We start from the raw sequence: 144179 nt of genomic DNA on the forward strand, positions 1-144179 counted from the left end.
TTTAGTGTCTTCATTCCAACAAAAACAATTTTTGGTAAGTGAGTCCATATAAGATTATTGAAAGACTCACAGGGATTTTGAGTCTGACCATGCAGACAATTCTTCAGTAATTCAGGATTTGCCAGGTTTTATGATATCCATGACTGCTGCTGGGATGGAATGTTTATAGCTGTATGAACTGTTTGAGTACTGGGCATTGCGGTAAGTGTACCATGAATCAGATCCAGGAGGGCGAAGGTGGTGTACTGGTTTTTCATCAGTTGACAGTCTGTGGATGAAGGTAGCCCATACTGCCTGCTTTATTTTCAATAAACCCTCAGTATCATTTCTAATGGCCATCCCATAATACTGCTATAGCTCATCAATAATTTTGTTTGTCAACCTGCCTGTTATGGTTTTACCGCTAGAAATTTTCTTGTCTCTCAAACTTTGTTTCAACTTCCTCAACTTGGTGCCCATCCTCTCCTGAACATGACCAACACTGTTAACCTTTATAACATAGCAATCCACAGCCTTCTATATAAAAAAATAACCGACTTTATTAGAGCTCGAAGTAATGCACGTAAAAATTTTAACATTTTCAACCAGTGTAAATTATATTTAAAAAATAAAATAAAATACTTCCCATGTGAGTTTACAAGTGATATATATATCATTTCAATCGAAAAATTGCGAAGTTTATAATGAGATAGAAATCCGAAGACGTGAAAAAAAATTTCCGTTGTAACTACTATTAAGCCCAGTTATAGCGAACTTCTTTATGGAAAAGTTCGAGGAGCAGGCATTGGAAACTGCGAACCGAATATTTGATTCCGTTACGTGGATGATTTGTTTGTTTTGTGGCGGCATGGCAGGGAGGAATTGGATCGTTTTCACAAACTTCTGCAGTTGATCAGTCCGAAGATGCGCTTTCTCAAAGCGGAAGAGGCAGGCGGAAGATAAATTTTCTTGACGTGTTATTTTTCAAGAAAGAAGATGGTAGCTTGGGCCACAAAGTTTAGCAAACAGTTTATAGTCACAGGTTAGTTTATGACACCGGCCCACGTGATCGATGAAACGTCACACAACCAGATACAGATCAGAATACAAAGAAAACTAACACACAATATAATTTAAAACTACAATATTATTACAATATTAATTACAGAGAATTTCACAGAGTCCAATATTCAGCATCCAGACTAGCACAGTCATTCTCCGCAAACAAGTCTTCCACGTCTTACTGTTAACTCAGATTACGGGCAAACGAACGAGTGTTCAGATAACGTTTACCCACACGTGGCTGAGAAGAACAGTAACCAGTGATATATGATGAAGATTCAGTCTTGAATGGAGGGATGTATTTATTACTTATTTGCCAATGATACGTTTCTCCTAAATCAGACATCTTACATCTTCATATTGGTCCACACACAGAATATACATTATATAAGTATTACTAGGCAGTAATTGCAAAACGACTTACTGAATTTTAGATGGTATTAGGTGAGTGGGATACCAAGCATGCAGAATGTCCCAGAAAGTAACTGCCTCGTCATGTATCTGGAAACATTGCACGGTGTCCTCTAAATAAATAGACTGGAATATAGCCGAAATAGTCACATCCAGTGACCGGTTTTGTCATAAGTACATTATTTTAAACATGATGTAAGAGGAGAAGGTAAAGAAAAGACAAGAGATTACCTTGCTGAGGCGTGTGACATACTACAGTGAATGCAAAACAGGATAAGGCCTACATAGGTCTGTTACCATTGTAAGGTACCGATTATTTGCAGATAAGAGCGCATTTTACTTAATTTCCAGTTTTGTTGTTTCACATAAGTGAAGTGGATGTATCAGCGCTGCAGTACCTACGGAGTAAGAAGCGAGCGATGGGTTCCCACACTGGCTTGCAGGGGCATTTGGCCTTCTTGCCATTTCAGGGCCAATGGGATGAGATGTCGATGCAGAAATTGCTCGTGACGTCAGGGAAAGTGCATTTATTGTGGCGAGAATCAAGTTATTGTTACTGATAAATATTTCGTAACAAAAGTTGTGTCTTGCAACTCAGACATTAAGTGGAGTCTACGGGTCATAAATGCTATCAGTAATTTTAAAATTCCAAAATCGTTGACATTAATAAATAAATAAATAACTTTGACATAGCCGATGGCACGCTCAGCTTACAGACTGTGAGCCATAGCCATCAGTTAACAAGTGTAAACAAGTTCATTTTACGGTTTTTTTTTAAAATAAAAGCACCTTGAAATTAAATGATGATATGGTATTTATTGGCCGGGGTTCGGCCGCCATATTTCAAGTCTCTCTACTTGACGCCACTTCCACGACTTACGTGTCAATGATGATGAAACGTAATGGCATCCCACGAAAAAATTATTTGCACGAAAAACTGCTTGCTGCCGCATTACGTAAAACATAGACAGTACTACTGCACTTTCAGAACACGACGGCATTGCTACGGCTCTGCGAGAGGACATAAAAGTACGAGTACATTACCAAATAACAGGTAGGAAGAATTGCTACATGGTGGCTCAGTAAGTTAGTTCAAAGACAGACTGGCTTAATTATCGCAAAACTCTCGTGGGAAAACGGGGCCAGCTATATTGCATGCTCTTTATACCACCATTTACGGACTCGCCAGCAAACTGAGACATTTCTGGAGGTTTATTGGTGGGGTTCTTACATCATGCAAACGTGTCGGATGTGTAGTTGTTCATAGCGGGAACACAGTGAGGCGTGCACCAGGTGTCAGCCTCTCACAGCAGATGGCGTTAGTGAGCTGTCAGTTACAAAGTACTATTTAACTCCAGTTTTGAAAAATAAGGTCAAGCCACTTGTAACGAAATGTTTACTTTGTGTGTAGGCCAATTTTCAGAAACCTGAATCACATGACACACGTCGTTAGTAAATAAATAATAATTATCAACCTGTTAATAAGACTGTTTCTTCATCAATTGTTCAGAGTCCCGCCTTTCCACACAGTCACAAAATTCATCATAGCTAGTACCACACTTCTTCCAGTTAGTCTTGCAACTTCGTCACCCTATTTTCACCTTTTGAGGGTCTTCCAGGTCCCGTATTGAAGGTGGCGAGCTGATGGTAGATTCTCTTTGCTGTCTACCATCTTGTCTTTGTTGTCGACAACTCACCTCGGCGGGATTCTGCTGAAGCTGTAATTGATGCTGTTATAAGCAGAAAGTCTTTCCTGGAGGTCAGTCGTGATGGATAAGTGTGAGTTCCTAACAATGGATGCCTTAGATCTGTTTCTGGCTTCTTCTTTTCATTCTCTGCTGCTTCTGGTCTTCTTACATCTGCAGGTGCTACTCTGATGGGTGCAAAAATCTTCTTGAATGTGGTTGGCCTTAGGCACCCTGTGGCTATGCGGCCTGCCTCATGAAGAACCACATCAACTTGGTTAGCACGTCAAGAGCTCCTCCAGACTGATGTGGCATACTTCGCAGGAGAGGACCACAGATGTGCCAATGTGCGGAGGACACTGGGCTGCGCTCCCCACGTGGTGTTTGTCAGTTTTGTATAAGATTGTTACAGCTTCACACATTTTGTCTGGTGTCCACAGAGTGTTGTTCGTAGGTTAAGGTACGATCCAACTTTAACCTCAGGTATTCGCCGTGAACGCAGACTGCGACCTATCCAGGTGATGTTCAGCTTTCATCTTGCCTCTTTGTCGCATTGATGGAGTGAAGACATTTGAGTTACGCCGGCCCTTGTGGCCGAGCGGTTCTAGGCGCTTCAGTCCGTAACCGCGCTGATGTTAGGGTCGCAGGTTCGATTCTGCCTCGGGCATGGCTGTGTGTGATGTCCTTAGATTAGTTAGGTTTAAGTAGTTCTAAGTCTAGGGGACTGATGACCTCAGATATTAAGTCCCATAGTGCTTAGGGCCATTTGAAACATTTTTTTGAGTTTTATCCGGACCCGGTTTCAAGTGGTTGTAATCATGCTACATAGCATTCCTTCTTGAGCATATGTCAGTCTAGATTCTACTTCTTCAAATGTCTCTTCCCGAGTAGTGACAGCTGAGTCATCTCCAAAGATGAAGGACGGGGTTTCAGTGTTGGGTATACAGGGTGTCCCATTTATCTTGACGACCCTAAATAACTGTTTGTCCAGATGCAAATTACAAAATGTTTCAAGCAAATGTTCTTTAGCCGTCAGGGTTACATCAATCAGCATGATTGCCTTTGTTGTAGCTTTGTTTTTTTACACAGATATGGACAGCAGTATGACATTTTTAAATAGCACCCTCTATTTTATATTCGGTAATTCATTTCCTCTCCTAAAGACCTATTCAAAAATATATCACAGTGTACCATTCACTGCAACGCAACGTTATTAATTACATAACACAGCGTTGACGTTGACGCTCCCAGCGTTTAGTGCAGGTACAGGGGTTGTGGAACACATCGACGTGCTGACGTTGACAGAGAACAAATGTAAACATAAATGGAACGCACAGCCGTCATCCGACAACCATCGTCAGTTGAAGAGTTGTGTAAGTAGAATGTACACCACCGAAGAGAAGGTAGAAATGCTACTCATCTATGGGGAATGTAAGTTAGCAGAACAATAATTGCAATACTGTTTTCTTATGTACGGGTACATTTAGTACAGTAGATTGGTTCTTTTGAATACTGGTGTGTAGAGTAGGTAAACAGTAAAGGCTGTCTCCAGAATGAGATTTTCACTCTGCAGCGAAGACGAGATACTGGCAGAAGTACAGCTGTGAGGACCGGCAATGAGTTGTGCTTTGGTAGCTCAGTTGGTAGAGCACTTGCCCGCGTAAGGCAAAGGTCCCGAGTTCGAGTCTCGGTCGGGCACACAGTTTCAATCTGCCAGGAAGTTTCAGTAAAGGCTGTCCTTCCTAAAAACTGAATCGACATAACGTTTCTTTTATTGTTGTTGTTGAAGGTAGGTGAAATGCTACCTAGGCTGCGGAACTGTACAGAGAGTGATATCCTGACAGGAACCCACCTTCCCGACGGATGTTTTCTCGTCTTGTTGCGACGCTTCAGGAAACCAGAACCTTCAACCCACGACAACGCAATCGACGTATCCCTCGCAAAGACGAAGCTGCCGAAGTTACTGTTATCGCTTCCGTTACTAGGAATCCAGATGTGAGCACACGACAGCTTGAACACGAGATTGGCATTCGTAAAACCAGTGTACATCGTATTCTTATAGGTCAGCGGTTCCATCCTTACCATGTACAGTCGTGCAAAAAAGTATCCGAACGACCTGAATTGCATTTCACCTGATTTACACACAACCCTCATAACGCAGCTGCCTAGCAGATCCTCTAATCGCTCCTCGGTACAGTCGTTTGACTGGTTCCAACAAATCACCACTAGAAAACACTGCTCTGTATCGCAATAACTCAAGATGTAAAGTAATACCACGACACTGAAAATCTCAGGAAACACCTTATCACATATAAGAGAGTACGTAAGCTTAGAAGCTCACATTTATTACAATAAATGATATACTTGAAATGTTACCACTCTCATTATTACGTCAGATAGGTAACGCAGGTACTAAATGACACGACGAACCGTCTCGTTCTGCATATGGATTCAAACCCAAGTCATGCACACTAACAAAGATTTCGTGACTGAAGGAGACTAACAGTCATTCCTGACTATGCATACAGTGTCACACCTCGATTTTAGACAATATCACTTAGGAAATATCAACTTTAAATTACATTACGTAAACATTTTTAACGGACGAGAATTCCTACCCAGCATCTATTGTTCCTGTTAACGAACTACGAGAGATGTTAAATATTGCTTCTTCAGAAGTAACTTACTTGAAATTCCGAGAGATAAAGCTTTTCTGTTGGACAGGGATTCGAACCCAGAACCTAATCCGATTGCCATCGAAGCACAATCAACTGTGACATATCGGATTTTCTCGGCAGTAACAAGATATTTAAAATGAAATGACGAGCCGAAACATTAATTTTTTTCCTTCCCAGGACTCCAACCCGGCACCTATCGCTGTTATATCCTAGAGAAAACGAACGTTAAATATGGTTTTTTTACACCAGCAGCGACACGTGAGTATGTTTGAACTAGAAATAATACGACGAAGGGTGCAGTGCTGACTGGTAATCTAATCCCACACATATCTTTGTTGACTACGCAAAGAGACGTGAGCTACCGAACTTTTCTCCACCAGCAGCTCGCAGTAACATTCATGAACTTACAGTGATCTCGAAAATAGTTGTGTGTCTCACTGGGAGTAAAAAACGTCAGATATCGTTTATGTTGACAACGAATGAAAATGCATTAAAGATCAAAATTATTATCCACCAGCAGATAGGTGTTCTAATGCTAGAGCTTGCTAATACATAATGAAAACTTTAGTGCCGGGCCAGGATTCGAACCCGTTCACGCGCAGTATGTGGAGATGAGCCGGCCGAAGTGGCCGTGCGGTTAAAGGCGCTGCAGCCTGGAACCGCAAGACCGCTACGGTCGCAGGTTCGAATCCTGCCTCGGACATGGATGTTTGTGATGTCCTTAGGTTAGTTAGGTTTAAGTAGTTCTAAGTTCTAGGGGACTAATGACCTCAGCAGTTGAGTCCCATAGTGCTCAGAGCCATTTGAACCATTTTTTTTAAGTGGAGATGTTGAGGAATCTGCATTGTTGAACAAACAACAAATTGTAGTCGAGCTATATTGTCACGAAGGGATCAAATTCTGCGTAAAGGGCGGTCTGAGTTGCAGTCCCAGTTCAGAACCAATTTTATCGACATACAGAAACTCAAATGAAAGGTGGAATAAGTGTCCTGTGACCCTACATAGCTTTTGTTTCGTCACTAGAAATAAATAACTAGTATAAGAAAGGTTACTGATGATAGAGTTCCTACACGTCGCCACTAATGTCTTTATTGTGGTTCAACCTGATGTCTACTTGGTAGAGAAGAATATCATGTTTAATGTGAATTTCAGACCACATTGCAGAATCTGTCTCCCTCAATCAAAAATCATTGGCAGATTTTAGAATCGAACCCCGACCATGAGTATAGGAAGCTATCAGCAATCCAACAGACCACCAAATTCTCTATGCCGTAGCTCATTTTCTATTGTAGGCCTGGTGCGCCACACTGGATGAGAATTCTGACACACAGGCTCCCTGTAGTGGTTTGCAGCATGTTCAGTACATTCATTAACTTGGTTGACCGAATCGCCATGAACTAGCTGCCTCGGCTACCCAGTGCATACATTCTACTCTATTTTGCAATCACCAAAATAAAATCACGTAACTGACACCTACACAGAACTGCCAACAGTGTAGGATGCAGAAATTTAGATAGGAAGTGTTCCTTTCCACTTGAGCTACTCTTTTGCGTTATCTGTTGGTTGGAAACGTCGTGCAGTGCAAAAGAAAAGCTGTAACTGTCTGTCTCTCAGAAGTCTACATCCGGCCATAAGCATTATGTCACAACTCTGTAGAATGCAGAAGTTCTTAAGGAGTGTTTCTTGACTTCTGGAAGTCCTGTAGTTACGGTTCAGCTAGTAGTATAACGGTAAGTTTAGTGCCCCTTAGACAGAACGTCGCGAGTGCAAATACACTCACTGCTACATTTTTTAAATCGCAACTCTGCTGTCTGCAGAAGTTATCAATCTAATGGAACTTTGAACATAATTCCCTTCATTTCTCAACCCAAAATAGTCGCATGTGAAAAAAGAGCCAACAACAGCGACATTTTGTTCTCAGGTTTAATAGACGATCAGGCAGCAGATTCATCTCGATACTTTTGTATTATGTATGGGGAGAGCGCATCGTGCCAAAATACGTCAGAAAAGTATTTTCTACATTAGATGTCGTGTGGTAGTGGCATTTCATTATTCTTCAAACCTTGTTTGGCAGCTTTAACTCAGAACAAGTTTTCTACATGTAGTCAATAAACTGCATGTGCATTGTCAAACTGTAACAGATAACATCAGAGAACTCGCATATGTCGTTGATTATTAATTTCTCTCTCATGTAATCAAACTATCTACGATAACCTTACGACGAAAGTCTGTTTTATTAGAGCTGAGTATCTGTACACAAGCGTGCCTCTATCGGACCGAATTAGTAAAATACTACTAATTTGGATTTGTCGCTGCTGGTGTAACAAACCCATATTTAACGTTCGTTTTCTCTAGGATATAACAGCGATAGGTGCCGGGTTGGAGTCCTGGGAAGGAAAAAAAATTATGTTTCGGCTCGTCATTTCAGTTTAAATATCTTGCTACTGCCGAGAAAATCCGATATGTCACAGTTGATTGTGCTTCGATGACAATCGGATTAGGTTCTGGGTTCGAATCCCTGTCCAACAGAAAAGCTTTATCTCTCGGAATTTCAAGTAAGTTACTTCTGAAGAAGCAATATTTAACATCTCTCGTAGTTCGTTAACAGGAACAATAGATGCTGGGTAGGAATTCGCGTCCGTTAAAAATGTTTACGTTATTTAATTTAAAGTTGATATTTCCTAAGGAAGATACTGTCTAAAATCGAGGTATATCACTCTCTGTATGCATAGTCAGGAATGACTGTTAGTTTCCGTCAGTCACGAAATCTTTGCTTAGACTGCATGACCTGGGTTTGAATCCATATGCAGAACGAGACGGTTCGACGTGTCATTTGAAGTTCATACATATTCTCAACTAGCAGCTTGTGAAAAACTAAAATTTTTAATGTCGTTTTGTGTTAAATAACATGTACGGTATTTTACTTTGAAGAATAAATCATGAATATGATGAACTTACTACGTGCATTACCTATCTGACGTAATAATGAGAGTGGTAACATTTCAGGTATGTCATTTATTGTATTAAATGTGAGCTTACAAGCTTAAGGACTCTCTTATCTGAGATAAAGTGTTCCCTGAAATTTTTAGTATCGTCTAATTACTTTACATCTTGAGTTATTGCGATACAGAGCAGTGTTTTCTAGTGGTGATTTGTTGGAACCATTTTCAATAGCCAAACGACTGTACCGAGGAGCGATTAGAGGACCTGCTAGACAGCTGCGTTATGAAGGTTGTATGCGAATCAGGCGAAATGCAATTCAGGTGGTTCGGATACTTTTGAGCACGACTGTACGTGTCACCTGTCAAAGTCGTATCTAGACGTACCATGTGTTCCATATCACTCCAAGTGCACGCGCCCCACACCATTACAGAGCCTCCACCAGCTTAAACAGTACTCTGCTGAAATGCAGGGTCCATGGACTCGTGGTCTCCATACCCCTACATGTCCATGCGCTCGATACAATTTGAAACGAGACTCGTCCGTCCAGGCAACGTGTTTCCGGTTATCAACAGTCCAATATCTGTGTTGACGGGCCCAGGCGAGGCATAAAGCTTTGCGTCGTGCAGTCATCAAGAGTACACGAGTGGGCTTCAGGTCGGAAAGCACATATCCATGATGTTTCGTTGATCGTTCGCACGCTGACACTTGTAGATGGCCCAGCACTGAAATATGCAGCAATTTACGGAAGGGATGCACTTCAGTCAACTTGAACGATTTTCTGCAGTCATCGTTTGTCCCATTCTTGCAGGATCTTCTCCGGCCGCAACGAGTCGGAAATTTGATGTTTTACCGGATTCCTGATATTCACGGTACACCCGTGAATTGGTCGTACGGAAAATCCCCACTTCATCGCTGCCTCAGAGATGCTGTGTTCCCTCGCTCGACGCCGACTATAACACCACGTTCAAACTCACTCGAAACTTGGTAACGTGCCAGTGTAGCAGCAGCAACTGTTCTAACAACTGTGCAGACACTTGCTTTCTAATACAGACTTGCTGAGCGCAGCGCCGTATTCTGCCTGTTTACACGTCTCCGTTATTGAATACGCATGTCTATAAGTTTCTCTGGTGCTTCAGTGTTTTATATTCGGGTTGACGACATAGCCGTTGCTTCTTGACGCACATCAGCATAAATTTACCTAATACATCCACACGAGTGCTGACACATCACATAACCAATTTTGTGTAATCCGTGAGGGTGTTCTTGGCTGTCTACATAGACATCACTTTTATACTTATACGTCGAAATACATGGATAGGCTAAAGTAGATGAAAAAAAAGAGAGCAACATCCCACGATGCATTGTTGCCAAATGTATTCAAGATGGCGGATCCTAGGTGGGGGCGATAGATATGGCAACGCCGGAATGACGTCATGGCTGGAAAATAGACCACTTGTGCTACCTAAACTAACCTAAGTCATCCGACCGCCACCTCTTCCTAGGAATTGGCAGGAAAAGGACTCATCCTGTGCTGGATAGGATGGACATAAGTCTTTATTTTACAGGCAGTCTTTATTTAACCAATTTGAGGCAGTACCGACATCCGGAGTCCAAATGACCTAGTACACAGAGGGTGCAGTCATCCCTCCTGTGACGTAATCCAAGATGGCGGTCTGGAGGAGAAAACCGACAGTAAAAGGACTCAGCCTATTCTGGGCGGCTGGATAGAGGATGGAATGTACTTTATTTATTTATGGAACAATTTATTTAGGGACATATTTCACTAGTTAATTTATTACACTGAAACAAAACACTCAATCTGATGTGCTTGAGGTCACAATACACAGTTTACACGCCTGCAAACTACTTGTAAATCACCGAAATAATGCAGTACACTGATGTGCAGACACGCTCACTAATGATTAACTGTCGAAATAATGCATTGCTCAGCCTGCACACCTGTTCACAAAATGATGATACAGACACGAAAGCCACTCGTAAATTGTCAAAAAATAATGCATGTGTAACGCTATTCAAACACGCTCACAACGTTTAAACATCCAAAAATAATGTAGTGAATAAACACTCAGTGCACGTAAAAAACGCAACATATCAGCGAACAGCTAAAACGCGCTATAGCGCTTTGCAGGGCCAGCCAGAATCAAGCCAGCGCCAGAGTGTGAGCCTTCACTATCACGCCAGTGCCGATGGCAGTTGAAAGTCACATGTACAGTTAGAGTACTTCTGGTGTTATACTGACGTCACATGTCTATGTAAATAAGCGCCAAGTCACCCTCTGGACCCTGCGCACATGTACACCATTGCTAGCGCGATGACTCTCTCTACCTGCAGTAGAGCAAAGACCAAATTGCCGAGCGCCTCACCATTGCAGACGCTGCAGAAATCTGTTCCATTTCCGCCCAGAATAGCACAGGCTGCATTGTTCCTATCGATCGTAACGGGACATGGGAGCTGCATTTAGCCTAGCCGTGTACATATTTATTGGCCAAGGGTGGCTGACACATTGCTGCAAAATTCTCACGTAGCTTGCGGTGGAGTGTACATTGCAAGCACATTTAAAAGTTTCTTAATTTTACGCTGATGTCACATGGGTATGTAAAATAAGAGCAAAGTCGACCTCTAAAAACTTTTATAGTGTCCCAGAAATAGTTAACAGTCGCTTTTTGCAGGAGCTTTCGTGATGTGCCTTCTTGTCTGCATGGAAATTGTTGCCCTAAAAGAACCTGTTTACGAAAGTAGCGCAGAAGAACGCCGAATGCGTTCCTAATGTTGGTCTTAACGTGGCTCCCCATCCATCACGTTTTACTCTTCCTGAAAACCGTTAACTCCTGCTTTCAACAAACCTCTCCAAAACGCAAATCTTCTTACTGCTATGCAGAAGCTCCTACAACCTGGCGCAAAGGGTGTCTTCTGAATGAGTGGAGTATTATGATTGGCTCTTATTGAAATTACCTGCCGAATTACGAAGCCACTGTGTGGTAGCACTGTCCACCTTTCTTTATTTTTTCTTTCTGCAGATGAGACTTTCCGTGCAAAACTATTTTGTACAGATCACCATATTGCACCGACAATTAAACCCTGCTATGTGGCCTACAGACCATAAAAAGACTCTTACTCAGTTACACCGCTCTGCCACTGAGGCCAGTGAAACATACAATTCGTGTCCTGCACCAATAAAATCGCCCCTCTTACATCATTTTATAGCTATCGACCGCCAGGAACTTGTAAATATACCACGAAGACAGACAGCATAAACACATGCACCGTATGTATACTCCTCGCGGGACTAGGTATTTCCCATGAGGTAGGGCAGTCATCTACCCCCGCTGCGTGACCAGAATGTCCTCAGTGGACCAAAGTAACTCTCAGAACAGTTCTACAAATTCAGGGTCGGCTCCCATCGGGACAAACGCGTAGTGTTTCTGGTCCTGACCTACTTGCTTGCTTGCTTTTCTGCACCCATCTCCAGAGTCTGGCATTACAAACACATATGTAATTTCGCAAGTTTTTCAGAATATCCTACAATTTTCGCGATTCTTGTCGATATTAAGCACATAGCAATATTAATTGCATAGCATAATTCTGAAGATACAGACGGAAAATTATTTCTCTGGAAACCCCAAACTTTAGCAAAGTGAGGCGTGCTGTAAACCACTGAGTAACTAGAAACTTATCACTTCTGTGACGACCTTTATGTGGGAACTTGAAAAACTTTAAGGAAACTGATATTTCCACTCATGAATACCGATGTCAGTGATGTAACAGATCCCGAATCATCCCTGTCATTTACAAAGTCAACTAAGGTGTTTCTCATTTCTAGAGAACCACCTGTCTTGCACCTGCTAGATGCACACACCACAATCAATGTTCCCTCAACTAAATAAAGGTGCAAAATATGCAGAAGCAGTCAACCGGACAATTTACATGGGAGGGAATAATGGTCCAGCACAAACACACATCCATGTGGAATCTTTTCAAATTTCCATGTGATCACGAAAGGTGTCCAACACATAGTAAGTATTGGTTCGCTATTTGGCCGTCTAGAGGACGAAACAGTTAGGTCAGCCACATTACTACACCCCAACAGGCCTCTCCATTTGGACAGCTCGTACCATTTGCTGGAAACGTGAATCACTCCACCCATGGGTGACCCGAGCTGCACGCCAAGCACGCATATACAGAATCGTGCTAGGAAATCTGGCCACATACATATTTCATCCCTGTACTTACGATTAAATATTACGATTGCAGTCTCAATAGGACGTCATTCGACAATGAGTGAAGTATCGGAAATATATCCTGCTGAAGGCTGTGGCTCTGGAAATAGAAATATCTGTACCATTGTACCATTATTATGACTTAACATATTCTTCGCTTTGCTGTTACATTATTCCACATCAAATCCATACTTTTCTTACGACTGGACACAGTCATTTACTTTGCACATATCGGAACACAAACACATACTTTACAGTCACACATCCCCTACTACTAAGTATAATACTCTACCAATAACTAATTGCTGGCAATACAAAATAATACTGAGAGAAAATCACCGATGGGTGGACATGTCTCATAAGTTTTTCCTGCGAGTGCGACACTGTCTGCTAGAAAGAGAGGTGTAATCGTCTCACAAACCGCCAGATGTTGAGAAATACGATTGCAATGACCATATTACTGGCACAAGCGATCTTGATTCTATGGGTGCATACAAGTATCCATGTTAAAAGCTATACCTGCTTTATAAACAGACTTACGGCCTTTCCTCCGAATGAATTGCTTTTTCCAGACAAATACCATGACACTGAATATAGATGGTGATTACTGGAATGTATATAATGAGACCAACAATGAGGTTACATGTAGCCCACAATGCAACCTTGTGATAAAACCACAGAATTTTGAAAGTGATTTGGTTAAGGCATTTGGTATGAAACTGTTATTTGCAACTCACTCATGCTGCTGCTAGATATTTCTCCAGTATTTGTAATGTATTCTGTCTTGATGCTGTGTCAGAGGTATGTGGTGGTATATTGCAGAGGTGGACATCGGTATCACACTCTAATATTCAATCTCCAGCCCTCAGTGACAGAGTGGTGTAATTGAGTAAGAGTCTTTCTGTATTTGACGATCTGTAGGCCACTTTTCGGGGTTTAGTTGTTGGTGCAATGTGGTGTTCTGTACAAAATAGTTTTTTGCACCTGAATGCCTCATCTGCAGAAAGAAAAAAAAAGGCAGACAGTGCTTGAACAAAGTGGCGTCCGTAATTCGGTGGGTAAATTCTGTAAGAACCAATCATAATGCTCCATTCATTCACAAGACCTACTTTATGTTGGGATGTAGAGGCCTCTACATAGCAGTGAAAAAATTTGTGTTTCGGATATGTTTGTTGAAAGTAGGAGTTAACAGTTTCCAGGAAGGGTAACACATGATGCACAGGGTGCCACATCAGAACCGTCAGAAGAAATGCATTCGGTGTTCTTATGGACTATTTTCGCAAGCAGGTTCTGTTAGGGTAAGAATTCCCATGCAAACAAGCTGAGAAATGACGAAAGCTCCTACAGAAGGAGCTGTTAACTATTTCTGGGACACTATACAATTTCTGAGAGGTCGAATTTGCTCTTATTTTACATAGCCATGTGACATCAGTATAACACTGAGAACCTCTTAGATGCACTTCCGATGGTGTGTAGCTATGTGAGCATTTTGCAGTGATGCATCAGCCGAGCTTGGTTGGTAAACGCATACATGGGTAGACACAGCTCCCATGTCCCATTAGGATCAGAAGGAACAATGCAGCCTGTGCTGTTCTGGAAAGCAATTGAATGGATTTCTGCAGCATCTGTGAGTGTGAGTCACTCAGCAATTCGGTGTTCACTGGACCACTGGTATAGAGAGGGAGCACGCCAGCAACAGTGAACACATGCTCTCTGTCAAGAGGGTGACTTGGCGCTTATTTACATAGATATGTGACATCAGTATAACACTCAATGAACTCTAACTGTATATGTGTCTTTCATCTGTCGTCAGCAGTGGCGCGATAGCAATGACTCGCACTCCGGTGCTGGCTTGCTTCTGGCTGCCCATGCAAAGTGTGTGTGCACATTGGAACAGTTCGCTGATATGTAGCGTTTTTTATGTGCACTGAATGTTTGTGAACTACATTATTTTTGTGTGTTTAAGCGTTGTGAGCTTCTTTTAATAGCGTAACACATGCATTATTTTTTTGACAATTTACGATTTGTTTTCGTGTCTATTGTATTATTCTGCACACAGATGTGCAGGCTGTGCAATGAATGATTTCGACAGCTAACAATTAGCAAGCGTGTTTGGAGAGCCTTTTACATGAATTACTTTGACAATTTAGCTGTCTTTTGTGTCTTTGAACATCAGTGTACTGCATTATTTTGGTGATTTACGAGTAGTTTGCAGGTCTGTAGACTATTTTCTCGACCTCAAGCATGTGAGGGTGTTTTTTACCAGTGTAATAAATAAACTACATTAAATCCATCCCTAAATAAATTGTATGGACTATTTCGACAGTTTATAATTAGTGAGCGTGTCTGCACATCTGTGGACTGCATTATTTCGGTTATTTACAAGTAGTTTGTGGGTCTGTAAACTGTGTCTTGTGACCCCAAGCACATCAGAGAGAGTGTTTTGTATCAGCGTAATAAATTAACTGTGTGAAATCCGTCTCTAAATAAATTGTTCCAGACATAAATAAAGTTCACTCCTTCCTCTCTCCAGCAGCCCAGAGTCAGGCTGAGAACTTTTCCCGCCATTTTTCCCCTCAAGACCGCCATCTTGGATTATGTCACAGGAGGTACATTGGCACCCTCTGGGGGCAGTACTGTGTATAATGTCAGTTGGACTCTGAGCCTCATGGTGAACACACTGGATGGCAGTACTGCCTCAAATTGTTTAAATAAAGACTGCCTGCAAAATAAAGACTTATGTCCCCCATATCCAGCACAGGTTGTCCTTTTTCCGCCAATTCCTAGGAGGAGGTGGTGGTCAGATGACTTAGGTTAGTGGAGGTAGCCTAAGTGAGCTATTTTCCCGCCATTTTCTTAGGTTATTGTAAGAAGCCGTGGTGTGTTGCACTGTCCTGCTGCCATTTTTGGGGGAGGGGGGGAGGACAGAGGGTTAGGTTAGTGCAGTTAGCCCAATTGACCTATCTTCCTGCCTTGACGCCATTGAAATGTTGCCATATCTATCGTCGCCATCTTGGATCTGCCATCTTGAATAAATCTGGCGACAATGCAACGTGGGGTAGTGTTCTCTCTGTTCTACTACTGACAAAAACATGGAATGACGAAAGCACGTCACATTGCCATGCTCCATACCGTGTAGGAAAATGGTTGGAGCTCAAAATAGCTTCCAGCACATCAGAATTGATAAATACAGGTCGTGTATAGTTTTCAAGGGTGCCTTATACCATTCCTCCTGTAAAATAGTGGCAAGTTGAAACAACTATGTGGAGTTGAATGGCGATAACGCAGTCTTCTCTCCAAAGCAGACAACAAAGGCTCAATTATACTTAGATCTTTTGACAATTGTGACCAGGGGAGACGCGACAATTCATCCTCGCGCTTACAAAACCAGTCCTTGGTGGTTCGAGCTGTGTGAAGATGTATCCTGTCGTCTTGGAACACAGCATCACCACTGGCGAACATACATTTTTCCATGGGATGAAATTGGCCCGCCAAATTGGCCACATTGTCATTGGCTGTATGCGACCATGCAGAGCAACCATGAGCCCTTCAGTTCCCAATATGAGTACCCAAATCATCACAAAATCCCTTCCACGTTTCGCTTGTGAGAGGGAAACTCGACCAGAAACTGGGAACAGTATGAAACAAGACTCATCCGACCAAATGACATTCTTCTATTGCCCAATAGTCCAAGTTTTGTCGTTTCGGACATTTCTATAACCGATAAATGGTTTTGGAATTGCAACACGCCCTGCAGTTTCCTGTTGTGGAGCTTTTTTCGCCTTCTTTGTGCTGTTTTGGTACTGACAGTGTTCACAAGAACGACATTTAGCTCTTCAGTGGCTTTTTCAGCGGTCGTCCCCTTACTTTTTGGCACAGTCCTCTTCACTGATCTTCTGTCACAATCATTCAGCACAAACTTTCATCCTCTTTCTCTGTTTGCGGTATAAATCTCTGGTATGGTGTCCCTCGAAACACTACGATTACTTCGGCTACGAAGCACCATACGAGCACCAACAATTTTCCCGTCTTCTACTTCACTCATTTACATTTCAAGTGTGTCATTCATGGTCGGATAACAACTGCGCAACCTGCAGGCTAGGCTGGCATCTGAATCTACGTTCGAGCATGCATATTGGCCTTCAATCTCTCTATAAACGTACTCGAAGTTTATTTTGGAGCGTATGTACTCCGAAATGAGGATGTGATCAGTAAATGAAAATGTCGTATGGCGTTGTTGGCTGGGATATCCCAAGGTTTGGGTTCAGCCACCCAACAGCACATTGGGTCCTTTCCTTTCTGGACACGTGGAAGTTGTAGCGTATGTATATCTGCACCGTGTAAGTAAATGTAATGGATGCACTTGTAGCGGTAGTGTGTTGTGTTAGTGTTGTATGGTCGTAGAGAATGGAGACGGTAAAAGTAAGTGCTGGCACATAGCCCACTCCTCGAAGAAGGTAGCAGAGCTTATTGACGCCATTCGACAGATGGCTCACCATCGGTAGTGCCACATTCCCTCACTTTATGAGGCACTGCGAAGAGGCTTGGAATTAAATCCAGGTCACTGGCACAAAGACTGGTGATCAGTATTTTCGCACCACTTTCCTCCCCTTGTCTGCCGAATACTAACGGTGAATATTTTATCCACCACCAACAGTAAAACTGCCGTACCTTCGAGTCGAGGTTACCACACCGGTGCGCGTTGGCGACCTCAGCTACGGAGACGGGTATGACGTCAGTGCAGAAACGATGAAGGCTTGTACCATAGATTCAAAGGAGAATCAGGACTGCAGTGGTCGTAAATCCTGCAAAACAATACGTAAGCGCATTGCCTGTGAATACTGTACTGGGCTACTGTATACCCAAATTAACAAAGTAGCTATTTTAATGAGGGATATTCATGTTTGTTGTTATGAAATTGATGATAACATTTTAAGGTTCCCTATCCTTATAACGTAGCCTCAGCTCACAAAAAAGTTATATAATTCAAGTGGTCATGATGAATAGGATATTGAAATGGAATATTGCTCTTTTAGTTTATTACAAAGCCAACATGAGAATTCCCAGAATCAGCATACAAAAAACAAACGTGGAACAAGATACATTGTGACAGACAATGTTGCAGGATAGCGAAGTTACTAAAGAGGAAGGGAGTCAAAGTAATACGATGCCTCCATCAAGGTAATAGCAAAAACTTTTTCTGACTATATGTGAGGTACTGACCGAGATTGCGAACCACCAGCTGAACGTCAGTACGACGTAGGTTGATGTCAGATGGACTCGCTACAGTGAAGACTAAGTTCCCAGACAAAGATTGCTAACAGGTCCGGGATGCCGATATGCTCAGCACTGAACTACTCAATGAGTGATGTGGACACTGGCCGTAGGCGCGCAACTGCAAAGGCTGCGGTCGGCGAGATTTGCAGAGAATCAAGCTGTCGCGCCGAAAAAGCCAATTTGTCGAGCGCATAGTGTACTTCGACCGAAACGCTCGAACCGTCCTCTGCATGGACACCCAACGAATGCCCCGAAAACCTCTCCTCTCTTCCCTCCGCGACGCCAAAAGCCTGCAGCTAGTGGTCTAGTAGTTAGCGTTGCTGCCCCTGGATCATGAGGTCCCAGGTTCGATACACGGCCAGGTCGAGGATTTACTCCACCCAGTGACAGTGAGTTTGTGTTGTCCTCATCATTTCATCATCATTCATGATATGGCGACACTGGATAGTGGAAAGATTGGGAATTTGTACGGGCGCTGATAACCACGCCATTGAGCGCCGTACAAACCAAACTCTTTATCATCGACACCAAATCCAATTGGAGTCGCCAGAAAGTGTTCCCTCCAGTGGCCAAGATGCTCACTCAAATTGCACCAGTGGCGTACTTCTCACTGTGCCTAGACATGGCATAGCGGTATTCTTCCAATGAGAAAGTTTTCCACCAAAATCTGTGCTATCTCCAGTTAAACTGGGCAGCGGATGCATTCTTCACCTGCGGTAGGCAATACTCTCCTTCACAGAGCAATCATAAAGCTCAGCGCCCATCTGTCATGACACACTGGAGATGGATAATTTGTCTCTGGAATGCAGGCTGCTGGAAATTGTCCTTCTGAAGATCAGTCCGTCCTCGTTGGCTGACTATATAGTGACAGACCACCGCCTGTGCTATCAAACAGAGGGCGGTCACACTTTTATACATGTCAGAATCCATTCCTGAAAAAGCCTATGGCAGTTTCTTTGACTTCTGCCGCCTTGGCCACGTCTCCCTGCCGTCCTCGCTGACACAGAAGAAACCTAGTGCCGCAACATCTAAATCTTAAACATGGCTGCGAAATTCTGAATAGATTGAAAAATCGGCCGACTAGTTGCAAATAAAGTTGTATTACCCCTTGACCATGGTTTCGATATTTGTAAAAATATCTTCTTCAAAAGTATTGGCCTTATTACATCACATAATGCCACAATACACCGCAACCGGTTGGCTGTTTTTTTAATGTATTTAGTGCCACAACTATTACTGCTAGCAGCAAAACAAACTCTGTGATTCCCTGTCACACCTACAATTTCTCGTCCTGGTGGGCCGCAACGTAGCTGAGATGGCCGCAGTGCCTCTGCAGGGACTTCGTAGTTAACTAGAGGTGAAAGATGGTGTGCCCAAAGTGTCGCCAAGTTTCAACATTCCAGTGAACAGTGAAATAATTTTTTTTCATCGTCAGGGCATAAAGACACTTCAGGGGATTTGCAGATAAATCTGTTACATTTTTCTCATACAAACATTGTCTTTCTGTTGTTCATCCTGTTACAAACATTACGGCTTGTGGTCTAATTCCATTGGGAAGCGTGTGCACCACGACCGTTTTAGTGGCAATATATTTTGGATAAGTGGCAGCATCGGTCGTAAAGTTTGAAATCCTTTATTTTGCAGTGATCGTCTTCAGTGCTAAAACCATCAGACATGAGGATCTTAACACAAATTCGGCCGTATTTGGAACCACCATCAAAACATATACAAATATACAGATTCTCGTACATACCAGATTATCTGAACCTTGTAGGCCCATATCATAAAGACGCGACGTTTTCTATAAGGCGTAACATGTACTATGACAATTACTTCCAACAGATATCTTCACTTTTACTCCATACAATGGTTCTGAAATTACAAATATTCTCTTTTGGGATGGTTTGGACTCGTGTAACTTCAGGTTCTTTTCCCACAATATCACTTCATCCTTGAATATTTCATTGTTTCACATGTAATTATCATCACTGCACTCATCTTCGTCTATTTTACGGTTTCTCAAACTTTCGGCGAAGCCACCTTGTACGGTGGCCGTATATATTCATGTACACATGGTTGTATTCTCTACTGCTACGACTGCTTTTGTTGTGGTACCTAAAGTGATCCCATCCCTTATAGTCCATAAAAACGTGTTTCGTTCTGTCCTTTCATCACCGAATGTCGTTTATTTATTCATTTACAGGACACTCCGTTCTAATGTTGCTGTTGATGTGTCATATGTTGATGGCATTAATTATCGCGTTACATATGCCTCTGGCATTAATTTTAACGTGAGCCTCCAAGTTTTTTTACTTTGTCTTTTTTCCAGATTTATGGTGTTGTATAGTCTGTGGTAGTATGGAGCACGACCATGTCAGCTATATATAACTTTGTCCTCCCTGTGAACTTTCATATTGTCTGATGAGGCTGTACCTGGGTGAAACGTGTGGTAAAGAAATTACATGTCTGCAACCTACAGCTGTGTTCACAATCGACTTGTAGTGAGCTGCTTTACCGATCCGCCAGCATGGAATGGAATACATTTTACATGCGTTTTTACTTGAAGCTAGAGTATTTCCCTTCCAGAGGCCAGCTCGATATTTAGTTCGGTTTGTGGGAAACAGTTTCGGAGTGCGCCGCGCACTGCGCACTGTGCGCCAGGGCAGACACAGTGGCTGACCGCGACCGGCAGTTGTTCTGATGTTCGGCGCCGCGCAGCTGCGGGTTCCCCCTGTGCCTGTGTCGCGGTCACGTGACGGCCGCAGCCACACGCCACAGCTCGCCGGTTGGTCGCTCTTTTGCCCGCCGGTTGGGCGCTCTTTTCCCTGTCCAGAAAGTATCCCCCCGCCCGGTGTGTCGGTGGCCAGCGCAGCTGGCGCGTTGCCCATTATAAGTGCTCGACAAACCGATGCTGGCCCGTATTGCTCATTCACCACCCGCTTCGTACGCTGCAGCCGGCCGTATGTGGAAACATCTACTCGAAATTTCCGTAGCCGCAGACACCTTGTTTCGGCACTTGAAACAAATACTAAAACAGTGGTGTAGATAACTCTGCTCTCCACAGCTGAATAATTGTAATGTTGATACAAGATCCTGAGCTCTATTTCAGGTATCTTTATTACGGCGTAAGTGGTTTTTTTCTAAACAAACATCTTCACATGGCACCGAAAATTCACAATAGCATAATTCTGACATATTTGCAGAAAAGTATTGGCGTCATGACTCAGAACTGTCTGATATCCGTACACAGTGTTAACAGACATATTCTGAAGCACGAAAAACATTTGTTCTGGAACAACCACTGCTGGTAGTACAGGCAAGGAACATAAGAACATTCTGCTCTATATATGACTCCTTTCGGAAACTGGTTGAGAAGGATCTACATTGACTAACAGCAGCAATTCCTATCGAGTTTACAACGGACGGTCGTTGACAAGGTATCACAGTTGTCTATAGTGCCTATCGGTTACGATGTTTTTATCACCACTGAGGTAACAAAAGTCATAGGATACCAGCTAACATCGCGTCGGACGTCCTCTCCCCCGACGTTATGCAGCAACCTTACGTGGCACTGACTCAACAGATCGTTGGAAGTCCCCTGCAGAAACACTGCGCTATTCTGCCTCCTCATCCACCAACAACTGGTAAAGTATTGCCAGTGCAGGATTTTGTTCACGAATTCACGAAATGATATGTCGATTATGTCCCATAAATGTTGGATGGGTTTCATTTCAGGCGATCAGAGTGGCCAAATGTTCTTCAAACCAGCCGCGAGCAACTGTAGCTCGGTTACATCGCATCTACAAAAGCTCCATCGTTGTTTGGGAATATGAAGTCCCAAATGTCTGCGAATTGTCTACAAACAGCCGAACATAACCAATGCCAATCAGTGATCGGTTCAGTTAGACTAGAGGACCCAGTCCATTCTATGTAAACACAGTCCACACTATTATGAAGCCAACACCAGCTTGCACAGTGACTTACTGACAACTTGGAACCATGGCTTCGTGGCGTCTGCGCCACAGTCGATCCCTACCATCAGCTCTTACCAGCTGAAATCGAGACTCATCTGGCAGGGCCACGGGTTTCCAGGCGTCTAGGGACTAACCAAAGTGCTCACGAGCCCAGGAGATGCACCCACTGCTGGCGACGTTTTGCTGTTACCAAAGGCAATCGCGTCAGTTTGTCAGCTGCCATAGCCCGTTAACGCCAAATTTCAGCACTCTGTCCTAACGTATACGTTTGTCGTAAGTCTCACGTTGATTTCTGATCTTATTTCGCTCAGCGTTGCTTGTCCGCTATCGCTGACAGTTCTACGCAAAAGCCGCTTCTCTCGGATGTTAAGCGAAGACCGCCGGCCACTGCATTGTCCGTGGTGAGAGGTAATGCGTGAAATGTGGTACACTTGTCACGCTCTTGACGCTGTGAGTCTCGAAGTACTGAATTCCGTAACGGTTTCCGAATTGGAATCTCCCATGAGTCTAGCTTCAACTACCATTCCGAGTTCAGAGCTGTAATCACATCGGACACATTTTTATATGAATCTTCTATGACAGCTCCGCCAATGCATTGCGTGTGGGCGTTAATGCCGCTTTCTGTGTACATGCATATCGCTATTTCATGACTTCTCACAGTGTACATGGCTGCAAGTGATACACTAGTCGCGTGTGTAGACACGTGGCACGGTCTGTATTGCTAAACCAATAAATCCGCCAGTTTCATTGCAAGGATGATAGCACCATTCTGTCTCGTCTCCATGACGACCAACCCTCCGATGATTCCATACAGCTGTTTTTACGTGCTACCTCATTCCTGTGACGTACGTCAGCGTTGGAGAGTCACGTGCCTACCCGGCTCCAGTTTTACAAAATCTGCACCGCTCTAAAGCAACCAGTGTGCTTCTTAAAAGAAGTGTAGACAGCCTTCCTCCTCCTCCTGCATTTTAGATTTAATGACTACAGAGTTTCAAAGAGTGTATTCCAGTCGACAATAAAAAAAATTGTAGATCTATAAATACACACATCGAGATAGACGTTGACTGTGGATAATATATTGCAGACACAGTCCCTTTGGCTGTTCAGAGATGTCACTAAACCCACTCAAAGATGTAAACAACTATAGACGAGCAGCGCCTAATAGACGGAGGGGATCCGACAGCCGATCAGTTCCAGTCATTCCACTAGGAACGAGGTACACGGCTCGTGTTGTCTCTATTTCAACCACGCCTAGGCGGTCAGTACCGCGGTTCGATAGCGTCCGCATTGTTACTTTGTGCCAGGAAGGGCTCTCAACAAGGGATGTGTCCAGGCATCTCGGAGTGAACCAAAGCGTCGTTGTTCGGACATGGAGGAGTTACAGAGAGACAGGAACTGTCGATGACACGCCACGCTTAGGCAGCCCAAGTGCTACTACTGCAGTGGATGAACCCTGATAGCAAAGCCACCATGTTGAATAATGCTTTTCGTGCAGCCACATGTCGTCGTTTGAGCAATTGGCTGCATGATGCGTAACTTCACTCCTGATGTCCATGGTGAGGTCCGTATTTGAACCACGACACCATGCAGAGCGGTATTGATGCTCCCAACAACATGCCGAATGGACCGCTCAGGATTGGCATCACGTTCTCTTCGCCGATGATTGTAGCACATGCCTTCAACCAGACAATCGTGAAGACGTGTTAGGAGACAGCCCGGTCAAGCTGAACGTCTTAGACACACTGTCCAGCGAGTGCAGCATGGTGGAGGTTCCCTGCTGTTTTTAGGTGGCATTATGTGGGGCCGACGTACGCCGCTGGTGGTGGTCATGGAAGGCGCCGTAACGGCTGTACGATACGTGAATGCCGTCCTGCCACCGATAGTGCAACCATTTCGGCAGCGTATTGGCGAGGAATTCGTCTTCATGGACGACAATTTGCGAACCTATCGTGAACATCTTGTGAATGACTTCCTTCAGCATAACGCCATCGTTTGACTCGAGTGCCAGCATGTTCTCCAGGCATGAACCCAATCGAACATACGTGGGATAGATTTAAAAGGGCAGTTTATGGACGACGTGGCCCACCAACCACTCTGAGGGATCCACGCTGAATCGCCATTGAGGAGTGGGACAATCTGGAGCAACAGTGCCTTGATGAATTTATGGGTGCCACGACGAACACAGGTGTGAATCAACGCAAGAAACGTGGTATTTCGTGTTAGAGGTACCGGTGTGTACAGCAATGTGGACCACCACCTCTGAAGGTCTCGCTGTAAGATGGTACAACATGCAATGTGTGATTTTCATGAGCAAGGAAAACGGAGGAATTGATATTTATGTTGATCTCTATTCCAATTTTCTGTACAGGTTTTGTAACGCTCGGACCCGAGGTGATGCAAAACTTTTTTTTGATGTGTGCACTATAAACAAAGGGTTGAATTTTTTCTACCTAATGACGTCTAAGGCTCGATGCACACGAGCGAGTAATAGCCGCGCGTTCTCCCAGTGGGACTGCAGTTATAGAAATCCTTTCACCGCGTACACGGCGACATCAAATGTTCAAATGTTCAAATGTGTGTGAAATCTTATGGGACTTAACTGCTAAGGTCATCAGTCCCTAAGCTTACACACTATTTAACCTAAATTATCCTAAGGACAAACACACACACCCATGCCCGAGGGAGGACTCGAACCTCCTTCGGGACCAGCCGCACAGTCCATGACTGCAGCGCCTGAGACCGCTCGGCTAATCACGCGCGGCACGGCAACATCAAGCGCGCAGCAGTACTGACATTCAAAGGTAATCACTATGCACCTAGGCAAAAGAAAAGAGGCAGTCTTGGTTTGTTTCGTTTGTAAACAGATTAAGAAACGGAAGAGGAGGTTTTCGATTCACCCACTGAAAGGAGCGTTCGTAAAAGTCTATATAGGTTTAAGAGGAATGAAAGTAAGTTCTTTAATTTCGGATGAATGTAGCGGTCCGATGCATTAAAAGTAAAACAACAATTGTAAAGCCAGCTCTTCATCTTTTATAAATATCTGGGTAGTGACGAAATAAATCTCGGGTGAACAGCCGGGTGTGAGTGTACAAAGGACGCGATCTCGGTTCTCAAGAAAGGATTTAACTTTGCTCCGATACTTAAAGATGCACCCATCGCCGACATCTTAGTGCAGTTGAACAGACAGCGGCTCGACTCCCACCTGAGGCAGAGGAAGAGGTGCGTCGCGAAACATGCAGGGCCAAAACTGGAACTAGACCTATGAAACTGAATATTTCCAAAAAAGAGAGGGCGGCCATCCGGAAGCTAAGAGAAGATCCAGACATAGTGGTCTAACCGGTAGACAAGCGTAACGCTACGGTAATCTTGTCCCACCAGGATTACACCATGAAGATGCGGGACCTGCTAGATGACACCGCATACCACAAGATTGACACCGATCCTACCAAGAGGGTCGACAGGAAAGCTTCGCCGCTTCTCAATGATTCCGGCTTCCCTGAAGAGGTCGCAAAGAAGTTACGAGAGAGGGCCCCTGCTCCTCCAAGGCTGTACGGCTTACCGAAAGTCCACAAGGAACACGTCCATTTACGTCCTACTGTCAGCAATATTGGTGCCCCGACGTATCCTATCGCCAAGTAGGTACCTCAAGCCACTCCTCAGTCCTCACGTGGGGACATGCCCACACAATATCCGTAACTCTTCGGATTTCGTGGAACGCATCAACCACCTCACGATTATGGAATCTGACATAACCTTGTGAGCTTCGACGTGGTTTCCCTGTTTACTAGGCTTTCGTTACCTGAATCTCTGGAACTCATCGGCCGGAAGTTTGATGAGAAAACCACCGATCTGTTCAGACATGTTCTAACGTCAAAGTATTTTCTCTTTGACGGTGACTACTACGAGCAGACCGAAGGTGTTGCTATGGGGAGTCCTCTCTCTCCTATCGCCGCTAACTTTTACATGGAACATTTTGAGGAAGAAGCCTTGGAGTCAGCGCATCTAAAACCTATCTCTTTCTTCAGATGCGTGGACTACACTTTTGTTATTTGGCCACATGGATGAGACAAGTTGACAGAATTTCTCCCACACCTCAACTCAAGACACGAGAATATCAAGTACACCAAGGAGGTAGAATCGATTGGGATGCCCCCTTCTTGGACGTTCTCTTCAAAAGACGAGATGGCGGTAGGTTGGGGTACAGTGTGTATAGAAAGAAAACTCACACCGACTTTTACCTACACGCGTATAGCTTCCGCCACCCTGCCCAGAAGAAAACGCCGGAATCGGTGTTTGAGCAGCGGTACTCCCGCTACTCTGTGGAGTCCTCCGGTGCTGAAGCCTCGTGGCAGGTGAAGAGCTAACCTAAGCGCCTTCTTCTGGACCGTCTGCAGCTTTGCGATGGACGAGTCGGCCGCGTTGCCGCAAACCACAGCAGCGTACTCTAACACTGGCCTGATTAGTGTCAGGTACAGAGTTATGCCGCAGTGTGGGGGCAACGACGGAACACACAGACGCTGAGCCAAAAGCCGGGCGTCGAATCCCGGCGCGGACGGCCGAGACAGCGCCCGCGGCGCGGACGGCGGAAGGAGCACCCGAGTGAGGGGGAGGGGGAATCTGATATATACCTCACTCGTACCGTCTTTTGCCAGTAAATCAGCACACCTGATGACGGCAACAAGGTCGACTGGCGAAATATTGTGTCCTTTGTACACTCACACCTGGCTTTTCACCCAAGATTTATTTAGTCACGAAATATTCCTGGAGAAATTGAAGAATCACATCTGGGTAGTGGTTGCACTGTAATTGATCTACAGTGTCTGCGCTGCTCCATTGTTTCACATGCACTGCTAGAACGCCCGAGAAAATGAGGCTACGAACTTGCTAATTCGCTCGTGTGCATCGAGCCAAAGAGTAATATTGCCGGTCGTGTTCCTACATTTTGCCTGAACACAAACTGATATCGTTCGAACCCTGCTTCTAATTATCTTCCCATGCTTACAGTAGACACTAAAACGCCAAAGAAACTGTTATAAGCATGCGTATTCAAATACAGAGATACTTAAACAGGCAGAATACTGCGCTGCGGTCGACAACGCCTACATAAGACCAAAAGTGTCTGTCGCTGTTGTTGGATCGGTTACTGCTGCTACAATGGCAGGTTATCAAGATTTAAGTGACATTGAACGTGGTGTTACCGTCGGCGCACGAGCTATGGGACACAGCATCTCCAAGGTGCGAAGAAGTGGGGATTTTCCCGTGCGACCATTTCACGAATGTATCGTGAATATCAGGAATCCGGTAAAACATCAAATCTCCGACATCTCAGCGGCCGGAAAAAGATCCTGCAAGAACGGGACCAACGACGACTCAAGAGAATCGTTCAACGTGACAGAAGTGCAGCCCTTCCACAAAATTTCTGCAGATTTCAATGCTGGGCCATCAACAAGTGTCAGCGTGCGAACCATACAATGAAACATCATCTTTACGGTCATTCGGAGCCCAAGGTCCACTCTTGTACCCCTGATGACTTCACGACACAAAGCTTTACGCCTCGCCTGGGCCCGTTAACACCTACATGGGTCTGTTGATGAATGGAAACATGTTGCTTGGTGGGACGAGTCTCGTTTCAAATTGTGTTGAGCAGACGGACGTGTACAGTTATGGGGACAACCTCATGAATCCATGAAATCTGGATGTCAGCAGAGGACTGTTCAAGCTGGTGGAGGCTCTGTAATGAACTGAGGCGCGTGCAGCTGAAGTGATATGGGACCCTGATACGTGTAGATACCGCTCTGATAGGTGATCACCTGCATCCATTCATGTCCATTGTGCATCCCGAAAGACTTTGGCAATTCCAGTAGGACAATACGACACCTCACACGTCCAGAACTGCTACAGAGTGGCTCCAGGAACAATGTACTGAGCTTAAATACTTCCACTTACCATCAAACTCCTCAGACATGAACATTATTGAGCATATCTGGGTTGCCTTCCAACGTCCTATTCAGAAGAGATCTCCACCCTCTTACACTCTTACGTATTTATGGACAGACCTGTCCGCCCCTGGCAACTGAGTGGTCAGCGCGACAGAATGTCATACCTAACGGCCCGGGTTCCATTCCCAGCTGGGTCGGAGATTTTCTCCGCTCAGGCACTGGGTGTTGTGTTGTCCTTGTCATCATCATTTCATCCCCATCGTCACGCAAGTCGCCGAAGTGGCATCCACTCGAAAGACTTGCACCAGGCGAACAGTCTACCCGACGGGAGGCCCTAGTCGCACGGCATTTTAGGGACAGCCCAGCAGGATTCATAGTGTCAGTTCCCTCCAGCACTACTTCAGACATTAGTCGAGTCTACGCCATGTCGTGTAGCGACACTTCTGCGTGCTCGCGGGGAGGTATGATTTTCTGTCAAGGTGAAAATTCCGTTATGTTACTGTTGAATACTTGCTTCGACATGAGAGCGAATGAAGTTCCCGACATGCTTGCGAAAGACGCAGTGTGCTTTGCGTTACAGAAATATGGTCAGGTTCGACATGCAGATGTACTCAGCACGAGCGGCTACAAATTAGAGCTAGTTAAGACAAGAGATGACTGTGTCTGCCATGCTACGAATGTGGTAGTGCCATGACTCGGGCGGGTATCAAACGAAGTTTTTCGACTATGTTCAAACAGCGATTCAGTAATGGAATGTTTATAAAAAATCTGCATCTGCTACAAGAATGGTAATATTTCATGCACCTTAAGACAGGCAACCCAATTTACATGTCTATTTTAAGTTAGGCTATAAGATGTAGACTGAAAAAGGCAAGGAAAGCGTTTCTGAAGAAGAGAAATTTGTTAACATCGAGTATAGATTTAAGTGTCAGGAAGTCGTTTCTGAAAGTATTTGTGTGGAGTGTAGCCATGTATGTAAGTGAAACATGGACGATAAATAGCTTGGACAAGAAGAGAATAGAAGCTTTCGAAATGTGGTGCTATAGAAGAATGCTGAAGATTAGATGGGTAGATCACATAACTAATGAGGAGGTATTGAATAGAACTGGGGAGAAGAGGAGTTTGTGGCACAACTTGACTAGAAGAAGGGATCGGTTAGTAGGACATGTTCTGAGGCATCAAGGGATCCCCAATTTAGTATTGGAGGGCCGATTGGAGGGTAAAAATCGTAGAGGGAGACCAAGAGATTAATACACTAAGCAGATTCAGAAGGATGTATGCTGCAGTACGAACTGGGAGATGATGCAGCTTGCACAGGATAGAGTAGCATGGAGAGCTGCATCAAACCAGTCTCAGGACTGAAGACCACAACAACAACATTTTAAGTTGCATGGAATATTTCCTAGGCCAGGTTTATTTTGCCTATCGTGTATAATGGACTGAAGCCCACCAATGCGAGTGCGGCACGAGGAAGAACGCTAAATACGTCAGCATCGGTTATCACCTGAGATCGCGACAAACGTTTAGTGCGCAGCGTAGTGGAGTGTGGACAGCAGTAAGACATTGTTAGCAAGTAATGAAGTCGCGATCCACAAACACGTATTTAATTTAAAGCCACAAGTATTATTTTGTGTTTGCCTTTTTCAATGGAATTCAAGATTTTTGTGCATGTGTGTGTGTGTGTGGGGGGTGGGGGGTGGGTGGGGAGGGAGAGAGAGAGAGAGAGAGAGAGAGAGAGGGGGGGGGGGGAGGGGGGGAAGAGGATGGGAAGAAGTGGTGATGTGGAACATACATTTGAATTTAATACGTGTTATATGTTGTTTTCAATTTTTTGTATAACAATCCTGGCCGAATGAAAGATTTTCGAAGACCGGTATGAAATGAGATTGACCATAAATCTTTCAGACATTTTGCAGATTTGTGATTATAGTTTCACGCTCTATTTCAGCGTAATATTTTATGACTAGCTTAGCGACCGGTCCTTCGCTCGCGTTTGCGTAGTACGTAGTACTTACGTCAAAAATAATTTTGTAAACATACATTAGGCAGTTCTGACAAAGGCAATTTATCCTGGTGACTGTTGAAATAGCTGTCTTTCATTTAGTTCACAAATCGCAACACTTTCTAAACTTTTCACGCTAATTACTACTTCCAAAGCACGGTATTTTCCGAACGTACTTCTGCTCAAACACGGATTCTTGCTGCTGGAGACCAATGATTTTATTAATCATACCTTTTGCGATTTTGTTATCATCCAATCGAGAAATGATATGCCAATTTTCATGTTGTTGTTGTTGTAGTCTTCAGTCCTGAGACTGGTTTAATGCAGCTCTCCATGCTACACTATCCCGTGCAAGTTTCTTCATCTCCCAGTACCTACTGCAACCTACATCCTCCTGAATCTCCTTAGTGTATTCATCTCTTGGTCTCCATCTACGATTTTTACCCTCCACGCTGCCCTCCAATGCTAAATTGGTGATCCCTTGATGCCTCAGAACATGTCCTACGAACTGGTCCCTTCGTCTCGTCAAGTTGTGACACAAACTCCTCTTCTCCCCACTTCTATTCAATACCTCCTCATTAATTATGTGATCTACCCATCACTTCCTGACACTTAAATCTATACTCGATGTTAACAAATTTCTCTTCTTCAGAAACGCTTTCCTTACCATTGCCAGTCTACATTTTATATCTTCACTAGTTCGACCATCATCAGTTATTTTGCTCCCCAAATAGCAAAATTCCTTTACTACTTTAAGTGTCTCATTTCCTAATCTAATTCCCTCAGCATCACCCGATTTAATTTGACTACATTCCACTATCCTCGTTTTGCTTTTTTTGTTGTTCGTCTTATATTCTCCTTTCAAGACACTGTCCATTCCGTTCAACTGCTCTTCCAAGTTCTTTACTGTCTCTGACAGAATTACAATGTCATCGGCGAACCTCAAAGTTTTTATTTCTTCTCCATGGATTTTAACTCCTACTCCGAATTTTTCTTTTGTTTCCTTTACTGCTTGCTCAATACACAGACTGAATAACATCGGGGATAGGCTACAACTCTGTCTCACTCCCTTCCCAGCCACTGCTTCGCTTTCATGCTCCTCGACTCTTATAACTGCCATCTGGTTTCTGTACAAATTGTAAATAGCCTTTCGCTCCCTGTATTTTAACCCTGCCACCTTTAGAATTTGAAAGAGAGTATTCCAGTCAACATTGTCAAATGCTTTCTCTAAGTCTACAAATGCCAGAAACGTAGGTTTGCCTTTCCTTAATCTTTCTTCTAAGATAAGTCGTAAGGTCAGTATTGTCTCACGTGTTCCAATATTTCTACGGAATCCAAACTGATCTTCCACGATGTGGGCTTCTACCAGTTTTTCCATTCGTCTGTAGAGAACTCGCGTTAGTATTTTGCACCTGTGACTTATTAAACTGATAGTTCGGTAATTTTCACATCTGTCAACACCTTTTTTTAGGATTGGAATTATTATATTCTTCTTGAAGTCTGAGGGTACTTCGCCTGTCTCATACATCTTCCTCACCAGATGGTAGAGTTTTGTCAGGACTGGCTCTCCCAAGGCCGTCAGTAGCTCCAATGGAATGTTGTCTACTCCGGTGGCCTTGTTTTGACTCAGGTCTTTCAGTGCTCTGTCAGACTCTTCACGCAGTATCATATCTCCGATTTCATCTTCATCTACATCCACTTCCATTTCTATAATATTGTCCGCAAGTACCTCGCCCTTGTATAGACCCTCTAATATAGTCCCTCCACCTTTCTGTTTTCCCTTCTTTGCTTTGAACTGGGTGACCATCTGAGCTCTTGATATTCATACAAAAGGTTCTCTTTTCTCCAAAGGTCTCTGTAATTTTCCTGTAGACAGTATCTATCTAACCCCTAGTAAGATAAGCCTCTACATCCTTACATTTGTCCTCTAGCCATCCCTGCTTAGCCATTTTGCTCTTCCTGTCGATCTCATTTTTTAGACGTTTCTATTCCTTTTTGCCTGCTTCATTTACTGCATTTTTATATTTTCTCCTTTCATCAGTTAAATTGAATATTTCTTCGGTTACCCAAGGATTTCTACTAGCACTCGTCTTTTTACCTACTTGATCCTCTGCTGCCTTCACTACTTCATCCCTCAGAGCTACCCATTCTTCTTCTACTGTACTTCTTTCCCCCACTGCTGTCAATTGTTCCCTTATGCTCTCCCTGAAACTCTGTACAACCTCTGGTTTAGTCAGTTTATCCAGGTCCCATCTCCTTAAATTCTCCAATTTTGTAGTTTCTTCAATTTTAATCTGCGATTCAAAACCAATAAATTGTGGTCAGAGTCAACATCTGCCCCTGGAAATGTCTTACAATTTAAAACCTGGTTCCTAAATCTTTGTCTTACCATCATATAATCTATCTGATACCTTTTAGTATCTCCGGGATTCCTCCATGTATACAACCTTCTTTTATGATTCTTGAACCAAGTGTTAGCTATGATTAAGTTATGCTCTGTGCAAAATTCTACCAGACGGCTTCCTCTTTCATTTCTTTCCCCCAATCCATATTCACCTACTATGTTTCCTTCTCTCCCTTTTCCTACACTCGAATTCCAGTCACCCATGACTATTAAATTTTCGTCTCCCTTCACCATCTGAATAATTTCTTTTATCTCATCATACATTTCATCAATTTTTTCATCATCTGCAGAGATAGTTGGCATATAAACTTGTACTACTGTAGTAGGCGTGGGCTTCGTGTCTACCTTGGCCACAATAATGCGTTCACTATGCTGTTTGTAGTAGCTAGCCCGCACTCCTATGTTTTTATTCATTATTAAACCTACTACTGCAAAACCCCTATTTGATTTTGTATTTATAACCCTGTATTCATCTGACCAAAAGTCTTGTTCCTCCTGCCACCGAACTTCACTAATTCCCACTATATCTAAATTTAACCTATCCATTTCCCTTTTTAAATTTTCTGACCTACCTGCTCGATTAGGGGATCTGACATTCCACGCTCCGATCCGTAGAACGCCAGTTTTCTTTCTCCTGATAACAACGTCCTCTTGAGTAGTCCCCGCCCGGAGATCCGAATGGGGGACTATTTTACTTCCGGAATATTTTACCTAAGAGGACATCATCATCATTTAACCATAGAGTAAAGCTGCATGCCCTCGGGAAAAATTACGGCTGTAGTTTCCCCTTGCTTTCAGCCGTTCGCAGTACCAGCACAGCAAGGCCGTTTTGGTTATTGTTACAAGGCCAGATCAGTCAATCATAAAGACTGTTGCCCCTGCAACTACTGAAAAGGTTGCTGCCCCTCTTCAGGAACCACACGTTTGTCTGGCCTTTCAACAGATACCCCTCCGTTGTGGTTGCACCTACGGTACGGCCATCTGTATCGCTGAGGCACGCAAGCGTCCCCACCAACGGCAAGGTCCGTGGTTCTTGGAGGGGGGGGGGGCAATTTTCATAGACTTAGCTTTTCTTAATGCAAAGAAACATTTTCTTAAAAATTTTCTCTTTCGCTCCTGGGGGGGGGGGGGATGGTTGAATTTCCAAAAACAGTCAAACACGCATTTATTTATTTCTAACAGTCTTCATAGAGCTAGATCCTAAAATGTTTTCAGAATGAAATATTTCCATTAAAACTTTCATCTCCTATTGCTCCCCAATAGGGATGAATTTCCAAAAGCTGTGAAACACGAATTTTTTTATCTCTTTTTTTTTAGAAGTCCTATTCAGATTTTAATATTGTCAGCTACAAAAACGCTTTCATAATGCCATATTTTCATAAAAAACTGTTTATCCCTTATTTCACTCCATTAGGAGTTTAATTATCTAAAACACGTAATTTCATAGGTATAGCTTTAAAAATACTATACTAACTAAAAAAAGAAAAAAAGATAAAAAACCTTCACCCACCTAACTCACCTCCATAGGGGTAAAAAAGAGAAAAATCTTTCACCCACCTATGTCACTCCCATGGAGATTAAATTACCAAAAATGCTCAAACAGGCATTTCTTTATTTCTGATCGAGATACCAAATACCGATTTTAGTAATCGTAGCTAATCGGCTTCATAGCGACATATTTTCGAAAAACCTTTCATTCCATATTTCACTCCCTTGGGGGTCGAACATCGAATAATAACAGAGAAATTCAGCCAACAGACGATGCAAGAGAGGCGTTCAGCATCATGGTTTGGTTTACTGTCAAAATTTCGAAAGCATACGTTCCAGGAACAGACAATCAACATATTTTTTCCTCCTATTTGTATCTCGCGGAAAGGCCACGAAGATAAAATCAGAGAGATTCTAGCCCTCACGGAGTGTTACCAGCAATCATTCTTCCCGAGAATCATTTGTGACTGTAAGAGGAAAATGGGGAAGTACACTCGGCCACATGCCGTGAAGTCTCTTGCTGAGTATAGATGTAGATATAAAATACTGACATAAACACACAGCAATTTTTAAGCCGAAGCTGCTAGTGCTCCTAACGAATTTTTGGATGCGCAGGGTTGTAAAATATCAAAAACTGCCTTGTTTTATAGCGTGTTTTTTCATTCTTCTAGTACTGTGTAACCGCGCCTGCTGCAGTATGTTTTTTCCATGTACCTAATTTGCATTCTGAATGGCAGGGTAGTAAACTACCGTTATTTAATAATCCTTCACTTTACAACAACCGCTTTGTGTGTCACCATAAGCTTAATAGAGTAATTGTTAAATGAATCTGCATACACAGAAATCGACTTCATACCGTAGAGATACGAAATCGGCTGGAATAAACGCATCATGCATTTGCGCTAATAACGCAAATATTTCGCAATATAATACAGCTTATCCGTATGTAGCATATGCGGAACAAAATGAATTTCATAAATCCGGAATAACTGTTTCAAACGGTGGCCCAAATTAAAACAAATAATCTCGTTTGCGAACGCTGCGTGCACCCCCTAATGCCATATTAAAGAGCTACTACCAATACGGTATTTGCCGTGGGCAGTATTCACGGTAAACTCAAACTGCAGTAATTGCCGCATTATTAATTACACAATTCACCGTGATTTTTAAAGAATGCGATGCCATTTTTTCCTTAGTAGTATGAGAAAAGGTGAGTTGGAATATGTTGTTAGTAGCTCATACATTGATTTACTGAATCAGCTATCTCGAATTGAGATGCAATTGAAGAAATATACAAAGAGAAGTGTGACTAAGAGTAATGTAGAGGTGTAAGTTGCTCAATAGATGTTAACTGAGATGAGATACTTGATTTCTAGTTTCTTTCTGTGCTACGTAGTCATCATATCTAACGCCTCCATTCATACTGCTTGGCTTGTCTTCGCTCCATTATAGCTGCATTGGGCTTCTTCAGTTAGCTATACCATTCAATAAAATGTTCTCTCTTGTCACCTCAGGTGGTTACAAAACACGAGCTTGGCGATGATCAGGTGAAATGACTGCTGTCTGAGCATAAACTCTAACTGCAGGTGTGATCACCGTCATCCAAGCTACGGCTATATACGGACAGTTGCCTCCGCGTAATTCACGCGAACACTTTATACTAGACGGGAAGCTGTAAGTTGTTTCACTTCTGAAGGTGCTCTCCTTGATTTTTATTTCAGTGATTTCTTTAATTATCCTGTCCTAAAAGCTTCCCAGCGTTGCTTCGCAGTGCTGTGCAGTCTTCACAAGTGTGTGTAAGGGCATTATTTAAAAAGAAAAAAAAGATAATCTATCGATTAATGTTTGTTCTGTTTTACACAAGCAGATCCAAAGAACTACGGACTGCTACAGGTTTCCATCTCCATCCTGTTATCTGACCGCTGGTATCTGACATACATCCAAATCAACCGCTGCTTGTGGCAGGTCTTCTTGGAGAACATACCTCCACCTCTTCCTTGGCCTCCTCGGCGAAGAAATACAGGTGTTGCCACGGCTACCTATCGTCTTCCATCGGAGTCACATGTCCATCCCATTGCATTCGCTTCCTCTGATGATTCCTACTGTATTTGCATTTCGGTACAGTTCATCTAGCTCATTGAGCTGTTCCTCCATTCACCCGTGTCTAAGTCCAACATGAGACATCCTCTGCAGCCCTTTTCTCTCAGATACACAAAGTTTATGAAAGATCTGCTTCCGAACACCCCACAACTCACAGCTACATAATATTATGGATTTGATCAGGATTTTTATAGCCGAATCTTGAACCGTCTCGAGACACATGTGGACCTTGCAGTTGTCTTAAACTGGATCCAAGCGTTGAGCTCTACTTCCCATGAAGCTGGGAGGCCTTTGGGACAGTATAATTGACGAAATCACTGAAATAAAAATCATGGAGAGCACCGCAAGTAGAGTTTTGAAAAGCGCTCCCAGCTATTTAAATTCGCGGACACTCTTGTAGCACTGATCTCTCATCCACAGTGACTGTACTTTTCCAGTATCTTGACGTTGTAGAGACGTGATAACGAGGTAATCCGTATTCGATTTGTCTATGAGTATATATTGGATTTGTTTACGAGTAGACCGACATTTCTGCGGCCATGTATTCCTTTGTCGTTTGTTCAGATTCCTCTTCAGAGCGTCTGAGTAAGCAGATGTCATCTGGCTAGGCTATATAAGCTAAAGTCTTTGACTAGGATGCACCCGAAGTTCAACGTCTCACGTATGAGCTCCCCAAGGCCAAAACTAAACCTGGTAGCAGACAGTAGACAACCTTGTAGGCAGGGCAACCACAGCTATAAGTAATCACCTTGTGTATTAATAAACCGGTTCAGCTGTATTTAGCGCTTTATCCTTACACTGCAAGTGGTTTCGTGGGTCTAATAGCCACATCTTCAGGTGAACATATAACTAAAACAGTAGAGCTGAAAAGCTCGGAACTTTGTAACCAATATTCGTTGTCCGTCACAAACCGCTAAAAGGCGGTATGCCAAGGAGTAACACTGCCGGTTGGATGGATTCCAGTCTCGTATGATGGATGAGGCCGCTTCTCCGGTCTACACGCAATCGCCAACAACGGTCAGGGAATCCATCCATCCATTCGGCAGTTGCTTCGCACGTTTTCACCACTCTGAGCCATTTGGCTGCGAGCATTACGTAATAAAAAGAAGACATAGATGGCGCCCTAGTATCCAACCCACCAGGCTATCTGCTGGCAGACGACGTTGAAACCATTATCAGCACATCTACTATCCCACAGGTGGCATATGTCTTCATCGTATCAAAATCGATTTCATTCCAGGTGTACTATCTTTTCTTTCCGGCAGTATATACATTGGACCGATTGCAACCAAACTTGGTACACATGCATCTTACTGTCAGGCAACAACCGCCATAGGTGTGAGAACCACCGCCTATCAGAGGGGTAGGGGTGGGGACGAAAAAGAAGCTCCCCCTCTCCCCCCCCCCCCCCCCGCTCTCCGATGCGCGAATTGGTCTAATATTTGAGAATAACACTTAGCGACTTACAACAAATTTTACACATAATTTCTAATCTTTACGAAATTCTTTTCTCGCTGGTAACCCCTACGGAATGATGAAAGAAATATTTTTATCGCTTACTTCTTTTCTGTTGTTCATGCACAAAAAGTACCGCTTGAGGCATAACGTTATAATTTACTACTTCTTTAATACTTCTGAAGATAACAAATTTAAATTTGTTGAAACCTAGGTAAAGAATTCTTTATCCATTGCAACTGGTCGGCTGTTAATAATTTTAATTTAATACTAACTGTACACGCGACACGTTACAGACACTGAATGCAAGTGCAAATTTACATCATTATACGGCACATAACCCACGAGTAATGACGTCACATACATTTAGCACAAGGGCAGTTGTTGGGTGGTACGGGCGTGGAAGCACACTTATAAATGAATAACTGTACAACACAGGGTTTCTTCGTTAGTAATTGATAAAGCAGAATTGAAAAGAGAAATGAGGATGTGTTAGATGATGATTAGTTCGGCTTTAGGAATTGTAAAGGTACCAGAGAGGCAGTTCTGACGTGGCAGTTGATAATGGAAGCAAGACTAAATCAAAATCAGTTCACGTTCACAGGATTTGACGACCAGGAAAGCGATATACAGAGTAAAATGGTGCAAGATGCTCGAAATTCTGAGAAGAATAGGGGTACGTATAGTAGACGACGGATAATATACTATATGAACAAGAACAAAGAGGGAATCATAGTAGCGGAAGACAAAGTACGGGTTAAATAGGTTGTAAGAAAGGATCAGAAGGGTAGATCACGTAACGAATAGGGAGGTACTGAACAGAATTGGGAAGAAGAGAAATTTGTGGTACAACCGGACTAGAAGAAGGTATATGTTGGTAGGGCACATTCTGAGGCATCAAGGGATCACCAATTCGGTACTGGAGGGAAGTGTGGGGGGTTAAAATAGTAGAGGAAGACCAAGAGATGAATACAGTAAGCAAATTCAGAAGGATGTAGGTAGCAGTGCTTATTCGGAGATGAAGAGGCTTGCACGGGATAGAGTAGAGCTGCAACAAACAAGTCTTAGGACTGAAGACAACAAAAACAATAACGAGAAGAAAGAGATATAGTCTTTCACCGCCTACTGTTCAATCTATACATCGAAGAAGCAGTGATGGAAATAAAGGAAAGTTTCAAGAGTGGAATTAAAATTCCAGGTGAAAGTGTATAATGATGAGATTCGCTGATACTTTGCTATCCTCAGAGAAAGTGAATAAGAACTACAGAATATGCTGAGTGGAATGGACAGCCTATTGAGTGCAAAATACAGATTGAGAGTAAATTGTAGAAAGACAAAAGTAATGAGAAGTAGCAGAAATTGAGAACAGTGAGAAACTTAACACCAGGATTGATGGTCACGAAGTATATGAAGTTAAGGAATTCTGCTACCAAGGCAGCAAAATAACCCATGACGGGTGGAGCGGGGAGGACATAAGAATCAGATTAGGACTGGCAAAAAGAGCATCCCTGACCAAGAGAAGTTTGCTAGTATCAAACACAGACGTTAATTTGAGAAAGAAATTTCTGAGAACGTGTCTGTAGACTGGCATGCGATGACGACGTTGACGACAGACACGTCGACGAGGCACAGTGCTTCAATGCTGTTGCAGATAGAGATCACAGCGGAATGGTTCCGCTGGCGGGCACTGCCCGCTTATATAAGGAGCGAACGACCTTGGTTACGTAACGCAAATGATAAGCGACGTAGACTCTGCAGGCACTAGCAGGCGGGCCTTATCCCGGACGCGTGCTGTAGGTGTGTTAGCAGCGCGCGTCTCTGGTGCGAGGGCCTAGCGCCGAGCCAAGAGGGTTGCGTAACCAGCTGGCTAGGCGCCCAGCGGGCAGTGCGGCACTATGCTTTGTTAATTTTTTCACGTTGTTGCATCCTTGAGCCTCCGGTTCGCGATGTACGCTCCCCGGTTAATGGCCGACGGTACAGATCACACTTTATTAATAATTATAGTACAGGGTTACATCACCAGTTAAAGCTACATTCTCAGCAAGTACACCAATACCTTTGATCCATACATGTATTTTTTCATCATTACTAACTTTACGACAGGAGCAGGTATACAGAGTAAAAGGCATATTACTATATACATAGATAGGTCTAGATTGGGACTTAGCATCTATTCCACAATGCCAGGTCTTGTAAGCGATGACATCTCGGTCGGCGAATGATTCCAATCCAGGTAGAGGTGCATTTTCACATCGGACAATAGCTAGAGTAAACCATCCACTTCCAGTACTCCCTGTGCCAGCATCAAGACTGAAATTAACTCGACGACCACGGAAAAAATAGGTCCATTTAATATCACACTTTGTGCAGTGCCATTAGTAGCAAGTTTACTCTCGAGGCTTATTACGTGTTTGTAGACTGGCATGCGATGGCGAAAAATGTATGGATGAAAGGACTTGGTGTACTTGCTGAAAATGTAACTGTAATTGGTGATATTACTTTGTATTATAATTATTAATAAAGTGTCATCTGTAGCGTCAGCCATTAACCGGGGAGCGTACATCGCGAACAGGGGGCTCAAAGATGCAACAGTTTGAAAAAAATCGAAAACATAGTGCCGCGTTGGCCGCTGAGCGCCTGTGAGGCTGCATGATGCAACCCGCTTGGGCCGGTTCGCGAGCGTGACCGCGCTGCTAAAACACCTAAGAGAAGTGACTCGAAGCATTTGAGTTTTGGTGCTACAGAAGAATGTTGAAAATTTGGTGGACTGGCAAGTTAAGGAATGAGGACGGTCTCCGCAGAATAGGCGAGGAAAGGAGTATATGGAAAATACTGATCAGAAGAAGAGACAGGACGGCAGGACATCATTTCAGACATCAGGGAATAACTTCCGTAGTAACAGAGGGAGCTGTAAAGGGTAAAAATTCTAGTGGAAGACCGGGACTGGACTATATCCAGCGAGTAACTGAGGCCAGGTTGCAATTGCTACTCTGAGATGAAAGTGTTGGCACATGAGAAGAATTCTTTACGGAAGGGAAGATATAGAACATGTTTTAGATCCTCACCTAAATGTTGGAGCCGAGTAGATTCACTCTCGCAGTTTTCTTATTCTTGATTTTGGTTCTTCACACCACTGGCGTGCTTGAGTACCATATAATGTGGCCAGTCTCGCTGTCTATGTGGCGATCGTGGAATAGTCTTCTTTTTCATCGTTATGGCATTCTACTTTGCTGCTAAAGAAAGCTAATTATTCCTGTTAACTGCAGCTTCCGGAAACCATGTTAAAATTATCAAATAAAATGTCCAAAATAATAGGAACGCCACAAACCTCTTAGTTTTCGGGTTCAATAACATTTTTTTACTTTGGGATGAGCATCTCATATTTACATACAAGTTCTGTGGACGCTCTCTCACTGTCCTATGATACTAGCACTTGCAACACAAAGAAAATTTCTTTGTGCATATTGTAGTTGTGATTGAGAGTGGCTGCCACGTGTAGTATTGGTGGTTTGATTATTTAGTGAAGCAGTATCTGCAGTAGGCAGACATGGAGATTCGAGTAAAGGGCATGGTTAATGCATTTATTAGGCAAGGGGGTGAACGACCTGACATTAGGTAAGGTATTCAGATTAATATCCCCACAACTAAATCGGCATTTACACTCCGCAAGCCACATTATAGTATGTGGCGGAGGGTACTTTGAGCACCACTGTCATTTCCATCCCTTCCCATATCGCAGCGAATGTTGTGTGGGAAGAGAAATTGTTGGTAAGCTTCCTTGTGAACTCATGTCTCTTTAATCTTACCTTCGCAGTGTTTCGAAGGAGGAAGCATTATTTTGGTCGAATATTCTGGGAAAGTACGCACCCAGGATTTGAACAGTTCAAAAAAATGGCTCTGAGCACTATGGGACTTAACTCCTGAGGTCATCAGTCCCCTAGAACGTAGAACTACGTAAACGTAACTAACCTAAGGACATCACACACATCCATGCCCGAGGCAGGATTCGAACCTGCGACCGTAGCGGTCGCTCGGTTCCAGAACCGCACGGCCACTCCGGCCGGCAATCATTAAAATGTTTATTCCCTACATCACAGTCCTTTGATCAATACACCTGACTTCCTGTTCCACTATACGAGCAGGTATGGCAATGATAATTTTATGGTTAGTCGATGTTTTGCATCCAACTTCACTGCAGCACGTTAAAATTCCAAAGTTTCCTTTACGGTCCCACTTTGACTTTCTCAGTTCTTCTAGTACACGTACAAAAACCCTACTTCCATACAACTTCACATGTTTAACATTAGGTTTCTTCTCGAACATTGTCTCATAAGGAATTTTTCTTTCAGTAGTATTACCTGTACTCTGTTTTTGAGGTACGCAGCTGCCCAAACGACGAAAGTATTGTCTTCTCTCTTGTTTCAGCTACAGGTATTGTGACATATTCAAATCGACTTGTTTTATCTTTCAGCCGTAGAATTCAATTAGAGTGAAATGGAAATGAGCGTACGGCATTGTAGGCCGGGAGTCAACCTTTCGGGGAAGTTTGGCCGCCGAGGGCAAGTACTTATGCATTCGACGCCACATTGGGAGACTTGCGCGTCGGAGATGGGGATGAAATGATGAAGTGGACAACACAACATCAGATCCCTGATCGGAGAAAATCTCCTGCCCGAGCCGGGAATCGAACCCGAGCCCCTTGGCGTGACATTCCGCCGCCCTGACCATTCAGCTAATAGCGGCGGACTCAATTCATGTAAATAGGGGGGACATGCATTTAAAGTGATTTATTTCTGATTCATAATCTAATGAGTTGGAGCATACTGTTCCATTGTCACGTGTCAATATCTTAACGGTTTTTCCAGTTAAGTTTTCAGTTTCATTTACATATTCCACACAACAATCATAAACTTGACTTTTACATTCGGAATTATAAACTGTAGCTGGTTTACTACAATCATTAGTGAAAGTAAGAAAGTATATTTCCCCACACAAACCGAGAGCTGAGTTGGATCCCTTTAAATCAGCATAAATAATCTATGTTTCTTCCGTTTTCGTCTACTGTTTTCAATGGCAAATTGTGAATTTTATTTTTAATACAAACTTTACGTTTAATAAATATCTGAGTGTACTAAGTTATCGATCCTCAGCAACTGCAGTCCTATATAATGAAATAATGCAATCAGTTGTATAAAATGAATATAATTTCTTTACCAGTTTCGGGCACTTAGAGCCCTTCTTCAGACGGGTATTCATATTGCGTCATTTTCGAGTGTCATCAACAAGGTGCATGCAGAATGGCCATTGCACTATGATGCACGCAGCTTATTGTTGACACTCACAAATAATGCGATAGGTATAATCTTTTGAAGAAGGTTACTTACTACCCGAAACTGGTAAAGAAATTAAATTTATTTTATGCAAATTGTTGCTTATTATTTCATTACAAATTGGGACTCTAAATTTTTGGACATCCATCTGCTAATTGAGTTTACAAAACTTACTCAAATTGTTAAAATTTTCATGTCCCAGTGTATGATACCATTCTTCTTTCACTGATATTCTGTCATCACTACTATCACTATTTACATTGATCTCAGTCTCATAAACCCTCCCCATTATTTTATACAGCCTATCTTCCTTCAAAGCAATTACCATGAAGTTACTGTCTCTTGATTAACTTTTAATATTTTAACTTTTTGTTATTTTACCGTAACTAATCAAATTTTTATCCATGGCTTTCACGCAAAGTAATATTTTCAGTTTTAGTTGGATTCATTTAAACAAAAACTGGAAAATAACTAAATATATTTCCTGTTTTTGTAGCTTCCGAAACCTGACAATCCAAATTTTTGCATTTAACGACTCTTTTAAGGTTATGTACTAAGAAAAGTAATTTCCTTTCTTAACAACGTGACACTTGTAACCATTATCGTTGTAGTTCTTTATAATTACACGCCATCGTGAGTTGCACCTCAATTACAAAGCTGCTCATACCGGTTCTGTTGGTAGCTTTAGCGTCCGCAACACTGACTGCCTCTTGAACTACACTATTCACCTCGACAAGCGACCAACTGTTGTTTCTGCTGCGCTGATGGTTTTGCCCACGTTGCCAACGGCTATAACCACCTCCTCAATGACGTCCGCAACGTTCCACGACTACTTGTTTTGTAAATAAATCCGGCTTCTTTTGCTACAACTTAATTCATTGTACCTAGACGCGTTTCGCCTTTTCCTTGCTCTAGGGCATCATCAGCGGCATATATATCGATACAGTTTTGTTATTTTTAGAATAGCAAACCATTCACGTTGCGATTTTTGATGTAAATAAGCAGTTACTTGCGGTTTGCTGTAATCTGCGTTTCCTCTCATCTGCTCTGGAGGTCGCACTACCACTTTATTGCCTACACCTCCTAATCCTGCAACAAAATACCACACACAGGAAACCAAAGCAGAAAGGAAAACCCTGCTGAATGCTCAAGTACACATGCCAAGCAGTTCATTATTTACGCTAACAGATAATAGAATAACGCTTCCAAATGGGTTAATATAATAATACCACCCAACATGATAATAATACCATCCAGCATCTTTACACCCACTTACCCATGAACCATTCCGCAGATCATTGAAACGAAAAGTCAAATCAGCTCTCACCAAAGCTTTCAACCACACGCTAACAGCTAGTACATTCATATTCAACACTCTACAGCTCAAACCACCAACCCCCTTTCCCCTTCCCACGCCCAAACACACTACAAAAAGAAGTACACATTCTCCAGGTATTTCTCTCCCTCTCTCTCTCTCTCTCTCTCTCTCTCTCTCTCTCTCTCTTTCTCTCTCACACACACACCCAAACACTAATACAACACACACACACACACACACACACACACACACACACACACACACACACACACACACACCATACAGACAACATGAATAGAAGTTGATTTTTAACATATACTTGGTTAGGCTGGCAACATGTAGGTGAACAAACCAAAGAAGAGGAAACATGTAATGAAGTTAGAATATTTAAGTTGTTATAAACACAGTGTCTTAAGAAATATCTATATAGAGTGGCCAAAGAATAATAGTGCACCGCAAAAAAAGGAGGAACATGGTGAAAAGTGTGAAAATGTTCGGAATACAAAATTGTGCTTATGTGTCGGAATTGAAGTGACAGTGCGACCTCCAGACCAGATGAGAGGAAACGCAGATCACAGCAAACCGTAACTTATTACTTTTTTACAAAAAAAAAAGAAAATCAGGACGTAAACTGTTTGATAATCTAAAAACAACAAAACTATATCGTTATGGATCCCACTGATGATGCCTTAGAGCAAGAGCAAGAGCGTTTGGGAAAAATAAATTAAGTAGCAGCAAGAAAAGGCAATTTTATTTACAAAACAAGTGTTTCTGTCCTTTTTGCGGAGGATGGCCACGCAAACTTGTCCCAATGACTGGCTACAGATCTCGCTGAAATGGCCTGGTTTGTCACATCTGTAACACGACTGCACTTGGTTGCTTGTATTGGTTTTCTTTTCAGTGTGAAACATGTTGAATTTGCACCTTCATTTCCGTTCTTGTCTACTGAATCCCTCATTTGAATTTTACTTTTAACATATTTGTCTGTGTAATGTTCGTCTTTCAAAACGTCGATCAGGTCCCTTATATAGCTCAAAGATTCCGGCAAGGTTTTCAACAACTAGTTTACCTTCTCCTTTCTTGCTGCTAATTTTAATAAGTCTCTGTCTTTTTTTTTCAAAAATATTGAAGAATGTGACGTGTCACTGCACTCTTGTAACCTCAGTTTGTCGAGTTTATTTCTGAAAACAATTTGCAATGCTTTGGCGAAATTTGCCATTATCTCAAACACAGTTTCCTTATAACTCACAAATTCCAGTTCCTTATTCGAATTAATTCCACATACTTTGTTCAATGCGGTCAGGTTTTCTTCGCTCCACGTGTCCGCATCTTCTGCGCTCATTTGCTCTCAAAGCATTTCTTCATTTTCAAATACCTTTCCATTTGCCTTTTCAATTTTCTGTAGGCCTCTCCATCAAACACCGAAATCTTGATGTACGGTTTCACAAAGCACCATTTTTTTTTCGAATAACAATCTTCTTCCTAGTCAACAGCCAACCAATACTTGTTCGAATAACAATATTCTATCTTTTAGTTACCGCGGACTGCTCCCATATCAATTGTATTTATTAACCGAAAGATAAATACAAAGGACATCAGTCTTTTTACTGTGGACCCTCCCACGGAACCGAAATAAATGATTATTGTGCCGTAAACATATAACATACCCATTGTTAAGAACCGTCCCAGCACTGTAAACACTCTCGACATTAATGTACCACATTTGACAGTTAGAATATTGTTTACTACGCACGATCTATGTGATATTGTGGATGGAAGTGAATCACATGAAAATTGCGACACAAAAGAAAAAAGGAAGAAATGGCAGCAATGGTGCCGCAAGGTGAGACATTACACGAGGTGATTATAATTGAACTTCGGCTACTTGAGCCCGTGTAGACGGAACCGCAGCCGCAGTGGTCCACAACCCCACTACGACTACCACAGTCCACTTTACCCCTCTGCCGCCCCACACCGACCGAACCACTCTTTCAGGGTTATTGTGCGGTTCGGACCCGCTGGCACCCCCCCCCACCCCCCCCCCCCCCCGCCCTCCCGACCATGGAACGTCTCACACCAGACGAGTGTAACCCCAATGGTGGTGTCCGCGTACGTGGAGAACTTGTTTGCGCAGCAATCGTCGACATAGTGTAGCTGAGGCGAATAGAGGGGACCAGCCAGCATTCATCGAGGCAGATGGAAATCCGCCTAAAAACCATCCACAGACTGGCCGTCGGGCGGATTCGTGCCGGGGACCAGGCGCTCCTTCCCATTCTGGAAAGCCGTGCGTTAGACCGCACGGCTAACAGGGAGGGATACAGGATGGGTACCAGCTTTATAGAAATGATGTTCGGACTATGTGCATCTTGGAAATTTTGAAACTGCTCCGACGGCCAATTGCGCGACAGAGTCTTGAAGAAGTTACTGTTGCAATGGCTGAGAAGACTGGACGCAATGGCCGATCTTCCAGCAGTGCACGTGCTGTGGCAGGACAGCTGAACATTCCATAGTCCACTACTCGAAAAGTGATGCGAACAATTGTGAAATGGTATCTGTAGTGCGGTACAGGGCTGTCGTGGATGCGGATGGTCGTCACACTGAGTGACGTTTGTAACATGGTAGGCAAATAAATGTTTCCCTCCTATGTTGAAATTAATTTCTTTGTATCAATGGTTTATTTGTTATTTTTCTTCCACATATCCTTACAAACGTTTCCATAAAGTGTCGTTGTGGTAAGGTCACTCGTCTTTTTCGGGGCGCTCTCACGTGGTGGATGTTTAGTTATAACCACCGTGTGTAATGAGGGCAATTGATGGAAAGATAAAGCCACATGTACTGTGTGGTGGAACTGTCAAGACTATGTATGATACAATTAAAAGGATGCACAAAACAGACGCATCTCAAAGAATTTAGTAGTTTCTTCAAGTGATTTATAGCTCAAAATTCTATAAATGTAGAGAAACAGGTAGAAATGTTATGCTCTACAGAATATAGAAGTGAATAAAGATGTGAGGCACCACACTCATGTCCAATATAATGTCTATTTTGTCAGATTAACACACTTTTCTGCAGCATCGGATTCAGCACCTACTGATGGGAAACTATGGAATATCTAGTTGTACAGGTCATATGAGTAGAGGAACGAATGGAAGGTAATAACCGAGAAGAGAGTATTGCCTTTATTGTTAATTTTAACAAAAATAAAAGAAAGGATCTAATCTGTAAAATTGTGGTGGATGCGGAAATTTTGCAAGAGAACGCAAAAGCCAAAGAAGAATTAACACTGCTCTACACGCAAGAAAGTATTCACAGAGAAGAAGAGTGTTACTTTAATAATAAAACTGAATTTAGGAACCAAAAACAGACCCGAAAACAATTGGAGTGACTGTTTCTTAGTTAATACGTTTTACAGTCGTTGCTATGACACTCTCCTCAGATTTTTTACACTATAACATTTCAACAATGAAAATACAAAAAAAGTTAATTATTACCAATAAACAGCTGTCTCTCTAGTTAGTGGGGCTTTATATTAATACAACGCCGTTACCGGTTTCTAACCGACAAGTATATCGTCAGATACATGGTCACGTTCGAAATTACATTTGGCTTATGCTATAGATTAAAAAGGTAAACAATTATCTTAGAAATTTGTTTACTTTGTGTGTTAATACATTGTTATTTCCAGTTATAATAAAGTATTTCTTTGCCTTGTCGCTGAAATTCCAAAGAGCCAACCAAGCAGGTACAGAGTAAGCAAAACGTAATTTTAAAAGTGATCACCCAACTTCGGTTGAACTTGTCGGTTAGACACCGGTAACGACGCTTATCGTTCTAAATGTATAATATTATTGATAGTGGCTGATTGCTTGTTCTACTTTTTGGTACGAGTTAGCATGTATTATTGCATTGCCACCGGCTTAGCTTCTCAGTACTTGGCAAAACTGCTAACACTATACGCATTAGAAGCACAACATCTTTTTTCCATTGAGTCATTGTTGTTGCGTTGGCACTATTACTTTAACTGATTAGCGTTCATTTATTAAAGCTTTATTTGTACGAATATGTGTTACGTAACTCTGTTCAAGAATTCACGACTGGTATTGACACAGCCGTGAAGGAGGAGCTAAACTACAGCGGATGGAGAAAAATATGGAAACTTAAAAAATTAATACGTTACCATGTTACCATGTTACCAGCTGCAAAATACTAACGCGAATTCTTTACAGACGAATGGAAAAACTGGTTGAAGCCGACCTCGGGGAAGATCAGTTTGGATTCCGTAGAAATGTTGGAACACATGAGGCAATACTGACCTTACGACTTATCTTAGAAGAAAGATTAAGGAAAGGCAAACCTACGTTTCTAGCATTTGTAGACTTAGAGGAAGCTTTTGACAATGTTAACTGGAATACTCTCTTTCAAATTCTGAAGGGGGCAGGGGTAAAATACAGGGAGCGAAAGGCTATTTACAATTTGTACAGAAACCAGATGGCAGTTATAAGAGTCGAGGGACATGAAAGGGAAGCAGTGTTTGGGAAGGGAGTGAGACAGGGTTGTAGCCTATCCCCGATGTTATTCAATCTGTATATTGAGCAAGCAGTAAAGGAAACAAAAGAAAAATTCGGAATAGGTATTAAAATTCATGGAGAAGAAGTAAAAACTTTGAGGTTCGCCGATGACATTGTAATTCTGTCAGAGACAGCAAAGGACTTGGAACAGCAGTTGAACGGAATGGACAGTGTCTTGAAAGGAGGATATAAGATAAACATCAAAAAAGCAAAACGAGGATAATGGAATGTAGTCAAATTAAGTCGGGTGATGCTGAGGGAATTAGATTAGGAAATGGGACACTTAAAGTAGTAAAGGAGTTTTGCTATTTAGGGAGTAAAATAACCGATGATGGTCGAAGTAGAGAGCATATAAAATGTAGACAGGGAATGGCAAGGAAAGCGTTTCTCAAGAAGAGAAATTTGTTAACATCGAGTATAGATTCAAGTGTCAGGAAGTCGTTTCTGAAAGTATTTGTATGGAGTGTAGCCATGTATGGAACTGAAACATGGACGATAACTAGTTTGGACAAGAAGAGAATAGAAGCTTTCGAAATTTGGTGCTACAGAAGAATGCTGAAGATAAGGTGGGTAGATCACGTAACTAATGAGGAGGTATTGAATAGGATTGGGGAGAAGAGAAGTTTGTGGCACAACTTGACTAGAAGAAGGGATCGGTTGGTAGGACATGTTTTGAGGCTTCAAGGGATCACAAATTTAGCATTGGAGGGCAGCGTGGAGGGTAAATATCGTAGAGGGAGACCAAGAGATGAATACACTAAGCAGATTCAGAAGGATGTAGGTTGCAGTAGGTACTGGGAGATGAAGAAGCTTGCACAGGATAGAGTAGCATGGAGAGCTGCATCAAATCAGTCTCAGGACTGAAGACCACAACAACAACAACCATGTAGATGTAGAGAGTCTGTTGGCATTCAGAATGGCTTCCAGTCGTCTCGGAGTAGATAAATAAACATCCAGTACGGCTTTTAAGGGAATCTTATACACTCTTGACAGTTTCTGGTAACGATGAAAGAGTGGGTAACGTCCACGCATCCTTCTCCGCAAGAGTGAACCATAAAGGCTCGATAATATTAGGATGTAGTGGCTAGGGTAGCCAGGGCAGAAGTGACAGTTAAGCAGTTTGACACGGTGCTCACAGAAACCACCCTGGACGAGGCGAGCCGTGTGAAAGAGGCCCTATCTGCTTGGAACAAACATTGTATTATGGGATGGACCTGATCAGTCAAAATGGTCACATAATCCTAGGCAGTAATTCGACCTTACACAGTAACCGACACGCCCGTGGAATATCACAATACTAGTGCCCAAATCTGCACCCAACACCCCGAACACTTTTCACTCTTGGGACGTAAACTCTGCCAGAAGATGGAAACGGTGTGAAACAGCATTCATCCGACCAACTGACATTCTTCCACTGCTCCACAGTCCAGGTGTTATAGCTTCGGCACGACATTTTCCTTTTACGGGCATTTGCATCTCTGATGAGTCGTTGTGGAATTCCTGCACACCCTGTAATTCCTTAAATATGGTGCTCATTTTCTGTTGTTTTGGTGCTGACAAAGTTCGTGGGAGCTACATTGAGTTCTGCAGTCCTGTTATGGTCTTCCTACTTTTCGTCAACATCTTCGTCAATGATCGTCTATCACGATCAGTCAACACACACTTTCGTCCGCTTTGTGAGTTATCGGATGATTACTTCACCTTTTCCCTGTATGCGGTACAAATCTTCGATACGGGAATTTTTCAAGCACCAAACACTTCGACCCTCTAGCTTATGGGGAAGCAACAACAATTTACACACATTTCAATTCACATAGCTCTGACATAATGCACTCCACACTGCACAGATCTCTATTGTGACCACGACATACACATGCAACATATCGAGGACGCTGCGCAGTTGTCATTCGCGCCTAATTATGAGGTATCTTCAGATAATTCCGGAACCTTGTTCACAATTATTTTCTACGCTTACCTTTTGCTTATTGGGCACGGTCTCCTCAACAGTTGATTCACTGCTCCCAACGCCGTTTCCACTTCCGGAAGCAGTCTTAGTACGCCTCTTGCTGGACCGCAAGATGCCGCGTCCGCGAATCTTCTTTTGTATCGTCTATCGTTGAAAATCTTTGTCCTTTCTAACAGGGTTTTCAACTTTGGAAATAAATAAAAGTCTGCATTTTCCAGTCTGGAGAGTACGGAAGATAAGGTTTCACAGCGATTTCGTTTTTTGTACAACAATCACGCACCAACAGGGATGAATGTGCTGGTGCGTTACAGTGATTATAAAACCCTGAATAGTCCTGCCACATTGCAGGCAGTTCCCTTTCACTTTTCCTCGCAGGCGTTGCAACACATCCAGATAGTACCATTTGTCCCTGTGGCACGAATTCGTGATGAACTAATCCTTCAGTGTCAAAGGAAACTATTAGCATGGTTGACCTGACCCGACGATCTTTCCTTGGCCTTGGAGTACCTTTCCCGATCCATTGTGAAGATTGAACCTTGGTCTCAAATTCATAACTGTAGGCCCACGCCTCGTCACCAGTTAAGATTCCCTTAAGGAACATCTCGTTCTCATTTGCGCGAACCAAAAGCTTTTCACAGATCGCGAGGCGAAGCTCTTTCTGACCTTGACTCTTGAGCTGTGGAACGTGTTTGGCGATAACACGATGCATTCCAAGGTGCTGTGTCACGATTTCATGACATGCCCTGACTGAAATGTTACATTCTTCTGGAACCTCTCGGACAGTCAGTCTTCGATCGGCAGGCACAGTTTCGTTGACGTTCCTGACATGAGCGTCATCGGTAGACGTCGAGGAGCGTCCCGAACTAGGGTCATCTTTAATTTCAGTCCGGCCATTTTTAAACCGTGTGAACCGTTCATAACACCGTGCGCGGCTTAAGCACTCATTACAGTAGGCTTTCTGCAACATTTGGTGTGTTTCTGAAAACGATTTCTTGACTTTCACGCAACATTTAATGCAGACACGTTGCTCCTCTAACTCTGCCATCTCGAAATTCGCAAACTGTGCGACACAACGTTCTACTCAGTATAGCATTGAACAGTAACTAACAGACATACGAGAATGAAACTTGCAGCAATTACACATTAAATACAGGCGGATGGGGGCATTCTAATAGCATTTCGCTGCAAAGCATCATGGGCGCGAAATTACGAATGTTTCGGAGTTTTTTGAACAGACCTCGTATAAAAGTTCTACCTGCAGGCTTGGTTAGTAATTGTATTTATCTTGAAGCATGCATTTCTCGTGGTGTGTCCATACATTTACCCAATCGCTGTACCTCAAAATATCTGCCTTTCTCTGTATTTCAGAACTAGCTTCACTAGAACAGAACATTGTGCAGAACATTTTATTGCTACTTCATCATTGTGTGTGCTTCTTGAACAACAAATTTACCTACTGACAAAATGATGACTGAGACTGTACTGATACTGAACTTTTATCATTCAGTAGGCTCCAACAACGTAGTCGTAGATTATTATGAAGTATAATAAATAAATAGACTGGTGCAGTGCAGACAAAACTGGAGATCAAAGCCGGACCAGAAAAATATCGGTTGACAAAAGAAGAAAGGAAAGTAAACCAGCGAGCAGCTTTAGTTGGTCTTTAAAAACGGGCGACTCCAATGAAAGCAATTCTGAGACAGAATACAGGTCAGAACGGAATTGCAGCCTTTGAGGAAATGCTGTAGACGTGAGACTGCCTATTTAAAAATAAGGACCGCTCTCGTTTCTGCACGCAGCTTCTTTTCAGCTGCTTTTGGTCAATATGAAGTACAGAAAAATCTCTTTTAGCGAATTAATACTTTCTTTTGCGACAGAAAGCGGAACGAGTAGTCGTTTAGTAATTAACGACCAAAAAGAATTAATTGAATTGACGTCAAACTGGTACACAGCGTTATTCGCTAAATAAAAAATTATTCAGTGTAAGAAAGAAAATTAATAAATGAGATGAAGCAACGCCCTACAAACACTTCAAGAAAACGAAATTTGTGTTTTGAGAAAAGATTATGATGGCCTCATCAAACTGTTGATGATGGCTTGTCGATTTAACGTTAGACTGTTGGGAACTTGAAGTTTTTGTGCTGTAAAGGAAGTTCCATCACTTGTGTAGGAATATTTCTGGGACATCATCATTTGTGCTTCCGATATTATGATTGAGAGCGTTCCAGCCTAGGCAGGAAAGGTTTGTAGGGATGGAAAACATATTTTAAAGTATGGAACGACAAGATAAAATGAATGGGTCAAGGAAAAGCTAAACAACAGAGTAAATGTTTACAGATTAAAGCAGAAGTCTTGAGTGATTTTAGAATCGTATCGAAGATCTGTACCGCATGTAGAGAAATTGCGAAAAATTAATAATCCGATAAGTCACAATGCGGACGAAAGTGTGTTTTGATTGATCGTGACAGAAGGTCATTGAAGAGGATGTTGACAAAAAATAAGAGGACCGCAGCAGAAAAAGACACTGCAGAACTCAATGTAGCTGTCACGAATTCTGTCAACTCCAAATCAACAGGAAGTGAGGCCCATTTTTAGGGAGTTACAGGGCGATCAGGAACTCCAAAACTAACATCAAGAGGCAAGTAAAAAAGCAAACTCTCTCGTTTTGAAAGCACAAATTGCATCATGAGACGCATTAATGTGAAAAATACCAGCTATGTACACGGAAATCATGGAAAGGTGTATAAGTTAATGAACCACCTCAACTGAACACAGATTTAGTCAAACTAGGTATAATACCGAAAGAAGTCTAGATAAAAAATAGTAAACTAAACTCCATCCGAACTGGCGTTGAAGGCCCAACGGTACCGACCGAAATTCTCTGTCATCCCAGCCCACGGCCAGTCACTTGATGCGGATGTGGAGGGACACGTGGTCAGCATAGCGCTCTCCCGGCCGTTGTACGTTTTCGTGACCAGAGCCACTACTTCCCATACAAGAAGGTCCTCACTGGGCCTCACAAGGGCCAAGTGCACCTCGCTTGTCAACAGCGCTCGGCATACAGGACGGTCACCCATTCAAGTGCTAGCCAATCCCGACAGCGCTTAACTTCGGTTATCTGGCGGGAACCGGTGTTACCACTGCGGCCCCGTTGGCCAAGATAAAAAATTCTTTTGACAATTGTGATATAAAAAGGTTGCACAAGAAATCTGAGATCTACAAAACGTAGACGTAATAGATGCCATGGAAGCGACACAATTGGATACTGCATAGCAAATGTCAAGAACAGAAGTCATGTAGAATATAATTAGAAGCTTTCATGTTTTCAGTACATGAATGGGTAGCTTGTGAAAGTCGTTTTTCTTTTCAATAAAGGAAAAATAAAACCATTCCCATAACTAGTTAACAATGGGAAAAGGTAACAAATGAATGGCTCCAGTATATCTCAAAAGTTATTTTGACTGAAGAACAAAAAGACATCCAAAAGAGTGGCACTGTTTTCACAATAAAATTGATTTAAAAAAAAAGGAGGTAATTTGACATGAAAAGACATCTATCTTTCATGGAATTCGAAAAAGCGTTTGATCATACTGATAAGAGGAATTTATGGGAGGTAATCTGGAAAAGAGGCAGTCCAAGAATCTCCATCGGAATGCTTTAATTATCCAACAAATATATTTTCGCACCATGTTCATTGCACATGTAACGACTGTGCTGATATTTATTCTGTGTTTAAAGTGTTCTATGACTGGAAAACATGTTCGCTACCTGTCTGCCAAACATTTCTGTGATTATTTACTTATCTAATCGCTGGGCCACGCAGTCCAGTAGATCCTCAACAGATTATGACGTTAACTTCAGATAAGAAAGTCTAATTATGACAAAAATTGTTGTACTTCCTATTGGCTTAAGGCCCAAATCGTTGTAGAAATGTAAAATAAAGAAGTTTGTAAGGTCAAATAGCGGAAATGTGATACATGAAATGAAATGAAATGAAATGATCGTATGGCATTGTTGGCCGGGAGGCCCCATGCGGGGAAGTTCGGCCGCCGTATTGCAAGTCCTTTTTAGTTGACGCCACTTTTTTTTTACATTCGGTGTAACAATAACAAACATAAACTGCTTCTAGCACTTTTTCTTTAAATATATAAGACGAGGACTGTATAAAATAAAATTTTTCTGGGAAACGTAAATAAGTGGACTTTTTTTTACATAATAGTGAAAAAATAAAATAAAATATCCTGCTTCTCTCAGTACAAAACAATAACGTTCTACGTTCCTCTTTTAGGCGCGTACCTCGCTAATCCCGTCATACCTCGCGTTGGTGTCGGGTACGTCTTCAGGTGTGTTTGTGGATCCTCTCCACTGTCCTGGTCCTTTCTTGTTCCGATACTTATAGACAATAATTACATTCTCCTACCCGGGACACCCCAACTGGGTGGGGGATCAAGCAAGGCACTCCCTAAAAAATTTGCTTAATATGTTCGATATCTCGGATGTCTCATAAGCTGTGAATGATGTTCCTGTAGTAAGGCCCAAAAGTCAAGCACATTCTTACTGCCGTCTCGGAAAAGATAACGCACAGTCAAACCTCGAATCCAAGTCACTGCGTTTGTCTTCGTTCGGGGATAATATGTCCTATCTGGGAGAAGTAGTGTGCGTGGTTCTATTGTTTGCGGCCCCACCCGAAGGAGGAAGGCGATCATTTTTTTGACCAAACACCATACGTCCGCCGAAGGACCGCATATCAGGCGATGCTCCTCAGTGTCTATAACATTGCACTGCGGACACAGTGGCTCGTCCGCCATATGAATTGTATGCAACCTGGAACGAGGCACGTATTTCCCATTTACCACCTGATACCACAGTGCGCGCCTTCCCGTATCAAGGTGTGGGCGGTGCACTGTACGCCATACCACTGACCACGTAACTGTTGGTTGGCGGCGCTCTACGGCATTATTCGGCCGTCGTCGAGTCAAGATGTGATATATATCACGTGCCGTTGCCGTCCTGGTAGTCGGTAGTTCCATATGTACATAACTGTGTTCCACAAAGAAGGTTCGCATATGGGCAAGCGATGGTGAGATGTGAGCCACCGCTACCGAAGCCGAACGAGAAGGTGGAGCGAGTTCGTCTATCAAGCTGCCCGTCAGACTGGTCTGGTGTCGTGTCCACATCTTTATCGTTGTGGTTACATAAATAGCCACTGCTCGGTCGCGTACGTGGACTAGTCCAAGACCTCCACGACTACGAGGAAGGGTGAGGGTTTCCTATCCTACCTTAAAAAGCAGACCTGTACTCACAAAATATCCTAGTGCCCCCAGGATTCGGCGGGCCAACACCACCGGCATAGGAAGAACTTGTGCCAGGTGGGGGATGCGAGAAGCTAGATAAGTGTTGGCAAAGGTGACCCGTTGTATCATATCCAGTGCCCTTAACCTGTGACTTCGGACACTCGCTCGAATTGTTTGCAGAAGATGTCTGTAACTCAGTGCCACCGTAGGCATTTCATCTTGTTGATCGGCTGCAATGGTGCTACACTTCCTGTCGGGAGTCCTCTCCCGATGTTCATCGCTCCCGACTTTGCCATGTTCAGGCGACTTCCCGTAGCCATACAATACAAATTAATCCAATGCAGGGCCGCTCTTGCCTCGTCGCCTGACCGTGCTAAAAACACTAGGTCATCTGCGTATGTTCGGCATATAAACTTGTTGTGCCTGATCGTCATTCCTTGGAGTCGATTCCGGAGCCCGCAAAGCAGCGGCTCGACAGCGATGGCATACAATATCGTTGACAGTGGGCACCCTTGTCTGACCGATCGTGAGATGGTGATGGGCCCCACCAAGCGTCCATTGATGAGCACTTTGGATGCGGCTCCGTGGAGTAGTCTCATGACGACGGTGACAAAACTTTCCGGAAACTTCATTTTCGTCATCACGTCCGTGAGATAAGCATGACTCAGCCTGTCAAATGCGCGATCGAAGTCTATCGATACCAATACACCCCGGAGACGACATGTTGAAGCTAGTGCGATAACATCGCGGTAGTCGCTGAGTGCCGTTTGTATATTGCTAGCTCCTCCTAGCTGGGTTTGGTCGAGTGAAATCACTTGGCGTATCACGCGTTTAAAGCGTGCTGCAAGTATCCTGGCGTAGATCTTGTAGTCGCAATTAAGAAGGGTCAGTGGCCGGTAGGCCTGTATCCCTGTGCCGCCAGATGGTTTGTGGATGGGGATGATCATTCCTTCCACGAAGGTGGGTGGAAGAGGCACGTTGGGAGTCATCAATTCGCAGTACATGGCAGTCCATCGTTGAATCATGAGATCTTTAAATGTACGATAGAACTCTAACGGAAACCCGTCGGGCCCCGGCGATTTGTGCGACGCTCCCTTATCAATCGCTTCCATTACGTCGTCAACTGTGACTTCTCCTGTTAACTCCAGGTTGGCCGACTCGTCGAGACACGCGGAGAGCGTTCGTCGGAACTCATGAAAGGCTGCCTGATCGTGTTCCGCTTCTTCATAGAGATGACCGTAGTGTTCCACGAAAGCGTTGGCAATGTCTTTTTGCGTTGTCATGCGGCGACCATCTGGCAGTACGACCGTCTGTATTAAGGTTCTGCGACTACGTTGGTTTTCTCTGATAACGTGATACATCGACGGGTATTCTCCACGGGCTCGTTCAAAGGCCCTTGCACGGATTGCGACACCCTCCAGTCGGCGGCACGTTATGGAAATTATTTGGGCCTGTGCTCGTTTTATACCGGCACGACGCTCCTGTGAAGGTGCTTGTACAGAAAGTTCGCGGAGCATCGTGAAATAAAATTCCGTCGTGTATCGCCTCCACATCATCTGCTCTCTTCCGTATGCAATTAACGCTCGGCGCAATGCAGGCTTAACGCATTACAGCCACCACTGCAACGTCGTCGGATATGTCGGAAGGCGTCGTTCACACACATGCCAAGTGTCTTCGACTAAGCGTTTGCATTCAGGTTCCCTAAGGTGTGCTGTATTCAGTTTCCAAACACTGCGACTCCTCCACACTTGTTCACGACGCAAGGAGACCGTGCATATATATGCTATGTGATTTGAAAAGGCGACAGGCCACAATTCCGCATCGAGGATCGCAGGTTCGAGACGACGTGTTACGTAAATGCGATCGAGACGACTTGCAGAGTGACTCGTGACGTAGGTGTATCCACGTCTGTCGCCATGTATCTTCTCCCATGTATCAATGAGATTCATGTCCTGTATGAGTTGCCGCAGCTCCGGGCACGAAGTATAACGTGGGTGTTGATCTTTTGGTGCGAGCACGCAGTTGAAGTCGCCTCCAAGTAAGACATGTTCATACCGACCTAAGAATAGTGTTGCAATCTCCTCTGCGTAAAATCAGGGTCGGTCGCGCCGTCTGTCGGACCCCGACGGTGCGTAAATGTTAACGACCCGTACTCCCAGCACTGTGAGCGCCAGTCCTCGCGCTGACGGCAGGTACACCACGTCCTCGGCTACTATGCCGCTACGTAGAAGTATCGCTGTTCCGCTGCCGCCGTCGGTAGTAGGTGTAATGTCCGTATCGTACTCATACAGGTCGGGGAAGCTCTCAACACATACTTCCTGCAGAAGAAAGATGTCGACGTCTGACGCATGCAACATGTCTCGTAATAATTGCAATTTGACAGGCGTTCTGATCGTATTAATATTAATAGAGGCTGTTCGATATGCCTGCCGCTGTTCCTCAGTGCGTAAAGCGCACATGAACGCTTATGTTAATTTGTGTGCTTCTGCCCGGTGACATGCTGTCTGTGCGTCAGTCTGCATCTTCTGCGCGGTTAACATCCGGTGGACGCAGCACTCGCCATGGCGGGTGCGTCGTCGGTGTGGGGGTCAGTATCGGATTCGTCGGCCCAGTTCCTGTGCTGGAGGTCCAGCTCCCGTCGTGTCTCTCCGGCCGGGCTGACCGAAGGCGGTGGCGTTGCTGCGGTGGGTGGAGGGACTCCTTCCGTCGGCTTTCCGTCCGGTGTGTCTGTATTCAACACCTGTCTAGCATGCTTCGCGTCGTACTGCTGTGTGGGAGGTAAAACCTCTCGTTGCGCATCCGGATGCACTGTATCGACGGTACACCCAAGTCCATGTGACGTGGACTGCAGTAAGCAGGTATCCGACGGCGCTAGCCGTCGTTTCTTGTGGCGCTTCGGCGATCGTTGTTTGCGCGTGTGCGCCTCCGTATCCGAGTGCGGAAGTGACTCCCGGTGCTCAGGGACGAAAGCAGCTGTCGGCACAACAGCAGGATCAATTTCCATTTCTCCTACCGATCCTTTTCGCTCGGTTAAGTGCGTCGTCGGCGCCGGAGCGGCAGAGGTGTGCGTCGGCCGGCCGAAGTGGCCGTGCGGTTAAAGGCGCTGCAGTCTGGAACCGCAAGACCGCTACGGTCGCAGGTTCGAATCCTGCCTCGGGCATGGATGTTTGTGATGTCCTTAGGTTAGTTAGGTTTAACTAGTTCTAAGTTCTAGGGGACTAATGACCTCAGCAGTTGAGTCCCATAGTGCTCAGAGCCATTTGAACCATTTTTTTGGTGTGCGTCGTTTCGTCACTGGAGGCGGTCTCCGCCGCAGTCGGTTGCCGTAAACTGTCAGGATTCTGTAGCTGGTCATTCTTCGGGATGGGATCCGTTCGAAATGCGTCCGCATACGTTAGTGGCAGCAGCGTCAACGTGGACTGAGGCACGGGTTCGCCGTTTGGAACTTGCACTATCCTCCGCTGCATACATTCGGAACGGACGTGGCCCTCTTTCCTGCCCCCTGAGCATGTTTTGGGTTGTCCATCGTATATGACTATAGCTCTGCATCCGCCGATGAACAAGTAAGAGGGTACATGTTGTGTCAGTTCTATTCTGATTTGACGCACGCCATTGAGAAGTTGGACCATTTTTCCTCAACGTGGCTAAGCACTCTTCCATATGGGCGTAAGGCGTCAACGACCAAGTCAGACGGAACCTCGAAGGGAAGTTCGAAAATACGTATGTTTCGTAAGCCCAGTCCTGCATGATCAATAGTTACTTCTCCAACATGTCCATCAGAGTGACGAAATTTGAGTCCATGTTTAGTATCTCGGATGATTCTGTCACATACTGCATCGTTAATCAGCTTGACGTAAACAACACTGCTCACTATGGAGAGGTGGATTCCGATGAGTTCGTTGTAGTCAAGTTTAACTTCGTCTCGTAGGAACCTTTCTATTTCGTAGGCTTTCGGTCTCGCATATTCATTCGAAAAACTAATCTTGAGAGTCGACTTTCGGTACGCATGTGCCATTCTATATCGAGTCGTCTAAACGCACGAGTACGCCGATGAGGTAAACAACTGCGCGAGCGCGAACTTCTCCGGCAGGGACGTAAACAGACGTCCGTGCCGTAGCACTGCCGAAGGCAGACTATCGGCGACTTGCGAGTAAATGATGATGAAATGATGATGAACACACAACACCCAGTCATCACGAAGCAGAGAAAAATCCCTGACCCCGCTGGGAATCGAACCCGGGACCCCGTGCGCGAGAAGCGAGAACGCTACCGCAAGACCACGAGCTGCGGACAATGTTATACAAATATTAGGCTTCGTTTGAGGCTGGTTATGCCTTATTCCTTAGGCATTCCGCGGCGATAGTATGCGATGTGTGTTGCCTATCGTCATATGCTTCGCACCACTCAGAACTGGAGTTCCTGACTCGCTCCTAAAATATCTTTATCCACTAAGAAACCATCATTCTGATGGTTTGCTTGTAGAAAATCGCTTTATCAGTTTAATGGAATGTGTAGTGCTGCACTTAAGAGGAATCTCGTCGTTGCAAAGCAAACGGATTTAAAGCTACGAATAGAGAGGAAATTGATTTTATAATATAGTCTAAATATCCTTACTGCGAGAGAGAAAGCTTTTTCGATCTGTTTGAAGAAGACTTCATAATAAGGTAATAATTAATTTTCTTTTCTTTAATCGAGCGCAAGCTGCTGCTTGCACACCTTTATATCAGTTTTCCCCAGTTATAAATTATGTAACATTAGCGAAAACTAATGCACCCTTTTCTAATCTACGATGAACATACGTATTTTGTAATAATTCTTTAAACATGACCCTGTTGAACAAACAGCTTTAAAGTATTTCCAGTCTGTCATTTCTTTGCAGTTCTTGGTTAAAATGAAGAATACCTTTGTGAAGTGACTTTTCTAAATTTGCCAAAACTTCCCAATTTTTGTCGTTCACTAGATGAAGTTTCACTGTTGCAATTTAAAATGCAGACACTTACGTGGACTCACTGCACACGAAGTTCACCTGTAGTTAGTCTGCCATCCATTATATGAGAAGCACCTTTTTAGTTGCTTTAAACAGTAGCAGCGGTTTCCAGATACCAGTGGCCGAGGACTTATTCACCGCCACAAGTAAGCCAAAAGGCAAAAGAAAACAATTACGTTTTAGATTTCAAGGGACTTCCTTTCATATGACCAGAAATTGGTCAAGGTTCTGTTAAATTTCATGTCAGATAAGTAAAGAAGAGTGAAACCGGTTGTTATGATTTCTGAAGTGAGCTTAAGTAGAATCTTGCTTTCATTATTATGCGACTAAGCACACTTCCTTGGAAATCACGCAGTCCAGATTAACCTATGTTTCGATTTATTGGTTGCAATGGATGCAAGTTCTCAAACCATCTTGCAGACAATTTAAGCAATGCAAAGAAATTACCAGTGCAAAATCACTAAATAGAAACTATCAGAAAAACAAATAATTTTTGAAGCAGCCTTCACAAGCGCAGTGAAGAAAATAAATACGAAAAACGTAAAACATATACCTATCGGAGCATATGTGCGACGATTACAGAAACATTCAAAAAGAAAATGAGGAAAGAGATGCAGCTGAAATTTTATGAAGCATAAGAGTCGAAGGGCTAGAAATAGAAGTAGTAGTAGAGGAGAGACAGAGAGGGTTTTCGCCTCCCCCGGCAGTTATTCAGTCTGTGTACTGGGCAAGCAATAAAGGAAAACAAGGAGAAATCCAGAGAGGAAATTAAAGTTCTGTGAAAAGAAATAAAAACTTAGCGTTTAGCTTAAGACACAATGTTTCTTTTAGAGACGACAAAGAACTTGCAAGAGCAGTTGAACGGAATTGACAGTGTCTTCAAAAGATGGTACGAGACGAATATCAATAGAAGTAAGGAAAGCAGTCGAAATACATCAGGTGATGTTTATATAACTTATATTTGGAAATTAGACACTAAGACTTGTGAGCTTTGCTGTCTAGGCAAGAAAGTCACTGACGATGGACGAAATACAGGTGATATAAAGTGCAGACTAGCAATAGCAAGAGAGCTGTTTCTGAAAAACAGAAATTTTTAACATGGAATATAAATTTAAGTCTTAAGAAGTATTTCTGAAGGTATTTATGTGGACTGTATCTTCGTTCAGAAACGAAACATGGACAATACGCGGTTCATACAAGAACAAAATAGATGTTTTTGATATAAGGTGCTACAGAAATTTGCTGAATATTAGGTGGGCAGATGGAATAGCTAATGAAATATGTGTTTTATCCATGATGGATCATCTTGAACTCCGTGACAGTTGCCTTAAGGGGTAAGGTTTAAAAGAATCCGCTACCAGTCGGTGTATTTTAAGTGCGACCAGTTTCGGGCACATGCCGATCGATCTATAGTTTATTACTCTTTCGGTTTAATGTTTTCACGTTCAGTGTTGGAGTTCACTGTTCTGAATATTCATGGCGTATCAAAATAGTAGATGCAAATTTGTCACAAAAGTAATCATTTCCTCTATCACGTCCGATTTTGAAACACTAAGGCCACTTAGAAGTTATTGAATGTAAATGAGACGTGAACCCACAGCATCCAGCTCGTCTGCATTTGAATGTACAGCACTTCAGTCGCCGTTGTTCTTTTTCGTCGTTTCCAAATGCTTCCGTATTATTTTGGTGGCTGATTAAATTTAGATCAGTAAACCCACCCCCGATAAACGACTCTTTAAAGTATCGACTTCCTGTGTATAAAACGTGATGAATATAAAGTTTTTCATGATGCATAAACCGCACAAATCCTTTGCTAGGATAAAGTCGTGCACCTGAAGAGTACTGGTACGACTTTCTAGTACGCAATCAAGCGCCTGAAGATGGGATTTACATCCTCAAACCCAGGTCATGGGTACAATTTTATCCAAATAAAGAATAAAATTTTTTGCCCCTGATAGACAGGCAGCCTGCTACTAGGAGGATGAAATCAGACTTCATTACGACAGCTTTCACCATATTCATCAATTAGACACCTAGAATGAACAATTAGATCATCAACTGTTAAAAAAATATCTGAGAGCTTTATTTTACTATCTATCAATTACAGATTTGACACCATAGGGGCGTAAATGTTTATTGCAGTTGACAAAAATATTGTCTCTAATGAAGTCGAAACAGAGCTTAACAGTGAAGTTACCTGGTCGCTTATTACAGGTCTAGGTTAAACCAAGTTAATTGTTGGATGTTTTTACCGGCCACCCGATTCCATTGTGGCAACTCTAGAGTGATTGAAAGGGAGTCGACGGTCAGCAGCGCTTAAATACCCACGTCATCCAGTATTAGTTGGAGGTGACTTTAACCCACGGAGTAGAATGGGAGGTCTATGACTTCATTGCTGGGGTACAGGCAGACAGTTTTGCGAAGTACTTTAGGACACGTCTTGCGAAAACTGTCTTGAGCAGCTAGCTCGGCAGCGCACACCCAATGGAAATATCGTAAACCTAGGAGGTACAAACAGGCTAGACGTTATCGACGGCGTCATTATAGAGACAGGGAAAAATGATCATGATGTTGAAACTTCCCCTTTAGAAAAATTTATACACGAATGTGCTTAAACTGACGCACAATATTTTTAGCGCAACGCAATCTGACTTTCAAAAATCCCTACAAAAGAATGGCCCTGACTAACATTAACCTGTACTTTTCACAAATCACTTACCTCACAAAAATCTAGGTTACTCCCACTACTGCAATACAGCCGGCGCCACTACTGCCAGCTAAATAAAAGATTCAAACTATGGAAGGCACTAACTACTGATAGGGATAGTTAGCAAATGAAAGATATTAATAGAGAACAAACGTTGTATTTACCTTAATAGTCATCATATATATATAGCAGTTCATGACAAATTTCAAAACTCCGCCATCTCTCTCCCCACATCCACCACTGCTGGCGGCTCACCTCTAACTGCGCAACACTATGCGCTCTTCACAGCCAGCTGCCTAACACTACAATGGTTGAGTATTACAACAATGCAAAGCAGCCACAGACTGCACACAGCACAGCCAGTGATTTTTTTTATACAGAGGTGGCATTACCAATAAAAAAAACCTAAACAGCCTACTTACATAGCCCCCATGCTCCCCACAGAAAATTTTACAAATTTTTTTGGGCACTGGCCAATACATATTTGTTAAAATTTTTCATAATCGTAATTACAATAACAAAGAAATCAAATGCACACACTTATTGATACAATGTTGGTCAAAAGCTAAAATTTTCTCACAGTCCATAAAGACAGTCCTGATCATTCATCACATTGCAGTGTTTTTCTCAAAGTATGAGCAGTAAAAGAAAATGCACACGGAAGTAGTGGATTTCCATGCAGTCTTGAAGTATCGTTGTCCTTCCAACGGAAAGACAGTGCTGACTCTCGACATGCAGACAGGTCATGGGCCACAACAGAGCAAACCCACAGCGGAGTCAGTCGAAGTTTTGAAGAGTATTGGTGGGTAGGTCCTCACAGAGCAGACCCACTGTAGTCCTGGTAGAGATTACGGTATTGGTGGGCCTCCAAAGATGCAGACCCACTGTAGTCCTTGTAGAGATGGCCAGCAGCCATCTGTTGTGACTATGCAGGTGCACAATCACCATTGAAGAGTCTTGCGGATAATAGAGCAAGTCCATAACCACCACTTGTGCACTCACAAAGTTTTTGAATTGTCCTGAGAACCAGCAATGCTGTTAACCAGTCCCTTGCTTAATTATTAACACACGTGCAAACACTAACAGTTCCTACTTCTCACATATTGTCCATATACTATGACCAATAGAAACGTGTGCAGTGAAATGTAACTTACAAGTTACATAATTTGATGACCTGGTGTCAATTACAATTTTATAACAGAAGAATACAATTACAAAGGTACAAAATACATCATTAAAGATCATAACAATACAGATAACATTTGTAGTACAGGTTTTACAATAGAATAGAAATAAACATATACATCAGTGTTACAAAAATAATGACATAAGTACATACATAAAGATCAGAATAAATTTTGAAACATCAACTTCACACATGAGCATTAAAACAAAACAGAATAAATAATGTCTAAACATCTTTACAAAGAAAATAACATATTATTAATGCAAATTATATTTGAGGATAACAGTATTCCTCATCATAGTGAATGTAGCTTAGTATTAGAAGAGAAAAAAAATTCTATGAAACAATACACAGAGACAGGAAGAAAACAAATACACATGGGTACACAAACACATAGTGGGATAACACAAGGAAAGGACAGGGTTTCTTTTACTGCAGTATTTTGCAAACAAAACTTTCTTTACTTCTCGGAGATCTCCCTTCGTTCCTCATTATTTCCAAAAAGTCCTATCAATACCTGCTTTCTCTACTCTGTTCATATTTCTTTCAAAATAATTACGGATCATTGTACAATACTCATTTTGGCCCAAAACGTTTTCATATACCTTCAATGCATTTCTTTCCATTCATCACAACTAGTTTCTTATATAGTCTACCCCCTATTAAGCCAACTTAAATCTACTGAGCTCAGATTCTAAACTAAGGGACGAGGCAATGCAGCAGCACATAAAACAATTAACGCAAACAGCAATGACAAAAAAGTGCAGATTTGCAAAGGAAGCAGCATTTTAGAAATTAGCGAAGCAATTGCAATATTACGACTAATATAAGGCAATGTGCAGCAAACAAGAAAAATAAATCTGGCTTAGCAGAGTAACACAAATTAAAATTCAGTAGCACTATGCCTGGCAAACAGCATAACTTATACCTAAACATGACAAAGTTCAAGCAGAAAAAGTATTACACTAAAAATGGCCATGTCTAATACCTATGTCACAACACTAAAGTGATGCATCACAATTTATTCTACAAAGGAAATTAACAAGTACTTGAAAAGAAAACTATGATTGCAGTTCCTGTGAAGGTAAATGTCTTTTGTGCTCCCTCATTTTTTTTGAAAAAATTATTATTTACTCGATCTGTAGACAGAAAATTTTTATATTAGTACATCTATAAAATTTTATTTTAACCAATGCTGCAGTGCAGCTAGAAACTAGATATCAAATGAAATAAGCAATTACGCAAACCAAAGCATAAAAATATCATTCAATAGTCATGTGACATTTCATAAGTTAGTAGACATTCTCTCAACTCTCGTAGAAAGACGCTTGTCATAATCAGGTGTGCAGATGTAAAAATATTTCTCGTCATTTCATTAGGCATTTCTGTAAATATCATAAATTAAGAGCTCCACAGTGTCAACATATGTTTTCAAGTTCGACCGTGTCGTTTTTGCGATGCTCTCTACAAATGAACGTCAATAGCAAGGATAATGGCCTCCCTTTTTTTTTTCTACCTGTGCCGCTGAAAAGGGCTCGCAATAATGGCTTTTTCTCCAGGCGTCTGACACACCTGGCCGCTCACAACGAATTACTTCACGGTCACTTACCTTTCTTAACGAAATATTTACGACAGCTGTTTTTGCTACAGCGACAGTCTCATATAAAAATTTCATGGGTCAAGAATTTGCGTTACAAATCTGTAGAAACAAAATCGTATGAATATAACAGCGTCCAAAAAATTTTCGCCAGCATTGTGATACATTCACGCATATACACACATTTCATAACTCTTAAAGTACGATTCTTGGTTTCCAACAACCTTTTTCACAAACCATAGTCCCTAACTTCTATTCATTATTCATATACATATAAACACGTAATCACATTCCTTATATAGCATCAGCTTATTGATCATAAACATACCTCAACAGCATAATACACATCGTCGTCGTAAAAATAACATCATAACACCTCAGTCAAATCTCAAAATCGTCGTAGCTTCCTCCAATAATTTCAAAACCTAAAAAAATTCTCTGCTCATGTCAAAAGTGTCATCTGCCTCAAACGTACTTTAAAATCATGATCCCATACCAAATACATCATTCAAAGCTCTCATAGTACCACAATGGCTCCGAAAAAATATGAACAGTTCACAAAGTACTAACAAAATGCAATTTCATAAGTGTGAAGTTATTCAACTGTGTAATTACGTAAACATCTGTCACTAATGTAGTAAAAAAATGTTTGTTTTTTTGTTAAATAATCAGATAGCTGTGTAATTTATGTGTTAGAGAAATATGGTACCGATGTGTAAAGTTGTATAAGCAAATACCATAATAGCTAGGGCTCCTTGTGCCTGCCAAACACATGGTACACAAAGTAGGCGTGTACCCCCCTGAGGATTAATGAATAATACCCTCAGGTGTTACAGATTACAGCAATGGAATGAAATGTATCATGGAATACCTTTGTATCATTGTACTTCAAATATCTTTAAAAATAAATGTTTTAAGTACAAAATTAATCACTCAAATGCATGTCCTGTAGCGCTAAACTGTGCGTCTTGTTGTAAGATAATCTCTGTGGAAGTGTCATAGTTATCGTCCTCCGAAAGCTAAGTTCTGCAGAAGTCAATGTACTTACCTCACGATACACAAAAATGAAATGCTTTGCGAATAGATATCTTAGTTATTACGCTTATTGTTGTGATGAAGAAAGTACTGTACTGTAACGTATTGTTGTGCCACGAAAAAGGCTGTCTCATTGTAGCTATACCACAAAAGTTACTACTAAAACATGTTTTACTTTACAGAAGAATTCAGAAAAACTGTGCAGATATAAAACAGATACACCGCAAAAGCAACATTGTAAATTGTCACTCATTAGTAGCGTCGTGATAAAAATCGTGTAGCTGTCACATAAACTAACCTCTGTGTCATCTGGTATCTCTCAGAAAGCCCTTTAAATTCAGAATGTATTTTCAAATAAACAAAAATGTTGCATTAAAATCTCATTATTAGTACTGGTAAATGTTCTAAGTATGTGAGCCTTATAGTCGTTATGTAATCGTGCGACAAACAAGCAAGAATGCACACACACAATAACACTGTGTCGTCTGTTCACAATAACAATGCATTCGTAATTTCTGTTTAAATAAGTTCTCTTGGTTCTTGACTGAATATTTAACTTCAAACAGTGTTGCATGTTAACAGATTCTAAGTCTGACAATGCATACTAGAAATGTGAAGTGAAACGTTTTATGGCAAAGATAAAGTTAAAAAGCAGATTATCTTTCAATAAACGGTTTTACATGTAAAATGTGGTGTAAACCTTTACTCTTCCTAGTGCACAGAGTTTCAACTTCAAAGCAATTGTCATGTTTTATACGTCGGTGAGGAATGCTAAATCTTTTCTCGAGGCTAGCGTCTTATGTTATTTTTCTCGGAGCCAGCGGGCGCACGCGGCTGCCTGCTGTGCGAGTCATTGTCTGTCCCTTTGTTGGCGCGCGCCGTTATTGGGATTTGGAGACCTAACTTCTACAAATTCACCGTGACGAGAAGGCCCTGCCCTGTTTGAATCCCGCCAGTTCTGATGGAATTCAGGTCTGTCGTTATGTCGGTAGTTTACATAGTTTCTTGTTTGTTGGTCATGTGGTGGGGTATTTCTCCCTGAATCGTAACTGCGCGCTGAACTGTTGCGTCTGAAGTTATTCTGCCTCTTTTTTTTTGATGAACAGCTTATAGTCAAAATCATCGTGTCGGCGAGTCGCATGTCAGTCATTGTTACGTCGTTTCGGCGGTTTCATCTCAAAATTCGGTGTACCTTGCCAATTTCTTTCATAATTTCCGAAATGTCCTGTGTTATTATTTTGTGGTTGTTCCGTATTTCTACGTCCCTCTTCCCGTACTGGAGCGAGAGTGTCCTCTGAAATATGTAATTCTTGTATTACCTGCGTCAACTGATCTTGTACTTCCTGGATTTCTCTTTTGTACTGTGTATTGATTTGATTTTGATTTTGTTTGAATTTTCTAATTTGTTCATACTCTTCTGTGTCATTAAAGACTACCAGTTTTGTGTCGTTCAGATTATCATCTACCTTCTTAGATAAGTTAGTGAACTGATCCGAAAGTTCGGCTACTTTCTCCGATAGTGAACACATTTCCTCAGTGTGTTTTTCTGAACCAAGTTTCAGAGTGTCCATTTGTGTTGAAATCGAATCTACTGTGTCCTTCAAGTTTTCCTGAGTTTTTGCAAGTTGCGTAACCGAATCGGTAGATGCAACTGAGTCAAATTTAGCTTGCAAGGTCTCGTGATTTTCATAAACAGTAGTTTGCAGTTCTTTTATGGCTGCTTCGTGATTCTGTAGTGCATTTTCATGACGCGAAAAAATAGGTTGGAAATGCTCACAAATTTGTGTTTTTACGCCATTACAGACTTTTTGACATTTCGATTCAATGTGATGTAACTCAGCAGTTAAATCCTCACGTGTTTGTTCAAGAGTTTGCTCCAATGAGTCTAACTTTTGAAGATTTTGTTCCATTGCGTCTAACTTTTTAACATTTTGTTCCATTGTGTCTAACTTTTGAAGATTTTGTCCCATTTGTTGCATTAATTGCAATAATAATGTATTAGTGTCTGGAATCTGTTTCTCTATGCTTTTTTGCAGTGCATTTTCACCGGCAACATTCACATTTTGACAAGCAGAAAATGTGTCTTGACTCATTTGAGAAAACGGTGAGGACCCAAAACCTGAGTCTACAATATTTGCAAAATTGTGTCCTGTCATTCCCGATTCCTGAGCGAGCTGTTGCCGACCGATCGATCGATAATGCTTCCCTCTTCACTAATTGTTTCACTGTCCACGCCATTGTTTGTAGCCCGCTCCAATTCCCTATGCACAGTTACCAAATTACTACTATGAATGTCTGTTACTTCATTACACAGTGGTGCTGATAAGCTACGCTCGTCGTCACTATTATTTCTCAGTTTACTTTGTAGCCTAGTGTTACGTTTTTCACACGCCATTATTGTCACAATATTTCACACACTAACAGAGAAAAGCACAATTTGAAGAGCAAAAACAAGAGAACACATTAATATAGCACTGAAAATAATATCTAGTTAATTGCAGCTGCGAAATACTTGGTGCAAATCTACATGCATGCCACAACTGTTTTACTGTACAACAATGAAAAACTACAACTACAAAGGAGATTTTCTCTACAGTTACGCGCTAGCAATAAACAAAAGCTAAACTAATTACACAAACTACAAGAAAAAAATCAGAAGATTCCAGTGAGGTATCCTCGGCTAAGGGTCGACATATGAAACTTCCCCTTTAGAAAAATTTATACACGACTGTGCTTAAACTAACGCACAATATTTTTAGCGCAACGCAATCTGACTTTCAAAAATCCCTACAAAAGAATGGCCCTGACTAACATTAACCTGTACTTTTCACAAATCACTTACCTCACAAAAATCTTGGTTACTCCCACTACTGCAATACAGCCAGCGCCACTACTGCCAGCTAAATAAAAGATTCAAACTATGGAAGGCACTAACTACAGATAGGGATAGTTAGCAATTGAAAGATATTAATAGAGAACAAACGTTGTATTTACCTTAATAGTCATCATATATACAGTATATATATAGCAGTTCATGACAAATTTCAAAACTCCGCCATCTCTCTCCCCACATCCACAACTGCTGGCGGCTCACCTCCAACTGCGCAACGCTATGCGCTGTTCACAGCCAGCTGCCTAACACTACAATGGTTGAGTATTACAACAATGCAAAGCAGCCACAGACTGCACACAGCACAGCCAGTGATTTTTTTATACAGAGGTGGCATTACCAATAAAAAAACCTAAACAGCCTACTTACAATGTCATCATAGCGACTATGGTTACGGAAGTTAATAAATCAGTCAAGAAGGCTAGGACATTGTTTATGCTAGAAAGGACATTTAAGCGCCTCACTTCCATAATGTAATGGCATCATTTATTTCCCGTATGATGGAGTCTTGCGGTAGCTTTCTCGCTTCCTGCGCACGGGTTCCTGGGTTCGATTCCCTTGTGGGTCAGGTATTTTCCCTGCCTCTTGTGTCGTCTTCATCATCATCATCATCATCATCATCATCATCATCATTTATCTCCATTATGGTCGGAGGAAGGCAGTGGCAAACCACCTTGCTAGGACCTTGCCTAGTCGGCGGTGCGAGTCTCCCACATCGTTCTCTACGCTCCTCGGAGTATGGGACTTCATCATCAACATGATGGACGTAGAGCAGTGTTCTGCCTAATAAGCTGATTAACGACGGGAAAGACCCACAGTGTTTTAACAACAAAATTCGGAAAATACTAAGGAATCAAAGCTGTGGAATTCTCGATTCAAAAGATTGATTGGTTGGTTGATTTAGGGGAGGGAACGAAAGACCGAGGGAGTCGGTCCCATCGGATTAGGGAAGGACAGGGAAGGAAGACGGCCTTGCCATTTCAAAGGAACCATCCGGGCATTTGCCTGTAGCGATTTAGGGAAAACACAGAAAATCTAAACCAGGATGGCCGGACACGGGGTTCGGACATTCGTCCTCCTGAATGTGAGTCCAGTGTGCTAACCACTGCGCCACCTCGCTCGGTGATGCAAAGGAAAACGCACAAATGCCGGCAGGCAAAGTTTAGTAGAGATTCATGCGCCTGTTAAAAGATCTACGGACGAAGAATACAAGTGATACTACCGAACCTTAGTAAAAGATCTAGCTGAGAATCTGAGACAATTCTGTTCCTATGTGAAATCGCTATACTGGTCAAGGCTTCTGTCCAGTCACTCACTGACCAGTCTGGTGTTGCAGTAGAAGATAGCCGAACGAAAGCATTTACGGAATCGTTCACGCAGAAGAATCGTACAAACTTACAATCGTTTTACCATCGCACGGAGTCGCATATGGAACACATAGTAATAAGCATCCCTGGCGTAGAGAAACAACTGAAAGCGTTGAAAACATGTAAGTCGCCAGGACCGGATGGAATCCCAGTGCGGTTTTACAAACATTCTGCGGCACTGGCCCCTTAACTTGCATTTATCGCGAATCTCTGTCCCAGCGCAGAGTCCCAAGCGGCTGGAAAAAAGCGCAGGTGACTCCAGTTTTATGAAATGGGTAAAATGGCGGACCCTCAAAATTAAAGATCAATGTCTTTAACATAGGCCTGCTGCTGAATTCTATAAGATACTCTGAGATCGAATATAGTATATTTTCTAGAGACGAACGGCCGATGTCCACGAATCAGCACGGTGTTAGGAAGCATCCCTTTTCTCACATGATAGCCGCGCGGGATTAGCCGAGCGGTCTCAGGCGCTGCATTCATGGACTGTGTGGCTGATCGCGGCGGAGGTTCGAGTCCTCCCTCGGGCTTGGGTGTGTGTGTGTTTGTCCTTAGGATAATTTAGGTTAAGTAGTGTGTACGCTTAGGGAATGATGACCTTAGCAGTTAAGTCCTATAAGATTTCACACACATTTGAACATGTTTTTTCTCACATGATATTCTGCGAACAGTGAATGAAGGGCAACAGGATGATTCCATACTTCTGGATTTCCGAAATGCATTTGACACGGTGCCCCACAGCCTAATTTTAACGAAGGTACGAGCATATGGTACCAGATATGTGAGTGGCACCTAGTAATAGAAGACAGTGTATTCTCCTCGACGGCGAGTGTTCGTTGGGGACAAGGGTATCGTCAGGAGTGCCCCAGGAAAGTGTGATAGGACCGCTGTTGTTCTCTCTATATATGAATGATTTGACGGACAGGGTTGCTTGAAATCTGTGGTTATTTGTGGATGATGTTGAGGTGTAAGTGAAAGTGCAATTGAATGACTCTAGCAAGATACAAGGTGACTTAGGCAAAATTTCTAGTTTATATGATGAATAGCAGCTAGCTCTAAATGTAGAAAAATGCAGGTTAATGCAACTGAGTAGGGAAAACAAACCCATAATGTCACGCTGCAGCGTTAGTAGTGTCCTGATCGACCCATCACGACATTTAAATATCTGGGTGTAACGTTAAAAAGATATTTGAAATGAAAAGAGCATGTAAGGATTGTAGTCGGGAAAGCGAGTGGTCGACCTCGACTTACTGACAGAATTTTACGAACGTACGGTTCATTTGTAAAGGAGACCGATTATACACTAGGGCGACCCTTTCTAAAGTACTGCTCAAGTGCTTGGGATCCGTATCATGTCAGGCTGGAGGTAGACGTAGAATCAGTCTGGAGGCAGTCTGCTATTTTTGTTATCGGCAAATTCGAACAACAAGCAATTATTATGGATGTGCTTCGGGAGCTCAAATGGGTATACCTGAAGGAAACTCAACTTTCTTTTCCAGAAGCACTATAGGAAAAATTTAGAGAACCGACATAGAATGATTCTGTTGCCACCAAAATACATTTCGTGTAAGGACCACGAACGTAAGACACGAGGAATTATGGTTCATACGGATGGGTACAGACAGTCGGCTTTTTCCTCGCTCTGTGTGTTAGTGGAACAGGAAAGGAAGTGTCTAGCTGTGGTACAGGATATCCTCCGCCACTCACCGTACGGTGGCTTGCGGAGTATGTATTTAGATGTAGTGTGCATGTGCTCTGCAGAGAAACTGCTACGACACGCCAACTGTCACAACACCCATAGGCCTAACCGAATACACTTCGTCTAATAATACATGGTGCCCAAAAGGTACCTTACATTTTTAATGTCATGTTAATCGATTAAACAGTCCACCCGCGGTCTAGGGGTAGCGTCTTTGATTATTAATCAAGTAAGTAGTAATAGAAACCTGCCACTGCATAAATTCTGATTAATAATCAGCATTGGCGGCCGAAGACTTCCAGCATAAGCAGTCACACTGATTCTGCCAATGGTCTTGTCAAAGAGGGCGGAAGAGCGGACAGAGGTTCAGGGCACTCTCTCGTCCTAGGGGTTGAAAACTGCCCCTGAAGACGAAAGAATCAGCAATGTTCAACGACTTGAGGATGCAGAAGGCAATGGAAACCACTGTATTAAAGACGTGTAACGTGTGCCCACAGGAGATGTGGCCTGTAATTGAAAAAGTGTCATGATGATTTCTCCATTGAAAAAAGGTTCCGAAATAGTCCCCCATTCGGATCTCCGGGAGGAGACTGCCAAGAGGGAGTTGACCACGAGAAAAATACTGAATAATCAACGAAAGGATACCGTTCTATGGGTAGGGAAGTGTAATGTCAGAAGCTTTAATGTGGTAGGAAAGGTATAAAATCTGAAAAGGGAAATGCGAAGGCTCAATCTAGATGTAGTAGGGGCCAGTGAAGTGAAATAAAAAGAAGATGAAGATTTCTAGTCAGATGAGTGTAGGGTAATATCAACAGCAGCAGAAAATGGTATAACGGGAGTAGGATTCGTTATGAATAGGAAGATACGGCAGAGAGTTTGTTACTGTGAACAGTTCAGTAATAGGGTTATTATTATCAGAATCGACAGCGAACCAACACCGACAACGATAGTTCATGTATAAATGACGAAGTCGTAAGCTGAAGATGAAGAAATAGAGAAAATATATGAGGATATTGAAAGGGTAATACAACATACAAATGGAGATGAAAATATAATAGCCACGGGGGAGTGGAATGCAGTTGTGGGGGAAAAAATAGAAGAAACGGTTCCAGGAGGATACGGGCTTGGGACATGGAATGAGAGAGGAAAAAGACTGATTGACTTCTACGGTAAGTTTCGGCTAATAATAGAGAACACTCTTTTCAAGAGTCCCAAAATGAGAAGGTATACAAGAAAAGGCCTGATGATTCGGGAAGATTTCAGTTACATCACATCATGGTCAGACAGAGATTTAGAAATCAGGTATTGGATTGTAAGGCGTAGCTAGGAGTAGACATAGACTCAGATCTCAATGTAGTAGTGATGAAGATTAGGCTGATGTTTAAGAGATAAATCAGGAAGAATCAATATGCAAATAAGTGGGATACGGAAGTACGAAGGAATGAAGAGATACGGTTGAATTTCTCTAAGGCTTTAGATACAGCAATAAGGAATATCTTAGTAGGCAGTACATTTGAAGAGGAATGGACAACCTTAAAAATGGCCTTCAAGAAGATGGAAAGAGAAACACAGGTGCAAAGAAGGTAACTGCGAAAAAACCATGGGTAACAGAACATATACTTCAGTTGGTCGATGAAAAAAGGAAGTACAAAAGTGTTCCGGGAAACATTGGAATAGAGAAATGCAAGTCTATGAGGAATGAAATATACAGGAGGTGCAGGGAAGTTAAGACGAAATGGCTACATGAACAATGTGAAGAAATCGAAAAAGAAACTAATATCGTAAGGACAGACTCAGCATACAGGAAAGTCAAAACAATCTTCGGTTACATTAAAAGCAAGGGTGGAGACATTTAGAGTGCAACGGGATTTTCACTGCTAAATGCAGAGAAAATTTGGAAATTTGTGGTAAGTTCCTATGGAACCAAACAGCTGAGGTCATCGGTCCCTAGGCTTACAAAGTACTTAATCTAACTTCAACTATTATATGCTAAGGACAACACATACACTCATGCCCGAGGGAGGACTCGAACCTCCGACGGCGGCAGCTTCGCGGACCGTGCCAGGCGCCTCAAACCGTGCGGCTACCCCGCGCGGCAGGAGTGGACGGCCAAGTAGGAAGTGTTCGGATTAAAAAGATAGAGATGAAGTCTTTCTCCCCTACTGTTCAAACTGTACATCGAAGAAGTACTGATGGAAATTAAAGAAAGGTTCAGGAGTGGAATTAAAATTCAAGGTAATAGGATATCAGTGATACGATTCGCTGATGACATTGCTAACCTGAGTGAAACTGAAGAAGAACTACTTAATCTGCTGAATGGAAAGAACAACCTAATGAGTACAGAATATGGATTGAGATTAAATCGAAGGAAGACGAAAGTAATGAGAAGTAGCACAAATGAGCGCAGCGAGAAACTTAACGTCAGGATTGATGGTCAAAAAACAGGCGAAGTTAGAGAATTCTGCTAGCAGTGCAGCAAAATAACCAATGACAGAAGGAGCAATGAGGACATTAAAAGCATACTGGCACTGGGAAAAGGACATTCTGGCCAAGAGAAGTCTACGTGTAACAAACATAAGCCTTAATTTGAGGAAGTAATTTCTGAGAATGTACATTTAGAGCACAGCATTGTATGTTAGTGAAACGTGGACTGCGGGAAAACCGGAAGAAAAGAGAATCGACGCATTTGGAACGTGGTACTACAGACGAACGTTGAAAATTAGTTGGAATGATAAGGTCAGAAGTGAGCAGGTTCTACGCAGAATCGTAGAGGAAGCGAATATGTGGAAAACACTGACAAAAAGAAGGGACATAATGATAGAGTATCTTTTAAGACCTCAGGGACTGACTTCCAGGGTTTAATAATTTTTTCATAATGCGGGGCCTCAGTCATAACATATTTCTTTAAAGTCAGTACCGCCATTAGACTGTTGTTTATTTACTGTGTTACATTTACACTTACAGAATCATGATTTCGGCTTCAAAGTGCCATTGTCAAGTGTTTTAAGTATTATACATTGCCTAAGATTGCATACTGCCGTACTAAAATACGCTATTAGACACATCGTCTAAGAGTCGATATTTCTGGCAGAATTTATTGCTTTGTTTCATCACTGAGTATAACATCTTGACTAGCTATTCCACCTACACACGTCGTTTCATCCTCCCCCGATTACTGCAAGCTACCTATTGCAGCACTGAGTATACCATCTTGACTAGATGGTATGCTCAGTGATGCAACAAAGCAATAGGCTCTGCCAGAAGTATCAGATCTTAGACAGTGTATCGAATAGCGTATTTTAATACGACAGTATGCAATCTAAGGCAATGTATAACAAAACACTTGATAATGGCACTTTGAAGCCGAAATGATGATTGTGTAAGTGTAAATCTAACACTCAAAATAAGCAACAGTCTGATCGCGGTACTGACTTTAAAGACTTCCAGGATGTTGGAGGGACCTGTAGAGGGCAAAAACTGTACAGGAAGGCAGAGATTGGAATACATGCAACAAATAATTGAGAACGTGGGTTGCAATTGCTACTCGAAGATGAAGGGTTGGCACAGGAGAGGATTTTGTGGGGGCCCGCATCTAACCAGTCAGAAGACTTATGAAACCCCCCATCCCTCCCCCAAAAAAAACTCGATTTGTAATTAATTAAGAGAAAACAGTTGAGTTTATTTGGTGCACCAATTCAAAATCTTTATTTCCGGTTTTTTACTCAAGTACGACATGCGCTCCCCTTGTAGCACGTACAGCATTCTTTCGACATTCCAGCTCGATCCAAACTCTTTCTAACTTGTAGTCGTCATATGTCTCGACAGCTGCCGTTATTCTTGCTCATAAAACAGCAACATCATGCACGGGCTAATGGTGCCCTTTTATCTCGCAGTTAATTAATATCCTGGAGATTTTAACAAATAAAAATAAAATAAAATAATAACGTATAATAATATGTAATAATAATAATTATTCGTTTGTTTGTTTGGATAAGTAATTGAGAGATTAAAGTTTGTTTCGCCTTTAAGAATGGAATTGAATTTCTTAATATTTCATAAAATCATTGAGGTCACACAATAAAGTAAATGCAATTTACGCCGTGAATTTGTCGAGCTCGCACGTCCGAAGATGTACGGAACGTAGCCAGGGCTCATTATATATTTTCTGTAGACAAAGCCTGATATCTGACCTCAGCTTTAATCATGACAATGGGGTGACTAAAACTACTAAAACAGAGAAAAGCATACGATTAAATAAAACATATATTCATTTCGACATATACATTACGATATGAATGACACATACGTAAAATTTTAGGTAAATAATTGCAGATAATTCACAAATGAGAGCGACTTATTAATTCTGCCCCTCTTTTCTGCAAATAAGTATCAATATTGTTAACTGTGGAGCCACACAAAATATTACGTCCTTCTAGGACAACGAATGACATAAGAGTCTAGATGCCTACTGGCTGCGACAAGAGAGCGGTGTTAATTCCTTTGTTTTGCTTTCTCTTGTCTTAAAAATTCGATTCATATACTCTAAGTTCAGTAGCTTAAATATCATATGTGCTCGAGTGCAAATGGCTCCTTAAAAGATGTACCTTCTTTATTTAGGACAGCGAACGTATGCCGTAGTTGGCGGGCAATTACCAGAGTCGCATCTCGGATACGCCTAGTCAATATGGCGTCAATATAGCGACTTTCCATTGCAAACCTTACAATTAATACAATGTTTTACATTCAGAAAGACGGTTCTACCTTCTGGGCATCCCGTAGGGCCCCAGAGAAAGCCGATAATCCAAGCTTTCTCGCGCTTGCTCCTTTAAAAATGCCTCTCTCCTCGTCAAAGCAGTTCTGTCCGGGGCTACAGCCCAGGAAGAGAGGCGTGGTGTTGCCGTATACAGAATTCATACGGACAAGATCCATCCTCGTTGCCTCCGGCAGGCTTTCCGCACCCCATCCGTCACGCCAGCTTCCCCTGTGAGCTACGCAAAATTGTTTTCACTGCTCCCTAGCGAGCCATTCCGCTCTCCACCGACCAAGATGCGGCTGTTGCTTTCACCTTCTCGCGCCCTCGGGTCGTCTGAGTAATTCCCAGTTTCATTCAATTTCGTCTCACATTTGGTGCGTTTCTACGAAATACCTGTTAGTCCCGTTCCACCCAACTCCATAGCACCCAAGAGTCACAATCCATCTTTCCGTTATTTTGAACTTGAGTTTGCTCTCATGCAAGCTTCCACGCTATTCCACCTATGCACGTCGTTTCATCCTCCCCCGATTACTGCAAACTACATGTACTGTTCACTTGTTTTAGTCATCCCTTCGTCTCCTTGAGAGTTTCCCTTCCCCGACTCCTCCCGCGCACCCTCCCTCAAATTATTTCTTCATGCTCTAGTTGGCCCTCAACATGTGTCTTTTCAACCGATCACTTTGCAACGTTTTTCAAAGATCTTCTTATCGTGTAGGGAGCTGTAACTGCAAGTGCTGTGCTTACTCTGTGTTATTAACGAAACTTAATACGAATTGTTCAAATGTGTGTGAATTCATATGTGAGTTAACTGCTAAGGTCATCAGTCCCTAAGCTGACACACAACTTAACCTAAATTATCCTAAGGACAAACACACACACCCATGCCGGAGGGAGGACTCGAACATCCGCCGGGACCAGCCGCAGAGTCCATGACTGTAGCGCCGTAGACCGCTCGGCTAATCTCGCGCGGCTACACGAATTGATTGGGCAATGTAACTTCCAATACCAATAAAGAAATACTGGCACTGCATAATACATTCAGCCCCTTAGGTACTGAATCTTCTGGCCATGTTCAAAACTGATAACCTTGGTCCCTTTGCACATAACAAACAAATAAAGTTCTCTTACCTCTCGAGCAGCAACGGTGGATCGCTTTATATTCTGCTCTCTCATGAAGAAGAATGAAATATACTTGCTACAGGCTCAACGGTGTGCAATGCTGGCCGCAATACTTTGAAATATACATAAAATTCTTTTAGCTGATAAATGAAAGCGTTAAAGAAAAATTAAATGTCTTTAAAGAAACATGACCTGGATAACGACGCGGTAGTGATTTGGGTGAATTATAAACTGATTTTTCAGTAGTGTAGTTGTATTCTAAATGTGGCTTTTCAAAACCTTTGACAACTGAAATTACATTACTCTGAAAAATTACATCCTTTTTTTACTAAATGAAAACCTATCTTTGCTGACGTAGCCACAAACAGTAAGATATGTACAGCAAGTATTGTCTAACATGTCTTAAAAGCATGAAGACATATCATCAAATTACATAAAATTGTGTTAACAAATCTTAGAAACATTACAAAATGGAAATATCTAATTAGCCTTTACATAAAGTCTGTTTACGTGCATTCGGGGGTTACTCAGTGTGGAATTCACTATTACCATTTATCAGCCAACTCATTTACACTAACGCGTTGCCAAAAGGAAAGTAACAAATAATTTACATCTTTACCTTAACTGCGAGAATATTTCTGCTTCCACATTTTATTCCTAATAATACGTGCACTAGTAAACCTACTTTGTAATATCAGTCCAGTAATCCTTTCTGGTTACAATTGAATTTACATTTCATTATAAAATCACTCATCATTTAACGACCCATTTTACGTGCGGTGTAACACAAAATATTGGTATGAGAAAAATTCTACTTTATAATCTAACAGTTGGTGGCTTGACAGTGCACACCACAAAAACTGCCTACTGCACCCTCTTTCGCTCACAAACTGATACAGCTGGAGTGCGCCAAGCGCTCTCTTACTCCCACACTACAATCTCAGACCAGAAGCAGTAACTTTGGCTCTGCGGTCGTGCAGAGTCAGCGATCCGCTTTATAGAGTTCATCAGAGACATACATCGTTTACAGTGTAATAGTTTCATTTTAGTTTAAATTAGTATCATTACAATATACGGGTCCCGTCTATTAGTGCACCGCAGTAGACTCATTTCAACTTCATCCAGTAAATTTGAGCTATTAATTACCTTTTTTCCCTGTTCGATGCATTATTTACTTATTACTTATCCGAGATACCCACATAACCTTCATCACCCTCTTGTAATACGATATTTAAAAGCTTTTATTCTCTTTTTGCATGAGCTGTTAATAGTCTACGTTTCACTTCCGACTCGGCTACACTCCAGACAAATACTTTCTGAAAGTACCCAACACATTCCTATTAGAGTCTACAAAGTTTTAGTTTTGAGAAACACTTTCTCTCTGTTCCCAGTCTGCATTCTATATCCTCTTCATTTCGGCCCTCCTTAGTAATTTTGTTACGTAACTAGAAAAACTCATTCACTAATTTTAGCATCTCATTTCTTGATATAATTCCCTCTGTATCGCTTGATTTAATTCGACTACTACTACTCTTATTTTACTTATGTTGCTACTAATTTTATACACTGCATACAAGGCACTACCCATACCATTCAAATTCGCTTATGGTTTCTTTGCTGTCCCCGAGATAATTACAATGTCGACGAACCGCAAAGTTTTAATTTCGCCCCCTTGAGCTATTAGCCGCTATCCAATTTTCTCCATGGTTTCCTTCACAGCTTTTTCAACATACAGACCGAATAACATCTGGAAAACGGTCTGCTTGTGCTTGGAGACCGAAACGTCTTGCGTTCGAATACCGGCTGGACCAAATGTTTTTTCCATCTGCTTTTAATCTACTGTACACCTCTCAATGCATTGAAGATTCGCCAGAAACAACACATGCTTCGGATTCCACTTTAATCTGTATCTATGCTTTCCCTAGTTGCATAAACAGGGTAGGTTAGCGAGACGCTAGTCACCAAAATGGCGTCCAGATGAATGACTTCCACAGGGTCAATGAGTGACACAGCATTATTATTACTGTTTTCGTTTCATGTGCTTCAACTTCCTTAACTGAAGCCTTGTTAGAGTACAAGTTGCAGATAACTTTTCGCTCGTTGAATTTTATCCCTGCTATCTTCAGAATTGGCATTTTAAATCTACGAAAAATTGTTTCACTATTCCTGAAGGTAATTCAGTTTAAGGAAATTATTACTTATGCAGTATTCGGAATTATTCGAGTTTTGAAGCACCCTTCAATCTCTTCAGCCAGTGGCTGACGCTTTCCCTGTTTACTGGGGGTGTGACGAATTTCTGTGTCAAATGAGACAAGGGACGCCTCAGAAGGAGAGGACAGACCCGCCTTCTATGGAGCTGAAAAAAAAAACACAATCAATTCGAATAAATTTCATAGATCCAAAAAGTGCTTTTCAGGATGATATCGGTGGATTTGCTTCTGCAAACATACACAGTGGGTGTTAGTATGAGACCCACAGACATTACTCTCACTGCTGAACTGTCGTCCTTAAGACAAATGATAGCTGAGTATGACGTGGTAAATAAAATGGCAGCCACTGTAAAATGCGATCTAATCTGTATGTCGCCTAAATTGTAGTTCGCCTATGAGCATATGAAAAAAGTTTCAGTAAAACGAAAATTGGCTGTAAATGTTAGTTTTAAATGTTGAAGTGTTACGTATCCCCTAAATACAAGAGTTATTTTAAAATTAAGTTAGACAGACGTGTAAAAGGTAATTGGAATGCAGATTGTGTATCGCGCCATATCAGAGGTCTCTGTACTGATAGCGCCTGAGGTACTGGTTCAGACAAGCTAAATGGCGAATCTGAAGACAAAGCCGCACAGTTCAGTAGCTGCAGCGCAGAAGTCGAGGTGCATACGTGAACCATCTGCCCGTGACTGCATGAATAGGTCAGAGGTCGGTGCGTGGGTGGAAATGGAGCGCCACCAAATTAACTCTGCTGTGCTAGAGAACATCTACCGAAAACAGCAACGACAAAGCGAAACGGCGAAAGATATACGAAAGTTAACATGAGTGTTTTCTGGACATGGTACCGCATCATATTGTAAATAACTATCACTGAAGAATGTGCAAGGGTAACGTCAATCAGGGACAGAGATCAGGTCCCTAGCGGTGTGTGGAAGCGAGTTCTTAGAAGGCAAGAGAGAAGTGCACTGAACTGCTTATGTTCCTAGGAGAGCGCTGGCGCAGCTACTGTGCATAAATTGTATGCTGACAATAAACAAAACGTCTGTGGTCTGTAACTGGTTTCCACCTTAGCACGCACGATAGTCACACGATGAAAGATGGAAGATTTCGTTGAAAGCTTGAAGTTTTACTCAGATTTTATGCCGTAAGTAAATCACGAATGTTTTATGCAAGTTGGACACGACGGAACAGTCCCAGAAAATATTTCGTAAACATTAAAGATTGGGAACTCAGCTTAGATCATCTTTACTTAAGACGGCTGAGGTAAGTTGGGTCACGTATCTTCAATCTTCACCAAATATTTCTGGGTCAGTTTTGTTTTGCACAACCTGTGCGAGGATGTTATCGAGAGAAACTTCGATCTCAACTTGATTTCCTGCTAGATTTTATTCTTGTAGGCACAGGTACAGTACTCTGAAAATCTATATACAGTGTATTACTGTTTATAGGGAAAAATTTTTATTCTATATTCAAACTGAAAATAAAATAGGTCGACATAGCGGACACCACTGATGCTTTCTTGTTTGCCTTATACCTGACTGCTAATGTTGTTACATTTTCAAACAACGCTATTTTAAACTTTTACCAAGACAACTAAGGTTATTATTTCACATCAGTCCAAATGAATCGTACCAGTACCGTTATTCTGTCGTTAGAGGTTTCTCCACCCTGAACGATATCGTTTTTTGAGTAAGCTACTCTAAAATAGCCCCGTTTTGTCAGCGTCATAGACTTCGTTCACGTCATATTTTTCAGGTATTACACCAAACGTAGACTGCAACAAATGATGAGACGTCGAACGTAGTTACTATTTATCAATTCCTAATTGTTCTGTGACATATCTAATAAGGCTTCTCTGTGTATCACAGTTTTCTTCATCTGATGGGTCTTGTAACTTTACCGTTAATTACCCGTTTCGACACGTCTTGGCACAGAGTAACATTCCATCAATTGAAGTGTGACGTCCATGTCTCTCTCTGTCTGTGTGTTGTGTGGAGTATCCGTCAAATAAAACAACCTTGGTCGCCATTTTGGGAGGAATGATAAAAGTGTCCACATGACGGTGCAGTCAGCCTTATTGGAACGTTTCGTATGAGGTTACGACACATGGGAGCGAGGTTGTTCCGTAGGGCGCATTCTTCAACAAATGATTTCTTTCTTTTTGTATTTTTTTTTAAATTGTGCTAGCTGTCAAACACGTTTTTGTAATCCATTAATTGCTGTTTCCCGGTTCATTGTAAAATTTCATGTCACAGTTGTTGCCTGTGAAATGCCAGATCATGTTAAATAGTAGCCCTACTTCTTCAATATATAATCAACCTTTCTCACATACATTTTGTTCATTGTCATATTTTTCATTTATATTGTGATTCTGACTTTTTTGTGTGTTTAAGGCTCTGATGAGGAAAGTTGCTTTATTAAAACCTTCTGTCGTACGGTAGTCACGTAAATATTTCATGCAAAAGCATTTATTAATAATCCTCTTTAATCGTATTTCAAGTTATTGTTTCAAGCAAACCGTCTTGAAATAAATATTTCTAAATTTTATGCCTTTACTTTGTGGAGGACAATACAAGAATCAGAATCCAGCTTCCCCATTTGCTAGTGTACTTAATTTTTCCTACGAGCAAAGAAACTGAAGCGTTATAAAATTAGTCAATAATGTATTTGATATCAACCTTTTATGGCAGGTGCCTCATCTCGTCAATATTTTACTAAATTTTTGGGTCCATTAGATTACTGTGTTGCTCTAACATCTACCGAGTGTACATTTAGAACCTCGTCTTACAATATTTATAATTATTCTAAAACTGGTCTGTGTTCACTGAAAATATTTGTAATACTGTTCCATCGCTTTTCCTGAAACATTCCATCTTTGTTGTGTAGAAAATTTAATATCCGTAATATTTTGCAGGATCATGAGCTCTTTCCAGCTATGTAGGTAGTCAGTCATGCGACAGACTTCTGGGACATGGCGTGTTAGCCGAATCAAGCAACCTAGTCTGTATGTCCTCTCCGGGTTCGAAAATACTGCTCTTAAAATTTCTTGTAATGAGATTTATATAATGTGGAGTTAACAATATCGAACTGTTTACAAATTTCCCTTCTGGACATCCTTTCTTCATGAACGGCCTCTGGCAGTTCCACTTAATTCACCCCGATATGTTTGTCTACTTATTTCTCTGATAGTCTTCTTTTAAAATATTTATAGTATCTAAATTTAAAAATAACAGTGTTAAAACATATATGATAAGAAAATGATTTCTACAGACAGTTCAGTCTCGGACACTTTATCACTGAATTTGGAAACTGGTTAAAATGTTTTGACGATTGCTGTACAACAAGACAAGCGGTAACGTGTCAACCGTACCAACGGTTGTTTACTTTGTTCCGTCTAGCGACAGAAAAGAGTCCATAAATCTGGGTGACATCCCGACTGCAAGATTTTTTGTTTTGTATTAAACTAAGTGAAACTACAAAATAGTTTTATTACTTCTTGTTAATCGATATTTGATATTTTAGATTGAACTATTAAACATTACCACTGTACCTCGTTTTGTTTAAATTAGTAAGTCATTTACTTTTGTATCTCATCACGCTTTCTAAGACCTTGTTAATAGCAAGGAAGGAAAGAAGACTGGGTTTAATGTCCCGTTGACATAGAGGTCATTTGAGACAGAGAACAAGCTCGGATTGTGTCAAGGATGGGGAAGGAAATCGGCCATTGCGCGTTCAAAGGAACCATCCCGAAATTTGCCGGAGCGTTTTAGGGAAATCACGCAAGACCTAAATCTGGACGCCCCGATGCGGGTCTGAAATTTGTCCTCTCCCCCCCCCCCCCCTCACCCCTTCATCAACCCGAATGCTGTCCACCTGTTAATAGCATTTCATTGTTATTTACACTGTATGATTTTACCCTTTCTTATTTGGTGGGCATATTAAACCAAACTATTTGAAGCCGGAAGTGAATCCACATGTTGTAATATTCAAGAGAATTTAAGTGTCTCTAAAGCTGAAGTCACTTTTGGCTTTATCATAGATATTTTACGTTCTTATAGTGGTGGTCTTTGAGAATAGCTAGTGTGGCGGCAAAACAAAATTCTACATACACTACTGTCCATTAAAATTGCTACACCAAGAAGAAATGCAGATGATAAATGGGTATTCATTGGACAAATACATTATACTAGAACTGACATGTGATTACATTTTCAAGCAATTTGGGTGCATAGATCTCGAGAAATAAGTACCCAGAACAACCATCTCTGACCGTAATAATGGCGTTGATACGCTTGGGCATTGAGTCAGAGCTTGGATGGCGTGTACAGGTATAGCTGCCAATGCAGCTTCAACACGATACCACAGTTCATCAAGAGTAGTGACTGACGTATTGTGACGAGCCAGTTGCTAGGCCACCATTGACCAGACGTTTTCAATTGGTGAGAAATCTGGAGAATGTGCTGGCCAGGGCCGCAGTCGAACATTTTCTGTATCCAGAAAGGCCCGTAAAGGGCCTGGAACATGCGTTCGTGCGTTATCCTGCTGAAATGAAGGGTTTCACAGGGATCGAATGAAGGGTAGAGCCACGGGTCGTAACACATCTGAAATGTAACGTCCACTGTTCAAAGTGCCGTCAGTGCGAACAAGAGATGACCGAGACGTGTAACCAATGGAACCCCATACAATCACGCCGGGTGATACGCCAGTATGGCGATGACGAATACACGCTTCCAATGTGCGATCACCGCGATGTCACCAAACACGGATGTGACCATCATGATGCTGTAAACAGAACCTGGGTTCATCCGAAAAAATGACGTTTTGAAATTCGTGCACCCAGGTTCGTCGTCGTGTACACCATCGCAGGTGCTCCTGTCTGTGATGCAGCGTCGAGGGTAACCACAGCCAAAGTCTCCGAGGTGATAGTCCATGCTGCTGCAAACGTCGTCGAACTGTTCGTGCAGATGGTTGTTGTCTTGCAAACGTCCCCATCTGTTTACTCAGGGATCAAGACGTGGTTGCACGATCCGTTACAGCCACCGATTCCATATTCTGCTAACAGTCATTGGATCTCGACCACCGCGAGCAGCAATGTCGCGATACGATAAACCGCAATCGCGATAGGCTACAATCCGACCTTTATCAAAGTCGGAAACGTGATGGTACGCATTTCTCCTCCTTACACGAGGCGTCACAACAACGTTTCACCAGGCAAGGCCGGTCAAGTGCTGTTTGTGTATGAGAAATCGGTTGGAAACTTTCCTCATGTCATCACGTTGTAGGTGTCGCCAGCGGCACCAACCTTGTGTGAATGCTCTGAAAAGCTAATCATTTGCATATCACAACATCATCTTCCTGTCGGTTAAATTTCGTTTCTGTAGCACGTTATCTTCGTGGTGTAGCAATTTTTATGGCCAGTAGTGTATTTGTGGAATGGGGACCAGAATTTGAATTTCAGCTCCAACAATGCTGAAGATTTTGGGGAATTTTATTTTCTGGTAACTACATTGATCCGGTGTTAGCAGTGCCACGGACTGTGGTGGAGTGTAGTAACTCCTGGTCCACTGTGTAACAGATCAAGGCGATCTAAGCTCGGCAGGAGCGTTCACATTGTAGACGTTGACAGCAGTATGCAACTGAGCACAATTTCATTTCAGCCACTGCTATGCAGATCATGAAGGCAAAATTAGACTAACGAAAGTAACACATCACATCTTTTAAAGGCATGTGTAAAAACTATAACATACGCTCCCACAAAAGTACCATTTGTTGCAAACTTCAAAGTGATGTAAGAATGTAAATAGATTAGTGAGATAAGATATGGAGAAGCTTTCTGCAGAATCGGTGAGGAAAGATATTTGTGCGAATAACTTACAATCATTAAATATACTCACAGACGGCAAAGATTGTAAGGGAAGACAGAAATTCATTTTGGAAACATCCCCCAGATTGTGGCAAGGTCATGTCACCGCGATATCATTTCTTCCAGGAGTGCTAGTTCTGCAAGTTCCGCAGGAGAACCTCTGTGAAGTATGGAAGGTAGGGGACGAGGTACTCGCGGAATTAAAGCTGTGAGGACGGGCTGTGCGTCGTGATTGGGTAGCTCAGTCGGTGGAGCACTTGCCCGCGAACGGCAAAGGTCAGGAGTTCGAGTCTCGGCGCGGCACACAGTTTTAATCTGCCAGGGAGTTTCAGCAATTAGAGTATACACAAAGAATTATAACATTGTGAGGGAGAGTCAATGGGTAAAGAATTGGAGTACAGAAGTGTAGAAATGCTGTCCATTTTTTGTCGTTCTTCGAAGCTTAACAGAAAATATAGGTACAAGGATGGTTATTTGGAAGATATCTTGGGTAATTAATACATCAATTAATCGACGAAAGAAGCAATACAAAAATATTCAGGAAAAGAGGGGAATATAGCAATTTAAACGATCTGGAAATCTGATCAACAAAAGAGCAGGGAAGGTAGTACGATATGGCTATAGGAAAATGTGAGGAAATTAAAAGGAAAATCGTCCCGAAAAAGAGCGTCAGCTGATGGGGAAGTCAAAATTATTTTCGGTGAAAATAAAACCAAGGGCATCACCATTAAGAGTAGAAGATATATTCTTCTGTTACACGTAGAGTAGAGCGAATACGGGGAAGGAGTACATAAAGGGCCTCTACGACGGCGAAGAGGAGAAGAGTGTCTAGCGGAAAGATATTGGGGACCAATATTAGGGTTTAACATAACCTTGGCGTATTTTCTCTCAAATAAGGCGAAAAGAATAGGCTAAATTCCTTCGAAATTTGTGAAATTTATGACGTACCTGCTTTCAAACAAGGAGATAAGGAAGAGAAATAATTCCTTCGCAGTTTTAAAATTAATGTCGCAAGTGGCAACCAAATGTTTATTATAATTAGTCTGTTGAATCTTTGAGAAAGAGGCATACCGTTAGCCTCTTGGAAAAATATCGTCCGCACAATCCCAGGAACAGCGAGAGGAAGAGAACTACTACACCCTTAGCTTATCAGGTCACGCACCGAAGTTACAGACAAAAATAGTACACAGAAAGATTGAAACAAAAATTGACCATCATATGATGATCAGTTTGCCGCTGGGAAGGAGAAAGCCACCAGAGAGACAGTATTGCTCTAGCTAGTGGAGGCAGCGCTAAACAGTAAGTTTCCTAACGTTTGTCAACATACAAAAAATGTTTGATAATGTAAATTGGAACAAGTTCTTTGAATTTATCGTAAAAATTAGTGTAAGCTACAGGAACAGACGGGTAATACAATTTGTTAAAAACACTAAGGTGGTGGTGGGGGTGGGGGGGGGGGGAAGAAATAAGAATGGACGACCAGTAGATAAGTGCTCATACTGAAAAGAGCGTAAAGTAGGGATGCAGTCTTTATGCCCTTGTTCAACCTCTACATCGAAGAAGCACAAATTTTCGAGTCTCTCATCAGTCGTCAGCTGACGGTATTGCCACTCAAAGTCTTAATAGTGTAATATGTAAATGCATTACTTTATGTCGTCTCGTTGTCTCCGTAGAGCTCTATCATAGGAGCAAGGAGAGGGTGTTGTTTCGTGGTCGGTATCCTCTACCTATAATAGAAACTGCACGCAATTATTAACTGGGTTCTTTATTAACATAAACAAAGAGCTACTTACCTTAAGCTTCCATGTACTGTGGTACAAGTTCTCTGTGTAGTCCATATTGGACTCTCTGCTGGTGAAGTACAAAGTCCGCTACGCAGATATCGTTGCTATGTGCTGCCTGTCTCTAAGTTAGCGACGGTCATTGCGACTCCGACTCGGTGCCTCGTGGATGACCGACACGAACTAACTCGAACTAACTGATCGTCCGTTCGGCGGCGGCTATCCTAAATACTGGCCGCCGAGAGGACGTTGTCGGCGCGTTCCTGCGAGTCTGTTTTTGGCCCCTGTCGATCTTCTTATAACCTCTATGCCGCATGGTGTGCTGCCGCCAGCTTACGTCAGTACACATTATGCAGCATTAGACAAGATCACAAATATTTACTAAGCGTTTCCTCTACTCGCTGCGTTCTATTACAAAAACCTTACGTTAATTTCATATTCCTTGCTATAATGCGCGTTCACTACTGCATGTTACTTAGGTTGGAAATAATGTATATTAACAGTTGATCGGTACATACACATACACCAGTGACCTGCCAACGCTGGAAGAAATACAAGGAATCACTTCACCTCTCAAATCATCTAATCCAGCAGTGGCTGCGTTACTTACCTCTCCGCCCCTGAGGTAATCGGTCAACGTTACCCAGTTCAAGACCCATTTAACCAACTAAAATTGTGAACATCTTAAAATACTTTGTGTGTAAATATCTTTGTTGTTACTGAGCAGAAGATCTACACTCTTGAGAAGATCTCAACGATACGTGACGTTTCTGGATTCGACTGTTAGTATCTCGATGCATATTATAGTAAAATACGGCTCAGAATCTCAGGCCAGTCGAATACTTGATTGGGGCCGCATTCAGCCTGTGGGCTGCAGCCTGACGACCGTTGTTCTACACCGCTGCGGTTCTTTAAGACATCACGAAATAGCTTCCATGGTACTTCAGGGAGCTGTAAAACTCCGTCCACAGATTTTGGCGGACTCATCGGTACCGACCAACCACCGTGTCGTCCTCTGTCAAGGGTGTCATTGGATACAGTGTGGAGGGGCGTGGAGTCTGCAGCCCGCTCTCCCGACCGTTGTCAGCCGTCATCGCCTGGAGCCGCTATTAGTCGGTACAGTATGTCCTCAGTTGGCATAACGAGACTGACTTTACAGTCCCCTCATCAAGGAAAGATCACTGGCAGTATCCGGAGTCGAACCCAGGACCTATTCATGGCTGTCAGGATTACTGACCGCTCAACTACGGTCACGGACTCAGGGAACTGTAGAGTGGTTTACAATAGTATGGGAAGACAAAGAATTAAGGACATTGGGCGAAGTGAAATGCACATCAGAGAAAACCAGACAGAAGAAAGATGACACAGAAATAATACATAAAACTCACCTTGAAATGGTAAAGAATTTTCTACAAATTAATACTCGAAGATAGGTGTAAGTAGAAAATGTGGAATATAGGGATATAGAACAATGCAATATGGATGAAATAACAGTCTGGAACCGCGCGACCGCTACGGTCGCAGGTTCGAATCCTGCTTCGGGCATGGATGTGTGATATGTCCTTAGTTTAGTTAGGTTTAAGTAGTTCTAAGTTCTATGGGACTGATGACCTCAGAAGTTAAGTCCCATAGTGCTCAGAGCCATTTGAACCAATTTTTGATTAAATAAATTAGCTACGTTTCATAGTACATGAGAGGTATTACGTTGTATAAATACAGAGGAAAGATTGCAAAAAACTGTCATCGGAAGAGATAGACACTATGCTGAAAAGAAGCAACTTTTCATAGAGGAAACTTTATATGGCAATACATTTTGGTATAGAAAATCAAGTTATCGAAGCGCAACAGATAGACCGAGCAGGAAAGCCAATGGCAACATCATTCCAGGCCAAACACAGCCTTTGAAGAAATGCAGATGATACGATGCCGTTAATGTTTTACGAGGTACAGGAATTTGCATACCGCCCTGGAATACAGAGCCGTCTAGCTGTACGGCATCTCCTTTTATGTTTTGAAGACCCTGAGGCTAGGTCCACGCTAAATGGAGTGTTTCTGTTTCAGACGATGCGCGGGCATGAAGAACGGCTGTTTTCCAGGACAGCGGGAGCTATAAAATAAATTCACGGCGAGAGGAAGAGCAATGAGAATCCCGAAGCGGCGCTAGCTCTCAACTGCACCCCAGGGAGAGACTGGCTGGCTAGCTCGCAATGTCCTCGTTGGAACTACAGCCGAGCGCCACAGCGCAGGGAGCGTTAAAGCTTTCTGCTCGTTGCTTCGAGGCAGCCGACACGCAGTAAACACAGGCCGTGTTCAAGGCTTTTAACAGACCTGTTCAGCTGATCGTTTGAGTTCCAGATTTACAGTGACGCGAACTGAAACGAAGTATTTTCTACGGCGTGTCGGCAGAGAAACATAAACCCCAACAACACTTGACTGAGGACACATTAACACAATTCGTTTAAAGGGCATTTCATTCATTATCGTGCATATCAAAAACAGAAGTAATCAACTATCATAATGTACTGATTAATCGACTTAATCATCATAATAATTCTATTTATAAAAGTAGTAGGAAGTACAAAGAAAATTATTGAGGAATAACACTAATAAATGGAGGATACAAAATATATGGGAAAATTCAAGATTGCAGACTATCGCTGATGAAATGATATCAGAAAGAAAATCAGACTTCAGGAAAAGGCGTTCTGTAATGATAATATACACACATCAAAAAAGGTTTTGCGTCACCTCGGTTTCGAGAGTTCCGGAACCTGTACAGAAAATTGGAATAGAGATCAACATAAACATCATTTCCGCTCTTTTTATTGTGCAGGAAAACCACACATTGCATATTGTACCACCATACAGCGATATCTTCAGAGTTGGCGGTCCAGATTACTGTAGCACGTCCTCTCATTTATGCATGCCTGTATTCGTCGTGGCATACTATCCACAAGTTCATCAAGGCACTGTTGGTCCAGGTTGTCCTACTCCTCAACGGCGATTCAGCGTAGATGCCTCAGAGTGGTTGGTAGGTCACGTCGTTCATAAACAGCCCTTTTCAATCTATCCCAGGTACGTTCTATAGGGTTCATAACTGGAGAACATGCTGGCCACTCTAATCGAGCTATGTCGTTATCCTGAAGGGAGTAATTCACAAGATGTGCACGATGTGGGCGAGAATTGCCCGTGAAGACGAATGCCTCGCCAATATGCTGCAGGTATGGTTGCACTGTCGGTCGGACGATGGCATTCACGTATCTTACAACCGTTACGGCGCCTTCCACGACCACCAGTGGCGTACATCGGCTCACATAATGCCACCCAAAAACATCAGGAAACCTCCAGCTTGCTGCAGTCTCTGGGCAGTGAGTCTAAGGCTTTCAGCCTGACTGGGTTACCTCGAAACACGTCTCCGACGATTATCTGGTTGAAGACATATGCGACACTCTTCGGTGAAGAGAACATGATGTCAATCCCGAGCTGTCCATTCCCTATGTTATTGGGCCATTTGTACCGCGCTGCATGGTGTCCCGATTGCAAAGATCGACCTCGCCATGGACGCCGGGATTGAAGTTGCGCATCATGCAGCCTACTGCGCACAATTTGAGTCGTAACACGACGTCCTTTGGCTCCACGAAGAGCATTATTCAACACGGTGGCGTTTCTGTCTGGGTTGCTCCGAGCCATAAACCGTAGGTAGCGGTCATCCACAGCAGCAGTAGCCCTTGGGCGATCTGAGTGAGACATGTCATCGACAGTTCCTGTCTCTCTGTATCTCCTCCATGTCCGAACAACATCGCTTTGTTTCACTCCGAGTCGCCTGGACACTTTCCTTATTGAGAGCCCTTAATGGCACAAAGTAACAATCCGGACGCGATCGAACCGCAGCATTGACCGTCTAGGCACGGTTGAACTACAGACAACACGAGCGGTGTACCTCCTTTCTGGTGAAATGACTGGAACTGATCGGTTGTCGGACCACCTCATGGCCGCTGCTCAGGCATGGTTGTTTACATCTGTCGGTGGGTTTAGTGGCACCTCTGAACAATGAAAGGGACTGTGTGTGTGATACAGTACCCACAGTCAACGTCTGTCTTCAGGAGCTATGGGAACCGGGGTGACGCAAAACATTTTTTGATGTGTGTATACAATAGGACAAATTATTATAAAAAATCGGGATCTGGGCTTAGAAACGTGGGCAAAATGACTCCTTTTATGGAAAATACTGGAAGTAACAGATTTTTCCAAAAACATTATTAACATCATAAATAAACTGTGTGTAAATACAGAAATAGTTATACGTTCAGGTTCGAAAAGGCCACATGAAATTTTAATAAATCAAGGTGTTCGAGAAGGGCGCCTTCTACCATCCTCTTTGTTTAATTTATGTATTGATGACCTAGTTATGAAGTTGAAAGATTAAATTCAGGTACGAATTAAAATAGGGTCTGTCATACCAGTAAATACTGTGTTATATGCCGATGACCATATAATTACACAGGAAACAGCATTTAATTTACAGTGCGCAGTACATAGATATATTACAACTTAACCACATATGCAAATAGTACAAACATAATGGTTTTCAAGGGTACGAATCCAGTCAGATCGAAAATAATAATAAATGAGAAAATCTTAGAACACGTATCCTGCTTCAGTTTCCGAGGATGTGATATTAGTTTTAAGAGTGACAAAGACGTTGAAAAGAAGGTTAACAAATATCAAATTATCTGTGCAACAACTGGAAGAACTTTAGGAAGAAAGCAAGGAAGGGTTCGCAAGTGAACTTCTATAAAATTGAGGCTGTACCTGCTCAAGTGTATGGGTCCGAATCACGGACAGTAACAAAAAAAGAAACTTCGGGTATACATGTGGCGGACACGAAGTTCGTGAGATAACTAATGAGCAGTAGTGGATAAAATAAGGAATAAAACGATAAGACCAGATTAAGAAGTCTTCAGTTAAGAGAATAGAATGAATTGGGAAGATCAAGTTGACAGAATGATCGAAAATAGATTGCCAAAGAAGACAACGGACTATCGCCCGACTGGAAAGAGAAGTCTAGTAAGACCTCGAAAGAGTTGGACTGATGGATGATAGAGATCCGATCAGATGACTACAACACCTGATCCTTGGAAGGAGATGATGATGAACCGCCGTACACTTGGTGCTTGAAAGTGTCCCCCTTTCATTCAGAAAATACGTCTCGTCTAAAGTAGAAGCAAACTCTTATTACAATATGTCCAGAAACAAATATCTGTTGAGATATACGCTCTCTTGTCTTTTAAAATTCATATGACGATACAACGATGGAGAGCAAAAATATGATCTGGAAGCCGGTAAAAAAACCTCGTACCCGTATTCCAAAAATATTGCCCAGCACCATTGAGGCACTTGTCTCACTGTGGCGCATGGCCGTCTAGGGAAGTGTGTGGGGCCGCTTTGTGAAACTACTGGACGTCCGCATCCGAGGTGAATTGTTTGCCTCTCAGAGGCCTCTTTAGTTCACCAAAAATAGCATAATTACAGGAAGAAGCACTCCTTGACTTCAGTTGCTGTAAGAGGCCTGGCATGGTCGTGGAGCAGAATGGCCGTACGGGTAAGCGGCCCTGGCCGTATCGATCTGATCACTTTTCGGAGTCTGTTTAAGTTTTGTATTGCTGCATATTCACCGTTGTCCCATACTGCAGGAAGTTGCTAAGAAGGAGGTGGGTGTAACAGCCTTGCAGTATTTTGAGCGACGGCGGCTCTGCATACTTCAACTGGAGACTTCGTTGATTTCACTCGAGTTAGTGAGATCAACACATCTTATCTCCAACGACCATTTGTGACAGTAACTCATTCTTTCCCTGGTCCTGCACTGCTGATGTTCATTAGAGAGCCCATTCGACATGTTTCATGTGTTAGTTGAAGTCTGTGGGAGCACGTTTTGAGACGTTTCGTTCTGCCCTTAGAGACAACGCGAGTACTACCTAAGCTTTATCTGACCTCTGCGTCAGTGGCTGCTACCTTAATTCGTCGGTCTTGAATAATAATGGCCTTCACCTGCTGGAGAATAACATCACTAATGCGGTGTGGGTTCCAGACCATGCATCGTCGATCAACGAAATCCCTGAATCAATTGGGCCACAACTTGCCTGTGCAGAGGACATGCATTTCTTTCCGTACATTCGTGCCATTGGTTCAAATGGTTCAAATAGCTGTGAGCACTATGGGACTTAACATCAATGGTCATCAGTCCCCTGGAACTTAGAACTACTTAAACCTAACTAACGTAAGGGCATCACACAACACCCAGTCATCACGAGGCACATTTGTACCATTCTTCGATGACTTTTCCTTCCCCGTGCTCCCTCCGCTGTTATGAAAAGCACTACTTCCCTTTGTTTTGAAGCCCCATTTCTCTGTTTCTAGCACGACTGAGTGTATTGTATGGTGGACGTGTGCGAGTGCTTCTCTGTTGTCACGTGAATGTGCACCGGGGTCCCTCTAAATGTGAGTTTGCGGCCTCATCACTTTTACAGGGACGACAAGTACATCCACAGGCAATGATTTTGCGGTCTTCTTAGCCGTTTTCATTTCACAACAACAACTAGTTTGTTTTTTATGCACCTCACACGTGAAGTAGGAAATGTAGCAACTGATCATTTTCTACACAATTTCAATCGACCTTCTCGAAAACAATGGGCTCGTGAGAGCATACCCTTCTGTTCTTCAATGCGAGCATACTCCAGCAACGTGGGTACAATGTCGATGCTTCTAGAATACAACAGCGCCTTTCAATATTACAGACCCATAAAATGTGAGGGACTGAAGTTAGTTGGTCGGAGAGGCCAAGCTAATGGATCTCATCGACTACGTACGCGGTCATGGAACACTTTAAGTAGGTGCCGGCCTCTGTGACCGAGCGGTTCTAGGCGCTTCAGTCTGGAACTGCGCAACAGCTACGGTCGCAGGTTCGAATCCTGCCTCGGGCATGGATGTGTGTGATGTCCTCTAGAGGACTGATGACCTCAGATGTTAAGCCCCTTAGTGCTCAGAGCCATTTGAACCATTTTAATTACGCACTGTCGTTCGAGGAGTACAAAATATGGAAGAGCTCCGTGATGTATAGACCACATCCGTACTCTTCCTGCAATGCAATACAACAAATAATCACGCAGAATTGTTGTTTAACAGCAACTCTATGATCTTATCACTCTGGATTCAAAATTCATGCAAACACATCAATACTATAGTGAACCTGTTGCTTTGTTTCCATGGTCGTTCGGGGATATGTCACTGCCGATTACCGATAGTTGTGATATTATACACTCGTGTCCAAAGATTAAGTACAAAAGTAATTTCCGCAAGCTGCGTCACTGCCGAGTAAAATTACTCTAAGAAACTTCGACCGTACGTAGAAATAATAGTATAGCACATATATAATAGTGTAATACAGAAGGTACGTGAAAGATATACGCAATGAGACGAGCAGAAATGATACATTTACTGAAACAATAGTTACACTGAAGTCCCCACGAATTATGATGTTCCCTTGGACACTAAAAGCAGCGTCACAGGATTCTCAATAAAGTGTATGATTTCCATTGACGCCGATGCATGCTTGTTTCCATTCGTCCACCGACGTGGTTGACAATTGCTGGATGGTCGCTGGTGCATGCGGGTGCTGCAGTCCGTCTCTCCAACGCACGCCTCAGGTGCTCCTCGGGATTGAAGTTTGAGGGAACTGGCAGGCCAGTCGACTCGCCGAATATCTTTCCATTCCGAGAGCTCCTACGTCTACACATTTCGATGCGGTTCCATGTTGTCACCCATCAGAATGAATCACTCAAAACACGCACACGGGGAACGAGTAAAGTTTCACAGTAACATTGACCGGTGAATGTACTATGTTCAAAGATTTGGAAGTCAATACGCCAGTGCAACATAATCACTGCCTACATCATAGCACCTGTCTCACAAAACCGACCGCGTTCGACAATGTTTCTGGGTGTGTTATATACCCTCCCACAGCGGACGGTGGGAACATTTAATGTACTCAAGAACATTGCCGAACGTGATAGTTTTGCTGGACGAGGCGTTCCCTTCTGTACTACTTTGTGGCAGTTTATGGTCCATACTTCATCGAGCTATGTTTCATCGAAGTGACATCATACGAAACTAACTTTCGTCGTTAAGTTCTGTACACCAGTGAGCTACCTAGGCACCAAAATAGCTGACTGATTTGATGGTCTTCCAGCTATACCATTTATGTGCATTGTAAGCAGCTACGATCCCATTACACTTCCTTGGAGGACTCCGAAAATTAGCCGGCCGAAGTGGCCGTGCGGTTAAAGGCGCTGCAGTCTGGAACCGCAAGACCGCTACGGTCGCAGGTTCGAATCCTGCCTCGGGCATGGATGTTTGTGATGTCCTTAGGTTAGTTAGGTTTAACTAGTTCTAAGTTCTAGGGGACTAATGACCTCAGCAGTTGAGTCCCATAGTGCTCAGAGCCATTTGAACCATTTGAACTCCGAAAATTACTTTTACATCCGTCGATTTTGTTCCATTAAGAGCGACGTCTTGAGATCTACCCGCAATAAAGTCTTGAATCGGGTCCCGTATCTTGCCCGTTGTCTAAATCACTATGGATCTCATGGAGTAACACAGGGAGCTGAGTTTCGCAAGATCTCAGTTTGTGGCATCCTTTTAGCTTTTTATAGAGTTTGTATAGAGTAGATTTTCGTTCCATAATTCTGCAACAGATTGACATTAACGCTATAGGCCCATAATTATGTGCATCTGTTTGTACGACCCTTCTTGTAAACGGGAACGGCCTGCCTTTTTTTTTCCAGTCGCTATGTACTATTCGTTGCTCCAGCGATCTACGATAAATTATTGCTACAAGGGGAGCAAGTTCTTTCACATAATCTTTGTAAAACCCTATAGGTATCTCATCTGGTGTTGATGCCTTTCCATTGCTAGGTGATGGTAGTTGATTTTCTATTCCGTGGTCGCTTATGTCAATGTCTGCTATTTCGGTGTTCGTACGATGATTAATTGTAAACATATGCCCCCGCATTCATCCCTTCTTACCACTCGTGGACGAACCCAACAACGCCTGTGTTTACGATGACGTCGTCGCCGCCGTCATCATAGTCCTCGTCGTCCTGCCCTTCTCCTAAGGGTTACCTCCACTACCGGCAATAGCCGCAAAAGCAACTGCCGCCTGCACGTACAAAATATAGTATGACTATAAATTTAGATAAACATATGCTTTTATAAAGAAGCTTCGTAGTAGCAAACGTACAGTAGTACCTGTAACTCAGAATATTCCGTGATAGTCACATAACAAAACAACAATTTCTTAACAAGTAGACACCTTGAGACCTCTAAATATTATTTTGACTGGACAACGTCTTTACAAGAAATCAGATATTCCCGTTCGAGTTTCGTGTGTTACTGCCGTCTAGTGCGCATGCACGGATACGCGCTATGAAAATGTAGTAGTCGTATCGTGTGAGCAAATAATATGAACCAGCCTGCAGTTCCATAAATGTACGCTTGGGAAGCTGCTGCAGAGGTGTACACCTTAGATGTATCGTGTAATACGGGCTGTATAGAATGACAGAAACGCCAGCTTTTCTTCTGGCCGGTTCTCCTTGCGAAAGTCGTTGTAACCTATTCTTACGGGATATTTTTCGTAAGAGAATGTGTAATAACGTGCCGTGCATAGATGCTCGGTTCAGTCGTATTGTGTACAAGAGAATAACAAAAAAAAAAAAATCTCTTTCCGCGAGTTACTATTGTGCAAACCTTCAACATAAAATACAGCTCTTTTTGACCAAAGGGAAGTACGCACGGAATCGTAAAATGGCGACAGCGAGATGGACCAAGCTGAGAGAGCGCAGGAAAGGGGAAGGAGCACTGCAGGGAAATGTGGGGCTTCAGATGTTCCGCACAGAGGCCCTGAGCGGCAATCACGCGGCCGGGCTGTGCGCCATCGTGGCGAGGGTGGCAGCCAGATGGGACCCCCAGAGGCCTCTCAACACAAGGCCGAGTGAAAGGCGCAGCGCGGCCGTCAGTTGCTCGCAGACACTTGTCACAACGAGCACGACTGTTCCTCTCCATATTTCCTCTGCTGGCGATTATGTAAACATTTCGCCTATTTTAAGTCACTGGAAATCTAATTCAATATCTACACCAATGCCTAATGCTTCCAGAGCAAAATCATTTCTTTAAATAGTCTTCTGGCTTGTTTCAGGCGGCCTTACACGATCTCCTCAAGTAGCACTTGCTAAGTATGTCCGCAACTATTCGCTGGATGTATTTCAATCTCTGTCGTCCTCTATAGCTTTTACCATCTACAGCTCGCTCTAGTAAAATGGTATTTATTCCCTGATGTCTTCAATGATGTCCTACCATCCAAATCGTTCTTGTCAGTGGTTTCCATATATTCCTTTCCTCGCATATTCTGCGGAGAACCTCCTCATTCCTTACCTTATCAGTTCATCTAATGCTCGACACTCTTGTAGCAGCACACTCAAATGCTTCGAGTCTCTTCTTTCCCGGATTTCCCACAGTCCATGTTTCACTACCATAAAATGCTGTGCTGCCAACGTACATTGTCAGAAATTTCTTCCTCAAATTAATACCTTTGTATAACACTAGCATCCTTCTACTGGCCAGGAACGCCCGTTTTGTCAGTTCTAGTCTGTTTTTTACGTCCTTCTTGCTCCGTCCAACAGGATTATTTCGCTGCCCAGGCAGCAGAATTATCTAACTTTTTCCACTTCGTGATCACCCATTTTTATGTCAAGTTTCTTCTGTTATCATTTCTGCTACTTCTCTCATTTCGAATTACTCTCAGTCCATATTCTATACTCATTACACTTTTCCTTCCGTTCAACAGATACTTCTTTACTAGCACTGAGAATTGCAATGCCAGCAGCAAATCTTATCATTGATACCTTTTCACTTTGAATTTTAATCCCATCCTTGAACCTTTCTTTTACTTCCATCAATGCTTATTCGATGACTACTTTGAAACCTACTCAAGATTGACAAATCCCTGAGTTTTCTTCAGTCGTGCTTCCATTATCAAAGACAAAGTCAAAACTGCCTCACTGGTGTCCTTTCTTTTCCTAACGCCTTGCTGATCGTCATGTAACAGATCTTCAATTTTCTTTTCCATTCTTCTGTGTATTATTCTTCTCAGCAACTTGGATGCATGAGCTCATGAGCTGATTGAGCGATAATTCTCGCACGTCTCAGCTCTTGCTGTCTTCGGGACTTTGAGGTTAATATTTTTTTCCCAAAATCTGTTGGCACAGCGCCAGTCTCACACACTCTTCACACCAACATGAAGAGTCTCTTTTTAATACATTTTTTGGTCACATGCCCGAATGATTTTATGAATTCCAAAGGAACGTTGTCTATCCCCTCTGTCTTATTTCATCTTAAATATTCCTAAGCCATAATAAATTCTGAATCTTATACTAGATCCACATCACAGAAGACCTCCCCATCATAGAGGTCTTCATAGTACTTTTTTTTCATTCCACCTCTCCGCTCTTTCTTCTGCTCTTATCAGTGGAATTCGTGTTACACTCCTAGTGTTACCACACTTGATCTAATCTCACCGTAGGATGTTATAACTTTTCCGTGTAATCAGTCTGTCCCTCAGACAATCATTTCTTTTTATGGTTCTTCACATTTTTCATGGGGCCATTTCACTTTAGCTTCCATGCACTTCCTGTTTATTTCATTCGTCAGCGACATGTATTTCTTTATTCCAAAGTTTCCCTGAACATTTTTGTACTCCCTTCTTTCATCGATAAACTGAATTATTTCTTGTGTTGTCCATTGTTTCTTCTTAGTCACGTTTTTACACGTATGTTTTTCTTTCCAGCTTCTGCGATTTTCCTCTTTAGAGATGTCCACTTCCTAATAACTGAACTGCCTACTGAGAAATTCCTTCTCGCATTACCTAAGTCTCAGAGAACATGAAGCGTATCTCTTCATTCCTTCATACTTCCGTATCCCGCCTTTTTGCGCATTGTTTCTTCCTGAATAGGCTCTTAAATTGATCTGAATTTGTATCTTCCTCTAGACTTGTCTTAAATCGGGTACGAGGTTTCAGAATCTCACCTGACCATGATTTAATGTAACTGAAATCTTCCTGTATCTCCTGCCCTTTTCCAAGTACATGTCCTCCTCTTGTGAATCTGGAACAGGGTATTCGTTATTACTAAGTCAAGTTTATTGCAGAACTCAGTTAGTCTTTCTCCTCTCTCAGTCCCATATTCTCCTGCATTCCAATTCCCCATTGCTATTGAGTTTTCATCTCCCTTTATGTACTAAATTACCCATTCATTATCCTCATATACTTTCTCAATCTCTTCATCTTCTGCTTGTGACGTCGACATATATACCTGAACTATTGTTGTTGGTGTTTGTTTTCTGTCGATTCTGACGAGAAAAACTCTGTCACGGAACTGTTCAGAGTAACTCACTATCTGACCAACATTCCCGTTCATAACAGATCCTGTTACACTATTTTATATTGCTGTTGATATTACCCTATATTCATTTGATTAGAAATCATTGTCATCTTTCCATTTCACATCACTGACCCTCGCTGTATCTAGAATGAGCCTTTGCATTTCTCTTTTCAGAATTTCTAGCTTTCCCTAGCTCGTTCAAACTCCTCAAATTCCATGCTGCAACTCATAGAATTTCATTCTCGATTTGTTATTCAGTGCTTTTCTCATGGTCACCTCCTCCTTGGCCGAACCCTTTTGAGAACCAAAAGGATACTAGTCGGGAATCTTTTGCCAATCGAGAGATCATCACGACACATTTTCAGTTACAGGCCACACGTCCTATAGATACACCTTATGTGTCTTTAACACAGTAGTTTCCATAGTATTCTCCATCCTCATGCCATTGAACATTGCTGATTTTCCACCTTTAAGGGGCAGTTTCCCACCCTGAACCTGTGTCCGAGCTTCCAACCTCTTTCAAAACGCCTTCAATTGAATGAGTGTGACATATTATACTGCAAGTCAACGGCCGACGTTGCTTGTTGGGTATGCTTACAAGCCATTAAATCAAAACCTTTTAAGACACCTAGTATAAATTAGCGCTAAAGGAGAAGGTGAATCAACATGGCATTGCTTTAAGGACGTTTCAAGTACTTTTCTGGTAAAACACGTATGTAATTTTGGGCTCCGACAGTAGTGGGACAACGACGTTATTCCGGGAAGTTCTAATTTCGACAGGCAAATAGGGCTATTGGGCTACCTCCACTAACCTAACCCCCTCCCCTCCCCTCTCCAGCAAATGGCGGAAGTTCAAGTTCCAACAGGACAATGAAACACACTAGAGCTACCTCCACTAACCTAAGAAAATGTCTGGAAAAATGGTCACATGGGCTACCTCCACTAAGTCATCCAACCGACACCTCATCCGAGGAATTGGCGGGAAAGAAATTAGCCTGTGCTGGATAGGGTGGACATAAGTCAGAAGCAGTACCGCCATGAAGTGTGGTCACCATGAGGTCCAGAGTCCAAATGACCTAGTACACAGTACTACCATCAGAGTCCCTTCTGTAACCTAATACAAGATGGCGGTCAGGGGAGGAAAAATGGCCAGAAAAGGAATCAGCGTGTGCTTGATAGGATGGATGTAAGTCTTAATTTTGCAGGCAGTCTTTATTTAAACAGTTAGAGGCAGTAGCTCCATGCACTGTCTTCACCATCCAGTCTGGAGTCCAACTGCCCTAGTACACAGTACCGCCATCAGAGGGCGCCATTGCCCCTCTCATGACATAACCCAAGATTGTGGTCTGGAGGGAAGAAACGTCAGCAAAAGGTCTCAGTCTGTTCTGGGCTGCTGGAGAGAGGAAGGAGTGTACTTTATTTCGGAACAATTTTTTTAGCAACGGATTTGGCATAGTATATTTATTAAACTGATACTAAACATTCTCTCAGACCTGCTTGGGGTCACAATAGACAGTTTACAGACCTGAAAACTACTTGTAAACAATACAGTACACTGATGTACAGACATGCAAACAACACGTAAATTACCGAAACAATGCAGTGTACAGCATATAGACCTGCAATTTACTCGTAAATCACTGAAATAATGCAGTATGCTGATGTACAGACAAGCAGACAACCCGTACATTACAGAAATAATGCAGTACACAGAATATAGACATGCAAGCAACTCGTAAATTGGCAAAAAATAATGCATGTCTAACGCTATGCAAAAACGCTCACAACGCTTGAACAGCCGAAAATAATGCAGTACACAGACACTCATGGAACGTAAACAACACATTCAAAATATCATCAACTGCGACATATCAGAGGCTCCGACGCGTGCCTGATGCTGGCACAGCCAACTCTGCATGCGTCCCCAGGAGTAGGACTGCACCGGCAGCTCCCGTGAAGTGATGAAGTGGCCGTCAGCTGCCAAGCCATGCACAGGTGTCTGTTCAGGTCCCACAAGCATGAGGTGTCGGCTTCTCTTTCATACTTGACACCTGATAAATTCCTGTCAAAATACGTGTTCACCTATGCACTGTTGCTGGCACAATGATGCATAGCTGTGTTGCGGGTCCAGCGCCAAGAGATGTTTGCATGGCAGCTAAAAGGTTCTCAGTGTTATACTGACATCACATATCTATATATATAACAGCCAAGCCTCCCTCTGGATGCACTTTAGAAATGTATTCCAAAATACCATCCCGACTGTTTTCCCCCCTCACCATCCCTAACGGGACATGCAAGATGTGTCTAGCCCACACATGCTAAACCTGTAGATACTGATGTCATAGATCACGCAATAGAAATTTTTCCCAGAATGACATCGACTGCTTTCTCTCCCTGGCGATCCTAATGTGACATGCGAGAAGCATCTAGCCCATCTGTGCGAAACCTGTGGATACTAACATCACAGGTCGCACTATAGAAATCTGTTCCAGAATAACATCGAATGCTTCTCTCCATCATGATCCTAATGGGACATGTGACTGCGTCTAGCCATGCACGCATGTTTACCTGCCCAGCATAGCTGACACATCACCACGAAATGTTTGTCCTGCTGTCAACAGATGTCTCAGAAACGTTAAACGTCCTCACCGCTAAAAACCTTCATTATGTCTGTGTATGTTTGCGAATTCTTCTTGTTTCGAAAGAGATCACCGTCTAAGGGTGGGGGGAATCAGAACAAGTACGTACACAGAATTCGAAGCACTGTCTTACAGAAGAGAAAAATGGCGGGAATTTTTGGTATCCTACAGCTACTGATCTGGAGATGTCCTAATGCCGCAGTGGAGGATGAGTGACGGCATCCCCACCAGAGATGGAAGGTCTGTTTCAACTTGTGTTTGAACACTTGCTTTCTCAGAACTTTCCATAGATTTCTTGCCTCCATCTTGTTCAAATCAGTTTGTAGGCGCTCCTACATCCCAGCACAAAGGATGTTTTGTGAATGAATGGAGCATTATGATTGATATTAGAGCGTGAAACCGATCTCCAATCTTGCAACATATCACCACGTACTGTGTCGATGTAGTGAACATACAATTAGTATCCTGCGCCATACAAAATCGCCCCTTTTACATCATTAGTGTAGCTATAGACCGCCAGACTCTCATGCATATACCACGAAGACAGACAGCACAAGTACATGCTGCTCGCTGCACTAGATATTTCCCGCGAGATCAGGTCGTTCGACGCCTGACCAGAGTTACCTCAGTGGAGCGAAGTGACTCTTCGAACTGCTCTACAAATTCGAGGTCGGCTCCCCTCGACACAAACGCATTACTGTTTCTGGACACGAGCTGCTTGCTTGCTTTCTTTTCTGCTCACATCTCCAGACTCTGGAATTAGAAGAACATATGTATTTTCACATCGTCTGCCATAATATTATACCATTTACGTGATACTTCTCGATATTAAGCACATAGTAGTCTCCTACCGATCGTTCACATAACGTAATTCCGAAGATACAGACTGGAAATTATTTCTCTACAAACCCGAAAATTTAGTGATGTGGACGTTGCTGTAAACCACTGAGTAACTAAAAACTTATCCTGTCTATGAAGACCTTTACGTGAGAACTCAAAAAAAAAAAAAAATGAAAACTACAGGAAACTAATAGTTCCACTCGCGAATACCGATGTCGGTGATATAAAAGATTCCAAATCATACTCAATATTTACAAAGTCAATTAAATCGTTTCTCATGTCTAGACAACAAGCAAACGTGTCTTCCACCCGTCTTTCACCTGCTAGATGCACTCAACACACACCACAACCGATGTATTCTCAACCAAGTAAGATGGAAATGCGAAGAACCAGTCAATCGGACAATTTACATGGGAGGGAACAATGATCCAGCGCAAACACACGTCCATATTGAATCTTCCCAAATTTCCACGTGATTACGAAAGCTGTCCAACACATGCTAAGTATTAGTTCGCTATTCGGCCGTCTAGAGGGCGACACAGTTAAGACAGGTACATTCCTACACCCCAACACGCCTCTCCAATCGGACAGCATCTACTGTTAGCCGGAAATGTGAATCATTCCAACCACAGGATATCAGCGCTGCACGCCAAGCACGCGGAGGCAGAATCATCGTCCTAGGAAAAGAAAACAGTCTCATACATATTTTATCACTGTACTTACAATTAAATGTTATGCTAGCGGTCTCAGTTGAAAGAAATTCGACAATGATCGAAGTATCGGAAGTGCTATGTCTCTGGAAACAGAAATATATTTACCATTCTTATGACTTGACATACTCTTCCCTTTGCTATCACAGTACTCCACGTCAAATCCATACCTTCGTTAGGACTGGACATAGTAATTTCCTTTGCACATGTCGGAACACACACACAAGTGCTTTATAAGCCTCATGCTCATGGCTATCAGTCACTCACGCACACCCTACTATTAACTATAATACTTAGCCAATAGCTGATTGCCGGCGACACGAAATAATACTGACAGAAAATCATTGACGGGTGGACATGTCCCATAAGTTTTTCTTCCGAGTGTACCAATGTATCTTAGAAAGAGATGCAATCGTCCTACAAACCGCCAGATGTTAAGAAACAGGACCAAATTACTATCGCAAGTGGTCTTGGCTCTACAAGAACACACAAGTATACAGGTTAAAAGCTATACTGGCTTTATAAATCCACTTATGGCATTACCTACGAGTGACGTGGTTTTTACAGACAAATACCGTTACACTGAATATGGGCGGTGATCGCCGCAGTGTATATTATCACACTAGCAGTGCGCTTACACGTCGCTGCTGGTGCACCCTCATAATAAAATTACCGAATTTTGAAAGTGATTCGGCTAAGGGGCGAGGTATGAAACCAGTATTTGCAACTCACTCACGCCGCCGCCACTAGATATTCCTCCAGTACTTGTAACGCATTCTGTCTCGATACCATGTCAGAGCTTCTGCGATATATCCACTGATCTATAGGTGATGACTGATTGAGTAGGATCACAAAGGGTAGTATGCTGATTGAGGTCGAAAAAAATGTACACTAGCTTATCAGATCTCTAGTGCTGCACTTTCGGTAGAAATGATGGACAGTCGGTGGGGCCGATCGGTTCTAGGCGCTTCAATCCGGAACCGGGCGACTGATACGGTCGCAGGTTCGAATCCTGCCTCGGGCGTGGAAGTGTGTGATGTCCTTAGGTTAGTTAGGTTTAAGTAATTCTAAGTTCTAAGGGACTTACGACCTCATTTTTTAAGTTGTATCCTCCCCACAAAATTCATTCACATTTAGTGTAACCTCAAAACAGAAAAATTCCTAAACCTCTAAACAGTAAAAATATAAAACTTCCTGGCAGATTAAAACTGTGTGCCCGACCGAGACTCGAACTCGGGACCTTTGCCTTTCGCGGGCAAGTGCTCTACCAACTGAGCTACCGAAGCACGACTCACGACCGGTCCTCACAGCTTTACTTCTGCCAGTATCTCGTCTCCTACCTTCCAAACTTTACAGAAGCTCTCCTGCAGGAGAGACGAGATACTGGCAGAAGTAAAGCTGTGAGGACCGGTCGTGAGTCGTGCTTCGGTAGCTCAGTTGGGCAGTTCGGCGCTAGCAGCCGTGCGAAGCGGAGGTCCGATACTCCCGCCTGTGCGGCGTGTGCGAGTGTTTGTTTACTTGTGGACTTAGTCTGCACGCGGGCTAGTAACAACGATCATGGCGAACAAGTACAGGAAAACTACATTACGATTCAATTTCTGCAAAGACTACGAACGACCAAAGGCTTTAGCAGTGGAACGATTCATTCGAGAGGACGTCACGATACCGCCAAACGATATTATCGGAATTCACCTATCCATCGTTAGTCCCACGGTGTATGTTAAGATGGTAAATGACGCGGCGTGTGAGAGAATTCTACAGGCGACAAAAGCAGGTCTCAGATTTTTCCATAGTGACGGGAATGTCGGCACGGTAACTGTAGAACATGCTGGTCTGGGTATACGGACAATACGTGTTTTTGAGCTGCCATTTGAGCTCCCGGCTGACGAAGTTATCGAGGCTTTTACGCCATATGGCACAGTACATGGTCACACAGCAGAACGCTGGACACAATTCGCCACATACCCCGTTCTTAACGGAGTGCGGCAGATCACTATTGATCTTCAGAAGCATGTGCCGTCCTATCTGACAATTGGTGGTTGTCGGGCGGTGGTGATTTACGATGGTCAACCACGTACATGTTCTGGATGTGGCCAGGAGGGACACCTCAGGTCGAACTGTATGCAACGGCGGATTACGCAACTGCCTTCAGATGTGCGGGAGCCGTCGCCGGCGATGACAGTACTACCGATCACCTATGCCAAAGCCCTCACTGCGTCCGCTGATGACCGAAAGGACACAGCCCCGGTGGAAGATCAAGATGGCACTCTCCGAAACCTTGTCGCAGACGTCGGGATGACAGAGCATGCTGCTCCGTCGAGCAGCCAAACTACGGCGACAACATCAGATGAGACCGAACTCCCACCAAGCACACCGATAGTACAAGAAGCAGTTCCAGCCACTACGGATGCTGTTCCGTCTGAAACGCACTCTGAGACGACATCATTAGTTTCGACCGAACTCCCGCCAAGTTCAACGATGGCACTCGAAACACTTCCAGTTCCTACGGATGCATTTCTTTCGGGCAGCCGTGATTCCCTGCAATCTGAGGACACGGACGGAAGATCACGCAAACAGCGTTCCCCGAAAAGGAGGAAACGGCGGCGTCGCACGACATCTCCTCGGGATGACTCCCCTTGCCCCGACGACGATGTGCCTGTGGACCAAGACGACACAACAGCCTCTACGAAACAGGATGAGGCAATGGAAACTGTTCGATCCGACCCACAGCGGTCTGTCACATTGACGGTACCGGTACGTAGTGATGCTGAAGAGAAATCACAGCCAGTTGGCTCTCCAGACGCAGATGCTGTGGCTATGGACACGAATATATCACAGCCTGAAAAGATGTGGTATGAGGATATTGAGGAGGCGCCGGACGTCATACAGAGGCAGCCGGCACTCACGAAGACGGACTAATAATTGCTGAAGGTGAAGGGAGAGGGGCGAGAGAACGTCTTCTAACTCAACCCCCGGCGCCGGTGCAGGGAGATGTTTTTGCGCCTCGACAGAGTGGGATTCAACGCCATGCGAACCGTATTGCGACATTAAATATCAATGATGTGCGTTCACCGGCCAAAATACACCTATTGAAGGAAACGGTTTGGGCATCTGATGTGGATATTGCTTTGCTGCAGGAAGTCCACATAGCTGCACTCCCATACATCGCAGGCTACCAATCCTATTCGTCACATGGAGATCACAATGGGAGTGGGGTGGCAGTTTACGTGCGAGATGGCTTCCCAGTGGAAAACGTGTGTTATCTTCCGTCGGCCAGGGGAATGGCTTTCACGACGTTTGGGACACGCATCATCAATCTTTATGCACCGTCGGGAAACAATCGGCGGCGGGAAAGGGCGCGATTTTATGCAGAAGACATTGCTCCACTATTCCATGGACGTTCTGAATGTGTAATAATTGGTGGAGATTTCAACTGTGTTCTCAGCCAGAAAGACCAATGGCCGCAAGCAAACATCAGCCAGGAGTTGCGAATCGTTGTCAACGACCTTGTACTTAGTGACACGTGGGAATTACGACATGGAGCTGCACCGGGATACACCTATGTGACAAGTCATTCGGCGAGCAGATTAGATCGCATTTATATCTCACGGGCTCATGCAAATGATGTCCAGGACGCGGAACGCTGGCCATTGGCATTTTCCGATCACAGCGCTTACATCTGTACGGTGCTTCTTCCCCGTAGAGAGGTGTGGAACAGTAAGGCCCCGTGGAAATTAAACATTCAACATCTACATGATCCTGAATGCCGTCAACGGATCCTTGAGACATAGACGATGTGCGAGCGAAGGGTTGGAAGGTATGCGACGAAGCTTGATTGGTGGCTGACTTGTGCTAAACCGGCACTTCGCCGTACGTTCATCTCATATAGCAGGGAAATGGCAGAATGGCGCCGCCGTACCACCGACTTTTACACTCCTGGAAATGGAAAAAAGAACACATTGACACCGGTGTGTCAGACCCACCATACTTGCTCCGGACACTGCGAGAGGGCTGTACAAGCAATGATCACACGCACGGCACAGCGGACACACCAGGAACCGCGGTGTTGGCCGTCGAATGGCGCTAGCTGCGCAGCATTTGTGCACCGCCGCCGTCAGTGTCAGCCAGTTTGCCGTGGCATACGGAGCTCCATCGCAGTCTTTAACACTGGTAGCATGCCGCGACAGCGTGGACGTGAACCGTATGTGCAGTTGACGGACTTTGAGCGAGGGCGTATAGTGGGCATGCGGGAGGCCGGGTGGACGTACCACCGAATTGCTCAACACGTGGGGCGTGAGGTCTCCACAGTACATCGATGTTGTCGCCAGTGGTCGGCGGAAGGTGCACGTGCCCGTCGACCTGGGACCGGACCGCAGCGACGCACGGATGCACGCCAAGACCGTAGGATACTACGCAGTGCCGTAGGGGACCGCACCGCCACTTCCCAGCAAATTAGTGACACTGTTGCTCCTGGGGTATCGGCGAGGACCATTCGCAACCGTCTCCATGAAGCTGGGCTACGGTCCCGCGCACCGTTAGGCCGTCTTCCGCTCACGCCCCAACATCGTGCAGCCCGCCTCCAGTGGTGTCGCGACAGGCGTGAATGGAGGGACGAATGGAGACGTGTCGTCTTCAGCGATGAGAGTCGCTTCTGCCTTGGTGCCAATGATAATCGTATGCGTGTTTGGCGCCGTGCAGGTGAGCGCCACAATCAGGACTGCATACGACCGAGGCACACAGGGCCAACACCCGGCATCATGGTGTGGGGAGCGATCTCCTACACTGGCCGTACACCACTGGTGATCGTCGAGGAGACACTGAATAGTGCACGGTACATCCAAACCGTCATCGAACCCATCGTTCTACCATTCCTAGACCGGCAAGGGAACTTGCTGTTCCAACAGGACAATGCACGTCCGCATGTATCCCGTGCCACCCAACGTGCTGTAGAAGGTGTAAGTCAACTACCCTGGCCAGCAAGATCTCCGGATCTGTCCCCCATTGAGCATGTTTGGGACTGGATGAAGCGTCGTCTCACGCGGTCTGCACGTCCAGCACGAACGCTGGTCCAACTGAGGCGCCAGGTGGAAATGGCATGGCAAGCCGTTCCACAGGACTACATCCAGCATCTCTACGATCGTCTCCATGGGAGAATAGCAGCCTGCATTGCTGCGAAAGGTGGATATACACTGTACTAGTGCCGACATTGTGCATGCTCTGTTGCCTGTGTCTATGTGCCTGTGGTTCTGTCAGTGTGATCATGTGATGTATCTGACCCCAGGAATGTGTCAATAAAGTTTCCCCTTCCTGGGAGAATGAATTCACGGTGTTCTTATTTCAATTTCCAGGAGTGTATTTTGCAGCACTGCGCGACCTGGATGATGGCCCGCCGGGACAGGACATCTGGATCGAACGCAAAAGGATAAAAGCTAAACTAGTGGCTTTAGCTCGGAAACATCTTCAAGGAACCATGGTGCGCGCCAGATGTCACGATACGGTAAGGCACGAGATTCCTTCCATGCACCACGTCGTGAATGAACGAAAGCACCAACGACGCGTTTTGGTACGGGAGTTAATCACCCGCGAAGACCGAAGAGTGACGCGTCAAGCGGACATTGTCTCTGCATTCGTCGACCATTACCAACACATCTATCGGGAAGAAGCAGCCTCTTTCGATGACCTCGACCGTATAGCCACGTCCGTCTCCCGTACACTGACGGTGGAAGCCGCGGGAACCTTACTGGAAACCATTAGCTGTGAGGAAGTACATGATGCGATCGCACAAGGTGCGTTGAATCGGTCCCCAGGCATTGATGGGCTTCCTGCTGAATTCTTTCGCGAATTTCGCAACGAAATGGCACCGCCATGGACGGAAATGTACAACGAGATGTTAAATTCCGATGCGCCTATTCCACCGGCTTTTATGGAAGGCCTCCTGGTGCCAGTACATAAACCGAATCCAGGAATTACGGTCACACATTATCGCCCCATCACCCTGCTTAATGCCGACTATAAGATCTTTGCACGGTTGCTAGCGTCCCGATGTCGTATGTTAAGTCGTAGCGTTCTCTCTCCGGAACAGACGACACCGGGTGGATCGGTGAATGTGCAAACAGCTACTGGCGAATGCCGTGATGTGATAGCGCTGGCGGAGGAGTGCCGGCTTAAAGCGGCGATGGTGGCGGTTGATTTTGACAGTGCTTTTGATAAGGTGCGCCACAACTATCTGTATGCTGTACTGGAACAAATGGGTTTTCCAGACCGTTTTACTGGTCTCATTAGAAGGATTTACGGGGGCGCACAATCCTTGATACAGGTTAATGGGCGTATAGCAGGGCCCATTCAAATTCGACGATCCATTCGCCTGGGCTGCCCTCTTTCGATGCTGCTGTTCGCGATAGCGTTGGAACCATTAAGTGGGAGGCTCACAAATTCTCTTTCTGGGGTGGAACTACGGGGCTACACCTTCAAATGTCGTGCCTATGCGGACGACCTCCTGCTGCTCGTTCGTTCTGAGGAAGAGGTGAAGACGGTCCTTGAACTGTTGTTGGACCATAGTGTGACGGCGGGTAGTGCAGTGAACATGAACAAATCGGCGGCAATGCCGGTGGGAAGGGGCCTTACGCCGGAAGAAATCAGTCCGTTTCCTTATGTGCAACGATTCCGCTATCTCGGCATAGACTTTACCTCATCTGTAAAACATACTGCAGCAGTTAACTACCGACGTATGTTACAGACAACACGTACCATGGTCCGACAACATCTCCTACGGCGCCTTGATCCTTTGCAGCGAGTCGAGTACCTGAACACTTATGTGGTTTCTCGAATGGTGCATATTTCGCAGATCCTGCCCCTACCACTCACGCTCGGACGTCGACTTCAATCAGCACTAGGCTATTTCGTGATGATTGGATCACCCCTCAAGGTGCGATACGAAACGCTCACTCTCCCTACGGACAAGGGGGGACTCGGACTTAAGAATGTTCACTGCCGTGCGACGGCGCTCCTTCTAGCCTCAATGTATAAGCAATGGCGTAGCGGGCGTGATTCCCTTACATCCCGCCTACTGGATCTCCTGGTTCCAGCGTCCCTCACACCTCCGGTGGCGGTGGGCAACATTACGCCACATTTTGCGCATGTCTCAACATTTATCGTGGAACTTAGTTATATCAGAGACGAGACTCCGCGCACGAGACCGCCATGCGCGAAGGATTTTTATGTTTGGCTGCTACGACGGATAAGTTGTAATGTAATTGAACTGAAACACCCCAGGTTGCATTGGCCGAAGATTTGGAGACATGTGCACCAAAAATTCTTTCCTACCTTCGTTCGGGCACTGTGGCTCTCTGTCGCCTGTGGCAAGTTCAACACCCACCAACGGCTCCATGCAATTGGACTAGTGGACACTCCACTATGCCCGAAATGTCACCAAGTGGATGACGACCATCACCGCTTAACTTGTATCGCGGTGGAGGACGTCTGGCTCCTAGGAAGACAGATGGTGGCTTGCTACCTCCGTGTGACCCCGCAACATATGACACCTGCTTCCTCCTTACATCCGGAGAGTGACTACTTTCCGGCGACTAAATCACAGTCGATCATCTGGATCAAAGGTTGGACGATCGCGTACCTCTATGGGGATACTGCCACGTCGCGACTTGACTTTTGGTATTTCTTGCAGCAAGCCCACAGTGAGGTTCATAGATGGTCCCACTATCGGAAAACCTTTGCCAATTATCTTCAGGCAGTCTTCCTTGACCCCCCACGCAGTTGGAATGTGCCGGGTGCAGTCGGTGTGCACATTTGACAGCTGATGATGAACCTCACGCTTCTCTCACCATTCACTATGTAATGCACATACTATACGATGAAATGGTCTATATGTTCCTTTTAACAGAGTGATCCTTCTTGAAAATAAATAAATAAATAAAAATAAATAAAAAATTTGGTAGAGCACTTGCCCGCGAAAGGCAAAGGTCCCGAGTTCGAGTCTCGGTCGGGCACACAGTTTTAATCTGCCAGGAAGTTTCATATCAGCGCACACTCCGCTGCAGAGTGAAAATCTCATTCTGGAGTAAAAATATAATTATGTCGTTCACATTCAGTGTAACGTCCCAACAAAATAATTTCCGTAACCTGGTAATGTACTAACCTCTCAATTAAATTGTCGCTCACTTATAACTTTTCAATAATTGACTGTGAATTTAACCTGGTAAATTTTGGACGTCAGCAGTGCTGCGTCATGGCCCTGAAAGATCATTCTGAATAAAGAAAGAAAAATTCTTACCTCAATGAAGTCGCCGGATAACGCATATATATCTGCCCTTACAATAAATTTTTCTGGCACAGTCCTGTGCAATGCTGGCCGATAGATTTGTCATTTATGAAAGGAAACAGTTGATTTTTCTTTTGCAATAATCGGGATGATCATGGATTGGAGAAATTAGTAAATTCTTTAAATTGAAATGAATGATTATTAAAAGTTTTTTTTATGAGAAAGATTATTATTAGGAGATATTTAAAACATTTACATGGGACTTGAGATAACAATACTACATATGCGCGAGGCTGCTTTTTACCTTATACAATAATGCTCAGGCTCCGGCATCGCTGCACCACGACCGGTCCAGCCAACACGATACACCAGACCGCTCGCTAGCAACAACTTACTGCTACAGCTACAAAGTTCCTAGTGCAGTCAACACTGCTCTCTGGTCTGAGATTCTCTTATACCCTACATATCGCAGGCAGCGCGTGAGCAATGCATCGGAATTACATCTGCTCGGACCTCTTACAAAGTCCGTAGTGCTCAGAGCCATTTGAACCTTTTTTCTTTATTAGAAATGATGTCTGTGATTTGAAATCAAGTCTTTCCATTCAACAACAAACCTGCGTGGGATCCTATAGGGAATACCTTTAATGATTACAGCCACTAGTGAATCATACTTCTGGCACTCTCATATCTCGAAACGATTTACCTTTCTCGAACATACTGCTACAGTAAAATTCCAACGTGGTTTTAGGTAGTCCCTATGCATCTTCCATCCATCCCCCAAACTCTGTGCTACCATCCATGCAACTGAGTGCAAGTCGCAGAAAGCTATATTTACCATATTCTGCAACCTGTATAGAAACAGGCTAAGCTCAGTTACTGTGACAGAACTGTGTTTTGACTATTCGATGGAAACGAAGCCTGCTCCTGCAACATGAGGTAGTGTAAAAGCCAATACAGGAACAGGGGTTAGGACGTGGATTTTGTTACTGCATTGTGGTGCTTCTCCAAACTCCAAACAGGTACTACAGATCCATATGCCCCAGGGCCCATTCACGTCTATCATTCCTACATTCTATCATCGTTATTATATACTATCCGCTGGAGAAAAATTATGAACTATAAAACCTCCACTAAATTCATCCAATAGAGAACTCGATAAGATTTTTATCGCATCTCTCTCCTCCCATGTTTCGAAAATTTATACTGCATGCGTGTTGGCATCGAGCACATGTGCTGATCCTATTAAATATACAGGTATTGATCCACTGCACAGACCAGTTTAAAGTTTCATCACCTGTACTGTAGGAGGATGACCGTATCACAAGTATATGTCGCAAGAGACGCTTCCTCTGACCCTGTGTCCTTGTTTGAAACACTCTTTGTAGTCTGCCATACATTTTGTTTTTCCACCGTGACCACATGATCTGTGTCAGGTTCTTAACTGGCATTACCACGTTCTGACCCACTGCCACTCACAGAAAACTAGATGTCGCATGATGTAAATCATGTTGTTACTGCAGCTACCATAACACAACACACATATTGGATGATTTTAAATAAAAGACAGTTAAAACATAAGGAAACAGGAAGAGTCTGGCGGCGTTGTGGAGAGTTTCAAAACTGCTTTCCAAAGGTGACTGACGACCTCTAAATTTAAACTCATCTGTCAAAGTGACAGACTAGGTGATGGCTCTGTGTTCCATTTTGACTGATTCCTCACATTGATGTCATGTACACAATCACCGTTTCGGTGCTAGCCAACCCCTGGAGGTGTTTCCCCTCAACCTAAACTTTTTCTCCAACTCAAACAAGCAATGTCAGTCAATCATTATGTGGTAACCAACAGCATACCAGTGGACGTATTGGATGGAAGTGACACCATCGATGTTCTCTAATAGTAAGCATCACAGTTGATAGTGCAAACAATTTTACCAATTTTACAATAATTTCAACACCGACTGATGATGCGACAGCATGTTTCCCAGTTTCAGTATCATAGCTAAACCGCCCCTTCTCTGCTTTGTGAGTATCATTGCGAATGTAGATAGATGACTGTGCACTGTGTCCGTTAATTGTTAATCCTCGAACACGTACATCATCAAAATATACCAGACAGCACTCTAAATATTTCTAGCACCTCGACTATAGTGCATAATTTACGATTTATCTCTGTGCGGATGGGAGTCACATAGCATTCTCGCAGTCTTAGGATAAAATTAGCGACTGAAAGACTCCCTCCCACTGTCTTTGAACAACCCGCCCTGCAGCAACATTACCGATTTCATCTGCGGTTTCCCAGAAGTAGACAGCTATATATCACGTCTCGTGAATCAATAGAGCTACCAAGGTCCTCGGCCATCCAAGTACACAAGATTTCTCCACATGCACCCATGTCAAGCAGGTTAGCACCCCTTATCAGTATATAGTAACAGATTTCAAAGCGTTGTCTTGTAATAGCAGACAGTTAAGGACAAGAAATGTGTGATTTTTATGCATGATGGAGGTCCAGACAGATGGAGTTCGAAGCATTTTATGTACATCAATTACGCTATCAATTTTAAGTATTGTTCTAGCGCCTGGGATCAGTACCAATGGGGTATTGGTAAGATAGAATATAAACACCCACACTCATAAGACTATACGGTTCTGCACTCAAAACAGGCTATAATGTTAGATCGCTTAAGTTTCCAACCTATCACTCAACTGGAATGCAGCGCTGTTAATATTCCAATGTAAGAAATATGTTTCCAGCGCATGACATACATCCTTCTTGCAGGTTTCACTACGATATACTGTGGTAACATACTATAAAACGAGAAAAATACTTCCTTAAAACAGTGGCTCTCTATAATACATGCACAATATAGCTTTTCAGAGATGTACACTACTGGCCATTAGAATTGCTACACCACGTAGATGACGTGCAACAGACGCAAAATTTAAGCGACAGGAAGAAGATGCTGTGATATGCAAATGATTAGTTTTTCAGAGCATTCACAAAAGGTTGGCGCCGGTGGCGACACCTAAAACGTGCTGCCATGACGCAAGTTTCCAACCGATTTCTCATACACAACAGCAGTTGACCGGCGTTGCCTGGTGAAACGTTGTGATGCCTCGTGGAAGGGGGAGAAAAGCGTACCATCACGTTTCCGACTTCGATAAAGGTCGGGTTGAAGCCTATCGCGATTGCGGTTTATCGTATCGCGACATCGCTGCTCGCGTTGGTCGAGGTACAATGACTGTTAGCAGAATATGGAATCGGTGGGTTCAGGAGGGTAATACGGAACGCCGTGCTGGATCCCAACGGCCTCGTATCGCTAGCAGTCGAGATGACAGGCATCTTATCCGCATGGCTGTAACGGATCGAGCAGCCACGTCTCGATCCCTGAGTCAACAGATGGGGACGTTTGCAAGACAACAACCATCTACACGAACAGTTCGACGACGTTTGCAGCAGCACGGACTATCAGCTCGGAGATCATGGCTGCGGTTACCCTTGACGATCCGTGTGAAACCCTTCATTTCAGCAGGATAATGCACGACCGCATGTTGCAGGTTCTGTACGGGCCTTTCTGGATACAGAAAATGTTCGACTGCTGCCCTGGCCAGCACGTTCTCCAGATCTCTCACCAATTGAAAACGTCTGGTCAATGGTGGCCTAGCAACTGGCTCGTCACAATACTCCACTCTCGGTGAACTGTGGTATCATGTTGAAGCTGCATGGGCAGCTGTACCTGTACACGCCATCCAAGCTCTGTTTGACTCAATGCCCAGGCGTATCAAGGCCGTTATTACGGCCAGAGGTGGTTGATCTGGGTACTGATTTCTCAGGATCTATGCACCCAAATGGCGTGAAAATGTAATTACATGTCAGTTCTAGTATAATATATTTGTCTAATGAATAGCCGTTTATCATCTGCATTTCTTCTTGGTGTAGCAATTTTAATGGCCAGTAGTGTACATCATCCACTGTTCATATCCGATCACAGTTCAGAAATTATATTGTGCCCACATCACTCCTATATAAAATGATCGTTAGTAACGGTGAACACCTCTTACAGGGAAACAGTTAAACGCATAGCAGCAGTGTCTGACATGTGGAATTACAAGTCATGACGCCACTAACTCTGTAATCAACACATTATTCAAACAGATGTATACACAGGGATTGCAGTGTCCCACAACACCTATTCCTAACTTAGAATCATCTTAGTTGTGAAACTGAAGTACCGATTTTTCACTCAAGATGCGACAGGGGAATGAAGTACATCGCATAAATCTCCGTTTGTTTAGAGGAATGTATCACATTTCATCACACGTGAGGTGGAAGTCCTCTCATGATCGAGAGGTTTACTGTTAACGATCACAAGTAGACCCTTCTCTATGACCCACACAGAACAAACGGTTGTATACGAATCGAACGCAGGCTATGTCACACAACTGATGCATTCTGACTCTGCAGTGGTCGGTAATTCTCGCATCAAAATAGTCGGAGTTTTTTTTTCCTGATTTTATGCATTGTGGGCATGTCTCTGCTGATCATTTGTGATCGGTGGTGGTACACTTCGCTGGACGTCACAAAATAATGAGGAACGACTGCAGTCGTATTTAAAAACTACACCGATTCTGCTCATGAAACCTATTTTTGTGGAAAGAGGACATTTATTATGGTCTCAAAAGTGTTTTGCTTTTTTAATAGATGCCTGATTATAGCTACGTTGACATAAAATACAATTGTTCTCCAGCGCCGAACGGCGGGCTGCTGTGGGCGAGCTGTGGTGGGGGGAGGGGGGCATGTTTGTCTGCTGTGATAGTCGCCTGACAGCCGGTCTCTGACTGAGGGGCGGCGTGTGGGTGCTCTGTCGCTATATTTTAGGTAAACAAATGGCACTTGAGACGGTCGTCCTTTTATCTCCTATTGTTTAGTTGACTACACACGCTGTTGTGCAGGTGTAGGATTGTTGCCTTAAGGCGGCGGCCAGATGATGGAAAGCCGAGTGCGGGCAGTAGCCTTAGAGAGTGGTAGCGGGGCCGCTAAATGCTCGGCGGAGCATCGTAGAGGGGTGGGGGAGAAGGAGAGGCGGAGACGTGAGGGGAAGTGAGAAGGCCTTGGATTTCGGCAGTTTGTGATTGTACATCCAGAAGAATGCACGTTCAACTACCAGCCCCTCTGCACTCTGCAGTCTTTTAGGACGACGATTTTCCCCCAGTACATGTGCTGCAATATGACCTATTAATTACGAGTGCTGTTTTTTTCACGACAGCTTCGATGTGTGATTAAAACCGTGACATATTTTTTTCCATCACTTGTAGTAGCGTGTATTGGCTTCAACCATCTACGCTGTAGGATGGTTTTTGAGCAGGCATCTGCAGTGAACTCTAACGTCTAACAGCGATAGTTACCCCTCTCTCTTCTACACCAGCATCTTGTCAGCTGAATGTATTTCCCACCAAAAAGAATAAAGATAGTACCTACACCCCTGCCTTTAACCACCGGCTTGTAGCTCTAAGGTAAATTTTGAGTGTATCTGTCGCTAGTTTCGAGTGGTATTGCGAATTTTTTCCCAGGAGGATAACATCAGTTGTATGGTATCGTCAGTTTTTGAGCTGTATTGCTCTCTTATGCTGTCCTTGTGTATGTATCGCTTGTGTAATTTGGCCCGATCTTTGTGATTAATTACATAACTGGGATCGATATTTGCTTCTAAAATAATTAAAGTACACTAACCTAACTTTCCTCTCCTGCATGTGGACAGTTTTCATGTGTTAGAGGGTGCACTTGGGCTTTCCATCCAGTAGAATCAGGCTTTGAGTCCCGGAAAGGGCACAGCCATTTCTAATTACACGCCAGTTGGAAGTGCCTCTGATGGTTTAATCGTGTTAGGGGAGTGCACTTGTGCTTTCCACCCAGGAGGACCAGGGTTCGAGTCCCATAAAGGGCACCACCAATTTTAAATTCCCGCCAATTTGCGGGTGGGGAGTTGGAGTGGGATGTCAGCACAACCCTGGTACAAAGAAATTACCGCCAAAATTCGAAATTACCACCAAAATTCGAAATTTCCGCTAAAATTCAAAATTCCTACCAATAGGGTAGGTTAGAGGGATGGGGAGGGGTGGGGGAGGGGAGTAGGAGGTGCAGGAGGGGGCTGGGGAAAACGTGCACCTTAGTAAAACACGTGACGTCATCTGGGGGGTGGGGGTGTGCGTGGTCGGGGTGGAGGTGGGCGTGGTCGGCGGCGGGGCTTGGTGGGGATGGGCGAGGGTGGATAGGACAAAGGTTATTAGTTGATCAATTTAATTAATTTGCGTATCAATTTGATATCAAAATTGCGCTGAAAACCCGATTATACTGCTAATCATGTGTACGCGTAGGGGTGGTCTGCTACAAAGCTCCATGTTCAACACCAGTGTGCTCCAAAATCCTTGGCGTGCACCAGCGTTGTGCTCTTTCGGAGGAGATGCCACAGATCATCATGCGTCCTGCTTTACAGGCAGACAAGTCTCGGATATCCACGTTCTGTGAAGAGCTGTGGACGTCAAAGCATTTAGCGCCTAGTGATAGTTTCACTGTCCTACATCTTTCCGTACATGCTCACGACAGTAGTAGGTCGACATTCTACCAGCTTCGCTGTTTTAGAGATACTCGTTACAAGGTCTGCATAATAATGTTCTGACTTATCAGAGTCGCTTATCTCAAAGGACTTCCTCATTTGCAGCCCATATATTCACAATGGTGACCCTCCGTCCGTGTCTGCTCCGCTGATGTCCTGTTGTTACATCACATTCCCGCAACGCCACCAGGTGGCATCCAACGTCGCGTTGGGCAGTGGTATTAATGTTTCGGGTTGTCAGTGTATTTTATGGAGAGAAAGGCAATCGACAGTGTGTGAAAATTTGGGCCATGATTCTGATAGTACACGACCTTGTGAAAGTACAGTTTTTAAACTCTTTCGCGCACCCGAATGTTTGTCACTCACGTCGTCCCACTTTAGTCGGATAATGCCCAAGCGTGAAGTACTGTACAGCGGACTTAGTAATAGGTTTGGGAATTACTGAACGTGTATTTATGTGTGTGGTTGACATATTATGTACTAATTTTCGAGCAGGATAACGTGTGCTATGGAAGAAGATTTAAAAACACGTTGAGCAAATGTGCTCGTCTCTCGCCTCCTTTTCGCTCGCCTTCAACATTCCGCATATAAGAGGGCTCTAATATGCCGCTTCACGGTCTTGCATGTGTGATTTATCCACCTTAATAAAGGAGGTCAAGTTGGTGATATTATTTGCATGTGAGTGCATGTGGTTACAGATATAAACATCAACAACAAACCCCATATACGAAACCGGAGAACGGATGAATGGCAATGCGGGTGGAAGGACTGGACCACCAACAAGCGTTTGTATAACTTCTTCCCTGACTACCATCAAACGTAGATGGCCTATAGAAATGGTGTACTTCATTAACAACATAGTTCTTAACCAGACCATCTACACAGAACAGGCGTATCATACAGAAACTGAGAATTGTCTTGAAAACTTCGACAGCACCCGTCAAGATGCTGAAGAAAGGAAGTAATTTAGCTCTGCTGCCAATAGAACATTAAGAGCACTCCAAGACGCAAAATAGGCTTTTCGATGTTCGGGGCAAAATACCTGATAAGAGGAGGAAGCTAAAAGAGGTTTCGAGCGTAAGCACACAAGAAGAATAGCATCAGCAGAACCGCATCGCAAGGAAGTTCATCAAGAACAATGAGGAGGAAAACTCATCGGACGTTGTAAGTTCAGATCATGATGACAAAAGTAATGATGATGGTGGTGATAAAAGTGATGGTAATGACTGTGGTGACTTTAGTGGTGCTGATGCTGGAGACAAGGATGATGATGGCAATGATGGTGGTAGCAATGACAGTACTGATAATGGTGATGATGGTGGTGGTGTTGGTGACGACGACGACAACAACGATGATGACGATGCCGATGATGATGATGATGATGATGATGATGATGATGATGATGATGGGATGTGATACTGGTGACCAGGGTGATTACTGCTAAATGTATTCAGTTATCATTTGCGCATACGAAATTGTTTGAATGGCACATAAAAATACATATAGGAAATCAAATGGTGATGCAGAGGTTTTAGTGCTTCCGAGCCTGCAGCATAATTTGTTAGAAGTTCAGTGTAGTAAGACACACAGATGCAGACGAACAGCATTGTCAGCAATCGTGAGCAATTAAAAGATTGGTGATTTCCATCGTAATAAATTAGGAAGTCCTGTGGTGGTGAGTTTTTCTTTCCCTTCTACGTCATTCTTCTTGCTTTCTTTCTTTCTTTGTTTGATACACGTTTCTATCAATAATGCAGTAAAATTTAGCTGTAGGGGGAAGTATTGCAGCTTGAGTATAGCGGATCCAGGAACTCACGATGATTTCTGGTCTGTGTCTCAATCATGTGACCTACTTTAGAATCACACAAAGGAGTGTGCACTAGAGGTCGCCATTTTTTGCTGTTTTCGTTGTTGTAGGACATCAAGCTGTCTTTTGTGTAGCGTTTGTCAATACCTTGATATCTACACGTATTAGTGCTGTGTAATATGTTAGGGCTCTTTGGAAGATATTGTTAATTCTTCATTTACAGAATTTTATGGCAAGCCAAATTCTATATATATATATTTTTTTAAGCTACTTATATAATGTGTGGAGAGTTACGCTGTACTCCGTTGGTCGTGCACCATCTTTCACCGTGAAACAGAACAACTGTTACCGCACAACGTCTGATATTTGTAAATGAACTGAGTTTATTTAATGTCTTAACAATTTTGCGTGGCTTGAAAATGAAAATTTCTGTTTTGCCAACAGTGCCTATTTCAAAACGTATTTAACTTGTAACTGGTTTTCGATAATCCTTCTGCTTCATTTGATGTCACTTACCAATTGTATAGTAGAGTAATTATGCTACAGGTAGAGTTTTAAATACATTACTGAAAAGACTGGAACACATTTAAGCTTCAATAGCATGTTTGGCCACATTGTACCTTAGCACGTGGTTTCACATTTGGGGAACCCTTACTTTTAGAGAGTATTTTGGATAATTCCAGGGAAGGCTACAGTGCATAAAAGTGAACGCTATCATTTAAAATTGGAACAAGAAAATATAATAAACGTCTATTACAAGGCTGGCTAGAGATGAATGTCTGTAGAGGTGCTACACCCTCGCCTACATGTTTAAAATTACATATTTATTCACCCTCATATTGATAAAAATATAGAATGAACAGAATATAACGTCCAGCCCTAGAATCAAAAGACGGCTGAGTCATTTGTATCAGCAACGAATAAAAAATTAAACAACTCCTCAAGTTAGATAAAACTGGTCTTCCTTAAATGTTCACGAGGTGCGGCCCAATACTTGTACAAAAGTATTTAAGGAAAGTATCCATCGAAGAAGTATGTTCACAAGAACAGAAATCATCAGAGAAATGGTGATTTGTTAGTCGGTGACACAAGAAAAAAGTGGTTTTGTAATAGCCATGCCCCACTCTCTCTCTCTCTCTCTCTCTCTCTCTCTCTTTGTCCCTCCCTTTTGTGTGTTTGTGTGTGTGGGCGTGTGTGTGTTTGTGTGTGTGTGTATATGTGTGTTCATGTTCGATAGCCCCTGGCGCGGTTGCCTCGGATACTTACGACAACGGATTAATTCCAGTACATCCGACTGTAAGCTACAGAGACTGTTGTTGGGGCTGAAATGGTGTTAGTGGTGCTCGCGGGCGAGTGAATAGCAATTCCATTTTCGTACGTCTGTTTGCCCGAATAGCCCCGGTCGCGAATCCGATGTTGGCACAAGTAGTTATCGATTGTTTGCAGTCGATAGCCGGCTCCCCGCGTCGGCAGCGATATAATGGGCAGTAATTGAAAACAGATGGCCTTAATGCATGGGCGAATGGCGGTGCCAAATTTTATATGTTCATTATGGGTGCGAGAACGATCGAGCACGTCGGCACGGGAGATGAAAAGGGCAGTAGGGGAGCAGCCATATTGACGCTCGGGGGACGCTTCCTGCATCCCGCTCGTAAAACTATTTATTTCGTGACGTATCACTGACGTCAGTTTTATAGCAGCAATAGCCAAAGGTATTGTCTTTTGAATTCTTTGACACTTTCTAGATTACTCATTGTTGTTCAGAGTTACGACTTCCTTAAACTTTCACTTTTAAATAAATTATCTTACAATGTTAGTTTACTAAGAAATATTCTATTTTCAATGGCGACGATATACGATGAAAATATTTGCTATTAAGTGGATAAAAGCTTTGGTTACTGTTTAAAATAAACGGTTTTAAACTTCAAGTCGTGAAAATATTTTACTGTATGAATAAATTTCATTACACATATATATTTCATTATTATATTCATATCAATAGCACCATTTTCAGTCATCCATGAAGTGTGACGATACATGCATTTTGAATCGAATGTAAACGCAAGTACAGATGCCACAGTAAGTGAATTGGATCAAATGTAGCAATAATTATAAACACATTAATCATATCAGGATAAATTTTGAAAAATATATATTATTCCACAGCTCCATCGTCCTGTTGAATCATTTTTCAGTCTCTCCGAATTATTATACTTAATTTGCGTTGTACTAGCCATGAAATACATTGATCGTACCGACTGGAAATTACGAACAAACAGTCTTGCATTATAGTACTGAATGTACACTGTGCGAAAAAAAGGGGGAACGACGTACCACGAAGTAATTATCCAAACTAGATGGAAGCTGGTAGATGTGATGTACACTGCTGGCCACCGTAAATGCAACACCCTGAAGGAAGCATCCGAATCAAGTGAAATTTACACCATGGGTTTGCAGCGATGAGATATGCAACTGATTAGAATTTCAGCGCAGACGCACATCACGCGCGCCTGTGGCGCCACCTCATAGCGCCATTTAAGGCTTGGCGATTTCGACGAGTGTACGTTCGGCACGTGTGTTTACCCTGTGGTTGTTTCACAAGACGATCAGTTACGCATCGTAGACAACAGCGAACATCTTTTGATCAAGTATCCGAGTTCGACAGAGGAAGGATAGTGGCTTACCGAGATTGTGGATTATCATACAGAGAAATCGCTAGTCGTGTTGGACGAAACCAAACAACTGTAATGCGGATATGTGACCGTTGGATGCAGGAGGGTACGACGGACCGACGTGGTCGATCGCATTCACCTCGGTGCACCACTGCACGTGCTGATAGGCAAATTGTGCGCATGGCAGTGTCGGATCGCTCAGTGACATCCCGAACCATAGCACAGCACATTGCGTCTGTAACGCATCATCCAGTGTCTGCGCGTACCATTCGACGCCGTTTACAGCAGAGTGGTCTGTCCGCAAGACGTCCATTGCTTCGTCTACCATTGACGCAGAACCACAGACGTCTCCGTCGCCAATGGTGTGATGACAGACGGATGTGGACGGCAGAATGGAATGACGTTGTCTTTACTGACGAGGCACGCTTCTGTCTGCAGCACCACGATGGTCGGATTCGAGTGTGGAGACACCGTGGAGAGAGGATGCTGGACAGCTGCATTATGCACCGCCACACTGGTCTTGCACCGGGTATTATGGTATGGAGCGATATTGGATATTACTCTCGCACGCCTCTAGTACGCATTGCCGGTACTTTAAATAGCCGGCTCTACATATCCGAGGTGCTGGAGCCAGTTGTCCTTCCTTACCTTCAGGGCTCGGCCACAGCCATATTTCAACAGGATAATGCGCGACCAAACGTGGCACGCATTGTCCAAAGGTTCTTCGTCAATAACCAGATTGAATTGCTTCCCTGGCCGGCTCGCTCTCCGGATCTTTCGCCGATAGAAAACATGCGGTCCATGGTTGCTCAACGAGTGACCCAGATTACATCCCCAGCTGCCACACTAGGTGATCTTTGGCAACGTGTGGAAGCTGCTTGGGCTGCTGTACCCCAGGAACACATCCAACGTCTCTTTGACTCAATGCCGAGACGTGTGGCAGCGGTGATCTCCAACAATGGCGGCTACTCTGGCTACTGATTCTGGCAGGAACCACATGTCACAGACGTCTGTAAACGTAATCATTTGATACTTGCTCAACATGTTATCTACAACATAAATTTTGTTGTGCTACCTCTTGTCTTTCTTGGTGTTGCATTTACGGTGGTCAGCAGTGTACATGTACAGACAAATAAATAATGAAATTTCGGAAAAACTGCAAGATTTAATAAAGAGAAAGTGTTTCACAATCTGAGCCGGTCTATAAGGCGTTGGTCCATCTCTGGTCCCCATGCAAACAATTATTCGACTTTGCATTGATGGAGTAAACCTTTGGAAGTCCTCCTGAGGGATTTAGTGCCAGATTCTGCCCATTTGACGTGTTAGATGTCTTCGGCCTGGAATCTCATTGGCTGTAATAGAACAGTCTTCAGTAATGTCCTGTATCGAACTGAGCATCGATGACCGGCGAAGACATGTCTATGGACAACTCTGACAGCGGTGGAATACCAATCAGAATGTCGCCCGCCAGACGGCCTGATAGCCAAGAGTGATGGTCTAAGTTGCCATTTATTTTCATAGCAGGATTGTCATCCGCGACACATTTAGACCACAGCGATACATCGATGACGTTCTACCCCGTGTATTGTTGCCCTTCAAGGCAACCCCTCCCGGTCTTACATTTCAGCAAGACAAAGCCCGCCCTCACACGGAGAGAGTTTGTACTGCATGTTTTCGCGTCAGCCAAACCTCCTTGGCCAACAATGTCGCTGGATCTCTCCCCAATAGAGAACGTTTGGAGCTTTACGGGCAGGGCCCTCCAACCAGCTTGGTGTATTGACGATGTAATGCGCCAAATGGGAAGAATTTGGCACGATATCCATCAGGAGGACTTCCAACAACTTTATGAATCAATGCCAAGCCGAATAACTGTTTGCATAAGGGCCAGAGGTGGACCAACGCGTTATTGAGTTCCTCAATTTGTGAATGTCGTTCTCTTGAATAAATCAGTCAATTTTCCTGAAATTGTAGTCATTTGTTTGCCTGTGAGTGTACGTCACTTCTTCCGATATCCATCCTATTTTGGCAACTGTTTCGTGGTGCGTCGGTTCTTTTATTTTTTTCAGAGTGTATTATCAAACAAATGATCATACATTGATTGTGTGATGATCCTAAATCACCCTTGATATATTTCATACTTTGTGACATTCGGTCGTAAACTTATCGATCTGCTTCATCGGAGAGTGTATACTACGTTAAAACAGCTACCGCTGGTTTAGCCGGATGCGGCACTGCACAACGCATAGTACGCCTAATCGCTGTATGCCTACAATGCTTTCAGTAGCAGTGCTTGTTGCTGTTCCGCACGAGCTCTTAGCGTGGCAGTCGAAGTCAGTGCTAGATTGGCGATATGCATGCTGGCATTGCTCAGACGTACTTATTGATTTGCTTTCGGTATAATTAAACGCGCCGCCTTCTGTTCGGTTTAGTTGGAATGCCACAAAATGGTAAAAAAGTCAAACATTTTCAGTTTTTAAGCGTATAAATAATTTAGAATTCACTGCTTAGAAGACTAGGGAATCATTCTAGAGATGATACAGGACACATGTGGGGAAATGCAATGAAAAAAGCGATTTTAATCAAGTACAGATTGTCATGGCCTGCTGCTACAGAATGAGCATCTCGGAAAGGGTGAGGATGATCGAGTGAAGCTGGTCGACTGTTCGCGTTACATTGTCACAAGCATCGACTGAAATCGTTTCATCATCAACATCATAAGTCGCTGTGCTCATTGCTGAGCGTCGTGACCCCATGAACCAAGCGTCTCCATCCCGGTCGGTTGCCAGCTTCTCTCAGTAGCTGCTGAAGAGGCAGACCGGAGATCTTCTTGATTTGATCTATCCATCTGCTCGCTGCTCTTCTCTTGGTCTCGTGCTTCGATCTTTCTTGCAAGATTATTTTCTCAGATTTTCTCCATCTCTTCTCACAATATGGCCAAAGTATTGGAAAATTTTTTCTGTGACTTGAGAAGAAAGGCATCTGGAGATATCGAGTTGTTCAATAATGGACACATTTGTTCTTTTTTCGGGCCATTTTGTGCGTAACGCCCTACGACAGCACCAAAGCTGAAACGCATCAATTCGCTGTTTGTCGCTGGCCTTGAGTGGCCACGTTTCTCAACCATAAAAGAAGACAGGGTGTCCATGTTTCGAAACCATAAAAGAAGAGAGAAAACACGAGTGTTTCAACTAGCCGGATATTTATTCTATTTGTTACTGTTGTGTTCCGCCAGATCTTGGTGAACTTCTTCATAGCCACTCGCCTCGCGTGATCCGTCCTCTTATCTCATCTTCATAACTTCCTTTGCTGCAGATGGTTGACCCAAGATAGTTGGAGGAATGCACGACTTCCAGTTCTTTTAATCGACCAGTGAACTGGATCTGTTCTTCTTGATCAATTATCATGAGTTTGGACTTGCTGAGGTTGATGTCTAATCCATATGCTAGACTAATGTCCTTTATTCTTGTTAGTAGTTGAGCAAGTTCATTTCACTGTTGGCTAAAGGCACAGTGTCTTCAGCAAAACGGAGGTTGTTGATAGTTCTCCCACCAATTGAGATGACTTTGGTCCATCCATCAAGAGCTTTCCTAATGACATGTTCTGCATAGATGTTGTCAGATGTTTAAAGATCCGTAAAATCACGAGTAGGCGACAAAGTGTATTAAACATACTCGCTGTTTTCGCCACCTCTCCCATAGTGGAGTGAACATTGCGATGAATATCTCTGCCACTTCTCTCAACCGAAAGCTCGTTTCCACACACCGCAGGGATTATATCCGCTGTCGCGATTAAAGTTTTTCTTACATATTCTTATTTCTACAACTTCTTTAGCTACCTGTAGCCTATGCAGGGGACTGGAACAATTTTTTTTTTCAAAAAGTATTTCATGTTTGACTGTGAGCCTGTGCTCAGTAACTGCTGATTTGTCCAGTTCTGGATTTTTAATATGGCGTCGATATCCTTCACAGCTATCGGAAACGGTACTCACAGGGATGTTGTAAATACCAGGAATTCTGAGACCAAGAAGGTTCTCTAACAGGGCGCAGCAACTCCATCTTCTTAGGAGGTCGGAAAATTGGTCTTATTTATCGTCTTCCCAGTACACTACCTATTTTGGCGTACCACCACAGAAAGGAAGGAATGAGGTCTGTGGCTTATCACATGAATGTCCACCATTTTGGCGTATCCTTTTAATGCAGAAGGCCGACTTCATTTCACGTGAACCCAAGCCGTTTTTCGGAACACGTACTTCAGATGATTAATTTCGGAATACAAGTGATCCTCGTCAGAAGTAATTTCTCTCGTTTGAACCGAATGATGAAAACTCTGGGAACTAAGGCACAGATCAGTGCGCGCAGCTTGTGGTACATTGTGTGGTCGAGATGTCCATCTAACCATCATTGTATCAAAACATCTAAAATTCAGACTTCCTTTTTTGTCTGTCTCTCCAGTTAACTGGATGTTTGGGTTTATAGTGTTCATATGTTCAGGGAAGTCATCAAGAGATTCTGCTCCGTGTTGTCAGACCAGAAACGTGTCGTCAGTATAAAGATAAAATGAAACCGAATGAAGGGAGACGACGGATACCCCATTGCCGTTCCGTCCGTCATTTCATGAAATTTATCGGCGTACAAGAAGAAGGTGGTCGTCATAAAATGTCGGAATAACATTCTCGTTTGAGGAGGAAAATGTTCGATTCTGTATTAAGGGTCGAGATAAGTTCTTCGTCAAGGTTCTTCTCTGACAGATTGATGAATATGCGTGCTGTTCCCCCGAGATGAAATCGATCTTTACTTGGTTGCAAGTCACTCTTATTTCTTTGTTTGTTTAGCTGTTGTCGCCTGAGAACGAAGTCCTGCGCGACGACACGTTAGTGTAAAACATTCTCCGATTTCACGCCACGTCAGTTCAGGGTGAAAGATCGAGCTTTCGACGATTACTGCCATCCTCTTCTTCAGGAAGAACTGACTATCAAAACTGTTGCTTATGTACCCTATGGATGGCTTCTGATTGGTTGATAATTACGTTATCCGTCGCAGCAGGTCTGTGCTGCTGGCGCCACTTCTCCCATAGTGGCGTGAACATTATGAGGAACACCTCTGCTTCTCTTTCAACCGAGAGCTTCACTTCCATGCACTGCTAAAATTATATCCGCTGTCACGGTATAAGTTCTTCTCAGATATTATTTCTACAGCCTCTTACAGAATCTCAATATGTAGGAGGCTGGGACATAATTTTCGTTTCGTCGTTTTATATTTGTTTAGCTGTTGTAGCCCAGAAAAGATAAAAAAAAGTAATTGGTGGCAGTTGGCTTTGAACTGGCGACTCAGGGGAAGGAAACCAGCGATGCTAACCACAACGCCATACTGCAAGCGTCACAGCTAGCGGCGGTGTTAGCATAGATGTCGAACATACGCGTAAAACTTACACAGAAATGGAGGGAAAACGGAATAAAGTTTATGGATTATGACCATGTCCCAGGAGACTGGATGCCACTAGATGACACTGTGGGGACATAATGGCATGGCTGAATCATTCTAGCGGTGATAAGTGGAAAAATCCACTGTCAAAATGAATGATAAGGGCAGACTGTTATAGCCCCGTGCTTCGGAAATAAGCACTTCGGAAATTGAAACGGTTGTCAGCTGTTTGTGTGTGACTGTCGTGTGCATTTTTCGGGCTTTCAAATAATTACGCACCCTCCGAATCTACGTTGCAATATTAAAAGTTTTGGCTTGTTTCGTTGCCTAGGGGCTGCGATATGTAGTTGTCGCATTACAAGACAAATACTGCAGAGTCTACAGTATACGATAAAAATACATGCATAATCGAATGGTCGAAGGTTTCTATCACTCGGAAAGTGCGAATTATGAAAGTAGCATATACATTTATAAATGAAAGATTGCAATTAAATAAAATCTGCCGGTACTATCTTAACGACTTTAAATGATGAGTACGATAGTAGAAGTACTTCTGAGAATGCGGTATATTTCTACAAAACACTTATTGGTGTCGATGGTCTAGAAATTAAATTAAATAAAAGTTGAATAACAGGGATACATTAGATTCCTACAGCAAATAATTTGTTAAGAACAACAACACAGCTTGCGAGATATTCACTTCGAAACGCACACTATGTCTTCACTGTAGAAGCCACGGAAATCTCACAAATGCACAAGTCGGCACTACGAAATACTTCTGTCTCTCGCGACTACGCGCGAACTGCACCACTCCAAGCCTTTGACGCGACTGAGCGTCCAGCACCTCCCCTGTGCCGTGCCGTACTCCAGAACTCACTCCCCTGTGTCCTCTCCGGAAACGATGCTCCTCCCCAACCTCCAAACGTCTCTCGTAGTAAGGGAGCACTGCGACTGTCTAGAGCGCTGCCTCCATGTCTCCAGGCCTACGTGCCTTCACAAACACATTGAAACACACGTGAAATACTGGATTTACACTTAAATACCTTGAAATTAATAAATATTCCTACGGCTGGATCATAAACACGCTCTATCACACATTATTAAATACATAAACAATTAAATAAACATATATCAAAAGAAAAGAAGCAAAAGGTAGGCCAGGAGCCTAATGTTTCTGTGCCTTATAACACACAGTAAATATTTAACCAATTTCTTCAGGAATAGTATATATCGGATATAAACAAAGACCTAGATGAATAAATATACAGCGTTATTACAAATGACTGAAGCGATTTCACAGCTCTACAATAACTTTATTATTTGAGATATTTTCACAATGCTTTGCACACACATACAAAAACCCAAAAAGTTTTTTTAGGCATTCACAAATGTTCGATATGTGCCCCTTTAGTGATTCGGCAGACATCAAGCCGATAATTGAGTTCCTCCCACACTCGGCGCCGCATGTCCCCATCAATGAGTTCGAAAGCATCGTTGATGCGAGCTCGCAGTTCTGGCACGTTTCTTGGTAGAGGAGGTTTAAACACTGAATCTTTCACATAACCCCACAGAAAGAAATCGCATGGGGTTAAGTCGGGAGAGCGTGGAGGCCATGACATGAATTGCAGATCGTGATCTCCACCACGACCGATCCATCGGTTTTCCAATCTCCTGTTTAAGAAATGCCGAACATCATGATGGAAGTGCGGTGGAGCACCATCCTGTTGAAAGATGAAGTCGGCGCTGTCGGTCTCCAGTTGTGGCATGAGCCAATTTTCCAGCATGTCCAGATACACGTGTCCTGTAAGGTTTTTTTCGCAGAAGAAAAAGGGGCCGTAAACTTTAAACCGTGAGATTGCACAAAACACGTTAACTTTTGGTGAATTGCGAATTTGCTGCACGAATGCGTGAGGATTCTCTACCGCCCAGATTCACACATTGTGTCTGTTCACTTCACCACTAAGAAAAAATGTTGCTTCATCACTGAAAACAAGTTTCGCACTGAACGCATCCTCTTTCATGAGCTGTTGCAACCGCGCCGAAAATTCAAAGCGTTTGACTTTGTCATCGGGTGTCAGGGCTTGTAGCAATTGTAAACGGTAAGGCTTCTGCTTTAGCCTTTTCCGTAAGATTTTCCAAACCGTCGGCTGTGGTACGTTTAGCTCCCTGCTTGCTTTATTCGTCGACTTCCGCGGGCTACGCGTGAAACTTGCCCGCACGCGTTCAACCGTTTCTTCGCTCACTGCGGGCCGACCCGTTGATTTCCCCTTACAGAGGCATCCAGAAGCTTTAAACTGCGCATACCATCGCCGACTGGAGTTAGCAGTTGGTGGATCTTTGTTGAACTTCGTCCTGAAGTGTCGTTGCACTGTTATGACTGACTGATGTGAGTGCATTTCAAGCACGACATACGCTTTCTCGGCTCCTGTCGCCATTTTGCCTCACTGCGCTCTCGAGCGCTCTGGCGGCAGAAACCTGAAGTACGGCTTCAGCCGAACTTTATGAGTTTTTCTACGTATCTGTAGTGTGTCGTGACCATATGTCAATGAATGGAGCTACAGTGAATTTATGAAATCGCTTCAATCATTTGTAATAGCCCTGTATTTATAAGAATGCTGCTACCGCTTTTTCGAGTAACTGTGGAGTGCTTATGGCCTGACGCGATCGATAGCAATCAGCCACTTTGATCTCCAATAACTCATGTACTATTTCAGTTACATGTCTGTCATTCATACCAATTTAGGTTTACACTATAGCTTTCTGAAGACACGTAGATCGACGAAATCGATGAACCGTTTAGATTTTGAAAATTCGTTGCTGGGTGTTACTTGTATAATTTATCGTCGGATACTAAACTTTAAACTATTAAAGATATTGAAAATCTGATTACACTATCAGAATGGTGGTACAAATAATGGTAATAAACATGTTTCTTTTTGAAGTATCATGATCCATCTGGCTACTATTAATTTCTGTAGGAACTGTGAAATGTCTGCTATTAACGTTTCACAAAGTCCGCCATCTTTGGCACTCCCGGCGTGTCTCCTTCATTGTCACAAAGCACTGTCCTCGTCACAGCGGAATTCCCAGCCAAGTGGCTGGACCATGCGCTGGAGCTACTCCTCTCGTCCGGCACGTTTGCCACCACGTGTTTGCTGCCGGACCCCGGTTTTGACGAGCGTCCAAGCTAACTTAGAATATTTTCAGGGCGCCACAATTCGCCCGTTACCTCACAATTTATGGAAAATATTTGTATGCTGAAATCACGAATCTGCAATGAGGTATTAGATGTCCATGCTTCATCACAGAAAGTAGAGGTAGGTGTTTTACGGTTCTTTAAAACGTAACAGGCAGCAATCTGCCGCATATCTAATAACAGAGTACAGTATTGGTGCAGGCGCACGAGTTTCAGAGCACATTTTGGAACTTGGGGCTATGCTGCAAGCGAATCATGTGTGTTTCCATGCCAACCAAACGAGATCGTTAGTCAGCACCGCAGTGGACAAGGGATCCTCGAGAATGAACCGTGGATTAGTCGACAGTGGTAGCCTGGCTGCATGAATCAAGTTTCGATCAGGTTTCTTGTAACACCATATTGATGGTCTCATCTGGATACATAGTCAGCATGGAGACGTGTGTTGCGCCATGTATGCAAGCCGGTGGGGCATTATTATCCTATGGGAGATACGTACTTGGACTTCCAAGGGATCTGTGGTAGTAATGAAAGGCACCAAAGTGGAGTACGTGAATATTATTTTTCCACAGATTATGCTTAATAGTGTACTGATCGATCTATGGAACGCAAATTTAAATTTCGTACAATGCATATTTCTGTTGCCTGTGTGGGTAAGGTGCTCCACCTGTACTGAGGGACGCATTTGACAGTGTACAGTCAGCAGTAATGCCGCTCCGCGGCGGTTCGTTCAGCAGAAAGCAATCTACAGTTCGAAGCACCAATGGCAGAGATGGAGGCCAGTGGAGGCAGCAGCGAACAATATCTGGGGTGGCATCTTGCCTCCTAAGGTTCAGCAACCGCACTTGTTTGCTGTGGCTTGGTGGACCCAAGAAGATGTCGTGGCCGGAATCTGGTGGAAATTCCAGTCAGTCGGACAATGCGGAGGTGGTGCCAGCGACGAGGTCTGCTTTGCTACAGACATGCAATGGGTTTGACATCGGACCTGTATGGTATGTCGGCTGCGCTTATCTTCACTTTCAGCGTCGCTGATGCGACTGAGCAGAAAAGACTGGAGAAGAGAACTCTGTTGTACAGAGCAACATGATACAGAAGCATGCAACTGTCTACAACGACCATAGCCAGCTGCATGCAGACATTGTCACACTGGGTGTAAGTAGGCTGTTTAGGTTTTCTTACTGGTAACGGCACGTAGCGCTCTGTAAGAAAATCACTGACTGTGCTGTGTGCAGTCTGTGGCTGGTTGGCATTGTAATACTCGCCATTGTAGCGTTGGACAGTTGGCTGTTAACAGCGCGTAGCATTGCGCAGTTGGAAGTGAGCCGCCAGCAGTGGTGGATGTGGGGAGAGAAATGGCGGAGTTTGGAAATTTGTAAGACTGGATGTCATGAACTGCTATGTATATTATGATTTTTCAACACTATTAAGGTAAATACATTGTTTGTTCTCTATTAAAATCTTTCATTTGCTAACTATGTCTATCAGTAGTTAGTGCCTTCCGTAGTTTGAATCTTTTATTTAGCTGGCCGTAGTGGCGCTCGCTGTTTTGCAGTAGTTCGAGTAACGAAGATTTTTGTGAGGTAAGTGATTTGTGAAACGTATAGGTTAATGGCAGTCAGGGCCATTCTTTTGTAGGGATTATTGAAAGTCAGATTGCGTTGCGCTAAAAATTATTGTGTGTCAGTTTAAGCACAGTCATGTATAATTTTTCAAAGGGGACGTTTCATATGGGTAACAGAGTGTCTTCTTGCTGGCGTTAAGGAGAGCTGACAGCCAGTGAGGAGGCGTGGCGGGCAGTTGGTTATTGTAAGATAGTAAGAGCAACAAGTCGTCTATCTTTTTTGAGAGCCATACCTATTAATGTCAGGAATTAAGAGTATTTGATCGATTGGGTGCAATTCAGTAGCGTGCACATACGAGGGCAGTTCAGTAAGTAATGCAACACATTTTTTTTCTGAAACAGGGGTTGTTTTATTCAGCATTGAAATACACCAGGCTAATCCCCAATCTTTTAGCTACACAACACTATTTTTCAACGTAATCTCCATTCAATGCTACGGCCTTACGCCACCTTGAAATGAGGGCCTGTATGCCTGCACGGTACCATTCCACTGGTCGATGTCGGAGCCAACGTCGTACTGCATCAATAACGACTTCATCATCCGCGTAGTGCCTCCCACGGATTGCGTCCTTCATTGGGCCAAACATATGGAAATCCGACGGTGCGAGATCGGGGCTGTAGGGTGCATGAGGAAGAACAGTCCACTGAAGTTTTGTGAGCTCCTCTCGGGTGCGAAGACTTGTGTGAGGGCTTGCGTTGTCATGAAGAAGGAGAAGTTCGTTCAGATTTTTGTGCCTACGAACACGCTGAAGTCGTTTCTTCAATTTCTGAAGAGTAGCACAATACACTTCAGAGTTGATCGTTTGACCATGGGGAAGGACATCGAACAGAATAACCCCTTCAGCGTCCCAGAAGACTGTAACCATGACTTTACCGGCTGAGGGTATGGCTTTAAACTTTTTCTTGGTAGGGGAGTGGGTGTGGCGCCACTCCATTGATTGCCGTTTTGTTTCAGGTTCGAAGTGATGAACCCATGTTTCATCGCCTGTAACAATCTTTGACAAGAAATTGTCACCCTCAGCCACATAACGAGCAAGCAATTCCGCACAGATGGTTCTCCTTTGCTCTTTATGGTGTTCGGTTAGACAACGAGGGACCCAGCGGGAACAAACCTTTGAATATCCCAACTGGTGAACAATTGTGACAGCACTACCAACAGAGATGTCAAGTTGAGCACTGAGTTGTTTGATGGTGAGGCCACGAAGATAAACGTCAAGTGAATTCTAGTAATGAACAGCAGGGCCTTAGGCAAAAGTGTGTAGTAGTTTGATTGTAAAATTACATATGTGGCGAGAACACCGTTGTTTACTACTGATGTGTTGTGTGTATTGTACTGGTTTTCTTACGGTATATGTAGTAATTAATTTTATGTAAATGTCTCTCGAGGTTGTTCTGACAGGTTGACAGCAGTAAATTGTAGAGACAGTTGTTTGTCTTGGTGGTTCAGTGAGTCTGCTTGTAAAGTTAGTCTTGAGCCTATAGAAATCGTTACTTTTAGTTAGAGTGCTTCTGTTTAGTTTATGTGGGCCAAGAACGATTACTTTATGATACGTGGTACTTACTGGAATTAAGAAAAACGTGGAAGGGAGGACCCACCAATATAACTTTCTTTTCACACAACCTGTTTATTCAACAAACGTAAACTGTGTTTTACGGATAATCGAAGCATTTAACCATAAAATTTTCTTTTACAAAGTGAACAAATTTGCAAAATTCTTTTGACCTTAAACCTTGAGTTAATAAGCTTTTAATCTTTGCGACAGAAATCTGAAGTGCTGTACTGCAAAACAGCAAACAATATGACAATGATTACAAGATGGCCGGACCTGCAGCTAACCAGTTATCGGTTGAAACGTCGGTGTATACTACCGCACTGGACACAGTCTGTCTTATTAAATGCCGTTCTGCAACACATGAAAACTATAGAAGCACCATTGATGACAAGAGTGATTCAATTACTCACAACAGATGACTTAACTTCTAATATGAAAGCTGTATGTCAAAAGGTTCGGGGTTAAGATGCGCACCTATGCGTAAAGGTTAAACACATTAGCAAACACTATGACAATGATAAGGCTTACTTCAAAGCAACCAACCTCTTAATTCCAATCGGCCACCAAGGTGCGACTGGATCCCAACCCGTTCCTTCTGACAGTTTTATTTTGACTAAAGCCCTGGTGACAGTTCGCTGTTAAAATTTTCAGATTTAAACTGATTGTCAGTTATTGAGACTGCACTGAAGGAACGTCATAAAACATTACTTGTGAACACTTATTACAAGAGAACTCACGCGGCGGAACCACAAGATCCAGCTAAAATATACCAATAAAGACTTTATCTTTCAAACATAGGAACGAACAGCTTAGTACAACAGGTTGTTCAGATCATAACTAATGACGGAGAAATGCAATTACCATCAAAGAATTGAACCGGGTAACACCTAAATCTAACCACAAGGTCCATCTTTTGTTTAACGGCAAGCTGTGTCTTAGTACAATTGTTCCGACTGTATTTACGACCAAGAGCTAATTCATTAGAACATTAATGATCAGGTAGAAACCAGAAAGGAAAGGCAATATAATAGCGGCACAAGTTTTCAAACGACAACTAGTGTCTTAGAACAAAACTACTGCCTAAATTTAAGACCAAAGAGCCGACCTAGTAAAACTGAGGGTCGGGTACAAACGAGAAAATAATAAGGAGGGCAGGTAGACAATGAAACAAATCACCGCGAGGATTACAGAATGTTACTCCCCTTTATCAGCAAGCAGTTCCATGGATCCACAATGTGTCGCAGCGGTTACTGAGTGGTGCCGATGAAAGCCAGGTAGAAGAGAGCAGCCAGGCGACGAGCGGTCGTCCGACACGAACGTTGCCAACCAACCGACGGGATGTTGCCCTGCTAACAAGGGAACCTCCCCATCGCACCTCCCTCAGATTTAGTTATAAGTTAGCACTGTGGGTAGGCCTTGAAAAACTGAACACAGATCAATCGAGAAAACAGGAAGAAGGTGTGTGGAACTATGAAAAAAATAAGCAAAATGTACAAACTGAGTAGTCCATGCGAAGATAGGCAACATCAAGGATGATCTGAGACGAGGAGAGCCGTGGTCCCGTGGTTAGCGTGAGCAGCTGCAGAACGAGAGGTCCTCGGTTCAAGTCTTCCTTCGAGCGTAGGATTTTATTTTTTATTTTCAGACAATTATTAAAGTTCAGGCACTCACACATAATCAAATTCGCTCTCCAAAATTCCAGGATATGTTCAGATTTGCTTGGACATATGCAGGATTTGACAGTCTACACACGGAAAAATTTGAAAACGTTAAAAACATGTTTTGACAGAGCACAGGGAAAATTGTGCGACTGTGAAACTGTTGGATTCATTTGTTGCAGTTTATGTGACAAACTCCTATGTTTTCATCACTTTTTTGGGGGTAATTCTCACATCCACAAGGAAATCTAAATCTGGCAATGTCGAAGAATCTTTTTACCCATTCGCCAAGTGTACAAGTTAGGTGGGTCGACAACATATTCCTGTCATGTGACGCACATGCCCTCACCAGTGTCGTATAGAATATATCAGACGTGTTTTCCTTTGGAGGAATCGGTTGACCTATGACCTTGCGATCAAATGTTTTCGGTTCCCATTGTAGAGGCACGTCCTTTTGTCTACTAATCGCACGGTTTTGCGGTGCGGTCGCAAAACAGACACTAAACTTATTACAGTGAACAGAGACGTCAATGAACGAATGGACAGATCATAACTTTGCGAAAATAAAGAAAAATTTTTCACTTGAGGGGAGACTTGAACCAAGGACCTCTCGTTTCGCAGTTGCACACGCTAACCACGGGACCACGGCGCTGCTGAGCTCAGATCATCCTTGATGTTGCCACCTATCTTCACATGGACTACTCATTTTGTATATTTTGCTTACTTTTTCATAGTTCCACACAACTTCTTCCTGTTTTCTCGATTGATCTGTGTTCAGTTTTTCAAGGCCTATCCACTGCGCCAACTTATAACTAAATCTGAGGGGGGTGCGATGGGGAGGTTCCCTTGTAAGAAATGAAATGAGCGTTCGGTATAGTTAGCCGGGAGGCCCCGTCCGGGGAAGTTCGGCCGCCAAGTTCAAGTCTCATTTCAGTCGACGCCACATTGGGCGATTTGCACACCGGTGGTGCTAATGAAATGATGGTGAGGACAACACAACAGCCGAGCGGTTCTAGGCGCTACATTCTGGAACCGCGCGACAGCTACTGTCGCAGGTTCGAATGCTGCCTCTGGCATGGATGTGTGTGATGTCCTTAGGTTATTTAGGTTTAAGTAGTTCTAAGTTCTAGGGGACTGATGACCTCAGAAGTTACGTCTCATAGTGCTCAGAGCAATTTGAACCATTTTGAACAACACAACACCCAATCAATAAGCGGAGAAAATCTCTAACCCAGCCGGGAATCGATCCCGGGTCGCTTGTATGAGAGGCAAGCACGTTACCACCCAACTAATCAGGTGGACGTCGGCCTGCTGCTTGTAGTCGACGCTGACCCCTGTGAAGTATTTCACTCCGGTATCTTCGCTCTGCGCGGGCCCTTCTTGGGCAGCTCGTGGCTTCGGCCGCTCGCAACTCATGACCACCTCTTGTCGCGACGCTACCGCCAATCCCCAAACTTTGTACCTCCCTCTCGGACCAGCGAACCCCGTATATCGGCAAAGCAAAGACCTTGTATGGACACAATCCACAGATACCATCTCTTCCTCATAGATATTGGCAATGGGGACGCAAGAGGGATAGTCGATACTACACCTGAGCCAGCGGCGCCAGACAGAAGTGTACTAAGTCAATGGCTCCACGGCTCACCTTGTATTATATATGAATGTATTTTAGAATGAGTTTTATTACATATTATCGTTGCGTGTTTGTGTTAGTGTTATATTTCTGTGTGGCCGAAATATTGTTTTATTTCTGGTTTCACCAATTTTTTAAATCATATACAGCTGTGGCAGCCACTGCACTAATGTAGTGCAATGTTTAACTCATCTGCATAATAAACTGGGGAAATGAGTTCGAATCTCAGCACTGGTGCTAATTTTAATTCATTGCTTCAGCTTACATTATTAGTCACTTTTAATTCATTATCTATGTGCTTGCATGTTAGAACATATTGTTTAAAAAAGAAGATATTTACTGTAGGTCTATGCACAACCCTCAGAGAAACTTCACCCACAACCTGCACCGCAACGAAAGTTGTCCTGCGCGACGTGGTATCAACAAGTCCTTGGCAGGTTTCCGAAAATATGTAGCATTACATGTCTATGCACAGGTCAGATTAGCCCCGCAAATAAAGCTGACGATACCGTGGCTTCACTATTATGCTCCTCAAGCCATTGTAGCTCTGTCGAGGATTTGTGACGTGGACAGCTACCCTAGTAGAAGGTGACATCGCCGTCGGGGAGAGGTACGGTGAGTGTTTAGAGCAAATTTGCTTGTGTTTGTAATGTTTATATTATCTGTTTAACTGTGTTGAAGGTCTCTAGATACCTCTAGATACCTCATCTCAGGGTGGCATGTGCAGGACAATGTGCAGTATACTGCCAGCTCCCGGAAATTTGCGGAATAAAAAGAGCTCAATTAGCAGCTACGTTGATTGTTCAGTAAGTCTTTCGTATACATCATCCCTGGCGTGCGTTAAGACCCGGCAAGAGATGTTACCTCATCGTAACGTCACTGGCGTTCTTGGCTCATGGCAGTGGGAGGATGCATTGGCGGCTGGATCAAGACTGCCGTCAGGCATCTGGTAGGCGGCAGGTGTATAAGTTGGGCGCCAGTCGTTCCCAGCAGTCGTTCAGGCCTGCAGCGTGCTGGTGTGCAGGGACCCACCTGGAGACGCCCAGGGACTAGGTGAAGTCCCTCCAGAGACTCTCCCCTATTTTCGTTTTTCTTTTAGGGCGCAAGAACAACTAGGGTCATACGCGCCCATAATCCCCTTTTGGTGTCACTGGATCGAGCCCCACTTGCATTCTGCGTAGCTACAGCTCGTAGACCAGCAGCCAATGGATGGCGTGGCTATGCACATTAGAAGCTTACTGGTCCAAGTGGGACCGATAGCTGGTGTGGAATACGTCTTGGCTTCGACGGTAGTCGAAGACAGGATACTGCTAGGATGTGAATGACGAGTCCTTACAGTTTCTGTCTTCAGATCCGTTGACAGAGTGCCCCCCTTGGGTTATACCGGAGACCAATGCAGCACATCGTTGGGCCATAGCATGAGAAAATTCAGTCCACCACTGGCGTCTTGCACCATTCTGTGCCAATAGTAATCCAGAAATGGCAGCAGGATCTTATAGGCATCTCGCTTGCTCGCCTCTCCACAAACTGTGAAGTCTGCACGGAGGGGTGTTGCCATAACGTTTTCACGCGTAGCACCTGATATCGCGCCTATGTAAGTCAGACAGTGGTGAGCAGACAGCTTCATACATGAGTTATGGTTCTGACATGACAGAGGTGTGATCCGATCCAGTAGCTACCTGCAAGTAGTTACGGGTGTGGCCGAAATGTGTAAGCTTCATACAGGCTACAAAATCATACGTATCACACGTAGTTTGGAGACGGAACTGTATCTATTATTACTATTACAACTTTCATTAATTTATGATAATTTTATTTGTTTACCTTTTACTTTGGATGAAAGTGTGAATGGAAAGTAATATGATATATGAATATTGTAACGTCCATTAGCTGATAACGGGATAGAGCGAGAAGTGTGACTGTACAGAGAGAGTGAATCATACTCTCGGGGTAATTATATTAAGAGCAACTAGCCAATTTATGAGATTCGGGAAACAAGAAACATTTTACAATATTTCATTTATTTAAAGAAGAATTTTTTGATAATTTGGGATTTTCTAAATAGATTACTTTATTAAATTGTTCATAAAAGCTGTTAGTTTGTGATTGGTCAGACGTAAAAGACGCGGGATTCCTCGGTTTAATACTAATATTGGATTGGGTATGATGTGTATAAGCCAATCAAGGGACAGTACGTTCATACGTATTTTATGGACTATGAGAATTCCTTCCTAAAGGACATTGTATAATGTTCCCTGGAAAATAGTTCAAATGGCTCTGAGCACTATGGGGCTTAACATCTGAGGTCATCAGTCCCCTAGAACTTAGAACTACTTAAACCTAACTAACCTAAGGACATCATACACATCCATCCCGAGGCAGGATTCGAACTTGCGACCGTAGAGGTCGCGCGGTTCCAGACTGATGCGCCTAGAACCGCTCGGCCACACCGGCCGGCGGTGCTCTGAATAGATATCATAACTGCTAAAAACATTCCAAAGCCAAGATCACAGAAATGTTTCTCTATTTACAACAACCGGTTCCGACCGACTTCGCTGCCATATTCATGTCTTAAAAAATCCTTTTATTATTAAAAAACATGAAGCACCTTGTGCAGATTTTTAAGTACTTAAGTCATGACCCTTTACAGTGTGCTGTTCTTTTTTATCCATATGACAACTTGGCGTGAGGTCCAACTTGAAATGAACATGTTTGATAACAAAAAGGTTTTTCTTAAGATCTGATGATGACAGCAAAGTCTGTCGAAACCGATCGTTCTACATAAAGAAATATTCGTGCGACCTGAGCCTGAAGAAATTTTTTAGTAAGTAAAACAGATCACTGCTTCTGTATTTACAAAATGAGGATATTCAGTGACATGTGATAATTTGACGGAATAATGAGTTAAATCTGACCGTAGTGTGAAACAAAGCCACCACGAACAAGTTAGAAAAACGTAAATGCGAAAATACTTTTTTTAAGTGTGAACTGTGACATTTGAATTCATTAAAATACGCGTGGCATATTGTGCAAGTCGGGACGGACAACAATGTCAAAGAGATCCATTTGGTCAACATTAGAGTGAGTATTCTGTCAGAGAGAATCCGTTTTGTAATATTTCCAGTAACAGATTCAGCTGAACGTGATCGTGAATATGTGTGTCGAAATCGTAATTTCAGACTAGCATGAACTTGGTGGTCTCTTTGTATCAATAAGTACGAATGTACTGAAGTTTTCACTCGCAAACTATCCTTAAATAGTTCAGCTAACCTGATACTAGAAAACATTTTGGTGCAACCTCTAAAGACTTGTAGTTCGACTAGTTTCTGCTACAGCTTTCTCTAGCCGAGGACCATTTGTCACTTTCCAACATGTCGGCGTGTGGACTGGACTGTAGAAGAAGAAATTACTTCCACTTCGGCTTGTGGAATGGACTGTAGAAGAAGAAATTACCGCCACTTAAGAGGAACTGAAATTTTTGTAGGATCCAAGAAAGAACCGCGACTTTCCAGACTATAATATTCATGTTTACATAAATGGCAGCGCTTTCAGTTCAGAAGTCAGTTCTGTTCTGTCTGTACATTGACATTCATATGAAATGTGTTTTCAGTGCTGAGGACCTTGTTCCCAGATTTTTTCTTGAGTGTGTTTACGGTGTGTCTCCTTACACTTGGTTCAGCACAATGTAATTCATATGCCGTTCTCATTTCTCTGCTTTCCAGTTCCATTTTCGGAGTATGTGGCGCGAAGAAAG

Source organism: Schistocerca nitens, chromosome 2 (assembly GCF_023898315.1).
Source record: "Schistocerca nitens isolate TAMUIC-IGC-003100 chromosome 2, iqSchNite1.1, whole genome shotgun sequence".
NCBI lineage: Eukaryota > Metazoa > Arthropoda > Insecta > Orthoptera > Acrididae > Schistocerca > Schistocerca nitens.